The 126,395-nt window shown below is 36.9% G+C and overlaps 2 protein-coding genes across 2 annotated transcripts; one reads left to right on the top strand and one right to left on the bottom strand.

Annotated features, from left to right (window-relative positions):
• Positions 1–25,891: 25,891 nt before the first annotated feature.
• Positions 25,892–29,941, bottom strand: LOC129277266 (uncharacterized). Its single transcript, XM_064110202.1, has 2 exons — positions 29,740–29,941; positions 25,892–28,881 (listed from the first exon to the last, which is right to left on the bottom strand). Exon 2 carries the CDS (start codon positions 28,844–28,846, stop codon positions 27,923–27,925), a length of 924 nt encoding a protein of 307 aa, XP_063966272.1. The 5' UTR covers positions 28,847–28,881; positions 29,740–29,941; the 3' UTR covers positions 25,892–27,922.
• A 16,137-nt stretch (positions 29,942–46,078) lies between these two features.
• LOC129277265 (uncharacterized) lies at positions 46,079–125,096 on the top strand. The gene is made up of 2 exons (XM_064109991.1): positions 46,079–46,857; positions 124,964–125,096. The coding sequence occupies exons 1-2, from the start codon at positions 46,079–46,081 to the stop codon at positions 125,094–125,096; spliced, it is 912 nt and encodes a 303-aa protein (XP_063966061.1).
• The last annotated feature ends 1,299 nt before the right edge of the window (positions 125,097–126,395 follow it).

The raw sequence follows: 126,395 nt of genomic DNA, 5'->3' as shown, positions 1-126,395 counted from the left end.
AACTAAATTGAAACTTCTAACAATGAAATTATATTTGCTTGTAGCTGGATTTGTTCCTTCCTATTCTTGTACCAACATAAAGGATCACATTTCTTTGTCCAAAAGTGTACATTTACCTTTTCGCTGTAATGCATCATGCATCATGTCGGCAGAACCTGCATTTGTCTTGGTTCTTTTATTACTATCATTATATATTTTCTTCTTTTTTTTTTAAAGGGGAATCCAGCCTTGGCCATGAAATTTTGTGATGGGAAGGAGAAAAATAAATTAAACAGAATGGTGAAAGTTTGAAAGAAATCCGACAAGCAATAAGAAAGTTATAGCTGCTTTAAAATTGAGATCACTAATACTATGTAGATTTCAAATTGGCAACTGGGTAAGTAAATTATGACAAGGGGCAAGGACAACTTTCCCATAGGCCATGTACTTTAATATCAGGGATTTGTGGTTTTCTTGTAAGTACCCATTCCCCTGGGGCAGTAATCTAAATATAACCCAGGTAGTATATTGTTATATGTCCTCATGAAAGAAAAATATAATTTGATATAAAACTTTTGGGAAAAATGACATTTTAGCCATAATATGTATTGGTGTACATGGAAGAGTAGTCCTTGTCTTACATCACTATGACATCCCATATGTGGCCAATTTGCAGTCTCCATGGGTATAGTGATTACCAATATTTACAAATTTTAAAAATTCATAACTTTCTTATTGTTTTTCCAATATTGTTCAAACTTTCACCTATCAACTTGTCTGATTTTTCTTTTCCTTATAAAAACAAGTTTTTATTTGGGTTGGATTCCCCTTTAACTAGAGCAGAGTGTGTATCCAGCGAACTGGTTTTTCTGGCGAAATCTGACCAGGAATTCGGAAGTTTATGTGATTGGCATTGATTTATTGCCTTATTTAGTTTTATATTTCAATACCATTTATGAGAATCAGAAATCACGGAATATTTTTCATTAACATGCGACAGAAAGATTCAGTCGCAATAGGACACTGGCGTACAGATGGGGAGCCTGGAAGCTACCCCCCCCCCTAAAAAAAGGAGAAAAGGAGAACAACAATGAAAGGGTGGGATGAAATATTATATTGTTTCCCGAAGTAAAATGTCAAAATGTTTATAAAAAAGGTGAAAATTTTGGCTCGCTCGCTTGCATTTTTTTAACTGTTTTTTTTTTGTTCTTCCTGCCATATCGGCCCCTAAAACTTTCTGACTCGTTACGTTAGTTGTAGGCTCTGATCAACTTTATTCAAGTTTTAAGCCAATGGAAACTATAAATGATTATGTATCGTTGATTGTCTGATGATGGACAGATACAACTATCAACTTAAAAACCACATTTGCGCCATCTACGTCATCTTTTGTGAAAAAATCGGGCATCCCTGATCTGTAATGTATTTACTATCCCTATATACAGATCAGCAAATTAACCTCGCACAAAAGAAAATTTTTCAATATTATAAATTGAATATGATATGATAGCAACTTTTTTTTACCAACACAATAGAATGTATGTAATTTACGCAATATTACTCTCTTTTGTGATAAGGCAGAAGAGTCATAATTTGCAAAAATAATTGAACTTTACATGCTTATTTATCTGAGAATTTTAATACGACTGTGCCACAATTGATGTGTCTGCATTCAATGAAAGAGTTTAAAAATTTACCAACTACATTGTTGACCACGATTTAAGAGAATGTGAAGAAGAGCAGTGAGAAATGATTCCGACATCCCTCCCCTCGTATATATAAAAACTTCGTAATCTCCTCCTCCTCTTTTTTTTTTCTTTCTTCTGCTTTCTTTGTTTATTTTCCTCTTTCTTCTTCTTGTTCTTCTTCTTTTCCAGTTCTCCTTCTCTTCCCTTCCCCTCCTCCTCCTCTTCTTCTTCTTCTTCTTCTTAAGTTCTCCTTATCTTCCTTTCCCCTCCTCCTCTTCTTCTTTTTTTCTTGTTCTTCTTGTTCTTCTTTCTTTCTCTATTTTCCCCTTTCTTCTTCTTGCGTTCCAAAATAAAATATAGACCACCCATTTAAACAACATGCAAAAATTACTAAGTCCGAGGAAATTGTGGAATCAATGGAAAAGATAGAAATCATAAGACGGATTTGAAATTCGCTGAAATTCGTAAATACAACCAAGAGAACTTTTGATGCAGAAAATATAGTCTATAGTCCAATATAAAAATCAAACTGAAAATCCCATTTTAGCATGAAAATTAGGATCTTTTTATTGCTCCACTTAATAAGGTGTCCTTCATCTAAAAAATCACAAAATCAAGCTAATTTGGTCAACATTCCAAAAGTTACCAAGCTTTTAAGTATTTGTATTAGAAAGCACTTTCATCACCAGTAATAAATCCACACTTTGTGAGTTTTCGAATAAAGTTGAATTATACCTCATTGCTTTCGAATCAAAATCAGGCATTGTAACTATAATTTCCTTGTAAACAAAATTTCCACCCAATTCTCACTTTAAAGTTGGTAATTCCACCGCGAGCATTCTTCATGTCAAATTACAAGTATTTGAAAAGGACAAAAAGGCAATTCAGAAGATCTTTGGTAAGGCGAAAACCTGAAAGTTAATCGGTTCTAACACAAAAGAAAAAGAAGTATATACGTGAGTATATCATTCTAACATTCTACACGTTTCTTGTTTTGTATTTCACTACACCCAGACATCAATGCGATTTAGATAGAAAGAAGATTAAGTCGGTCAGCTAGTAGTTGACGAAAGATAATTCTCCAATGATATTTTTAAAAGAAAAATAAGTTGGTATTAACTTTTTCATTTCCAATTAAATCAATAATGGATATGTCATTGGGTGTAGAACTCATCGCACATGATGCTTCTTAAAGTATAACAGTCTGGCTATTTGGTGGTCACAATACTCTATCAATTACGAGCACCGTTTAATTTTCTTTTTATAGTTTCTTGGAGTGTTGTTTTTTGGGGGGTTGACGAGACGGCTTTACATTCGTACGTGCCTAAGTCGCCAAGCAATTAGTTTAAGGGACAAAACGAGTCACGAATGAGCGATTAAAATGAAATATAACGGGGGAGGAAAGAGAAGGGGTCTGAAGAATGGCTTGTTGAAAGAGAGAATAGAAGATGTAAACGATCTTTTAGTCTGAATGACCTTCGGGATACAACACCGTATTAGATTGATCCGATCAATGGTTCAATAATTGTTACTTCAATACGCTCTTTTCTTTAAAAAAAAGTACATCCCGTGCAGTCGTCAGACCTCTACAAATATTCGATTTATTTCCTTTCTCTTCGTTTTCTTTTCTCTTGGATAGTTTTCTTTAGGTGTGCATGATATTCTGTGTAGTCAATCGAGCAGATAACGGACAACCCTCGCCCAAGGACCCCCGAAAAGATACCCCCTGAACATGCTGAAAGGGCTTGTTCGGGAGGGGGTGAGAAAATATCGAGTGGTTGTATTTGACTGCACAAAGATTGAACGATGAGCGTGTCCTGCGGGAATTCGAACCCTATAATTAAACCAAATTGGAAGGCTATTCAGTTTAAACTCCCCGTTAAATGTTGTCGCTAATCCCCCCTCCCGCAAGTTGCGCTTTTGTTCCTATTTTCACACTTCAGTTAGGTATCGGATTGCTTTCTTTCCACTTTGTAAACATGTGAAACGAGGAGGAAAACTCGGGAAGTTATTATTGTTCTTTTCTTTTCTTTAAATTTTAATGATAACGATCATTGCAGAGATCTTGTGGATTTACAATGATGATGATTTAAAGGATTTTTCTCCTTTTTTCGTTAATAATCTTAAACTTTCTGAATGGCTGATAGTAAATGTTTTAATCTCAAAACCACCCACACTACAATTTTTATTGTTTATTATTTTGTTTCCTACATGTTTTCATGATTATACACATTCTTTTATTTTGATATAGATGAAGAGACAACATGCAGAGACAAAGGGTACATCTTCGCGAGATAATGCATTAATATGATTAATGATTGTAAGTTTCGTAAATCCTCCGTTGGGTTGCGTCGAACATTCGGAATATACATTGGAATATACTCTTTGTTAGAACTTAATGTACATGTATTATCTCGCAAAGATGTACTCTTTGTCTCTTCTCTTATATATATATATATATGTATATATATATATATATATATACATTATGAAATGTCACACATATATTCAAAACGAGATTGAATATAGTTGTGCATAATAAGTGTGGAAAATAAATGCAAATAATCGAATAATATTAAATGAATTTGAAGATTGGTGTTAGTTGATACAATTCAATTTGATCTGACTATCATTTATCTTTATATACCATTGTTTGCCAAAAACATGAGACCAAATAGTAATTTGTATGTATTTAAAACAAAAAATAAGAAAAATTTCCCATTTCCTGTGATTTTTGTAGATCCGGGATAACTTTATATAGACTCAAGCCAAAATTGTAAAAGAACATACTGGTTACCGAATAATTAATAAAGTATAAATCATTTTACTCCATAGCATTGAAAACTGTTCAAGAATTTTTTTCTATGGAAACATGATAAAAAGTTAAAATGAGTATGAAATGAATGACTATTGATTTTTTTAAACCTTACTTTTATCAGGAATATTGAATAAGAAATAAGGAACGTATGGCATTCCAAAGAAGTGTACATTAGATTAAATTTATTTTGTTTAGGCTAGAAAAAAAAGATAAAGTAGAGAATACAATCATGCTTATTTCTACCACTTTGTATTCATTGTTTGATTTACTCTTTCATAATCGATCATATACCTTCTTATGCAAAGCTAACACAATACGTCAAGAAAAGTCTCTTTTAGATTATGAAAGATTAATAATAATATATAGGTCGACATTTAAAACTTACAATAATCAAATTTGAATTCATTACCCATCATTTGTAAATGTCACTCTCTATACACATGTTACAGTCGCATGAAACAACAGACTCCGAACCAATCGATAGCATGTCATTCAAAATAATGTTATAACTTTGATCGGTCTGATATCGAATTCGTTGTTGTGACTTGCTACATTAAACACCGCTCCGAATTTTTCTCGGGGTGGAGGGAATTAATGTCCGAAATTTGTCAAGCATAAAAATAATTAACTTCGCTCAAGAGATATGAATGATCGCTGTTGATCGATACTCAGGGTGGTATCGCATTCATATCGTTGTCTTGCAATGACAAATGGATTATTTCCATTCTTCAATCTAAGTCATCCTTATAATCTTCTTCTAGTTTTTCTCTCCCACATTTTGATCCTCACGACAATACCTTAGCAAGTGATAGGTATGAAATATCTCCTTTTCGGCCGCCCCAATCGCTGACTTGTCGGCCAGAAGAAAAAAAGAAGAAGAAGAATCCTGTTTAGTCCCTATATCCTTCTACATTTACCTTCTCTTATAGAAGATGGAAATCCTACATAAACCCTCGTAAAGCCAATCAAGTCTTTGGCTTCCGTATATGCTCCTTGAATGCGATATGAAACACCTTTGTGAATCGTTCGATACTCTTAACAAAACACCGTGCCGTCTGCATGTCTGAGCCTATTCGTGCTCAGTGACAGAAATACCGTAATTTAGCCGCGCTTTTGTCCCATCACAAAAGGAGACAATCGAACGCTTCATGATAACTTTTGTCAGTAAATCGTAGATTTTTTTTTCTCTTTTCTTGTCCCTTACAGAAGCTCGTGCTGGATAGTCTGGGCGTTTGTTCAAAAGAGACCGTTTACTGGATTATCTTCGTTACTTACCGTGCCCGGGAAAGCATGAACAAAATTAATGATGTTGACTCTACATGGCTTCGATCGACTGCACTTTTTTTTAAAGCGAGCGACTCGAGATAACCTCGCAGCGATCTTCTTCACATAATCCAATCTCTTCACAAGCCTTGTGACATTTTTGGTTCTTTGGTCATCCTAATCATGTATTTTTGGTTCGAATCTGGGTCAGGTCTCTTATTTGTGACATTCATTTGGGCAGGGCGGCTCCAAGAAGGAGGGGGTAGCCGCCCTTTAATTTTTTAAGCGAGATACAATTATGAAACATAAGGTGAAACAAACAAAAAATGACAGAGGAATTGCGCTTTGTCCTGTTCCTGATTTTGTCTAAATGAGAACAAAATGACGTTATCTTAATCATAGGTCATCTATCAAAATATCCTGTTTCAAAAAATACTATTTTGGTAACTTTGCCAATGATTTGTAGTAACCTTGATTTTGGTAAGGGGTTTTGGAAAATTTCAGTTTTCTGGAACATTTCAAGTAGGAATCACAGTATTCAAAGTAATGCCTCCAAAGCATTCCACGATTGTGTTTTTCAAAACAATTGGTAAGGATTTGTTAATGTGTAAATTCCAGGCAGGCACTTTATCCTCGTTCCAACAATAAAACAGAAAAACAATAATAATAATATAGGGTATTTATATTGCGCACATATCCACCTTGTTAGGTGCTCAAGGCGCTCCTATATTACCTAATAATAATAGTAATAATAGTAATAACAATAATAATAGTAATAATAATAATAATAATGATAATTTAAATAATAATACTAATAACAATAATAATAGTAATAATAATAATAATAATGATAATTTAAATAATAATACTAATAACCCAATAATAATAGTAATAATAATAATAATAATGATAATTTCAATAATAATAATACTACTACTACTACTACTAATACTACTACTACTACTACTACTACAACTACTACTACTACTACTACTACAACTACTACTACTACTACTACTACTACTACTACTACTACTACTACTACTACTACTACTACTACTACTATTACTACTATTACTACTAATACTACTTCTACTACTCTACTTCTATTACTACTACTACTACTACTACTGCTACTACTACTATACTGCTACTACTACTACTATACTATACTACTACTGCTACTACTACTACTACTACTACTACTAATAATAATAATAATAATAATAATAAGAGAAATATAAATAAACAATAAATGAATGAATCAAAATAAACAACAATATGGTAATCGAAAAAATGAATCGTAAATTTAATGCTGAATATAAAATCACAAAAGCAAGCCAATGTTACCCCAGCATTATTATCGAATGCACCCATAATAATCTTTATAATATTTCCGAGGATTAAGCTGAAAACAACTTGTTGTTCATTGTGATGTATTCTGAGTGATCCACCAGAATATCGGGGGAAGCTATTTAAATGTGAAACATTCGTGTGAAGATATATCTACGGCTTCTAAGAGGTGACGAAATTCGGATGATAAGAGGGGGAACGGAAGTCACAGTTTTTTTAAAATGATAAATGGCGGATTTTGAGGGCGGAGTATTATCTGTGTCTGATAGAACAACAAACGAACAATACAGATGGCATGTGATATATTTGAGCAATGTTCATTTTACACCTTGCATCTATTTTCCTCTTACCCCTCCCTTTTTAAACAAGAGATTCCCCCCCCCCCCCCATTTCCACAGATACTCTGTATTTCTATTTAAGTTATGTATTATAAATTGTCTACAAATAATATTATATCTTATGTAAAATTGCCTTATATGTTAATGATTGTAATTATGAATCATAAATTTAACTTGCATTTATATTTTCAGTTCTGTTGCAAATAAAATCGAATATAAATGTGAGCAAGTATTTTCGTTTACAAAAAAGTAACACAAGTAAAATGATACATTCAAAATGAGCAAAGTGAAAATGGGAGGGTTGCCCGACTCAGCAGCATCAATCATGGCGCTGCTTGTATACCGAGGGGTCCTCGATACCTATATAGTATTTTTATTAACTTTGTAACATTTCGAGAGAAACTTTCTTAAATTTCATTGCTATCTACATGTATATGTTTGTAAATGAGAATAGAAGAAGAAAATAAAAGAATATAATATAGAACAGAAGTATACTCAAAGGGACAGGCTCAGTGGCGTAATGAGCCAAGAATTCTAAGGGGCCAGACATGGCGTTTGGGGGGATCTAAAAAGCTGAGAGGGAGTGAAACGAGCGAGCAAAAATTGACCTTTCTAGTACAAAAATCCAAATAATTTGATAGATATTGACAAGATATTAAGAAAATGATTTCATATTCCGACCGCTTTTCTTTTCTTTTCCTTTTCCATTTTTTCTTGGTCGTAATCTTTTGAGGGCCCCTTGACCCCAAGCCCCCCCCCCATCTGCACGCCGCATATAGTTCTGGGTGAAGGGGGGGGGGGGTAATGTGAGGTCATTATGGTAGAGGCCTGTCATATTAATTGCAGTGGTTTGTATACCCGAGGCCGATCGAACAACATTAAACTATCTCCTATTTACACAGTATTTCCCTTCCAAAATAGAAATCGATTTCAATTTATCTGATCACAAAAAAACCCACCCATCAGCTGCTCAATGATGATGGCATGATGCCGTGAGGTAACTGGCCTCATAAAATTACAAGTTTACTCAAGTATCATGGGATCATGTATCGTTTCATTTACCTTATTGTTGGATGCCCGGCCTATATGCAAGTAAATCCGGGAGGGGGAGTGTTACACCCACAAATGTAATAATCGCCCACAAATGTAATAACGCCCACAAATGTAATAACACTTTACCCACAAATGTAATAATTTCACCCACAAATGTAATAATGCACTTTACCCACAAATGTAATAATTTTTGATCGCCCACAAATGTAATAATGACTTTACCCACAAATGTAATAAATTTGAAGGGATTTTTGGCGAATCTGTTCTAAACTAAAATCCTATAGTAATCACAAAAGTGCAAAGTCTTTTTTCCAGACCCGGTTAATAAAACATTATAGTACAATTCCAAAGTCTTTTTCCAGACCCGGTTGTTTCAAAATTATAATATACGTCCAAAGTCTTTTTTCCAGACCCGGCTAATTCAAAAATTATAATGCAAGTCCAAAGTCTTTTTTCCAGACCCGGTTGTTTCAAAAATTATAATTTATGTCCAAAGTCTTTTTTTTCAGACCCGTTCGTTTCAAACATTATAATAGAAGTCCAAAGTCTTTATTCCAGACCCGGTTGTTTCAAAAATTATAATATACTTCCAAAGTCTTTTTTCCAGACCCGGTTAATTAAAAAATTATAATATACGTCCAAAGTCTTTTTTCCAGACCCGGTTAATTAAAAAATTATAATATACGTCCAAAGCCTTTTTTCCAGACCCGGTTGTTTCAAAAATTATAATGCGAGTCCAAAGTCTTTTTTTTCAGACCCGGTCGTTTCAAACAATATAATATAAGTCCAAAGTCTTTTTTCCAGACCCGGTTGTTTCAAAAATTATAATATACGTCCAAAGTCTTTTTTCAGACCCGGTTAATTCAAAAATTATAATGCAAGTCCAAAGTCTTTTTTCCAGACCCGGTTGTTGAAAAAATTATAATATAAGTCCAAAGTCTTTTTTCCAGACCCAGTTGTTTCAAAAATTGTAAAATACGTCCAAAGTCTTTTTTCCAGACCCGGTAGTTAAAAAAATTATAATATACGTCCAAAGTCTTTTTTCAGACCCGGTTAATTAAAAAATTATAATGCAAGTCCAAAGTCTTTTTCCCAGACCCGGTTGTTAAAAAAATTATAATATACGTCCAAAGTCTTTTTTCCAGACCCGGTTGTTTCAAAAATTATAAAATACGTCCAAAGTCTTTTTTCCAGACCCGGTAGTTTCAAAATTATTATAAGTCCAAACTAAGATACGATAATGATATTCTAGTGGAATAAAATGAGAATCGAGCTTAGTCTTTTCTCCAGACCCAGTTAATTAAAACTGGTAGATAAGTAACAAAGTCCCCAACTCTCTTGTAAATATTAAATAACATGGAAATATAGCGTAGTCTTTTCTCAAGACCAGTTAATTAGAACTGGTGGAAAAGTAACAAAGACCCCAACTCTCTTGTGAATATTAAATAACATGGAAATATAGCGTAGTCTTTCATCCAGACCCAAATCTTTCAAATAACAAATGAATAATAATAATAATAAATTAGTAATAATAAAAAAAGCAAACAAGGACCCACGATCCTATTTATGTTGAAATAACATGGAAATATAGCGTAGTCTTTCCTCCAGACCCAGATCTTTCAAATAAGAAATGATGAACGATAATAATAAATCAGTATTAATAAAGAAAGCAAACAAAGACACACGATCCTCTTTATGATGAAAAACATGGAAATATAGCGTAGTCTTTCCTCCAGACCCAGTTATAAAAGTAATTTAAAACACAACAACAACAAAAAAAAGACCCTGCAATCTTATCAACATTGAATAACATGGAAATATGATGTAGTCTTTCCTCCAGACCCAATTATTTCAAAATAACCAAAATCATTAAAAAAGAATAACAGAATCTAAGGCCCAACTATCCTTCAAACTAAGAACCTTCAATAAATAAAAGTTTAGAGAGTTTTGTTTATTCCAGACCTTGTCATTTTAAAAATAAGATAAATGAAATCCTCATAACTAAGACACATATTCTTGTGCCTGTTCAACATGAATAAGATGATTGGGGGAGTATTTCATCAACATTTATGTCCGACAAGTTGTCAGATCTGACAACTGTTCTTGATGTTGATTGGCTAAGAAGCAGTGCTACCAGTGTCGGATAAAACGTCAGACAACTCCTTTCATGAAACGCTCCCCGGGCTCTAAGTTTTGATGTTGTTTTTTTATAATAAATTTCTTTGCCTGGAAGACAAAATGAATGTTTAATTACATCATTTATTACAGGATGTTAGGCTGGAAGAGGGTTACATTTTTTTGTTCTGTTTTTTTTTTAATAAACTGGTCTGGTCAAATTAAGTATGCGTTATCACAAGGGTTTTATAGTTTGGAAGATGCTGGGGTCTAAGTTTTAAGATTAATGTTTCGCTTAATTTGTATTTTAAAGAGAACTGGGTGAGGGGTAAAGACAACACTCTAAGCCCAAGCATTTTAAGTGGGTTTAATTTTGAAGATTGGTCTTAGCTGTGATTTTTTTTCAATATTTGTTTATCTTTTAAATAACCGGGTCTAGACGAAAGACTAAGCATAATACTAATATTACAAAGTCTTTTGTTTTTAAGATTGTTTAAATCATTTTTAAACTACTGGGTCTGGAATAAAGACAACGCTCTAAACATGTCCTTTTCTACATGCATGGTCTTAATTTGGAGGATTGTTGGTTCTAAGATTCGTTTTGGGGGTTGGGTTTTATTGATTTTTTATTCTTGAAATAATTGCGTCTGGAGGAAAGTCGATCTTCGACAATCGGTCTTCATGTAATTCCACAGTAATTAGATTATTGGGTATTCGTTTTAGAATATTTGTAAAAACTATTTTATTTTTTCAAATAATAACCAAGTCTGGAGAAAGGATGTTTGCTTTACCCATGCATTATTACAATGTTTTGTAGGGGTCGTAGTATTATTAAAAAACTGGGTGTGGGGTAAAGACATACTTTTTTACTGGATGAAACTTTGGAAAATTGGTCTTAGATTTGAAGTTTTTAAATTCATTTTTTAATACCCGGGTCTGGAGGAAAGACTTTGGACTTATATTGTAATTGCTTAATTATCCGGGTCTGGAAAAAAGACTACGCTTGATTCTCTTAGCGCATATATTCAAAATATACGCCGTATAAGTTGAAAAAACAACAAAGACATTAATTCCACTAGTTTTAATCAACTGGGTCTGGAGAAAAGACTAAGCTCGATTCTCATTTTTATTCCACTGGAATATCATTATTGTATCTTAGTATGGACTTATATTATAATTTTTTAAATAAACGGGTCTGGAAAAAGACTTTGGACTTATATTAAAATTTTTGAAACAACCGGGTCTGAAAAAAAGACTTTGGACTTGCAGTATAATTTTTGAATTAACCGGGTCTGAAAAAAGACTGGACTTATATTATAATTTTTGAAACAACTGGGTCTGGAAAAAAGACTTTGGAAGTATATTATAATTTTTAAAACAACCGGGTCTGGAAAAAAAGACTTTGGACTTATATTATAATTTTTGAAACAACCGGGTCTGAAAAAAAGACTTTGGACTTATATGATAATTTTTTAAACAACCGGGTCTGGAAAAAAAGACTGGACTTGCATTATAATTTTTGAATTAACCGGGTCTGAAAAAAGACTTTGGACGTATATTATAATTTTGAAACAACCGGGTCTGGAAAAAGACTTTGGACTTGTACTATAATGTTTAATTAACCGGGTTTGGAAAAAAAGACTTTGCACTTTTGTGCTATATGAACGCATTACTATAGGATTTTAGTTTAGAACGGACTCGCCAAAAATCCCTTCAAATTCATTACATTTGTGGGTAAAGTCATTATTACATTTGTGGGCGATCAAAAATTATTACATTTGTGGGTAAAGTGCATTATTACATTTGTGGGTGAAATTATTACATTTGTGGGTAAAGTGTTATTACATTTGTGGGCGTTATTACATTTGTGGGTAAAGTGTTATTACATTTGTGGGCGTTATTACATTTGTGGGCGTTATTACATTTGTGGGTGCAACAGGGAGAGGTCATAATGATTTTTGCCACTCATTTTGCTGCTAATTGTTTTGTTGTTTGCCAACTATCCGTTGCCCTACTGAGCTCTTTAGTCATGAAATTGAATTCAAATTTGAAATTAATGTATTGATGGGATTACTTTCTGTAAATCAATACTGGGTTGGTGTTTTCTGTGCTGAAAAATTAAGGCTTTACCCGGTGTTGTAATCTAGCAAAACTAAAAAAAGAGAAAATCATGGGCAACATTTTTAAAAACTGAATTTTTCCTGAAAATTTCGAGCGAGCAAAACTAGCAAGCAAAAATTAAAATCGGCATTTTGAAGACTTTGCTACAGATTTGATATTATAAAACTCGAATCAATCAGATTTCAAGGGGAATATAATGACAAAAGTGATGTTGAAAATCATATCAAAATCATGAAATTATTGTTATTGTTAAAATGATATAAAACAATTGTTATTTCCATAGGGGTCGGCGGTCGACTCTCCAGTACGCGAACCAAACCTCCATGAAGTCATTGAACCTCTTTTAGACTATTTCGTTAGGACTACCGATCACCATCATTTCATTGAACGCCCCTCTACGAACACCAATCAGTATTCATCAAGTAATTATCAATTATAATCGATTTTGCATAAAACGGTTGATTATTCTGTAGCTTTTCAAACCGTGCTAACGATGTCTGTGCAAAATACCCAAAGGAGGACCTCTTCTTAATTTGTACGGAACAGCAGGTCATTGAACGTCACTGAATACATTGCAGGCATATCCAGTAGACATGACAAGTTAATCTATCCATGAACAGTTTATGTACTGCAAGAAATGTATAACAAGGGACGGGCTGCTACTCAATTAGCGATTGTAATATTCTTCGATTCAAATATCAATATCAATAAGAACAACATGACCATGATCACTGTTTATAGGGTTTAAGAGAGGACAACACAATATTAGAAAAGATAAGATAAATTAGGCATTTTTTTGTTTTGTAATCAAGTATTTATTAAATTCATTCAGTTCAAATCATGCAAGTAATGATACATTGCAAATGACATAATACATATCAAAACAAAACACTTTTCAAATAATAAAAATGAAATAAAACAAAATAATCATTCATAACACATAAAAATTGTACAAAAATCATAGTATTTGACATAATATAGATTACAGGCGGCCAATTTATTAAAATCGGTTAATTAAAACCAATAAAATTCACAATGTTATGTTTTAGTAGTTATGTAAAAAAAATTGTATCTCATTGTTGAATGATTAATAAAACCGAATGAAAGTTATAATATATATAAAAAGAATGGATCGAGTGTTCCCACTCTCCACACACCCACACACACCCATACACCCCAACGAAACGAACACACTCACCCCCCCGACCAAAGATCCATAACATGTTCATTAATTTATAAAGGTTACAAAATCACATTAGATAGGAACATATGAAAATTAGATAAGATAGGATAATATACGATAGGAAAAGGTAAATCGAGACGAGACGAAAGAAGATAAGATTCATTCGTTCACTTTGAATACTAATTATCTTCCGTTTTCACCAAACTTCATATTCGACATAAATTCATATAAAATCAAAATCAAATCAAGATAGGATTAGATATAAACGAACATAATATTACATGGAGTGGGATAAGATGACGTACAGTAAATAAAATGTAAATAAGATATGATTATATATTTTTTTATCATGGCCCTTGGAAGCGGGAGTTTCCCAAGGGTTGCTGCGTATATTATTCCCCATAGTCAACACCCCCTGGAATTCTGGTAGGTGTGTACAATAAATTGGAGAAATGTGTGAAAAATGACCAACATTTTGTGTTGATCCCCCTTTTTTGCTCGCTTGTATAATTTCTTGGAACCAAAACGACCTTCAACCTGGAGTGAACCTTCCCTTTTTTTTGCTTGTCAAATTTACTTCAACATGCACCCCCACCAAAAAATCGTTCCCAGGGACCGGCTTCTGGGGCAAGATGACACTGCGAAGTTCTTGCCAACATGTTGATTCAAGAACTACATTACGTTGCTATTAAACACACACATCAGTATTCGCCAGTTTATTAAATCAATTCTAAGTTAAATTACCGAGCCCTTATCAATAAGCATTCGTTGATACAAGGTATTCTACTTCTACCTCAATTCATGGAACGCTCCATAAATTTACTCACTATTCACAAAGTAATAATCAGTCTTATTGATTTTACATAAAACGGTGGTTTATTTTGAAGCTTTAAAGACAGATATAAGTGTCTTTAATTCAAAGAACTGTTGTATTAATTGACTTTGCCCTGGCTTGAACCGAGTACCAGGTCACTGAATGTCACTGATCTACACTGGTGCTGGTCACCAGAAAATGTTTCAGAGAAGGGTTTGAAATTTGATTTCAATCCAACCCTTCTGCGATTAAAGCCCAGCGCACACTATGCGATCCGATGCGACGCATGTTTTTTTTATAAATCGCATTTTGCATTAAATGTGATGGTTCCAAGAATTAATTTGACGTTCGTCATTATTTTAGGAATAATAAAATCATAATTTTGCTTTTCGGCAAGAACTTTAGTCGGTGTAAGGAGCAAATCGGCTTCAAGTCGCAGCCGATGATGACGTTATTGCGATTTGAAATTGAATTTGCTTTTATTGCTTACAGCATACAGGGAGGCTCGAACTAGTCTGAATTTCGATTTCATTAAACCTATACCACTATTCTGAACTCTGATCGCTAAGATTTTATTGGTAGGAATAGTCATATCAAATGTTATTACAATTTCTTTGAAATTTGTATCGCATAGTGTGCGCCTGGCACTAGCGTACCTACGGGGGGGGGGGGGGGGGCAGTCTGCCCCCCTGACGAGCCACAACCCATGCAAAGGACGTATCCCTGCCTCCCCTGACGAGCTTGAAAGACCTTTTTGCCCCCCTGAATGATTGCCCCCCTGACGAGCTTGAAGACCTTTTTTTTTTTTTGCTTGTCAAATTTTTTGGCGGACGGTTTTGCCCCCCCCCCCTGTGGAAAATCCTAGGTACGCCACTGGCGCCTGGCCATGGCGGAAATCTCAGGGGGGACAGGGGGACGCGTCCCCCTTACTAAAAATAGTAGGGGGACACAATATCAAATGTCCCCCTACTATTTTTGGTATTTTATGATGGAGAAAAATACATCATTCCCAATCGAAATAATACATGTATTTTGGACTAAATGACGTTTCATTTTGGGTGAAAACCTTTTTTTTTTTTTTGCTTGTCAAATTTTCCAGCCCTTGGCCCCCTACCTTTGGGGATAGATTTCCACCCACATGCGCCTGGCATAACCCTGGCATAATCGTGTTTCTTTGCAATAATAAAGCATCCCGAGTCAAGTTTCACCACGCTATGTATGTTTTTTCCATCAAGTAAAACAAAACGCAGACAAAAAAAATATTTTGAAAAAGCTGAATAAGTGTAAATATTCATGATATAAACAAGACTGAAAACCCCTCTAAATCAACAAAAGAGGTAAATAATAGCTACTTTCTTTGATAATTATAAACAAAACTATTTGTTTCCTCATTTTTCAGTAATTCTTTTAAAACGCCCCCATTTTTTTAAATTCAAACAGGGGGACATTTTATGTAAGAAATCGAAATCATTTAGAATATCATCACAATGTTTTTTAAAAATAACATTGGCAAAAGCTATCAAGCTGATTTTGTCATTTAACATCTCGTACTAACTCATTCTCTGAATTTTATTCACAGAAATACATATATATCTAGATAAGGAAGTCTCCTGAATCACTGTTATGAATGGAACATTTTTCCGCCAGTCCGCGCACGCTACTTAAATTTACGACGAATACTTTAATCGCTCCCGCGGTGCCCGCGCGCGGGAGTTTCGAGCCAGCATTTCAACCTCTTCTGCACTTTCTCGTCAGGTCGATAGAAACTTAAACCTCCAAAAGATTTACAGACAGTTGTTCTTCCCCCTTGACCATTCGTTAATCACACCCGATGCAACCCCCAGGATCGCACTTTGGACGTTGAGGGTGCAGTGGTCAAATGTATTACATTTGTTTTATTTTTTTGCAAATCACGTTTGGGATATGACGCACTCGTCTTCCATAAATCACAGTATTATAAAAAAAAATCAGCGCATCCTTCATCTTTCTCACCAAATGAATACATTGATGAGAAATGGTAAGCTTTTTCGCCTAGGTTGTGGGAGGGCATTCCGCATCGTGATTAAAAGTATGAATTGAAAAACAAATTGAATGATTAAACTTGCTGTACGTCAGTGGCATTGACCCCCAAATCGACAAAACAACAACAACAACACATAAAACAACAGCCTAGCAACAGGTCCCTTATAATACAAAAAACAGACAATTTGACAATGTGCTATTACGTTTGCGCATATAATTTAATTGTTTAATTACTTTGATTACATTCTAACAAAAATATGAACAAAAAATATGGTGTGCCTGCTTGATTAAAAAATGTATTGTTTTATTACATTTCTTTATCAGTTTTCAACATATAAATCACAAATACTGAAATACAAATCAATGAGGAAAAACCCAAACACTGAGCTTACAGTTGTAAACGGTTAATATCGATACAAGGGAAATACAATAAGAAACTCTATCATTTCTCAGAATAAAGAATTCAACATTTGAAGAGTATGCATAATTGAAAAAATAGAATAAAAATATGTTATGATATATTGAAAATGATTTCATGGTTACATCTCGTTATTCTAAACACTGTAAAACGGGGGTATGTAAATTACACCGGTTGGTGACACATTCCCAGAGGTGTTAGAATTACACCCGAGAGATTGAACTTAACACCAACTGTGTGAAATTGACATCCAAAGGTGTTGCAATAATACCCACAGGTGTTATACACTAACCATGCTCACACCAAAAATAACACCAGGGGCCCGTAAATCAAAGCTTAGCAATGATCGTATAACATTTTCTACGATTGATTCAATTGACTACAATTTACAATCAATCGTGAAAATCAAGCATACTATTAATCAATAACCTTAGTGTAACAGAACCCAGCATAAGATTACTGGCGGGGTCCGTATGAAAACCAAATAATTCGGGCTGTGAAAGTTCGTTATCCCGAATGTTCAGTAACTCCGAATAGTTTGAAAGTCCAAAATGAAATAAAGTTTCTGTATAGCCAACGTGTTGTAGTTCGTTAGTTATTTTCGTACAGACAAAACCTTACTTTGTTCGGAATAACATAATCATTTCCGATTGACGAATCTTCGGAATGACGAGCCTTTGTAATAATGGCACAAATCATGATGTATGGATCATATTTTTTGTCATTTTCCGACTAATGAATATTGTGGTACTGGTCTAGGCATTTTACATAACAAAAAATCGAAACAATAAGCGTAAACCAATTTAATTGCATATCCGAAATGGGACATAAAGTCTTTAAACACCCTAGAGAGATGATATCATTAAGACTAATGTAAGTTTTAAAAGTGCCTATTAACCTAGATATTACTTTATTAAATACTTTCGAACATGTTCCAATGAAAGAAAGATAAAAGGTCAACCACCGAAAATGAATTAAACGAAAACTGATTTTGTACCAATGTTTCACTGGTTTAAGGGCGGGACTAGTGGGTGGAATGTGTTGCGTTTTTTTTTAACAACGATTACAGCATTCTACACAGTAAAAACGCTGTTTAAGATTTTATACAACGCTGTTTACTATATGAACCTTACAGTATTTGTTTAACCGTTTAAACAACCATGTTTAATTTTTTGAAAATTAGATATTGAAAATTAAACTTTGTTGCTTAAGATTTAAACAGTTGTTTAAACTGTTTAAACAATTGCTGTAAGGTTCATATAGTAAACAGCGTTGTATAATTTAATTTTAAAAATGTATTTATATTGTACTCCAGAGTTCCGGGGTCAATACAGGGATATGGGAGTATCTCCCCGGTCAGGACAAAGCTTCGAATAAAAAAAAAATGTCTTGAAATCAAAATGTTCTGGAAGGGATTTTTATAATGAATTTTCCGTCAATAATTGCGGTGAGCCACAAACTAAAAATCTACTTTCCCCAAAAATATAAAGATAAGCTGGTCATCAATCTTTTTTTTGCAGACCAGCTATAAAGCTAGGTTGTAACATGTAAATAGAAAAGAGCGAATTTAATAGAATTAAACTGATGAAGGACATGTAAAAAGTCTTTTAGTAGCATTTCAGCGAAAAACAAAGTGATCAAAATAATATAAAAATACAGCTCGCCAACCCAGTAAACATGCAGGGCGATATCCAAAGTAAAAGGTAAATGAACCCGCCTTCGTTTTTATACATTCCCATCGAAGAGGAATACCATCTATTACTTTCACCCCTGTAAAGAACTGAAATCTTCTTGTGATTGTGAAACATGAAATCCTTAATGTACTTCCACTGGAGGTGAGCTATTCATTATGTCACAATTTGTCATTCTTTGGGGAATAAACCGAGCAATTTTCGCTAACATTCCTCTCGAATCAATCCTTCTCAGACCTTCTCTAAGCCTGTAGGAGGAAATCTTCACTTCATGTTGGTCATTTTTAAGGGTCTTACATCCCCTTCTTTCATTGACTTTAGTCCCACAGAGACTCGATAGTGTAAGCATTTAATACTGGCCAGCGTATACCTTGATTGGCATTTTGAAGCACGGCGCGGAATTAAAAGCGACTTATAGCGTAACCTTCGCCTCCACTAAAACGCATCCATAGAAGAATCAAGAATGTTATATGTTTGTTAAAATGCGAGCTATAGGCGACTCGAAGTACTAAAGCATTTTTGAATCCACAATGGGGCGATATAAATCTTACCAATCAATTGAAAGAATTGCTTCCATTCTCCAAGAGGATATTAGTGATATTAATTTTAACCTTAGGGGCCGATGACCTAATGGAGTATATAAAGTTTTGCGTGTGGTAGATGAATGGCCTCTCGTCCGAGGACCGAAAACAAAAATAAGAGTTTCCCTCTCATTATTCTAAGTTGGGAAACACTGTCTGGGTAAATCTAGAATGTCCATAATTGTATATTAGATATGGGATGATAACAAAAGTTAATAATTCTCGAGGGGTTATGTTTAATTGAACGTTTCCAACGCAATTGTTTGTTATGCTGAAATGGTATGCCCCACAAAAACATGTTATGATCGCTTAATTCTTTGAAGATCTCCATATAAGTTGATAGGCATTATCTCTCTTTATTATTCCGTTTCATTATTTCATTTGACCCGAAAATGTTTAGCAGTTGAAAACATTTAAAATTATATGTTAAATATGCGCCCGAAAACAGGCCTTGTCCTCGACTACAGTTACTTTATTTTTGTCTGTATTTTAAGAAGTTATTTTACCAAAATAGAGTCAATAACGCAAAGGAATTTGTTTTTGAAAATAAGAGTTTCTAAAATACCGTCATAAAAACAAAACTAAGAAAAGCATACGATATCGATTCCTCCACTCGTTCATGTAAACACACACCAAAAAAGAAAGAAAACCAGATACAGTGCCTTTTTACACATTTACTCTAGATACTGTAATAAAATATTTTCTTTCTTTAAAAATATAAAAGCATAGTTATCGATACCACAACACATTGTTGTCGCCAAGAGTGATATTCAAGATCGTCCCTACAAATTCATGACGACATCAACACATATTTACGTCATTAGCACCAGAATGACCAGTGACATCATCATCGCCTTAATCATCATCATCATCATCATATCCTCATAATTTTCCTCCTCCTCCTCAACATCATCATCATCACAACCACTACCACCACCACCACCATCATCATCATCATACCATTATTATTATAATCTCCATCAGCATGTCATCAGAACCATCACCACATAATATTCATCACCATGACTACCACCACTAATACCATTTCTTAATCAACATCAACATCATCATCATCAACATCATCATCATCATCATCATCATCATCATCATCACCATCATCACCATCATCACCATCATCACCATCATCATCATCATCATCATCATCATCATCACCACCACCACCACCACCACCACTACCACAAACACCACCTCCACCTTTCCCTAATAATGTCTGTCCTCATCATCTCAATTTTTGTCAAAACATATTAATTACAAAAAATATCCTTCGATTGCCGCGGGGGGGGGGGGGCATTTTGCAATGATTACATAAGTATTCCGAGGTTTCTGTCTCGTTAACAAGAGATCAATGCAGTGACAAGACGCCTCTTTAACATGATCCCCGTCTAAGAGACACAAAACTGACAGCTTCATAAAGGCCCCATTCATATGGATTTAATGGTGACATGTGATTCAAAAGAGATTTTAAAGCTGTGGAAAAAAAGAGAAGATATCAAATAGGAGAATTCGTAAACTCGGTGAAAGGAAAGAAAGAGATTATTCGATCGGCGATTGGCCCCCAATACCCGCTGACATGGGCGACAGTTTGTATCGATCTAAAAATGAATGTTTATTTAAAATTCTTTGGGGTTTATTGTTGGATGTTTCTTTCCGCGACAAAGGGGTTATTCTGGTGTAGATTACAGCCTGAACTCGTTGATAATGCGATCAGGAATGTTCATCATTTAACCCCTGTCCTCGCCCATCATTTCCTTACAACTCGCAATGGACGGTATAATCGTAGCACATTCAATGTGTAATGGCGCCAGCATGGGCGATACATTCGAATGAATGGAAAAAGGAGCTGACGATTATAAGAGTTGCTGGCGTATACATGGGGACATGGGGCGCTTGAGTCCCCGCCAAGAATGAATGAATGAATAAATAGATAAATAAATAAATAAATAGATAAATAAATAGATAAATAAATAAGTAAATGAAGAATTATGAATAAATAAAGAAAGAATATAATTTACAAAAATACGAAAAAATGATAAGAAATGAAACACCCACGACCATGATTTAAATGATGGAAAATGCCGAAGAATTTAAAATATGACAGCATTCCATAAACAATTTTTCAAAATCTATCACAAAATTCTTTTTTTTCATCTCAATAAGGTCAAAAGATTGTAACTTTCAAAGAAAAAAATAATTGTGCACCGTCGATTTATTTTGTGTTTGCTCGCTACGCCTCAAAGGGGAGTGAACTGGATTTATGGTCACAATTCGAGGTGATTATTCTGTAAAATTTTGCTGGGATATGTCTAACAACCATTCCAGGTAATCCATATATATTTATGTTTATTTGACTTGAAATTTACTAAGGAATCAGGAAATAAGGATTTTCTTCCCTATCACGTTTAAATCAAGCAAAATTAATCTAAACGAACCAAATTAATTGCTATAGTATACGCACCGAAACAAGTGTGAAATTTGCGGTTCCGTAAGGGTCAAGTTTGGGTCCGCTCCTTTTTCTGATAATATTCATAACAATGTTTTGCTTTCTTGTTAAAAAAAGTATTGTATATTTGGTCTCCTGGCGAAACCATTTTCCCACCGTATATGCGCATCGTTTAAACCATTTATCCCCCCAAAAAATCAGATATGAAACTAACACTGAAGGTTAAGTGGAGTTTTCTTAACTTAACAATGAATCCAAAAATACATGTCTCATAAACTTAAACCTAAGTATCGCCAAGTTACTTGTAATAAAAAGAACCAACGACGAAAGTCGGGGCCAACCCTCGTCGTTCCAAGCCCGGCAGAATTCTGGTCATGTTGATAAGGAGGTATAAATTTAGTCAAAGTTTTATCCACTAGCAAGTAAAACGTATACAATATCGTAATTATTATTGATTCTTAATACTTTAACAAGATGAAATCCCTTGAGAATAGAAACTTATTGGAATCCCATTGACGTCTCACTATCTCCAGTCTCGGTGGTCTTTTGGCTGTGTCTGCATTCATATAAAACATCACCATTTAATATGTAGCCAGACAGGTCGAGGTGGACAAAACGGCATTTTGATTACTTTCAATTAGCCTAGATAAATAGTGCTTTACCAATCGATATTAAACCGTGTAATGAATTGTAATTGAAACGAATGATTGTGACGTAACACATAATGTGTGATCTTCCAAGGGGTTCTAACTGAGCGATCGTTGAACTGTGTGTGGGTCACGACGACCCTGGACGGCTAGGGGTTTATACGGGGAAGGGTTTCCTTCTTACCGTTTTATTGCCCCCTTGGGACAAAAAAAAGCAATCGATTTTCTTCAGCATTTAGGATTTGAAATGCTGATTAATGATGATAGAGACGCATGTGATCCGCACAGTCATTACAACTAGAGCACATAAAGACAGTATTTCTCTGAGAACATACATAATTTTATAAGCATCACTCTTCATTTATTATCTGAAAACAATAAACACAGGAAAAAAGTACGTGCAATCACCACTGAACCTGAATAAAACATTAATTGATCCTACTGAGTATAAATAATAAATACATTGTGACTTAATCAATTAAGTTATAGACTATATACACAGGTATGTAGTGAGGTAAAATTGCCAGAGCTGGGTATTTTCGAGAGGGTGAGGTGAGCGAGCAAAAAAAAGACAAACCTTGTTAGAACATAGGTTTTAGATTTGGTATGTAGCAAATATAAATCACATTATGCTTAGAGAATTTAAATGTAGAGGAAAACGTTTATACATGAAATAAACTATAATAGGCCTACTTTTCGACCAAGAATCGATGAATAAATACATGAATAAAAATAATTTATGTGTGTGTGTGTGAAAATATTTTGAAATTAAAAACACTCGGACTCCCAACCACGAGCAGTCAGAAAGTGGCTATGCGTCTCGACTGAACTCATGTTACGAATTTTTCTCCAACAGTTTTTTCCTGCATTCTGTATACCTGATAGACCTGCATGGTTGTGCAAGTACATGTATATATAGCGATAAAAATGAGTGGTATTGCTATAGATTTCAAAAGGATAAAGATGTCATTTTCACAATCCCCCCAAAAAAAAAATCAGGGGTATTATAGTTCTATTAAATACTTTTTCCATTATTTTTGTTCTCACTTCTCATTTTAAGCACTTTAAACATAAGGGGGCACCTCCTTTGGTATTGTACCATAATGGTATGCTTAAGTGACCAGCGGAAATTTTGCCAAGGAGAGATAAGTTATACGAAAATGTAAAAAACAAAAAAAACTTAACAATCCCACTCAAAAAAAAATCATTAGAGAATCACAGTGAATTGATAACGCAGTCATTATATAAAATTTGATAGAGTTATATAGATGGTTCCTTTCAGTTGCTGGTGAATTGCTGCACTGAGTAGGATATAGAATTCGATGAAATACCGGAAAGTATTTTAGCTATCTGTAAAGTACAATTAAACAGAACAATGATTAGGAATGTCACTTAAATGAACTTGAAATAGCAAGGGTCCGAGCAGGCCTCCTTGAGGAGGACCACTTACATGTACGAAATCCATTTCTTCACAATCAGCGAATATTCATAATCCTATTAAAGTAGTTATTTTGAATCTATTATTCAAAGTTGTAAGTTTTTATATATATACATGTACATGTATTACATAGCGACACGATTTGTAACGTTTTTCAAAGTAAGGTTGGTATTAATTCTATGACATCATAATTTTTCTCAGGGGTTAATTACTAAATATGTTACATTTGTTTTACTTTATTTTTTTGTAGCTTTACCGAGTTTACTTGAATAAGATATGCCAACCTGTGCCTAAAGTTTTTTTCTGACAAATTTGAAAACCGTAGGATAGCATTTCTAAACCGCCAATATTCATTTAAATTAGTGTAGAATTTTTTGTAATTCATTAAAAATAAACAATTTTTTTTAAACATTTAAGGTTGCTAAGTGTATTTGTACTCAAAATAAGAAAACGGTAATCGATAAATTGTGGCCAATATCATCATTGGAAATAAATGTTTGAATGTCGCTTGATTCTATACAGAATGTAAGTCACTACTTTTATGAGGGTGTTTATAAATATACAATTATCAACAATCCCCATCAGCAGTATATAGTAGCAGCAACAACACCACTACCACCTCCATGACCACAACAGTCGTAATCATCCCACATCCTCTCAACTACACTACATATCAACACCATCACCACCATGATCGTAGTCATCATCATCATCAGATTCATCATTGTCACCATTATGATCATCATCATCATCATCAGATTCACCATTGTCACTATTATGATGATGATCATCATCATCCTCCTCCTCATCATCATCATCGTCACCATCATCATCCTCATCATCATCAGATTCATCATTGTCACTATTATGATGATGATGATCATCATCCTCCTCCTCATCATCATCATCGTCACCATCATCATCCTCATCATCATCAGATTCATCATTGTCACCAACACCACTACCTCTATGACTACAACCATGGACCTATTTCGTAATAGGTCCATGCTACAACAGTCGTAATCACACAATATCCTCACCACTACACTACATATCAACACCATCACCACCATGATAATCACCGTAGTCATCATCATCATCAGATTCATCATTGTCACCATTGTGATGATGATGATCATCATCATCATCACCACCCCCACCATCATCTTCATCACCATCATCATTATCATCTCCATCATCACCATTGCTAATCAGTGGCGAAATGAGCTAACAGTTACAGGGGGCCACATATAGCGTATCGGGCGAATTTTTTTTTTTTTTTAAAGTTGCGAGTGAGTGAAGCGAGCGAGCAAAAATGTCAATTTTTTTTTTAAGTTCAAAAGTCTAATATTGTGATAGATTTTGACATAATATTCAGAAAATAATGTCATATTTGGCCCTTCTCTCTTTCATTTTCTTATTTTTTCATTGGTCGGGAAAAGTGAGGGGGGGGGTAGCTCCCCCAAGCCCCAAATGTGTACGTCACTGTTGCCAATTTTCAATCTCCATAGTCATCACTATTGCATAATCATCATCACCATCATCACCTTCATCGCCATCATCAACACGATCACCACAAACGTTGAGCCCTGTTTTTGTAATATAAAATAGGAAAGGGGGTATTTTCGGGAGAAACATAGAGTATTGAACTTTTGTTCATGGTTCTTTGGAGCTGAATGAAATTTATTGTTCACCAATAATTTTTATATCAATTATATATATATGATCATGATGAGCTCGGCTTTAGTCATGTTAGCACATGAGAGAAGGCCGACTTGAGTTATGTGATTTGGAGAGGTGAGGGCTAGGGAAGGCTAAAGACGGACAGTCAACTCACCAACTCAAGCCAGCGTTCCCACCACTCAAAGTCAGCCAGCCTTCTACTAAAGTCCCTCATCTTGTTTAATTACTACTCAACCATTTATACTCTTTCTGGTACACAGTACTTTTAAGGACTACACTCTGCTTCCTAACTTCCATTTTCCTGCCTCTCCATTTCACTTCTACCTCTTTTTTAATCAGCCCTTTCCAGGTCTTTACTCATCGTGTGCCGTAAACCACTTCCGCTTGTTATGTGAACATCTTGTCACTTGTCGATAAATTTATTTAAATAATTTCATCTTCAAAACTGATTGGTAGACCAACTACTTCGTAAACAATTATTTCAGATTTAGGTTCAATTCATTTCATTTATATTGAGGACAAACACTTCTTTAAAAAAAAAAAATGTAGTAACAACACCGAGGTCTATACTATATATTAAGATAATAACATACGACATTTTTAGCTGGGAACGTTTATAGCGTATTCACAAATTAAACATATAAAGCGAAGAATTCAATCCCAAAGCCAACTTTACATTATGAAATATTCACAAGTTTATTTTCATTAAAACTATTAACCACCGTTTAAATGAAGTATATATCTGTGTTGTACAAAAAAATAGACAATATCACAAAAGACAAGTATATCGCACAGTCTTTAAGAAAAAGGAAAAAGAAAATTCCCAAAAGAAGACAGTTATATTCAAATTTGAAATTGTACAAGGCAAAACAAGGTAAAAAAAAAAGCTACAATCAGAGTGGTGTTAAGAAGGAGCAGCATTAACCAGCTTTTCTTTGAACCTATGCTCGATACCGCCGATAAATCGCTATGCATCTGTTAACCAGCTGGTTAGATAATAGAACACATTAATGATAAATGTTTAAAAAGCAATCATCAGAACGCCGTATCCCGGTAACTGTTCACTGCCTGTTTTAATGATTTAATAATGAATGGTCAAATGTGTAATGCGTTTCAAGAGCGAATGCAAACGTTTGTAATTCCATACCACTGTATTTCAACTGCATACATACAAAACAACAACAACCATCGGAAACACGAATAAGCAAAGTAACTGATATCGGAAATTGTAAATCGTGGATTAAAGGACAGAGCATTAAAATGTACGCAAATGATCAGAACATGGTCAAATATTGAACTTTTCAATATAAGAATCTAATTTTCCTTTGATCGACTCTGGTACACAAAATATGAGGTGTGCATGGTCATGACTGTAACTGCTAAATTTGATAAACATATTCGATGTCCTATTTCTGACTAACCGTTAACGGAATTCATAATTTTTTATACCAATATATATTTTTATACAAATTCGGAGCTGGTACTAGGCTTCCACAGATCACCTCGGCAGAAGAAAGGTGTGCCGCAAGGAACTTCAAAGCCAAGTGGAATACTATGCTTTAAGACCCTTAAATTCTTTTTGCATATATTGCAAGTTACAGCTCCTTCCCAACATGCGACAAGAGGAGAAACTAGGGTGTTTTGGCACCGCGACGCAGAACGCTTTCAAGAACATAGAAAATGTATCTTCAAATGCTCTTCATGACAATGAGCAACCAAGAAGTTTTATTGTGGAGACTTGGTGAATCAAAGCAGCAGTTTTGTTCTGGACTCTGGGCAACTACATATTTGCAATTTTTCGTCACATCAAGAACTTAGGGCGAAACTTCTGTGCCGGTTCACAAATTTTCGTCAAAGCAGACCTCCCAGCTGTTCAATGTGATTTAACGGGCATTTTCAATACATTTACTATGTTCTTGAATTCGTTCTGAGCCGTATGTGCGAAAACTCGCTATTATCTAATGGCTTACAAAGCATTCAGTTTATAGAGCACTACCACAGCTGAATACTTTTCCGGAAATACAAGGAACTCTAGGCCTATTTTTAAGATCCCATAATAACAAGTTAGATATATCAAAGTTGATATTATACAAGAAATTTCTTCTCTTCATTTTCATATGTCTGTATATCTGTATCATCCTCACGTTATCTATCTGTCTTTCTTTGAATATAAACTTCTTAATTGTATATTTTCTAACCATCACCGTGGTCATGGTGATGACATCTTAAACCAACAAAGTCATTCATTTTGATACCTTATTCCACTTTCTTATTAAAATCAAATGACACATTTTGGTCATTCATTGCAGTAAGTATCACACTTCGAGGAAATTGAGGAAAATAAAGCAGAAATGCCGACAAGATCTCATCACGTGATCGAAAATAAGACTTCTCCACCCGTCCACCTTCTTTCTCTTTTAGTAAGGTGGTGTCTTTGATACAGATGAATCGACTATCGGGAAATGCCAGACATCGCAGGCTGGTCAAGAAGGGAACGTCCGGATTGACCACTGTATAGAATGCCGTTGTGGTGTCTTTGAAGTAGTCCATCCTGACGTATTTCTTGTAATGGATGGTGATGTATGAAAACCATACCCCGGTAGTGGCCTCAAACTCCTCAGCTCTATCTTGGTCCGTTATAATGGCATGTTGCCGGACAACAGCGTCTCCTTGGCGGACGAACCGGTAGCGCAGGAAGGAATCCTGGTATACGGGCGACGTCTCGCCCTCGAAGTCGAAAGAAATGGCACGAAATGACGGACACCCGGATCCAACGTCAACCATGTGACTGCTTCCTTCGGCTGTCAGGTGACGCACCATGAGCAGCATGTGGACATCCTTGTACCCTCGGCAATCACTGGGTACGAAGACTACATCGTATGCCAACGCTCGAAGCAACATCCTGCAGAATACATTGAGTGTGTAGCACAGGCCACCTGTTCCTTCGTGCATGTCTTCCTTGATTTCTTCCAGGGTGGGTAGGTGTCTATTCTCTTGCGGGGTGACCAGATTCTTGACAGTGTGGAAGGGTAGGTGACGATGCATTGCGGCTATGATCTCGTTCAAAAGGGTTTCTCTGTCAGCGGAAAGCATCTGCTCCACTGACGCCATTCTGAGATTCTCGTCTAGATATGACAATGCTTCTTTGTCAGTCAATGTTACGTCATCGCTGATTGACATTTTGGATATATATATGTATTTCTCTTGCGGAATTCCTGGAAGAGAACAACGATATTGAAATTCTTACAATAAATGAACATCAATTAGGTCTGTTGTTACTTTGTCATAAACGTTGTTTTGATAAGAAGACTTCATCAGTTTTTAATGGGAAAGAGGACAAATATGTGGATCGGTATTTGTATTATGGGGGAAAGAATTTTAACTTGATTCTTGCACATACTCAATAATTTTGCCGGAATAAAGCATATTTTGATATGTTTCCAACTACATGTTTCATGCTATTTTTTCAGATAATTATCACGTATGAATTATTAACCTTTTCCATTCAACTTTTCTTTAGTGGAGGGGACATTATTGAACTCTAGCCTAGTACTAGTGTGTTAACGATTTACTATACCATTTATTTCCATAAAATCACATGAAAGAACCTACTTTTTCAGTGAGAAACAAAAGAAACTATATCTTTCGAATAAACCTGTCTATATAGATCTAAGAGGGGAATCAGAATTATCATTGCTAACATGTCTACATAATCCAGTAAAATGTGTTATTTAACTTTGACATTTTAAGGAACAAGTTAAACCGACGTAACACGGAGTATAACCAAATCATGCATTCGGTTTAATAGACTAGTCATATAAATACAAAGAGATTTTCAACACTTTCTCAATTTTTTTTTAAAAATAAAGCTAAAACTAGACGGTCATTTTCATATATTTCGACTTCTTGAATAATCACACGTTTATGAATTGAAACAAATATGAAGAGTAATTTAAATATGTGTATATAAAAACAAGATTGCAACGCTTTCCTTGATAAGTGATATTCCAATGGCTATTAATGAACTAAATGATGTAAGAAAAGAAACTGTAAGTTTCTTTGTCAGAACTTACTAGTTTATTTTGATCCTCAACATCTGCATCAGGCTATATCCTAAAGTGATAATCAAGATATATCGATAAAGAAAACAGTTTATTTGCACCGATTCCGTTGATAGAACATTGGAGAGGACATTTATAAACTTTGTCTTGGATAAAATGAGTTTCAATATGTTGGGTCTAATGCGTATCTTCATAAAGTAATAGATATAATAGTCTTGATGATCGGTGCAAAAAATAGCAAGAATTGTTCGGATTATGGTACAAGCATGAAATTTGGCTGACAGGTAGAGTAAAAGGTGCTGAACATTTTAGCTGGGGGTGCCAACCTGATCTCTCCCCGTATAGCAACAGTTGCTAGGTAACTTATTGACCTTGGCAACCAACAACTTCGGGGTGTAATTTCAATTTTAAAACTATATTTTGACTTCTAAGCGCCTATTTCACAATCACATATCAAGCAACATTCCAACCATGTATAGCAACAGTCGCTAAGCAACGTATTTTCCATATAAGCTATAGATAATATTCCTGAATTCAACATCTGGACATAATATTTTAATGAGAATATGGTTAGAACATAGGTCAAATTATGAAACTTGGAATTTAGAAAAAAAATCTCCATATATATATATATATATATATATATATATATATATATATATATATATATATATATATATCAAGTGTGATCAATCTTGGCGATGTACGTGTACGGGTCTCCTTCATAATTATATTCGAGATCAAGTGTATGCTACGGCCCTCTCCATACACTTGATCTCGAATATATATATATATATATATATATATATATATATATATATATATATATATATATATATATATATATATATATTAATGAGGCAAAGTGGTAATGCATTGTACTTAGTTCAACTGTTGGAACTAAGTACAATGCATTACCACTTTGCCTCATTAATATCTTCTATGTCCAACAAGCGGAACGTAATATTGTTATATATATATATATATATATATAAGAGTTCAGATGCAGTCCAAAAAATTATCTGCATAATAATCGTATATAGGTAACAAACCTAATTTCGGTGTAAGTACTTTCATTATTTTTCTTCATACTTTTTACTCATACATGACACAGCTAACGCACAGAAAATAAATTATTACTGGGTCATTAAATGTGCTTACTATTAAACAATTACAAAGGATCTTTCCTGTTATGAAAATGAGACAGGGAATTGTCGTGGATGTAGCATGGGACACTGGGAAAGACACTGAACTTTGAGGGCAAAGGGAAGCTGAAATTTGATTGATATGAACTAATCGCTCCCAAATGACAAAGCTTCATTGTGATGTAATGTCGAGTAATGCCCACACACTTACTTGTCAGTAAGGTTTTTATATTATTGACTGACTTGAATAGCATGTACAGTAGACCTGAAACAGCCCGAAGCATCATTGACTGCATGTGCACTGTATATAGCATGCACAGTAGACCTGAAACAGCCCCAATCATCATTGACTGCATGTTCCCTGTATAGCATTTCAGCATGGACAGCAGACATGAAACAGCCCCAAGCATCGTTGACTAGGCTCGGTGTAAAAATGGCAGAGGTAATAATGGCAGAGGTCATAATGGTATAGGTAAAAATGGTCTTAAACCCCCATGCAAAAAAATATCAAAAAGCCCCCGCATGTAGGCCCTGCATCAGTGGCGTACCTGTGATTTTTCACAGGGGGGGGCAAAACCGTCGGCCAAAAAATTTGACAAGCAAAAAAAAAAAAAAAGGTCTTCAATCACAAATGAAGGATTTCGTAGCATAAAAAAATTTGACAAGAAAAAAAAAAAAAGGTCTTCAATCACAAATGAAGGATTTCGTAGCAGAAAAAAATTTGACAAGCAAAAAAAAAAAAAAAAAAAAGGTCTTCAAGCTCGTCAGGGGGGCAATAAAGGTCTTCAAGCTCGTCATGGGGGGGGGGCAGGGATACGTCCTTTGCATGGGTTGTGGCTCGTCAGGGGGGCAGACTGCCCCCTCTGCCCCCCCCCCGTAGGTACGCTAGTGCCCTGCATAGACTAACTAAGAAAGGTTCTAAGAAAAAACTAAAATAATGGAAAGGGTAACATTTTTAAAATCATAGATAGATCGTCTGCGCCAAATTGATAACTTTTTGGTTGGAATATCTTTTTTTCAGGACTCTCATGGACGGCCTTCTCATGTCAAATCGCTGTACTAATATTCAAATTTGAAGCACATTTTAGATCGCAATTGTACTTAATTAATTCAAGGGGAAGTTCAACCTCACATAAAATTCAAAAATAGCAAAACAATTAAAATGATATTGATGAGGGTTTTAGGAAATCCATCAAAGATTAAAAAAGCTATAACTCTTATAAATCATAATGATGACGTCATTTGCGAGCAGTTCCCCATATTTGGTGTATACAAAATTGATGAAATGTAATTTTCTAGAAAAAATTCCAAATGGTTTTTATTGTATCTTCAGAATATATCAAGAGACAAATCATTTCACTTACGCTCCTGAAATATTTTTTAAAACAATTATAAACCGTTTTGGAGTGCATAAAATGTCATGAGGCAGCTGCCCATATATGACGTCAGACTAAAACTTAAACTTCTAATAACTTTATTGATCTTTGATGGATTTTTCCTCTAACTTTCACCAATATATTTTCTGCTATTTTTATTATTCATTAGGGCGAACTACCTCTTCAAAACAGCCCCCAGAATGGTACCTATATAAGAAACAGCCATAACTTTGAATCCCTAATTCGCGACAAAATTCATGCGGTGACAGTTTCCATTTACACTAGTTTGGGAACCTGACATCCACTTGGACTAGCTGCAATGAGGTATTGCTCTAAAGAGTGAACAATAATTGTATAATTTACATTTAATTATACGTATCACATTAATCAGGGGCGGATCCAGGATTTTCCAAAGGGGGGACACATTTTCCTGAAAAATGACACGCAAAAAAGTTTTCTACCTACAACTTAAGGTAATTCGTCAACAAAAATAATTAACAAGCAAAAAAGTCCTCGCTTTAAAAAGGGGGCACACTTGAGTTAGAATCGCATATTTGCTAAGATTGTAATTGTACCTCTCAAGGGGGGGGGATGCACGGGCCGGCTGTGCCCCCTGGATCCGCCATTGACATCAAGACATCAATATCTATACATCATGATCCATCATGATGAAGAATAAAGAAAATTACTTTTATTACAGAATGTTTAATTATTTTTTGTTATCCAGGTTAAATTATGAAAATAGTTCGACGTAGACCCGAACTTGTTTGTTTCAGATGGTTAACGGCTGCACACATTGGTGTTTACATAAACAAAAAAAAATCGTTGGGTTTGCATGTGAACGCTGTTCTGCTTACGAACTTAAGATCCTTTCATCAGTCACTAATTGGAATCATTTTGGCAAGAAAATGCTTGAGCTTAGTCCTATAAATGACAAAGTATAGACCTAAAATAACAAAAAATAGATAATATCTAATCAGTTCGTATAGCCCATTTCGTCGACAACGTCCGGCCAAAGATGATAACTATTATGACGTAGCCTATCTTTATCATCTTTACCTCTGACATTTTTACCTCTGCCATTATTACCTCTGCCATTATTACCTCTGTCATTTTTACCTCTGCCATTTTTACCTCTGCCATTATTACCTCTGCCATTTTTACCTCTGCCATTTTTACCTCTGCCATTCTTACCTCTGCCATTTTTACCTCTGCCATTATTACCTCTGCCATTTTTACCTCTGCCATTTTTACCCCTGTCATTTTTATCTGGCACCGTTGACTGTACGTGCACTAATTTTGAATATGTAACGAAGCAGTACATTTGGTGATTATACAACACAATCTTTTGAGAGAAATGAATATCTCTGTAGGCCTTATTGACACTAATTACTAACGCCGCATCCTACAAATCATGAAGAGGAAGCAGTAGACTGCAATATATTGTATGTTGTACCAGATCATCAAAAAGTATGGGTGGAAAATAGAAAGCAGTGTAAAGGTGTTGGTTTAGCTTCAAACCTGCTTGAGATTACTTCTTCCATTGCCCATAGTTTCAGCATCTACATATAGTTTACTTAAGATTTAGAAGGAATTGCCACCGCATGTATCTTTTTTATTTGATTATAATGCTGGGTAGTAGAATCATTTGGATAATTTACAGATATTTTACAATAATTTCTAGATGGTATAAAGATAAATAATGTACAACTGTACATTTTCCAATAGCCTTGGACTTCGGGTACGATTGGAGCGAATGAATCGAACGTACATTTAATGTGTCGCACGAGCCTTCTAAAACTCGGGCATATATTTTGTCAAAGAATTAAGTTAAGACTGTCTTGGTTAATCATAAGTAGGGGAAAGCAAAGCCACTGTGAAGCATGCATTATGCTCGACAAAGAATATTAGAGGCAAAAGAGGAAATACATCAAGAAGGTTACAGTCATCATCCTATTCGATGGGAAGATGGATTTTTCATCTATCGAAAGTGTAAGAAACATTTCTCACCATATAAGGACATTATAATGCGAGACAAAATGATAGTGCATCAGCAGAATCATTTCTATCTGATTTGGACATGCCAAGAAGTATTGGAGGCATATGGAAGGAAGAAGCATATCAGAACTTAATGCTACTGTTTTGAGGCCGAGTATGGATCACGTCCAGCCAACCTGATATTACAAGTGCTTCACATATATGTGACAAAGTCAGCTGCGCATAGTCCTGCAAGATCTTTTAAGTCATGATAGATCTTGAAGCTGCAGGATCCCAGTCAAAACACCTGGAATGGGAACTAACAGGTCCAAATGAACTTCTGCAGAAGTCAAGATTGATCATGTAGCTGCAGGATCCAGGCCAACACGCCTGGAAACGGAACCCAATGATCCAAATCAACTAACAGACCTGACCGGTCCAAATCAACTTTTGCGAGATCTTTGACGTGATGATATATCCTGGAGCTGCAGGACTGATCCAGGTCAAAACACCTGGAAACAGAACAGACAGGTCCACATCAACTTCTGCAGGATTGAGTCGTCATTTATCAATCGTATAGCTGCAGGATCCAGGCCAACATGCCTCGAAATGGAACTGACAGGTCTAAATCAACTCCTGCACATAGCATTAGTTCCGGGTACAGCATGGAGAACTAATATGATCTTCATTACAGGCTTACGGAAGGGAGGGATAAAAACAAGGCCTTTCAAGCGACTGACTAATGTTAGCAAGGGATAAAATGGTATCCATGCAAGCACTCATTTGGAAATTACGTTCTAGCGAGATTTTGGTGTTTGAAATTATTTTAAACTTAAATGACTGAATCAATTCTTTGCGGTCATTCGTTCAACTCCCCAAGATCAGAGATGTTTAGGTTGTAAGAACCCATGACTTCCTGGTGAGCTCTTGTAACCCTTTTTCTATAAGAGTGACCTCTCATCAAATGTTTATTTTGCGGAATTCTTTCCAAGAGCATTTGTAGGTATACAAGGTCTTAAAAGAGATTAATAGGGCCCCCTTGGAAAATAGTTCGCCACAAATTTCCAGCAAGTCAACAGTTTCTTAACTTTTAATTCTCGATGATACAAGTGTTGATCAATTCTACCTTTATTGTCAGATAAGTAATCATGAGGTCTATTATCATGCAATGATAAGTATGTAACTATATAGTAATAAAAAACATTAGCAAATAACCGTTTACTATGAAACACACCAAATAATTTAATCAATGATCGATCTTTTACATAATTATGTTTAGGGTAATCCCTAATAATTATGATTTCCAAATGGAGAAAGATTGGTTTTAAGGTGAGTTCTCTAACATGCAACAAGTATTATTATATCAATGATATGAAATCCATAGACATCGTTTTTGGAAATATAAAACACATCAAGCGGTAGTTTTATTTGTGCATGGTTTTCACGTTTTTAAGCATCTGCTAGTATTAGTACCTCTTAAACACATCAATAATGTTACCATACGGCCTTTAACAATCGGTTGCAGAAAACACGTAGCTTAGCAACTGGTACTTATCATGTGCGGGTATACACGGTATACATGTTGTGATTAATGTATTAGTGCTTAGATAGAAAAGATGTGGTGGCTCATAGAAATTATAATCATAAAAACACCCTATAAGTATTGGTTACTGAGGGAAAATGTTACCTAGCAACCGTTGCTATGAATAAATGGATCAAACTCTTGTGATACACAGAAATATGCTTTAGACTAAAATTCATGTGACATATTGCTTGTGAAACTGTTCCTCAAGCCCAATAAAGCTCAGTTACTAAGGTAAATATGTTACCTAGTAACCAATGCTATATCTGGGAAACTCACGTTGGCACTCCCTTCTAAAAAATATTAGAATAACTTACTCTACCTTTGTGCCAATTTTCATGCTTGTACCATTTTCTGAACATTTTTTAACCAATCACCTAGACTATAAAGGACTCTGCCTCTGATCCCGATGGTCCGTCATCCCCGGCACATTCTTTGACCGTGCATGGTCTTTTTATAAACGTCATACAAAATGGTTACACTCTAACCCGTTCGCATCCCATATGGGCAAATCAACGGTTACCGGCGCGCCGCGGCGTAACCAACATTAATACATATACATAGCCATATTGTTTTTATAGTCGTTTTATGTTTTTCCTCGTATATATGTTTTTATACACACACACACACCCTCATGCACACACACTCACGCATCCACCCACACCCACGCGCACACACACACACACACATATAACTCATTAAGTCATTTGCACCAAAAGACAAATAATCAGTAAATTAAACGAGATTTAAATGAAATTTAATATTGAAGTTTAATTATGATTCTACGAAGTAAAGCCTAATCTGAGGAAGCATGTATGAGTTGCACACCTGCTACCGATCAAAACGCCACAAATGCAAAGCAACAAAAGGTTGCCATTCATATGCAAATGAGCACAATCGTATATAAGCCCAGCAAGCACGCTCATTCACCAGTTTTCAAAGTGACAAAAAAGGCTAATCCAAATTGCTTACGGGAGGAAATAAGAGCTATTACATTTGGAAGAAAACAAGTTGGGTGGGACATGATTCCTCAGATTAGGCTTTACTTCGTAGAATCATAATTAACTTCAATATTAAATTTCATTTAAATCTCGTTTAATTTACTAATTATACTTCATAAGCCTAATTGTTCGGAATCATGTATGGGACTTTAAAGCCAAAACTTTGGATGAGCCGATTGGTCCAAAAAAATGCACCCAACTCACATGATCGTCGGGATCATCACACATGACATTACATTTCGCGACATTCACCCTTGTCATGCATAGAGACAGAAATATTCTGAGGCAAATTTGTAAATATTAACTTATTTCTCCGAAGTTTGGGGGAGGCCTTGAATAGTTGCCCGTCATCGAACGGCGGCGTAAGTCACGGTAGGTAGCCTGTCGAGTGGGGCGTGCAAACCTCCTGCGGTTTTGATGGGGGGCCTGTACACCAATGGCCAGCCGATGTGTTTCCTTTAATTCATTGCATCTCTGGGGGAGATTGTCCCCGAACAGCAGGCTAGATGTTGAGGAACCCACCTTATCCTAGCCTCTTGTCGAGGCCCCGTCGGCTGCTTTCCGAGCGAACATGGCGAAGCAAGGGAGAGAACGAAGCAGAGCGCCGCGAGACAGGGCCTCTTGACATCTGGGCCGAATTTCACCGACTTTCTTTTGTTATTTTATTGTTTTTACCAATATTCCGACCAAAAACTGGTCGGTGAAAATCATCCAATGAGAGCGCGGGCTGCTATGACGTCATATTGAATATTCATGAGCTCATCTTGAATGGCGACCCGTGGATTCTTGGCGAAGAGTGACGACGAAATATCAAAGAGCATTGAATATGCCTCTAAAATGCTGAATATTGACCGATTTAAGGATTTGCAAGTCGATAAAATTAAATCTGCACTGAAAGGACGAGATGTTTTTGTAAATCTACCCACAGGATATGGAAAATTTTTATCTTTCATGCGATTCCACTATGTGTCGATTGTCGTTCTCCGCGGTGCAGTGAGGGAATGCTGGAGTAGAGTTGTTTCCCCTTGACTCGAGTCTGACCAGCGGCTGACCAGTATCTCCAGGGAAGTTTCGGGGCGGTGATGGGTCTTTTACGGCCAGTACTCGTAGTAGTAGTAGTACCACTGCTTGTAGCATTTTGTTGGTTATATCCCCTTTAGTGTCCCGCAATTAATATTGAATCCCCTGCAGAACATGCAGAATAGTGGACTACTATAGTATTCCGAACCCCGGACGAAACAGCTTCTGACATTTCATTGGTTTATTAGGTGACCGGTGATATTACAACACGTGTATATTCATTAAGAAGACGTTCCTCATGAATATATAATTCAGCTCAGATGTCAAGAGGCCCTGGCTCGCGCCAGGCCTAATTCGCTTCGCGAATTAGGAAATCCCTCGCTTCGCTCGGGATGCAGCTGCCAGGGCCTCGAAAAGAGGCTAACCTTATCCTTGCATAGCGAGCCGAAAAGCCGTATCAAGCTCCGGCTTGATGAGCTCACGACGCCTCGCGTTCAGGTCGAGGATTGCCGCTCCTAACAGGGCACTGCCGTGCAGTAGCAGCTTGCTAGTTGCCGTAGATCGATGGAGGGGGCCTTACTTGGGTCGAGAAGGCCATCCGCAGCACGGGCAAGAGGAGTTATCGCCTTGAGTAAGAGTGCACTTGGTATTTTGGAGTTTGTGGTCGAAAATTCGAATTACACTCTTTAAAATAGACCAAATCTCAGGGTTGACTCTGGGGGCGGTTAGGGCCTTGCAATTCTCAGGCCAGGGGAAAGCCTCCAACTTCCCCTTATTTAGAGTGTCCTCCTTCAAGCCGGTGGACATCAACTTGTTAACCACCTCGGCCAGCTTCTCTGACACAGATTGAAGCGCCGACCACCTCGTCTGCCTTCTCCACCAGCTCCGAATACTCTCCCAATACACCTGGGCCAGCTCGGTCCCGAGTGGAGGGCTGCTAAGAGACAAGCCACTCGATGTCGTCGTCCACATCATCTCCCTGCTGGTTGGTGGTTGCAGAGGTGGTTGGGAGGAGGGACAGAACAGTCGACTGTAAAGTCGAATCAGCATTGGCCAGCTCCATCTTGCTGGGCGTATTGCCGACGTCTATCTTCGCCTCCCGGGCACCTATAGGTGCAGCGTCCGGGAGCTGCGGCGAGGTCTCCCGGGGGTCAATAGACCCAGCGTCCGGGGGCGGCCTGTTTATGGTACACGGAGCTGGCTTGCCCGTCTTTTTCTTCTTCTTCCCGTCCCTAGCTGCTTGGCCGCCAGCCAGTGGTTGGGAGGCGGATGGTTTCGGATCTAGCGAAGAGCATGGCCCGTAAAGCAAATCGGAGAATTCCCGAGAGAAGTCCGTCATCATGTAGCCTGGCGTAGATCGGCACACAGAAGTACACTGGTGAATGAGCGTGCTTGCTGTGCTTATATACGGTTGTGCTCATTTGCATATGAATGGCAACCTTTTGTCGCTTTGAATTTGTGGAGATTTGATGGGTAGCAGCAGGGCCGTAGCCCCCGGTCCTCCCCCAATATCAAGCTTGTGAGTTTGCAAATTATACCACGATTATTGACGATTTAACAAACACATTAGTTTTGTAAAATTAGAGGTAAGACTAGGTAAATTAATATGGGGTGGGATGAATTTCCAAGGTTTAAGTTGAATAATCAAAGCCAAAGATAGTTGGCAAATTATAAAGTGGGCCTTTTAAAGTGGCAGAACACTATACGCTCTACCGGTCAGCAAAGTGATGTACAAGTACTGCCCCGTTTCAGATCTGAAAAGAACAGAACACAAGACTTGTAAAAACTGGTAACTCTGCAGTTGGCAAATTCATGAAGACAAGTCTACAACTTGTAGACTTGTCTACAAGTTTGCAGTTGGCAAAAAACACAAAAATGTTCTTAGTTATTTTTACTAAATTCTGTCGCCAAAGATTTTTTTTAATTTATGGTGTCAGAATGTGCTTGGGGTGGGGATGGGTGGGAGTGGGAGTGGGGGCAGGTTGGGGTTGCATCATTCCTGGTGCTCGCATTGTCTGACTAGTGAGATATATAGTCCTGTTATATTTTAAGTCCATAAAAATTATGCACCAAATTATCTCCTCGCACTTCAAGTTATTATTGTTTTATGTAGTGACATTTGCTTTTTTCATGACTATATACTTAAGGTGATTGCCCCCTTTTAAGGCCTTCATAAAACATTTCCAGTCTGTGCTTACGTTCGCATTAGTGTGGACCGATATAGATACAGTTAGGCTGGTGTTAAACACCGGCGTTTTTGCAGTGCACGAATTCCTAAAGACAGTCCTTAAAAGGTCCCCTTTTCTGATCTAATTATAACAAATTTTCAGCTCGCGCTTCGCGCTCGCATCACTTAATTAGTGAAATAATAAATTCCTACAAACAAGCCATAGAATGCCCCTCTCCAGGTCTGAATTTCAAAAATTGTCAGCTCGCGCTTCTCGCCCGCAATATTTCATTAGTGAAATACGTATCATGTTCATGATTACAATGACCACAAAAAGCGCTTCATGTGCCAGTGTAATTCTAACAAAATCAGCAAGCGCTTGGCGCTCGCATTAGATGACTATGATGAGATACGTACGCACTTCATAAATTCCAAAAGATAGTCCTTAAAATGTCTCTTTTTAGGGTTAAGTTATACAAAAAATTTCAGCTCGCGCTTCGCGCTCGCATTGTTTGTTTTGTGAGACAGGTACGTATCATGATTACAAAACTTTGCGTATAATGTCCCTTACGACTAAATATCAAACATTTTCAGCACGCGCTTCGCGCTCGCATTATTTGATCACTAAGATACATATCCGTTTAATGGCACAGTCCTTAAAATGTCTCTATTAGGTCAGTATACCTGGCAATTGAGCGCGCTTCGCGCGCCCACTTAATGACTCAAAATTTTTGCTGGTGCCCCCCATGCCGTGACCCACGGTACGCCACTGTTAGCAGTAGCACTCTTAAAATTTTAGTTGAGACATCTTGCACAGAAGGTCCATTAAAAATAACAAATTCAATTCTAATAATTCAAAATCTTTTAGCATGTGATTATTGTAGGGGGGCACATCCCCACCAGACTCCCCCTGTGCTCACGTTGGCGTTGTCACTCCAAATTTAGTTGGCAAATTTAGCTGGTACACCCCCCCCCCCCCAACAAAATGCTTCTGGCTACGGCCCTGGGTAGCAGGTGTGCAACCCATACATGATTCCGAACAATTAGGCTTAAGAAGTAGAATCAAGTAACCTGCCGGTTTCTTGAACTCGGTCTCGCCTAACTGCTGACCCGCTCTCGTGGTCTTGTGGTTAAGGCATTCGCGTTCAGAGCCGGGACCCGGGTTCAATTCCCGGTGGAGGGAATTTTTTCAACCTTTGATTCAGAATGGATGACAGCTCTGAGGGACCTTGAGTGAAGCTAGGCATCTACTATTCTCTCAGTTTCATTTCTTTCACTGTTTATTTTTTACAAGAGAGATGCCACAATTTGTTTGCATTTACAATGTAGGTAGGTAGCTCTAGGGTCGGGTTTGAAGACGCCTCCGACTTTGAAGCCGCCTTCACGCCTGCAAATTGGGTGATACACGTACGCCGAAATTAGACTGACGCCGCCTTGAGGGCATAATCCAATTTTCGGGCTGGTTATAACTTATTTTATCTAATATTGTTAGATACTTGTTGTCCTTTTTAATGAACGAAAAATCATGAATATTAAAGTTTTATTCCTCGTTTCCCTAAGCCATGTTTTACATAATTTATACCAAATATTGTAATGTATATCATTTTGAGCAATTCATACATTCTGAAAAGTTACAAAAATTACGTCTCAAACTTCGACAATCATATTGAAGCATTGTTAAAGTATCTTTAGTACTGACTTGTAATTATTCTTTAAATTGTGAAATTCGTTTCGGGTTATTCTATTATTTTCTTTGTTTTGTAATAATATCTATTAATCATTCAGTTCAAAATCAAAGTAATGGTACATTGCAAAATATTACAATATCAATATTAACAAAACACTCTTCACAGAAGACAAATAATTATCCATAATACAAATAATCGTACAAAATGTCATAGTATGAACACATTCATATACAGTGGATAAATTCAGTAAAAAATTTAAATATTAATCATTTATAACCAATATAGATTCACAAAATCATACAATAGTTATGCAGCAAATTCGTCGCTCAACATTAATGAAACTGAATGAAACTATTATTATACTATCGATATCACCCATAGCACATGCAGTAATAATTACCCTGATGCCTTCTAACATAATAGACCAGTTCGTAGTTACTCATGGACAATTTGGTCAAATGACCTTTCATTTCTTTCATTATCATAGGCAGATTTCAAAGCAAGATATTACGTAAGCTTACCTTACATAGCAGGATGAAGAAATTGAATAGACCAGGTGACTAGAATAGCACACCAATGAACACTTTATGAAGGTATTTGTTGCATTCCTACTTTGAATGCATATCATAGCATGTTGCACAATGTACTTGGCAAACTGAAATACCGTTCGTCATGTTCGTGGATGCATTGTTGTTTTTTGTGGATGTAAATGAAAACCACAATTCAAAAGAATACATGAATAATCAAGACATCAAAGTTGGTGCTTATCTCATTAGATTTTAAACCACCATGTCACTTGAGTACAAATGACCTACCTCTGATCATGCGTAGAAACTTTTGATCATGCGCAGAAAGGAACTACGAACTGGCTTATACATAACAAATTAAACCATACACCATGTACAATAAGCTTGCACTGACAAGAACAGTTAAACTTGGATAAATAAAACAAAATGCATCAGCGAGGTAACAAAGAACTAAAAAAATACACAAATCATGCTAATCAATAATACAGAACAAGGCGGTACGCTAGAATCTAGGTAACATTAACATGATTTGTAATTGACATCAAGTTACAAATACATGTTGTGTGGTTCATTCATTCATGTTATGTAGGTCTATTCATTGTATAGATACTGTATATCGTACGCTTCAATATATATACAGAGCATTGGAACCAGCCCAGGCATGAAATGTTGGACTTTGTTTACAATCTCTGATCCTTTTAGAAAATAAAAAGAAACGGATAACAATAGTCTCAGATGACTAATTCAATAAAGAGTTGAACTTGTTAATTTCCTGGCTATTCAAGTTTAAAGGAGAATGAAACCTTGAGAACAAGATAGCTTGTGTGAAAACAGAAAAATCAAAGAAACAGATAAACGAAAGTTTGAGAAAAATCGGACAAATCATGAGAAGGTTATAGTCATTTGAATATTGCGATCACTAATGCTATGGAGATCCTCATATTGGCAATGCGACAAAGATATGTGATGTCACTTGTGAACAACTCTCCCCATTGCTCTAGTATATATTTCACTTAAATTGCCTCTTTTATCACATCTATCAGTAGATCCTGTGTTCTTTCTATAAAAGGGCATGTAATACACATTTTAAAGAATACGCCATGGATAAAGAGTTTGTATCACCATCAGAAAAAGCAAAAAGTGAGAATTTGGGGGTATTTTATAGTCCATCAAAGGGAAAGTTGTTCACATGTGACATCACACATCCTTGTCGCATTGCCAATGGGAGGATCTCCATAGCATTAGTGATTGCAATATTCAAATGCTCATAATTTTTTCATTGTTTGTCTGATTTTTCTCAAACTTTCGTTGATCTGTTTCTTTGATTTTTCTGTTTTGACACAAGCCTACTTTCCATATACCAGTGTTGCTCATAACCTTCCATCAAGAAACTAGATCAGGGCCCCGTCTTACAAAGAGTAACGACTGATCCGATCAACCTCAACTATGGAAAGCCACCAACGTCAACATCTGAATTGCATGTTTCTTCAATATTTATTCTAGATGTGATGTATAATCACACAGTCATTGTTTTCTTAAAAATTCAGTGTGCTTCTCTTTGTTTGCAAAGGACATCATTCACGTTTCCTATATAAAAAATATGACATAGTTGGATTTCCATATAGTTTAAGGTGATCGGATCAATCGTTACTCTTTGTAAGACGGAGCCCGGTGCCCCGTTGTATAAAAGTTACCATATGGTACCTTTGTCATGCAATGGCAACTTGCATGGAATCCTTGATTTTGATTGGCTGTTGATCAGCGTTACCATGGTAATTACCATGGGATGGCAAAGTTACCATAATAATTCATGCAACGGTGCCCAGCTTGAACAAAGATCCCCGAATAGGCCTCAATATACACTATACACGATAATGCCTACGTGTGCCAAGGGCAAAGTCTTTCTCGCCAGAAACACGTCACAAAAAGGATGTTCTCTTGATTTCCAACACGTTTTTGATATATTTTATTCTTCCACTATCATCAAACAGGTGAAGTTTTACTGATTCTGTTTTACTGAAGTTTTTAGGTAAGCTAGTATGTTTTTATTGGACCTTTTAAAGAATTGATGCCCTTAACTTTTTTTATTTTCAATACATTGTAATCAGCAATCCTTTACGATTAACTATGCCCTACAATGTTATAAATCCTAATTGCTTTATCGCTCGTCACCAGAATGTATCATGCGATTTCAGAGAGACACCTAGATAAATTTAAAGTCAAGTTGGTTACCACCAAATTAAAATGTTCTATTTGATACTTATATGTTGATTATATTTTGCAGGTAAGAAAATTAGTAAAGGTGTTTTCATTTGAAAGAACTATTAAAAAGTAATCAGTTACTTTTTTCTCACTTTTTGTGTAATGCGACTGACCGATTTTTAGGAAGTCATGGCGTTCACAATATTCATCCTCCTGCCTGTCCCAATGTATTCTAACCTTTTAAAGCTTCAGTTGTCAAGTTGAATTCTCAGTTTAAATCTTGACAGGAAGCACTAGCGTACCTACGGGGGGGCAAAGGGGGCAGTCTGCCCCCCCCTGACGAGCCACAACCCATGCAAAACACGTATCCCTGCCCCCCCCCCCCCTGACGAGCTTGAAGGCCTTTATTTTTTTTATTTTTTTTTTCTGGTACGAAATCCTTCATTGGTGATTAAAGACCTTTTTTTTTTTTTTTTTGGCGGACGGTTTTGCCCCCCCTGTGAAAAATCCCAGGTACGCCACTGACAGGAAGTCTCACTCTTGTCACGTGCCTGTAAAACTGGCCGCATCAAGTGTGAAATAGAAATGTCACGGAAAAGCGTAGTGCGACTGATTGTGGATTGGCCAATAGATTAAATGTCGTTTTCCATTTCCCCCCATTCATTTCGCCCAATTAACACTTTTCCAATTAGACCAAATGGTTTGTGGAATAAATCAATGGCTATTGGTCCAACTGGTTATCAGATGAAATGGTGAGTGGAAGAAATAGCAATTAGACCATGTGGATAATGGACGAACTGATGATAGACCAAATTATAGTAGACGAGTTGGTAATTAGACGAATTGGCATTCGACCAATTGGAAATAAACCCCTCTGGTCAAGCCCCTCCCCCATAAACGAAAAAGAAAACAAAAGATATAGAGAACACAATAAGCAGATTTGGAGGATTGTTACATGGGCTCTAGCAGAACATCGTGTCTTTATTAAAGATCAAGCATAACAAAAACCAGGCCCGGCAACCTATCAGGTTGGCCGGCAGGTTAAATTTACATTATTACATAATACATAAATCAGAGTACATTATACATTACGATCATAATACATTATTATTACTGTTTGACACAGTAACATAACGATTATAACATTATATACTGTAAGCCAATTTTTTGCACCTTGTAAGACAATGTACACAAGAATCCTTCCAAATTAAGAGACACACGTATAGCAGAGATTTCATCTTCTAAAAATGAAGGTGACGTATAAAAGAGAACCTTTTATGTTTATAGTGTACAGTAACAGGCGTTGTCAAAAGCCTAAAATATTAACATATTAAAATGCAGAATTCATGTGCAGAAATCATTGCAATATGGTCCACTCTTTTATCATTTTATTTCATATATTTATTTTTTCACTACCATGTTCAGCATTTAATGACACATTTTTCATGATATCAAGTTTCAAGTTTGGTTTATTCCATTTCGACTTTACTACCTCAATTACGCAATATTCATGATGACATCCCTCACATCCCATATCAATTGGCATAATATAATTTAATTTACATTTTTATAAAAACAAGTGTTTTTAACGGTCACATGACAATACGCTTGCGAATTTTTTTCATTTTTTATCACTCCAGAAAAGAAATAGGAACAACCATCCAACATGTCGACTGGCGATGATATCAAAATGACAGAGGAAGAAGCCTTCTCATACCTTCAGGACAATCTCCACATGACGTCAGCGAAGCAGGGGCGTCAGGCTAACCGGGAATCTTTCTTGAACGAGATCGTAGTGGCAATCTACCGCCATCTTCCCTGGCACACCGTCAAGAATCTGAACACCCCACAGGAGAAGAGGCACCTACCAACCTTGGAAGAAATCAAAGAAGACATGTACGAAGGTACCGGAGGCCTCTGCTACACACTCAACGTATTCTGCAGGATGTTGCTTCAAGCGTTGGGTTTTGAAGTGGCTTACGTACCCAGTGACGTCCGAGGGTACAAGGATGTCCACATCCTACTCATGGTGCGTCACCTGACAGCCGAAGGAAGCAGTCACATGGTGGACGTTGGATCATCGAGTCCACTCTTTCGCGCCATTTCTTTCGACTTCGAGGGGGAGACGTCGCCCGTATACCAGGATTCCTTCCTGCGCTACCGGTTCGTCCGCCAAGGAGATTCGGTTGTCCAGGAACATGCTACCTCCAGCGACCCGCATGCGGCTGCAGAGTTTGACGGGACAACCTCTGAATGGTTTACATACCTGACCATCCACTACAAGAGATACGTCGGGATAGACTTCTTCAAAGACACCACAAGGGCATTCTATACAGTGGTCAATCCGGACGTTCCGTTCTTGACCAGCCTGCGATGTCTGGCATTTCCTGACAATCGATTCATCTGCATCAAAGACACCACCCTACTAAAAGAGAATGAAGATGGGCGAGTGGAGAAGTCTTATTTTCGATCACGTGATGAGATTTTGTCGGCCTTTCAGCTTTATTTTCCTCAATTTCCAAGAAGTATGATTCTTACTGCAATGAATGACGAACATGTGTCATTTGATTTTAATAAGCAAAAATGTGATTAAGAGAGTATGCTAAATAGACAACGAAACAATTTCATACATGTCTATGGCTGGTGGTTGTTAATATCTTACATTAATTTAATACGTCTAGAAAGAGTCGGGTGAAATAAGCGAAAAGTGTAATTGCAGCAATCAATCAGGAATATTTAAATTTCAATCACAATCAGTAGTTTGGTTCACTTATTAGAATGTGCTGTTGACATTTTTAAAATATTTTTGCAAAACCTACGTATACTTTCACTAACGTTACATTTGCAAAGTTTAATGTCATTATAACACTATAGGCCTGTTAGATCAAACACCGTACAATTTATTAAATTCCATAGGAGTTAGAGGAAATGATCAAAGTTAACAGGATACATAGTGTATAATCCCGTTTTGTGTTTTATTATATCTGAAAATGAGCCGATCAGTGGGTTAATTCAAATATTTTAATAACATCGTATACATACGTCCCCATTTTGGCGGTAAAGGATAACATGGGTCCACACAAAAGTATGAGCGTGGGTGTGTGTTAGTGCGTGGCGTGGCTCTCAATATCTTTCCTTCTCTAAGTTTGTAAAAGGGAAAGGAAATCACTTGAAAACAAATTATCAAAATAAGGTAGAGTGTGCTTGTATAGCCACAGTTCTACTAAGTCCTTTCTAAGTTTTAATAAAATGACCTGAAAACAAAGAGATTTTGAAACAGATTTGTTATGTTCGCATTGTATATCAGCTTTAGAAAATAGTCCCATTGACTTTTAATCGATAAGTAATCTTTAAGATTTTGTTGCTTGCTTTTCATAGTATTCTTGGATCAGCACCACAATACAGTCTTTGATTTATCAATTACTACAGACCAAGCAGGTCTTTGCGCTCATCAACTTCTGGCTTCCTTGTTATCCCAAAAGTTTAAAAAAACTTGGGGGAAAGATCATTTGCTTTTGCATGCCCCACTTTGTGGAATAGCCTTCCTGAAGACATAAAAAAATGTACCTCTATCGAAACTTTCAAAAATCTTCTAAAAACTTTTTTATTTGACTCTTAGCTTTTTATGCGCCTTGAACACTCATACAGATTGGATCTGGCGCTTTATAAGCCAAATTATTATTATTATTATCATTATTAAAAACCCTGTATAGGGCCCTATATATCTGCTTCTGCATGATCAACCTAAACGAGGATTGAGATATACGTTGTATATATTCTTAATTGATCAATATAAAGAGAAGACAAAAAAGAAAAGACATAAAAAAGAAGAAATAGGATGAAATAAAAGGGGAAAATGACTAGGTCCTGCAACTAGATAAGATTCATGTTTTACATTAAAAAAATAACATTTCAATCTTGGTAATCTTGACCCGCAAAATATCATGGCGTTGCCCAATAAATCATATGTCCGTAGGTAGCCCAACTTATAATTGTCCTGTTTTGTGGTAACTAATGTTTGGCTTTACAACTATCTATCTAACCCTTGGATGCCTTGTCAAGTCAAGTATCATTTTCTAATTTGAAATTCAATCTTTCATCTTTGTTAAGTTCCCTATTTTGAATCAACGTTTGTTTAAGTTGATCATTTGAATGTTAATAATATTCGTCGTTTCAAGCATTTATTTAATTCTTTAAAGAGGGGAGCTTATTCTTTACATGAAAATAACGCTCTTACATGTTAAAGTTTTGAATTGAATATCCTTTCTCTTATCTTCGTACAAATATTGTATACAAAAGCAATGTAATTTATACTTGTACTGAAGTTAGCATTCTCATACTCCGTCAGAGTCAACATGGTCAATAAAAATGCTTCAAAAAATTTCCACAAAGTTTTCAGTCTCTCATTGACTCCGTCCAGTGGTGTATCGAGCCAAAATATTTGAGGGGACCAGATATGGCGTATCGGGTAAAATTTGTTAAAAGGTAGGAGCGAGCGAAACGAGAGAACAAAATTTCGACATTTTGTTTTGACAAAAGTCTAATTTCCTGATAGATTTTGACGTAACATTCAGCATATGTTATTTTACCGTTCTCTCATTCCTTTTCTCTTTTTTTCTTGGTCGTGAACAATTTAGGGGTCCATGGGCCCCTCAAAGCCATATGTTCGCCAGTGACACCGTCCCATTTTCCCTCAGTCTTCTGGATGATGGCTCGTGTATTTAACATGATCAAAATAATGCTACGTCTCACCATGGACCTATTACATTTTGTAATAAGTCCATGGTCTCACCAACGAAAACGACTCCACGCCGATCGATTGCTGGTGTCATTAGAAATAACATAATACCGTAATAGATTAATTATGATCGGTCTGGGGTCCGTTGCAGAAAGAGTTGCGTTTAAACGCAAGTAAAAAAATCAATCGCAAGTCCCAAATGCGCGCTGTTGATTGGTTGAAAATCAAGTTGCGCATGATTTTTAGAGTTGCGATTGATTGCAACTCTTTCTGCAACGGGACCCTGGGGTCGGTTTCGCAGGTGTGACTGACGTAAAAGTTCCAATCAACCTCTCTTTCTTTCTCTCTCTCTCCCTCCTTCGTTGTCATTTCAACTCCAACTCCCCTTCCTCTCCTCCTCCTTCTCCCCTCCTCTCTCACTTGTTTCCAATCCTCCTCCTTCCTGCATCTTCCCCAAATCACCCCTCCCTCTCTTCCTCCCTCCTCCCCGTCGATTTCTTTCCAATCTGCGATAATGGAGGAGCTCTTTTGAAGTTTATCTATCGAGAGTAATGCAATTCAAGCGGCATCTTTATGTAACTCTTTACCCATCGTAATGAAATCATCAAAGCTCCTATTGCGGTGCATTACGCTCAGTCCACCGGCAGGTGTTTTACCCTATCGCATTGATCGATGTCGCGGGGACTCGAGGCGGACCGGCCTTGGAGGGAACCGTTCTCATGATGCTCCTCGTCGTATTCGTATACCGCATTTCTTTGCTGCTTTTTGTGGCGTTTTCTTATATCAATATTCATTTAAGTAATACGAAGATTATTGAATAAAATAATACAGACCTCAAGCAGGAAATTAGAGAAGTTTCATCTAAAACATCACTTTTGGAAAATAAAGGAACTTTCTCTAGATTGTAAACTGTATCATTATGTTTGCATTAGTGTAAAAACTTCCAGGATTAATAATAGTGCAGTTGATATTCCTTGTCACAAAATAACTTGAAAACATAAAGTATAAACAAAATCTCTGTAGAAATAAGGTTTTTAACATTTCCTTTTAATTCATACATACAATCTTTCTTTTTATTTTTTAAAACTAATATAACCACTAATTCGATTAATATGCAATTTGTCGTGAAAGACGAACCAAGACAGGTAAAGTGAAAATATGAAGCCTTTTTTTACCATTATGCCATAATTATGGCCGCATTTTGAAATATCGCATTAATTTCGTTCCCGTGTTAGGGTCCGTTTTTATTGTACTATTTTTCTTATTCATTTTTACAGCTTTGTTTGAAGCAATTCTGGACGTTTTTTTTTGCATACACAGGTATTTTTACACATTTTTGTACCACAAATGACAAAAAAATCATTCCAATTTTTTTTTCTCTCATTTTATTTCACACCAACGCACATGTATTACATTATTCACATAAAAATATGTTCTATTCATTGACGGTTTCGGTTAAAAAATATTTTCTCACTTTCTAAAACGAAGGCCTTACGAAAATATATCGACATTATGTAAAAATAGTAAATTTGAAGAAATATATTCTAATTCTAATAGGCCTAAACTTTAACGATGATAATGGCAATGATGATGAAGAGCAGATTATGCTGTGGATAGTACGTGTAATGATAACAATGCTATAATAAGAATATCATTGATAAAATGAACATAATGGATATTCCTTTAGATACAAGAAAAAATACAAATTAGACCAAATAGACTTATTCTAAGACCATTACTTCTTCTGCTTAGTAGTAGTATTAGTATTGTTCGTGTTATTATTATCATTATTCTTCTTATTATAATCATAATTATCATCTTAATGTCATCCTACCGCTGCCACTAGTCAAGCTAGTCTATAAAACATTGGGATAAATCATATTTTCACCTGAAAAAAAAGTAAATACACTATATAAAACATAGAAGCATATGCCTAAAAGAAAAAAAAAGAATAATCACTGACCACCCTAGTAGTAACGAACTGAAAGTTATGTGTTACTTCACCGCATAGAGTCCTGAAACCTGAACAAAAATTACATTCCAAACTATATTCACATGCATCATCCCAATTACACTGGATATTATGCTCAGTTCGATTTGTCATTTAAAATGAAGATAATTGCAGTTTGGTGTTGAAGGAAACTGAAACTTCATAAAGGTGTGTAACACGGATACACACCTTAAAGAGGAATGTGATAAAAGCAAGTAATTTATACACAAAATTGTTCTATTGCTATTAAGTCAGTGACTTACAGTGACTGAGATGAATTGTAATAAATACGGACAACTTTTTTTCACATCACCATCGCCTCTTTGTAGATTCATAAAATTGATCTCATGATAACTTGGATAATTGGTTAAAAACGTCCTATTTCTCAAGATAAACATCATTATTGAGGATTTGTATAAGGAAACGCTTTACAGTGACAAAGTGATGTAATCACTATCTACTGCACAATGAAGCACCACTTTTCGATTCGCTCATCAAGGTTACCCTGTATTGAAACAGACGCCAGGCGGGCGCCTCGGCGGGTTGATTTCTTACCTTTGCCTTATCGCCAACAAAACATGCGCACCCTGCAAACATTCATAAGTTTAAAAGAAAAGTAATCACCTTATCCATAGACCGAGAAAATTGCTCTTTATTTTTGTTCTTGAATCTAATCCAATCTCATTTTAAGCCCGATGACTCGCTGATATTTGGGGAAATAAATCGAACTGTCTTGGTCGCATTGCCTCGGTTATTTGTAGTGATTGAAGCCGATTGCGAGATTTTTCCACGCCGTTGCTCAATTCCCACCTGTCCGCCATTTTGCCCATCTTGATTAGTTCCTTCCGGGAGGGAAGCGCCATCATTCGGCGTAAGAAATCATAATTGATATTCATAACTGGTAGATAACGGCGCGAGCTGAGTCAGGCGGGCTCTGACGACGGGTTGCGTGTTAGTGCGCGCGCGTCACAGCACGACGGAGGCAGGCGGAGAAATCGATCGCCTGCACGGCCCACCATTGTCCGGCCCAGATATACGTAAGACTCCTATTTCTTACTCTTTCTCTTCCAAACTCTTGGAAGGGTTAAAAATTTGTTTTCCTGTTCTTTCTTCGGGCCTTGTGAGTTGGGTGAAACACGACAAACGCAACGTGAGAGCTGTTATCATGTTCACAGAGACAGCAATAGTATGAAGTATCGATCTCGGAGCCGGAGAAAAAAATGCTCCCAGAGAAAAAGAAAGGAAAAAAGTTCAAGTAGAAATAGAAGGATACTTTGGCATTGCTTTCAATCATAATGCCGGATATTTACACTGCATTTGACAGCTGATGACTATGATATGATACACAATAACTAGAAAGAGAGAACACTTACCAAGGCCGGGTGTTAGTTGTCAAAGAAAACAATACACACCCAGGGGTTAGGGGAAACAGAACCCTCGAAATTGATTAATTTGTGTTCTCCACAATATGATAGGCGTGAAACTGTAGTTTTGAAACATTGGGAGAAAGAATGGCGTTTGGAAAAAAGAATGGAAAGTACAGTTGAAAAATCAACAAAGCTCTAAGAAGGAGGTGGAGAAAACTAGTCGAGCAGATGGTGGTTGGACTATTGTGAGTTACAACAAATTCGATTGCTTTACACGATAATAGAGCAGGTATTTTACACGCAGTACAATGGCGTAGTATAGTTCTTTGACATAAAGGTGCGATTTGGTGTGCTCGGTTTAAACACTCAGCTTTTCTGCATTTCAAATTTTGAGTCAACGCGAATTATACTTCTGGGGCAAGTGAGATCTTATAGAATATACTTTTAAGACAAAATATACACCGTATCGATAATTGATTTGATATCAGTATATTCAAACAAAATTACTAAAAGCAAAAGTTTTATTGCGTTATCGGACCACTTTTGAAATGCCCGATCAAAATACCAACCTATAAGATCATAAATCAATATCATCTATCATTTCTACAATTTAGATACCCATTTATTGATTCGTAATTTATAATCTAAGATCAATATTAAAATTTTAAAAATAGAGTGCATCTTTGATTTGGTTCGAAACTAATTCCATCTCTCTACAAATTTCGCCTTATTGTTTCTTAACATTAACAGAGTTCGGTATTACTAGCTAAAATCAAATAATGCAATGTAAAATGTGTGATACTCTGTAAGTTTCTGAATTCATGAATTATATTAACAAATCAATCTACTCACAATTCCATCAGCATCACAGGTGCGTCACAGAGTAGGGGTGGGTGCTTGAAAGTGTGCGCGCGTGAGGGAATATGTAATGACGTGGTTCTGGGAACCTTTTCTTACATTTTACCTATCGATCGAGGACGTCCCCGGTTGAGACAAACATGTTAATCCTCATTTCAAGCCGTTTCATAGTTACCATGATTACAGCAAAACTCATGATTTGTAAAATGATCCCGCGCGGCCAAATAAACTCAAGTTGATTTTGTAGGGTGTAGGAGTCGTCCCTGATTTGATAGCAGACTATGCTCACGTTATGTCCGAAAAATTAATGTGTCCGGTAAGTGGATTGAATTCAAGCTGTTGAGAGTATGAGACCACACGTCCCCAAGTTGGCAATTAATGTGAGTCCCCGCTTGCCAAATTAAAGACATTTTCTGCGTGCGTGTGTTTTAAATAATATAGAAAGATAACAGACATGACAGAGGGTTAGAGAGAGAGAGAGAAAGAGAGTTAAAGATGGAAACAAGTTGAAAATGGAACCAAAGAGAGGTAGAAAGAAAGTGTGTGGGGTGTGTGTGTATGTGTGTGAGAGAGAGAGATACACAGGGGATATAGAAACAGAGAGGAAGACAAAAGAGATCGGAAAAGGCAAAGATCATTATAGGGAGAGGGATAAGAACACGGATGGGGGGAGAGAGAGTGAGAGTGAGGTCAATGGATTTGAAAACGCAACAACAAGCTACTTTGGCATTCTGCTCCTATTTTCCGGCTACCATAATTACTATATGATCTTCATACATATCCAATTAAACCGTGATGGATCTAAGTGAATCTCGATTTAACACCATTTAATATCAACCATAAATTACACAAATAATTCTTTCCTTTCTTCAGTCGCATCTAAATCTCCCCTCGGGGTGTCATCAAGGGATTATGTCAAATTTTGAGTAAATGGCTCGGTCGTTATTTGACTGTAGATGAATCGTTTACGGGCGGTATTAATAGGGAATTCCATTATCATGAGTATTTCTTACACCATACGGGCGCTCATGAATAGTCATAACGATCTGCCTGCTGTGTGATTTGAAGAGGAATTGGTGTCCGTTGCATCTTTTGTTTCACATTAAGATCAAATAATTGCCTCCTTCTGTCTGTATAAGAAGACAATGGACCGTTTTGATACGATATATATATATTTGTTTGTTTTTTCGTTATTCAATGATTATCCCTATGCAGATATGGAAAATGTTAAGTGATTATAATCAACAGCCGATATTGATGTTGACGATGATGGTGATGAAAAGTATAACAGCAATGAGGATCATCAATGTTGTCATTTAATGTAGTTTGTTGTTATCGCTGATGGTATTGATACCGAGATTGTTGATTACGATGGTGGTTATGACGATGTTAACAATGAAGATGATGTTAAAAATTATAAAGATGGTTATGATGATGTTGATCATGACAATGTTGATGATGTTGTTATGAAAACTTCGATGACGACGATGATGAACATGATTATGATAATGGTAATGAGGGGGGTGATGGACTTTATTATTGCTGGTATTATTATTATTATTATTATTATTATTGTTATTATTACCATAATATAAATGATGGCGTATCCGTGGTAAGTGCTGATGGCGAATATTTACGATGACGGTGATTTCACTGATGGACAAGACACTGATAATATTGTCAAGGTCAATGATGATAAAGACATCGATGACAATGACCTATCAAGCTGCAAAGTCGCTCATGAGGCGATTCTCTTTATGGAAAACCTAGCACCAAGAAATGAGGTCTTACAATATAGGGAAAGTCTGGTCGACATTGTGACTAAGATTGAGGTTAAAAAACTAATTCAAATTCAAGTTCAATTTGATTTATTTTCATTTTAACTATTCAACTGAACCTAATTCAACATCATAATATACACATCGTATTATGACAACCATAGAGAGTAATATTTTGAATATGCTATGCTATGTATACATTCCCACAGAATATGTTTTAAAAAATGATTGAATGTTAACGCCAAAAATTGTATTGAATTTACATCAAGAGTGGTCATGGTGACACGATGAAATTGTAATTTCAATACTATAGTAACATACAAACAACATTTTACAGAATTTGAATGATGTCATTAAAACTAACACTGTTAAGATGGTAACGTCGGTCACAAACTAGGGAAAAACAGATTATCATCGACCATTTTTTCCATTGAAAACATTTTTGTTTACATTGCGACCCCCTCGAATGTACGAGCTTGTTATCCCATTTATTTGTTCTGACAATTTATTTTCTTGTTTATTCATTAATTTACCCTTAATATTTTAACGTCATGCATTTCAACAGATTTGCATACTAGTAATTGATTTCATGAACAATTTCATTAACCCTAACTAGTTAAATGAGTACCACAAAAATGTCAATCTTAATCAAAACAATGCTTTATTCAATACCCAACAAATAGACATGCGAGAGAAAAGGACGCCGAAAACGATTTATGAATTATAGTTTAATTTTCGAAGGGATATTTTTCATGCCTAGTCTCGTCTGTTAAAACGTTCAGAACGCCTCCTATCACGTCACGCCCGTAATTACTTCGACATTTGATCCTACTGATGCTTTATGCTCAATAATTCAAACAAGTCTTAAGAGAAGGAGAGAGAGTGAGGGGGTCGTCCCGCGGGAAACTTCGGTAAAGAGCGGGAAAGGAGTAGGCCTACCATCTACGCAGTTCTCAAACTGGCGTCCCAACCATGCAGTACACATACATCGCATTCGGAACATAAGCAGGCAAGAGAGATGTGAAATGTTTTTATACACCTTAAACAAAATAAGTTGAGCGAAAATCTTCCACGAGACACGTCATCAGAGTGCGGGAACGAAGACACATCCACGCAGTACACACACACATCGGCTTCACAATCTAAGTGAGATGTGGAAATGTTAGACACACTGCATAAAAACTTTGGATTTAAATTAACCAAACATCAAACGTCTCTCTCTTCGTTATTATTCCGACCAAGTCTGTTTATGTTTACTTTTTATATTGAATAATATTAATAATATCAGTAATAACAAAAAAAAATAATAATAATGATATTATAGATAACGACGACGACGATGATGATGATGATAACAATGATGATGATATCCATAATAATGAAAACAACACCAGTTAAATAGTACTTATGTAGCACTTAGTGCTCTGCAATAAATGCAGCATAATTCCCCTGGCTTAAAGAAGAAATGCTTCAAGATAACTGCACTGATAAACGTCGGCTTGAATAGACACACACAGGTAGACGACTTTCACAAAGCGTCTGGTCGTTGACATTTCACTGGCAGATCGGGTGCCACCCAATCAGGTTGAGGGGTTTTAGTAGCTTGTAACAATTGTCAGTGAAAATCACTGACAGATTACCTCATGAAACGCTCCAAGAGTATGTAAAAATGATACACATAACATCACGTAGATTATGGTTATTATGAGCTAAGACATTTTTTAATGAGAGTAAATACGCACAAACATGTACAAACATTAGTTTCAGTTCGATTAATTAAAACGGACGCCTTCCAGATGTGAATGAAATCTAGTGGACTAATCATGCTTAACTACGATAGAATATGCTTTGTTTATTTCATATTTTATCAGTCATCAGCGCGTTAAGATTAAAAAAAAAAACAAGTACCATGCATTTTAATATCATTATTTTGACATATTCTATTACGTCACAATGAAGAGATTGACAATGCCAATGTATCACCGGTAATAAAGCAACTATGCCCATTAATTCTAGCTACCATTTTATCCAGTACGCAGTTAGAAAAAAACAGAAGATTTTACAGAAGAAAAAAAACCAGATTTTACGGAAAGAAATAATCAAATCATTCTGTAAATTGTTATAACAGGAAAGATTTTCTTATATTTTTTCTACAATTTTACAGAATATGTCTGTTTAAAACAGGGGGAAACAGTCTTATTGAAATAAATTTGTAAAGTTACATACACCAAATACCAATTTTCCGTGATTTTACACAAATGCGTGTAAGATTACACAGTGCAGTAACATTACAGCTGTTCTCGAGACTCTGCTGCAGGAATTTTTGTTTTTTTTAAGTAGACATTTTCTAACAGTGTATGCTTTTACTGAGTACAGGGAACATCATCTCACAATATATATTATGTAGATGAAAAAGAATGTAATTTGAAGGACAGTCACGCGATTTTCTAGGCCTTTTTTCATAAAACTGTAAACAAGTTTCCACGGTGTCTAACATAGTCTCAGGAGAATATATATAGATAACTACATATTCTTCGATATTGTTTCTTTGTTATTTTTTCAAGAAGAATGGGGATGTATCTTATCTGCGGGTTGTGCAGTTCAAGAGGTCGAATTCTGAGAAATGGAATGTAATGAAATATTTGATAAATTATAATTTCGGAAGCTCTCCCAGCATGTGGTTGCAATTCGACACTGTAATTCACATGCGTTCCACAGAGAGAGAGAGAGAGAGAGAGAGATAGGGGGAGACATGTAGGGGGGGGGGTAGAACAAAGATGAAAGATTGTGAAGCACCGGTAGTATGTCAGTTAGATTATGAAGAGGAATAAGGAACAATTTAAAGAGGACAGCAGAAAAATAATCGCCTGCACGGATGAGCGCGCAACGGATTAGAGCACAAAATAGTGGCTAGTGACTTGAAACGGTTGCCAAGAAGAGAAAGTAAAAAAGGAAAGAAGGGAAAAAGGAAGAAGGGTAAGTGATGTGAAATCTGATCGGATTTTCTCCATTAAAATATCTCGCGGTGTGGGATATAATATGCAATTTTTACGAGCTTCTGAGCTCTAATTAAGACCCGACCGTGTCGTTCATCAATGTCATAGCGCTTCGAAAGGCGAATAATATTCGTGCTTTTCTATTTCAGCGGCTTTCGTCTCGGCTCGTTTCCTCCGTATCTGTGCGCAAGAGTCCATGAAACTACGGGGCCGCTATCCGGCTATTATGTCTGTCGTCCCGTATCAAACCCCGCGAGCGAGCTGCTTCTATAAATTTTAAAAGATTCTGGGTGGAAACGGACGAGAAAGCGTAAAAAAGAGGGAAGATTAAGAGAAGGAGGAAGAAAAGCGCTCAAGGAGAGCTGGAGTCGGGGAGACATACACATAATCACATGAAGAATAGTGTATCTGGAAAAGCGATTAACTTTGATCTAATTTGGCTGCTATTTATACGCTAATTATGAGGTTAAATATGACTACAGGTTTCACAGAGTATGACGAAAACGATCTCTCAAAGAAAATCAATGTTGCTCTTATTATTTTGGAAGGGGTTGAACATTCGGTCATATAACGGCATGGCTTCAACTAGAGATTGGAAAGATTGAAATGGTGAACTCGGATTCCTCGCAATAGAGATGAAAAATGCATACTAATTAATAAACCAAAATACGAAGAAAGAAATGATGTAGAGATAAAGAGTTGCTTAGTTTCACACCTAATAATTACTATTCCATAGAATAGAATCATAGAAATAATGAAGCTATAATATGATGCAGTTGCAGCTTTAAAAAGATATATTTAATAATATTTAACAAAAGTAAATTACACGCATTCTTAAATAAGGTGCTACATTACATGATTTAACGTATAATTGATTTCTGAAATGTAGTGAACAATATGGTTTACTATACATTAACTGATCCGGTATATAGCTAAAAACTGGCTCAAATTCTAAAAGAAATGTCGCAAATTTATACAACAAAGCTCAATTTCTAAATTGCTTTGCAAGAGTTTAAAATGATTGTTCAAATGTTTATAAGAATTTTGTTTAAACTCTCTTTAAACTCTCAAAGAAAAACCGTGGGTTTATTATAGTAAACAATATTTTATACAAATTATATTTGGTTTTATGGGCCTTATTCATTATAGGCCTTTATAAAATGCACAAATTCCATCCGTAGGCCAATGAAATCATCACGGTACCTATTCAATCATGCTATGTGTTGATAAACTCATGAAAAAGTTATAAATTAATTCATACCATGATGGTTACTGATACATCCACGCTCAAAGTGTTATCGTTAAAACACAAACCCAATAATTACTATAATAACACAGTCGCACCTTTAAGAAGTGTCATGAAATCTGCACCAAATATTTGTCTCATCTATTTCCCGCGTTGTTGTTGTTTTTTGTAACCGCGTGCCCAAGTCACACCCCTGAGGGATTACATGGCGGATATCCAACAGTTTTCCACATAATCGATGATATTAATCAAGTAGCTATCATCACTTTGATATTAGAAGCTCTTAGGATAATAAATATGACTTTCGCATTTTGTTACCCACCATCGACTATCGTCGCATTCACACGAATATTTCATGAGCTTCGCCCGAGGTTGTGCGGTGTCTCTCCATTGCTTTTTCTTGAAGTTTGATATCTCTCTACCCTCCCTCTCTTTCTCTGATCCTCTCTCTTACACACACACAAACACACCTCCATTTACATATTATTAACTCTTTATGCCTGTAGTTTTGTTTGTCTTTCTCTCTCACTCCATTCTACATTTCTTTATTCTCTCCCTCCCAATTTTTGTTTTATTTTTTAATTTCCTTTCCCCCTTTCCCCTCATTATATCACATTTTAATTCATTTCATTCATTAGTTTCCACTTCAAAATCAAAACTAAAATATTTCATACATAACTAATAATTATGTCAGTTAAAATCTATTTAGATATCTTCGATGATGGGAGGGTCATACAAAGTAGATAAATGGATTGTTGGAAATGATCCTCGCATTGATGCCTGTTTTGTGACTTGTCTTTTTGGTTGTCACTTCTGCACCAACCCACAATCTTTCGAATAATTAAAAGTCGGTTTTGTTGTCCATTATCAATATCAATTTTCTAAAGTTATTTAATTAGTATTAATCTTATCGAGCTCGATTTGCATCTTGGAAATCTTGTTTATTTTTTGTAGTCACTCAGTTCGTCAACACCGTATATGTCGTTGAATGCATTGTTATTTCGTTTAGGCCCCGTCTTGCACATGATTGCTATGAGGGGTGTCGATCTATACATGTTTTGGATGGATGGGGGGGGGGGCAAAGTGAAAAAAAATGTATACACAATATAGAATTCTGAGCGCGAAGCGCGCCAGAACAATTTTGTGAAATTATTAATTTATCTAAGCCAAGTTTAATGATTTTATAATGCTGTCAAATGCATTTTAAAACGTATATTGCATTGCATAATGAATTATTCATATTGTCAAAATTAGTAGAGGGAGGGAGATCGATGATCCCGGCCCTCCCCGTTTGCATTAGATAAAAATCAAATTCAAATTTCGATTGATATCCATTTCTTGAAGTTAAGATATATCAATTTTAGATCGATCACAATTTGAGTCCGATATAAATCCATCGCAACTCATTGTACAATGTTGTAAGATGGGTCCTGATCGCATAAATGGGGCTAATATTCACTGAGTTCTTCTCTGTACCCGCTATGGTAGATGTTATACAGACACACCAAAGAAGTGACTCCAAACGGACCGATGATACAGTATGCCATTAGAAATCACGTAATAGCTTTGATCGGTCTGGAGTCGGATTCGTCGGTGCGACTTTACCATGAAACTGGTTTAAGTATCGCCTGTCTTTCCCATCATATATTTTTCTAAGTGTTGCCATTTACTTTTAATCGATAAGAGTCTATAATTGCTTTCGGCGATTAAGAGCCGACAATCGGCTGACCTAAATAAACGCATGAATTTTCGATAAACGGCACACAAGCACACACCTCTTTTCCTCGAAAGCTTGACCCGAATAAGTTGATGACTCCTTGATCACTCTATCCCACTGACCGACCTAAAAAGTCTATTCCCTGAAAATCTTCTTCCTACTTTTTCGTCTTCAATATTTCAGGGTCTCGTGACCCCAATTCGATTACAATCACCCTCTTACCGCGGTTTGTCTTTCATAAGTAGGTTTTGTTTTTGTCTTTATGTTTCCCCGTGATCGATGAGGGCCATCGTCCCACTTTGGTCGTTGCCTTGACACCTTCGAAATTTGGAGGTTTTACCTTTCTGTGGTGCGCCCCGGTGTGAGGTAGTGTGACTCCCATCACGACAGTGATTATGCGTTTGGCGCGCGCGGGAATAGAAGAAGAAGGAGGAGGTATCCATATGGCGAAAATGATGCTGATTGATTGTGCTAATCTTTCGATTCTATCTTATTTAACGCCTCACATGCTGTATGAGAGGATCGGGTTAGGTGGTGGAGAGAAGGGGGATTCTGGAAGGCAATAAGGGTTTTCACCCCAAGTCCTCAATACTTCAAGATGTTTGAGACTTGATGCCAAAGTGTGAGATAAATTATTACTTCATGTTTACGTTATCTGTCTTACGATAATACGACTCACATTATTAAACTGAGATGTTTATATCCTCGAGCAATGGGGGATAATAGATCTAAACCGATGTCATGATAGCTGCGACTGTGTTAATTTTTCAAACGGAGTAAAAACTTTAAGGTAATCATAATCATCACGAGTGGTAGTGTATTGGAAAAAATACCATCCGATATTGAGTGTATCAGTGAATTATTAAAGTGTGCATTGTCTGGTTTCTCGAGCTTGAACAGGTCACATTTAGGACCACTTATTTTAAAGGAAAAGGGACAGCTCCTGTTGGACACAACGCAGTGTCCCATAGTGTGTTCACAGTGTGGGACGCAATGTGAATCACCTACAATTTGTTGAATTTGAGCATTTTTCAGCGTGAATCGCATTTACACATCGTACACTGTGTTACACACTGTGAGTTCATTGTCTAATACAGTACTATTCCGACACTGTCAGTTAATTGTGTGATATTATGACCACACTGTAAACATACTGTGAGTACACTATGTGACATTTCGTGACACAGTGTGAGTACGCTGTATGGCACTGTGTGATACATTGTAAGTACACTGTGTGACACTATGACCTCACTGTGAGTATACTTTGTAACACTATGACCACTCTGTGAGCACACTGTTAGTATAGTGTGTGACATTGTGTGACACAATGTGAGTACACTGTGTGACACGAATAACACAGTGTGAGCACACTGTGAGTACACTGTTTGACACCTTGTACACAATGTGAGTACACTTTGAGTACATTATGACACTGTGTGGCACAATATGAGAACACTGTGTGACACTGTGAACACACTGTGATTACACTGTGCCACAATGTGAGTACACTGTGTGACATGTGAGTACTCTTTGTGACACTGAACGTACTCACTGTGAGTACACTGTGTATAACTGTGTGACACTGTGAACACATTGTGAGTACTCGGTGTGACACTGTTAACACACTGTGATTACATTATATGACACACACTGTGAGTACTCTGTGTAACAGCAGGGATGCATGTGTAACTTTTCGACAATCACTAATTGATTACCCTTTATATCTGTATCACTGTTCATCAAATATCAATGTCGCCCATTGCATCACCGCTGGTCATGACGATTGACACCTAGTTTCAACTTGATCATAATAAGATTTTTTTTCCTTTCAAATTTGAAGATGTTCAATGGTTGGCAAAAAAGCGCATTATGTGACCAAACATGAACGTAATTGCGCTCGTTTACTCAGGAGGGATTTAAGGGCGTACAAGTGGGGGTTTTCATCAAAAATGTGTTACAGCGAATAATAGGAGAGCCACCCCCCCCCCCCCCCTCTTTCCCCAGGAAGTGACCCAAATCTCAAGATATGGCAGAGACAACTCCTTCACCTTCATTATACTTGATAATCATTTCAGCACTACCACCGATATTTCACTCATTATTAGATATTACCCCCTGTCATATTATATGGGAATCCATATACATGGCGACAAAACGCCCCTTCTCAATTCTTGCGAACTTACACCCTATACTAATATATATATATATATATATATATATATAAGAGGCAAAGTGGTAATGCATTGTACTTAGTTCCAACAGAGTTTATTTTGAAGTCCAAATTTTCGACGTAAAACACACGTCTTCTTCGAAAATTTGGATTTCAAAATAAACTCTGTTGGAACTAAGTACAATGCATTACCACTTTGCCTCTTTTATCTCATCTATGTCCAACACGCGAAATGTAATATCATTATATATATATATATATATATATATATATATATATATTCCTGTATCTGTATGTATAATCCGACCATTATATAAGATAATATTTTACTGCATAGATTAATACGCACCCATGTAAGATGTATTTCCCATACGATATAAATATTCGATATTATCGAAAGGACGATGCCATATGTCTGTTTTAAAAAAATGTTAAGAACGAGATAGAAAATGAAAGTGACGAAAATGTGAAGAAGAGGAGCGAACATAAAGATAATACCTACATGTATATACATAAAGATGTCGATAATACAATTACATATATATTGAAATTGCTATGGATTCACCTATATCGACAAAGATATCGATATTTTGAAGATAAAGAAAGGGATCGTAAACATGTACCAATATTCATAAATATATCGATATAACATATTTTGATGATAAGATAAAATTTAATGATAAATAAATCGTAATTATAATCCAATATCCATAAAGATGTCGATATTGAAAGATAAAATAAAGGGATTGTAAAGACATTCCAATATCCAAAAAGATATCGATATTTTGAAGATAAAATAAAGGGATCGTAAAGACATTCCAATATCCATAAAAGATATCGATATTCTGAAGATGACAAAGAAAACGATGGAAGTAACGTTGCAAAGTTTTAGATGATGCAAGCAAACTATCGATACTCCCTTTCTTGGCGCCCCTATCAAACCGACCGTTCAACCGCATGGGGAAGAGATATTAAACGTTTTCGATTCGATGATCAGAGGAATGGAAAATCATTCTTGAAGCTCGGCGGTGAGTTCCCGAACACGACAGCCCCCAAACTAATGTTTTATTTACACCGTCCCATCATGAAGTCCTTACCTACCCGCGTCTGCAGAGGATCGGGTATAAACGCGATTTAACCCGCCGTGTCGCGTCGATTCCCGTCCGCTAAATGTAAAGAGTGCCCCCAACTGATAATGTGTTTGTTTAGGATCTTATCGTATCTTGACCAATATTGATTATGTTTTCTTCCCTTTTTGTCAGACCTTCACACTTGTTTTCCCTTGAACAACTTTTTGATTGGCTAATTTCACGCCGCTTTCGCCTAATTTGCTTTCATGTTTAGAATCTTTTAAAGGTTCTCAGTGGTGTAAGTGAAATTAAGGGCCACAGCATTGAGTAAAAGGAATAAGCAATGCTGAAAAGTAGCAAGCGAAGAAAATTGTCACCTCTGTATTTCAAATTGGAAATCTAATTCTGTGACATATTTTAACACCATAATACAGAAAATAAGCTCATATTGTATCATTTTCCTTTCATTCCTTTTTTTTTTTTCTTCTTCTTCTTCCTCTTCTTCTTCTTCTTCATCTTCTTTTTCTTCGAGGCACAAACAATTTAATTATGGCAAGGGGTTATTTTCGATTTTTTTTTCACATTGAAAATCTAAGTTGAAAATCTAATTCTGTGACATATTTCAACACCATATACAGAAAATCAACTCATATTTCATTGTTTTTCTTTTTTTTCTTCCTTTTCTTCTCTTTTTTATCTTCTACTTCTTCTTCTTCTTCTTTTTCTCCTTCTTCCTTTTCTTCTTCTCGTTTTTTTTCTGTTTGAATCATGGCAAAGGATTATTTTCGGGCAGTGATGCAGGGGGCACAGAAAACATGTGTCCCTCCCGCTTTTGCCAAAATTTTTATGTATCTACTTTAAAAAAAAAAAATCATTTTTGTGCCCCTCAACTGATCAATTTTTAAATTTTGAATCCATCTCTGATTATTTTACACTTTCAAAGACATATGTACCGCAGCCAAAGCTCCCAAATTCTTGCTGTTAATATGGTTAACAAAAAAATGTTTATTTTCATATTTTACATTTATATTTATTATAAACATTTAGATCCGATAGTGTTGTAAACCATTGTGAATCAGATAAATACGAAAATCCAACCCACCAGAGCGAAAACATACATATGTTACTTTTTATTGGGTTATTTCTTTGTAGTGTAATGATTGTCAATTTGAATTGTTTATAATACACAAAGTCATAGGTGGCGGAAGCGGGGGGGGGACGTGTCCCCCCTCAATTTTAGGTGGGGGACGATCTCCCCCTAAAAAAAAATGTATAATTTTTTTTTTTTTTGCTTGTCAATTTTTTTTCCTGCGTCCCCCCTAAAATTTTTGGTTGATAACCTTTTTTTTTTTTTTTGCTTGTCAAAAAAATTGTGTGGTCCCCCCTAGCATTTTTGGCTTCCGCCGCCAATGCACATAGTTGCCCATTAAAATAATCATAGCATAAGTATTTTATCTTAGCTCAACACAATTAACTTGTTTAAATTTATCTGACTTTAAGATCTGTAAATGATGAGGAAATAGCTTATAAGGCATATTTTCGAAATATTTTGTATTCATACCGATGAGATACAATTGTTGTATTTCACGATATATGCAATTGATTGACAGATAATAATAAAGAAAAAAGGTAATCTAACACAAAAATCAGTGTGTAAAGTTTTTAGTTTTGCGGGACTTTATCTATATCTAAGAGAAATATAGGCTGTAAAAAATGAGGTGTTGAATTCGACACCAGTTGGTGTCATAAGAGAACCACAAACTTATGTGTTGAAATTACACTATAGAGATTGAACATAACACCAAAGAGTGTTAAAGCACCAACCAAAGGTGATAGTAACTCCCATATGTATTGATTTGACACCAAAAATTAAAACCTGGGTAAAATGACTGATGTGGTTGTCTATACAACAATCAACACCATCATTTTTGTTGTGTATGTACAAAGTTTTGAATTTTATGTGACTTTATGAATATTAAATAGAAAGTATGATAATCGTGTGATTAATACATTAATGGAAAAAGTTAGCCCATCCATCATTTTTAGTATATAAGTCGCCGACGCGTCTCTGATCCAGGGCGGTAAAGGTCAAGAAATTCGGGATGAAAAAAGGTTTGAAGAGGGGAAGGGGATGGGGGGGGGGGGTAATAGATAGAATGCTGAAAGGTCATCTCCGAAGGACCATTGAAATACTAGAGTATAGAAAGATTACGGTAGCACTAGTCTAAGTTCAGCAAAAAGATATTCGAGATGAAAGAATGTTTAAGGGGAGGGACGGGTAATAGGTAGATTGCTGAAAGATCATCTTTGAAAGACAAGTGAAATGCTATTGGAGTCCAGAAGATTGTTTCTACTGCAGGATTGGTCTAAGTGCAGCAAGACAAGAAATATCAGACAGTCTTTCAGATATTTTATTTTACATTTTTCGAAGCCTTTTAACAGAGACCAAAAATTTCAGTTATCTTGGAGACTGCAGAACATGGCTAAAGTCACAATTTGGTGGTCACGTTTTCACCTTTTATCCCAGCAGGGCTCCGGTCCCACCACCCCTATAAGATTAAAACAAATCAAAGCCCCATCCGTCCCCTAATAAGACGAATAGACTCTCATCGAACAACAAAAATAAATATGTAAAATTGCTGTGTTTATGTGGTTAATGATTTTCAGCTCCTCGCATTTTAAGTCGAGTGCTTCAGCAAACGCAATGCGACACCTCCGATATGCCTATCTTTAGAAGATGTGAATGTACCGAGTGAATGAACGGTCTAATTTATAAAGATGCTTTCAAGTGCCGCCTACTTTACGAGATTCAAGTATATGAAATCATTCATGTTGACAAGGCGTCTTATAAGAAGATATAATGTATGTCGACAAGGAAAGATACGTTATATTACCAAGTGTACTCATAGCAAGTTATCAAGTCTAAATGGCGACTGAAAGTATCTTTCAAAGTTGACTTCACCCAAATTAAATGGCGATGTTTCATTTATTTTCACTGCGTACTTGTACGTGGAAACGTTGACGTCCCAGATGTTCATATATAATGCAATTAGAAGTCGACTTGACAGGATAACGTATCGACATGTCGACATATTAAGGCAATTAAGTCGACCTAGCAAAATGAAATATCTGGAGTCTAATAAAGTAAATGGCCCTTTAAAGGTACCTAATGTTTTCAATGACGCTCTGACAATAGCTCCAGATCAATTTCCATCTGTGCATGCTTGTATATTTCTGTTTTTTCGAAAGCACAACAGATAAAAAATGTAGGCCTACCTGTTTGATATTTTGGAAAAGAATTTGCATTTTGTATTGACGGAATGTATGCATTTTACCTAAAGGTGTTTTCTTACTTGAAAACGCCAGTTTCAATGGCGTACAAGCCCAAATGAACCTTCAAAATTAAAATGGAAGCATACGTGAGATACTCGTAAAAGCTCGTGCAAGAATGTTTAAGAACGTTTGGTATTTTTAGTATTTGTTATAGAAAACATGAGACCCACATGATCATAACTTATTTCAGAAGTTCTTAAATAATTCTCACAAGCATGACAAGTCTAAAATATTAACTATCCATCATCATGCTTATTATCTTTATATACAATAACTATTAGGGGGATAAACACTGACATTAGCTGGTGTCCCGAGAGGATCACAAACTGAGGCGTTCCTTTTCAACGGGCTGTGTGGTCAAGTGGTTAGAGCATTTTGGACTCATAATCGTAAAGTGTGCGTTCGAATCCCCACTCCGCCATTGTGTTTGGTTTGATCAAAAAGACCCGAGAGTAATTTCTTTCGTCTCTAAGGTCACCCACTATGTCTGATTGAATTAGACGTAAAATATTTATATGTACTTGGTTGTATACCAGCAAAAAGCTGTCCTGCCGAGTTAATACGGGAGTTATAAAAATTGTATCAAAGACAGAAACCTTTTTGTTTGATCGTAACAACAAAGGCGTTGCAGCAAAAGGCCTACCAACGGGTATTAAACACCTCAAATTTGACACTTGTGTAAAATGACTTATGAGGTCTCTGCACAGCGGTTAACACCGCATTTATTGTTGTGTAGCAAACATCCGTCTGCACTCAGAATTTATATTATGCCTTTGTCGAGATCTTTGGCGAGGGGGGGGGGGGGGGGGCTGAGAGTTTGTTTTCGTAAATACCCTTTATTTATTTTGAGGAATCATTCTCTTATACAATACGTGTAATCGGTTTACACGACGGTGTATTAGGTATCTCTCGGCTACGACTTTCTAGACATAGAAAATTAGGGCTAACGGTCGTTGGCAAATGCTCTGAAGACAATTCAATCCTTCAAAGTCAAGCGTATGCATCGATATCTATTTTGCGAGGTTTTGATGATCTTTCCGTTTGTCACATCATAGACAACCTCTCACATAGTTTCGGCTTGGAAATAATTGCAACTTTGAAAGTTGGATGCAGACGAATTCCTAGACGACATCGAAAACGAGCCCGCTAGAGACCTGGCATCTCGCAGCGCATCGCTCGGCCCATCATACCGCACGCATGGAGGTGATAATATTCACACCTCACGCTGTAAACGACACATTATCGAGCCTGCTAGAATAGCACCTCTACCAAATACACGTCCTATCGAGTAACAGGCAAATCACCGGCCCATACCTCGGGGAGGACTGGGGTGCGAGATGCCCGTTGTAGACGGGCGACGGAGCCCTGTAAAAGCGTCGCCACTGGGACGCTCTCGTATGCCTCCGCAGCCACTTCGCGAGCGAATCTTCTTTGAACCGTCTCCCGGCTGGGGCTTCCCCGGGGAACGGCGGGGAGGAGGAGGGGAAGCTGGCTTACATACTCATTTATACACTAATGCGACGATAAGAAAACCGAGAAGTGAGAAGTCAAAATCAATGGATTGAGATTCTGCGAAATGTGACTGCTCGTCTATTAGGTCAGACCTTGATGCTGTTAAAAAAAAGAAAAGAAGAGAGGAAACAGCTTTGAAATTCTAGCTAGGGTAAGCGGAGCGAAAACACAGGCTTCTATCACGCCAAGTTGTCGCTTTTCTTTCGTTCCCTTGCCGACAAATTTGGCGCGATTTCTTGGCCTCTGTTGAGCGTGTTATTCCGGCTATTTTCAGACGGTGCTTGTCTTGAGGAATAGCGCGGTGAAGATCTCACGCTGAAGGTGTCTGAGCATTCACAATCTTCGTGGCTTGAATAATGCTGGGACGATGTCAATACCTGTCCAATTAAAAGATCACATTATCTACGCTCCGGCGTCTACGACATCATGGATAACTTACCTCATTTCGTATACACTCCATTTCACATTCAACATTGTCACGGTGACGAAGTTCTCCATTATGCTCCAGTAACACTAAAGGAATCGGACCATAGGCCGATCGCAGATCTTACGTGTTTTAAAATGATACAATCGGTCGCTTTGGTGTCGGTTTCGTTGGTGCGAGGGAGCATTAAAATGGCTCCTCCTATATATACACTCTACATGTATTGGGTAAAAGTGCTCCATGGGGGTATTATGTGTCAAACAACATTCAGCATTTCTTTTAGGCATTTTTATCTATCCACTGTGTGATGAAAAATTTGCCCATTCAAAATTCATTGCTGCTATTTTTTTTTTACCTTACTGGATAATAATATGCTTCCCACATTGGGTAAAATACTGCCCCAAAATGGTTTGACACATATTTAACCTCGTGCTGGTAAAAATTTTACCCAATATTTATATAGCTTGCATTTGGGATGCTACATGTTTCCGGTCATTTACACAAGCTACTGTATGTTCTTGGTTGTTTGATCTTTGTAATCCATCAGAATCGTTCATGAAACAACTACATCAGGGCACCGTCTTACAAAGAGTTACGATTGATCCAATCAATCGGAACTCTATGGAAATCAATTAGTGTCATAATTTTTATCTACAGGAAATTTGCAAAATGTCTTTTGTAAACAAAGGAGAACACACCAAATTGTCAAGAAATCAATGAACTTATGGACGTACATTCATATCTTGAATTTCTTTTAAACAAACATGCATTTCATATGTTGACTTTGCTGGCTTTCCATATTTGAGATTGATTGGATCAATCGCAACTCTTTGTAAGACGGGGCGGGGCCCTGCTATCATATCAGCAATACAATATCAATACTGATTACCATCCTAATATAGCCCTATTATTGGCGTACATTTTTTCACATCGTAACAGTCTCATTCGTGGACACATTGTGTGAAACTGTTTTTTCCCCCTCTCCAGCAAAGAAGACCTCACAGATGGTCTGTCTTCACCTTAAATTTTTATACATTTTCCTTATTTTTGCCAACAAAAGATTTAATGTTGCAATTCTAAAGATTATAATGCCTACGATTGGGATTCGTTGGTGTATTACATGCTCAGGTTCTAGCCGAACGGTATTGGAGAGGTTGAACACAAAATAATTTTGTAAGAATGGGAGAATTAGTCGAAATGCTATAGGTCTTATTTCTGTATCCATTATTTTGATTTCCTATGCCTTGTAGAATAGCTGACGTCATCCTGAACAATATGGTTGATGCTGAAGTCGCTGATATTAGGATGTCAAAATGTTATAGAGAACAATATGCTTCGGTCCCCAATCTGCACTACACTCTCTCCACCCAGGGTTTAATGGCTACCTAATATCCAACAGACGTCAAGGTAGTTAGGATGTGGACGATACTATGTATTAATCCACCAGCTAGGGAAAATATATCTGTATCAAATTTCCACCCTTCAGTCAGGTGTAACAGTTTTGTTAATCTTTGCAATTATTGATTTCATACAGCAGGCTAGAGAAGGAATGCTCCCCAGGGAGTAGAGGTTGTGCACTGTAAGCATGTACTGTCCACTGGCTGGACATTGATTTACATTCGGTCACTCTTCACTCGGGTGTTAAAATGGCGTGGACCCTTACCAGATAACAATGGTAATGCAACTCGTCTTTTTAGATAAAGTGTGACATTTGCTCCTGCGACAATTGCTGCGGGATTTATTTCGTCTTATGAATATGTAGGGTTAGGGTTGCAATAGGGTTTTATGTTTGGTTTAGGGTATATAGGGTATCGTGCTAATCCCAGGGTTGAAGTTGGTCATTCGATTATTGTGTGGAATTTAGAGCGGAGCAATTGTCGCCGGAGCGAATGTCATGGAACCATTGATAATTCCTCTTTTTTAGATAGTTAAGATGATACACTGAGAGCCTGTCTATAGACTTTGTGCATGTGACGTCATAATCTCAAAGCGCCTTACCTCAGAAGCTCGGTAACCAGAGTTATCAGAGATGCCATGCCAGAGATATCATGACTGATAGGTCGTAGGTTCGTTCCTCAGCCAAGGCATACCTGAGACCTATGAAGGTAATTACGGCATTCAGCTTATTAGACTAGAGAAGGGTAAGGTAAAGAGGTGACACGACGTTTGCTTCTGCGACAATTGCTCCAGTCCTAATATCTCAGAGGGCATGGGTTAGAGTTAAGACTGTAATAGAGAATTTGGTTCAGAGTAATGCAAATATAGGGATAAGGGTTAATTAAGTTTTGGAGATTAGGTTATTGTGTTTCGCTTAAATTGACCTGCAGAATTTCCATCGGAGCAATTGTCGCCAGAGAAAATGTCATGGAACCCCTAATGGTAACTGAGGTTGAAGATATAGAAAGATGTAGTTAGAATCATGAAGATGATATTGCGTAAATAAAAAAATAAAAAACCCGTTTTGTTTTCAGTATATTTTGCATGCAATTGCATTGGACGAAAACCACCGTACGACCGATTGATAGAGCCTTAAACATGTTAAAGGATCGCTATTTATCATTGTCTCATTTGAGAGGTATAGAGATGGGCATACACGAGTATATTATTGTAATGATTTTGTATCATATTCATTCAACCATATTTCTTGAAAACAAAAATTTATGATTATGTTTATGTTTAGAGGCTTTCCTCATAATTCTGATAGCATTGTTTCAGCATTTCAGACACGTCGTCCTTGTCACTGGCGCCATTAGAGCAGCTCTAAATGACATTACTGTTCTAGTCGTTTTAAGGTGCGGTTTATGGTATTCATTGGTCATGTTGGTGGGTATATAGCCTGTGGGTCTTTTAACATCCCACCGAAACAATAAAATACATAGAAATCGCAAATACATCCCTTGATTGACTATCGGTACTCGCTCAGCCGATTCCCCGGTGACCGATCGTGTAATCGATTCTCATCATTTATTGAGCATCCTTAACGAGTGGTCCGTTTTATAATTCAGGAAAATACATCAGACTAAGAGATGGGGGAGAATAAACACCCATTATTCCTCAAATGGATGATGTGACTGGCAAAGGTCTTTAATTTCACGACTTGAGGGGGCTTGCGGGAGATAATGGTAATTTGTAATATTGATGGGGAGAAAGCGGAGAAGACATTTTGATAAAGAATAAACACTTGAGGCTATGATCTGAGAAAGGTAACTGATCTCGCTTGAACCTGATTGTTTTAGAGCCACGTCTGATCGAGATGAGGTAGTGCGAAACTGGAGACTTGAGATTTAATCGAATTTTGATTGGTCTTTAAAACATGTAAAATACTTCAGTATAATGACATTGGGTTACTGTCAGTTTACGAAAGAACACTTTACACGTAGAGTGTGAAGATGCTAATTGTCCACTAATTAACTCAAACGAATCGCCAGATTACCCCCTCCCCTCTCTTCCTTACACCTCCTTAATTCTTGCACAATGCTCATTTCTCCTTTCACTTATAGGGCGGGAAGGGGCTAAGTTTTGAATACAGTGCACCTTCTTGAAAATTTGCAAGCCAGCGAATCGACCGAGTCCCCTCCTCCTCCAATCACCTTGAAAAAAGATATAGATATACTATTTGCCATCTCATACAAATTCCCAGCATAATCATATTGTCAGATATTCAAGAAAATTAAAAATACGTTTGGATAGAAGGCCCTATATCTTAATAAATCGTAGTTTATTAAAAAAAAGAATGGAGAGCAGCCCACGCCCCATCCTTCTATAACTACTCCTTCGAGTACCAATGCTGTCAGTTAACAATCAAGAATAAGACATCAGTTTAGGAGACATGGTTTTTATTTTTGGACCCAACTGTTTTAATTTTTTGAATGTTACAAAGTTTGCAAACCTCGACACGTTCGTCACGACACGATTAAAATTACGGAATTCACCATTATAGATTCCAGTCAGAACGCAAATGCAAAGAAGATAATTGTTTTTGTGTGGGTGAGTGTGTGTGTGTGTGTATTCTATTTGGACCATCGTTTTGGGATGCACATAAACGTTCGAAAAAAAATACTGATAAAAATTTCATTTAAAATAATTGATTCTCTCACATTCCATGCCCTTTATGACGAATGCATTAAAACGCTTCGAACGGAGACTCAACACCTCGTTAGGTTTATGAGAATCCCGGATAGAATTTATTGATAGGCGATGGACCATTGAGCTGGGGGATATGAATCGCTCTCTCCATCAGTCACACATTTGAATAAAAACACCACCAAATACGAGGATTCCAAAGCAAAACCACTTTCATCTTAAATCGTCCGTGAGAGATGTATCATCGGGATGGTGCCACAGTATCAGCGGTGAAACAGACTCCTAGCCGACTGATGATATTTCATTGGTAATAGCGTAAACGGGTTTGTCGGTATTGATCTGTTGCGTGGGTGCGACTGGAGAATTTAGTATTTAACACCAACGGGGGGATGAAGCCCACCGCAAGGGAAAGAGGGGAACAGTGAAGGGATATATAGGGGGGTGATGGTCGATGAAGGGGATAGGGAGAGTGGGAGAGAGAGGGGAAGAAGGGGAGTGGGGTGGAGAGATGGGGAGTGGGATGGAGAGATGGGGAGTGGGATGGAGAGATGGGGAGTAGGATGGAGAGATGGGAAAGAGGGAGGAAGAAAGTGAGGGAACATGCAGATAAAGAGGGAGAGCGTGGGAAGGAGGGAGGGTAGGAAGAGAGAGAGGGAAGGAGAGGGATTATAGCGAGATGGAAATAAGAGTAAGAGAGAGAGAGAAGGTGAGGGGGAGAGAGCGCGCACGCGAGGGGACGGAAGGGGGGGGGGGAGATGGAGAATAAGCAAATTCCATATTTCAATGTTTCCGAAAAATGGGCAAAGAAAGCAGACGAAAACTGCAGTCATGGAGAGAGAGAGGGGGGGGTTGGCTTCAAACTGTTCTCTGGGGGTTTCCAAAGATTAAAATAAGGAGAAAATGGGAAATATCATGCGTAGTGAAGGGTTATTTGATGGTAAATTGAGTTGAAGACCAACTAAATATGAAGGCTGGCTTAGTCATGCGCCCAAACACATATCATGAACCAGTCAGCCGTGATATAGCTATTAATGTTGGATATGAGAGGCCATTGATACTTGGGAATTCCACGAAAGATGAGCAAAGTTTTGCTCCCATATAGCATTATGGTCAATTTGTTTCTAGAAGATAGTACTGATCCCGTGTCATCTCTTCATTCCCCTAATTTTTCTGAATAGAATTTGCAATATTTTTTTTTTTATTAACTAATCCATAAATTCATTAATTGCGACAAAAATTGCATTTAGAGTATAAGGTTTTATCAGTGATATTAACTGAGTACGTAATATCGCTGATGGGGATGTTATGATGGGCACCTTTGACATAACGCTTTACAATAATTTATGGCCAACAAAAGTTGGGCATCCTCGTCAGAAGAGGAAAGAAACTTTATTCAGATTTACCCTTAAATACATTCAGTTTTGCATTATGTTCCCCTTAATATTATTTCTTTTTTCTTCTTCTTTTATTTGACCGTTCACATGCCATTTACAAAAGCTCCAAGACAGAAATGGCACTGGCAAATTACATCAGAAATGACGCTCTATGTGTTCGTTTGTAATGATACATTTTCTATTGTACGAAGCAACGGAAGGGGCAATTCACTCCTGGAATTTACCTTTTGGTGCAACTGCATATAAATATGTTCCATAGAACTTTACCAAATTATTCTTCCCGGAGACTCACCGACTGTCTTTGACGAATGTAAAGATCATGATTATAATCGAATATTGCTGATTTTCCTTTTGTATAGGAAATGAAAATCAGCAAATTAACATTTATTGACTTAAGATTTGGAAGGTTCGATCACTTTGCTCTATCGCAATTTTAAATAGCTATAATGCACCTCACCCCAAAACTCAACCATCCAAAATGTCGTCCCCTTCATACTGATACGCCATCGACCAGAGTGGCTTATGATGTGCTTGACTGAGCCCAACTTTACGGAGCATCCTCCAGAGGTGCGCGAGACACGCGAACTAAATTAGAAATTGACGATGCGCTAAGTAGCGAAATAACAGCGATCAGGATACTGGCCAAGCGATATTATATTTACAACAGGAGTGAGGTTGGGAGGGGCCGGCGCGCGGGATGTCATACTTGGACTTTATTTATTTTACTTCTTGGGATTATAAATATACACACATCTTCATGTAATTAGCAAGAGAGATCGGTAATAATGTGTTCACATCTAACTCTGACGAAATGTGGCGTATTATTTGTGTGCTGCTGAACAGAAGCGTAATGAGCACCCCCCAAAAAAAAATAAATAGGGGGCCAGATGGTGTATGGGGCAGTATTTCTTGAAGGCTGCGAGCGAGAGAATCAAGCAAGCCAAAGATATGACCCCTTTGATACAAAAGTATAATTTTGTAATAGATTGTAACATGATATTCAAGAATATAATATTATGTTTCCCCCTCTCCCCCCCCCCCTTCTCGGTCGTCACAACGGGGGAGGGGGGGGGGATCTATGCCCCCAATGCCCCCATTATGTACACCGGTACTGTTTGTAATTCTGCTTACGGCTTACAACATACATTTTAATACCTAACTTATTAAAAATCTCCACAATATTAATTGACAGAAAACTTATACACTGTAAAAATACTGAGTAAAAAATTACCCAATATTGGGTAGAAAGGGAATATGCATGTGTGCTGAGTATTTTTTTTTACCTCATATTGGGGTATTTCAAAGCAACATTGCGTAAAATTAACAAAATATTTTACCCAACCAGCATGCATGTTCCCATTTTACCCAATATTGGGTAAATCTTTTTTTGAGAGTGTATTAGAGTGTAGAGACAGTGCACAACGGTAATCTGTTTTAAACTGTTAAATATCTTCCTGCTGAAAAAAATGAAGTGTCACACTGTGTTCATAGTGTGTTCACATCTGACCCACACTGTCAAAATGCTCCAATATAAGTGTTGAGATAATTCCACACCGTGGACCTCTGTACAGTGTGTTCCAACAGTGGACTATGTGATATTGGTGATAAACACTGTCATAATGCTCAAATTTAACAGTGTGGACATAATTGCACTGTTAACCTCTGACCAGTGTGATTGTTCTAATTGTATTCACATAGTGGACAATGAGATGGGGGATTCAGACCGTCAGAGTGCTCAAATTTAACAGTGTGGATACAATTCAACACAGTGGGCATCTGTACAGTGTGATTGTGCAAAGTGTGTTCCCATAGAAGACTATATGAGAGTCGTGATTCACACTATCAAAATGCTTAAATTTAACAGTGTGGAAATAATTACACACTGTTTATACCTCTGCACAGTGTGATCATCCAGAGTGGGTTTAGGGTTTAGGGTTGAGTCATAGTGGACTCAAATGTGATTCATTATATACGATGCTCAAATTTAACAGTTTGAAGTGAGTACACATTGTGTTCCACACTTTGAACCCACAGTTAGACACACTCTGGGATACACTGTGACACCCACTATTGGACACACTTTGAACAAACTGTTTGACCAACTGTGAAGACACGATGCTATAGGGGCATTATTTTAGTCGTTATTTGTGTGTGTTTTTATGACTGTCTCTATCGAGCCATTTTTTTTTACTTAAGCAAATTAATCACAAACGATGCTATTTAAGGAACTCTTCATTATCATTTTGTTTATGCTTAGTTCCTATACTATTAAAGTAACACTATATTCTGTTAATTCATTTTTGTTATGCATGGTGAAAAAATAAAAACAAATGATGGGACACACTGTGGACAGACTGTGAACACACTATGGGAAATGCTGTAGAACACATATAAAGTGCGTATCAAAAAAAAGTTAACACTTTGAAAAAGCCCTGGGAATTAAAAAATATACAACATGTGGGTAATTTTTTCACATATATTCTTGGGTTTGGGCCTCATCTATCCAATGAAAGTAAAAGTTTTGACAGAATGTTACACTTGAGTGAGCACTGTCCATTTTTGTAAAGCTCGCAGGAATCTGTTTGCGCAGATATGCTCGTTTTCACACTGTGTCAAGGGGGGTTAGCGAAATCAAACTTACCCTGCGAAACATTTCTCATACATTTCCCTCGCACTTTTAGTCAATTGAAATGAAACGGATACATTCAAGCATTTTGTAACAATTATGCCACCCAAATTGAAATTTCAACACTTAGTAAGCACAACCTTTATCCTTTTTGTGCCAGCTGGATCTGAGGACATAACTAAATCTGAACAAAAGTTTATATCAGACATCTCCAGCATTTTTTTTTACTAAGTTTTTATCATTTAAAGTGGGTTTACATTTCATTTTTCATTTAATACTTGTTTCTCCACACTTTTCCCAAGCTTGACAATGATTAACAAAATGAAAATCAAGCCTAAGCCATTTTATGTAAATCACAGCTCAGTGTAAAGCAAATATCGTCACGATGGCCTCGGTGTGTGAGGGAGTGGGGTGGGGCGCAATGCACTCTTCGAAGTGTTTTGGGCAAGGAAACAAGTTTAAAAAGGTAAAAGATGTCTTCAAATCAAATTTACTAGTTAAATTCCATGTGTTCTTCATGATTAAGGTCTACTTTTATTTCAAAGTACTGCGCAAATCATTTTTCACTAACTTTTCAAAAGTAAGTGGTGCTCACTCAAGCGGAAATATTTTCGACAGTTATATCGTCATTTGCTTTAAATGGATCTGTACCAATGCTAAAATGTGGAAAAATCTTCAGGATATTACAAATGTATAATTCTACAGGATTTTTTATAAGTGTAAACTTTTTTTATACGCACTGTATAGTTAACACAGTGTTTCACACACTGGGTGAAACACTGTGAACACACAAGTGAACCCACTTAGGTACATACTGTAAACATACTATTGGAGACACTATGTACACACTGTGGGACACACTGACACAGAGTATGGGACATGCACTGTGAACACACTATGGACACAATGTTTAACACACGGTGATCACACTATGGAAAACACTGTGGTCACATCATGAGACACACTGAAAACATACTAAATGGGAAACACTGTAGGACACGCTGTGATTACACTATGGGACACACCATGGGACACACTATCAAACGCTATGGGATACACTGTGATACACACTATGGGACACACTGTGAACACACTATGGGACACACTTTGACACACTGTGATCACATCATTGGACACACTGTAAACATACTAAATGGGAAACACTGTGAGACACGCTGTGATCACACTATGGGACACACCATGGGACACCGTGTGAACACACTGTGATACACACTGTGAGCACACTATGGAACAATATGTGATACACTGTGATACACCCTTTGATCAAATTATGGGACACACAGTAAACATTTTATATGGGAAAAACTGTAGGACACACTATGATCACACTATGGGACACCGTTTGAACACACTGTGGGACACACTGTGATCATACTATGGAATACACTATGGAACACATCATGGGACACACTCTAAACACACTAGGAATCACTGGAGGACACACTATGATCAAACTATGGGACACACTGTGAACACACTATTGGACACACTTTGACACACTGTGATCACACAATGCTTGGGACACACCAAGGGACACCGTGTGAACACACTGTGGGACACACTATCAGATACACTATTGGAGTATTGGACACACTGTGCACACTTATTTAAAGTTGCATATTTTCTTTTCAAATGCATCTATGGCGTTAGTCATCGTATTCACCTTTGCATATCCCCTTCGTATATCGTATGTTATCGTCTCATTTTAATCCAAATTACGCCCTCTCCGTTTCTCCCAAGCCTCCATTTCTCATCTCTGTTTATTATTTATCTCTTTCCCGCCCGCCTGACAATCTTGATGTCTTCCATAAAAATATTAATATTTGAGTTAATTGATACCCCTCCCGTCATTATAAGATATAGAACACGAGTTGCGATCTAATAATTTCATTCACGGTGGCAAACACATGAGGAGACACACCCTCTTCCCAAGGGTGTCACCATCCTATTTAAAAGGGTCAAATTTATATGGACGTCAAGATTTAGGTCACCAATTTGTTTCTCCTATCTCTAAGGCTCGATGCGTGAAACCTAGATAGATTAAAAACGAGGAGGGCGCACAAAATATAAATGGAGGACGGATGATGGTGAACGGAATTAGAGATGGACGAGAGGCAGGGCAATAGTATAAATGAAAGAGTGGGATATAATGAAATATAAACTGACAAGGATGGGAAAGGAATATTTGGCCTTGATGTGTCTCAGAGCTGCGGAGGAACGGTTCATCACCCGACCTTTCGCCCCCTATCTATGCTCTTGTCTTCCCCTACGAATTAATAGGGGGTGGGATGCCTGCGTGTGTCATGCTATTCGCATTTCAACAAGATGTGTGTGGGTGAGAGTGTGTGTGTGTGTGGGTGATTGTGCGTGAGGGGTAGGTGGGGAAAGTATATCGCGCGACCAAGTCTCCGTGAAATACCAAGAGACGTATTAAAAGTAGGCCATTCACAGCGTTTCATTGCCACGATGTTGAGCAGACGATATAAGATTGCGCGGGATGAATACGAAACAAGCAAAATTCGAACAGGTCGCGAAGGAAAAGTAAAGAGCGGGACCTATTTATCTATTTTCCGGTATTCTTCCAGTAACTCATCATCAAGAAAAACGAGTAGACTGATGACACGGATGACTTCAAGCGAGAAAGAACACTTGAGGCATATTTAATACTTTCATCTCTATCCACCCCCCCCTTTCCTTTCCCATCTCTCTCTCTTTTAATTCTTAGTAACCCATTGCTTACTGGAAGCATGAACTGGGTTGTAGGCCTACACCATAAAAACTGATATTTCATGATGAAGTATGGTCATTCTGATTAGTGAAGTTAAATATCTCCTTTTCGGACTTATCTTGTTTAAGTATGGAAGCATTTTGGTGCAATGGTTCTGATTTTCGTCTTGAATTCAGAAGGTCGTGTGTTCGAATCCAACCAAGGCAGAGCGTCCTTTGGCAAAGCGCCATTCCATAATTTACTCTCAACCCAGATGTTAAATAGGTACTCGGGGCCGTTTCATTAACTGTTGATAAAAAGACAAGAGCGACTTTATTAAAGTACGACTGGTGATCCTTTCTTGTGGTAAATGATATTTACCATTTAATGGAGCGTTGTGGCCCAGTGGATTAGTCTCCGGCCTTTGAAACAGAGGGTCGTGGGTTCGAATCCCAGCCATGGCGTAATTTCCTTCAGCAAGAAATTTATCCACATTTTGCTGCACTCAACCCAGGTGAGGTGAATGGGTACCTGGCAGGAATTTATTCCTTTAAATGCGTGTGCGCTGTAATCTTAGTAATTACGGCTGCCAAGCTACAGCTGGGGTAATAATATACAAGTCCTTTGGAGGCGCATAGAGACATTATTCATAATTGTGATATGCGCTATACAAGAACTGTGTATTATTATTATTATTATTAATGTCCATTGGTGATTATTTGGTGCGTAAGAAAGGTTCACCAGTCGTTCTTGAAGTCGTTCTTATCTTACGAACAGCTTTATGAAACACCCACCCGCTAGGATGCGAAAACCTATGCAGTATACGCTCAGCGATTGAGCTTGGAAACTATTGTTGGAATGCTCCATAGGGAGTGGAGAAAGTTCATTGTTTGGGGACAAGCCAGGAACAGATGACCGGGGTAAAGGTCAAATAGGAGTAATGGCGGGATGTCAGCAATAATATTGTCCCAAATAAATTGAACGCATTTACAGTTTTGAAAGTTTTACACACTTTCATTAAACTTCGATATAATAATATATGCGAATGCCTTCAATCAATATCCAATTTACAACCCAAAATTTATATGTTGTACCATTATCTGCTTTACGAACAGTGGTGGCACCATGATTTTTTTTTTTAAGATAGGGTTGAGAAAGTTTGCGGCGGACATAAAAGAAAAAAAATAACAGGTTAGATTGTTCAAGTTTTGTAAAGTGAACGGTGGTATAGAACCCTGACAGCTATGCTTGTGACAGCATACCTACTAGTAACAAACTAACATTTATTTTTGTTTCTCAATTTTTTTCTTTGCCTTCGGGGGGGGGGGGGAGGGGCATTCCCGACCGACCGATGGTATCTCATTCATAATAACGTTTGATTTTTATCCGTCTGGCGGCAGATTCGACGTTGTGACTTTCGCATTAAGCTGCTGAGAGATGTTGATGTGTTTCTTTCACCTATTTTTTTACCTCTTTCGAGTGGAAAATGGACCTGGTGGGGAGAACTAGTACGTAGTCTGGTCACGAGCTCGAGTGCCCTCTTGAGTTTGTAAACGATCTCAACCCCAGCGAGACCAGCCGGGTCTTCTGGGAGCAAGCCTTCGTATGATTTTAAGCACTGTTCCGCCTGAGCGCCGGTTAATTACCTATACTTGGAAGTTAATCACACCATAGCGAAGCGGCCCATCTAGGCCGGTAGAGCAGGCGAGAACGGCACGCAGCACTCCGCTCGGGTCACCGTACCGCCGCGTGTGAGTAGGAGGGTGTTTGTCGAAGGGTCAGGTAGTAAATGGCAAAATGGAGGCTTGCATTATAGATAGGAAGAGATTTACATGATGGATAGTCGATGGGTTTATCAGATATAGAGGATTTCAAAAGAAAGACAAATGAAATTATAAACAGGGCGGGCTATAATGGTCAACCTTAAACCATGCATGGACCTACATGCATAAACAAAGAGAATATATAGGCCTACAGCCAAAGGGATAAGTGAGGCAAATAGCCAGTGATTAATGGAATATCATAGCGAAGAGTGTACCGAAGATAGCAAAACCGGATTTATAACATGCTTGAATGAAAGAGGATTTCAAATGGATACAGAAATGATCAGGGCAAAAACAACTCTTAAATACAACTATATACTATCTAAAAAGACAATACAATAGTATATTGATTCTTACTGTAAGCTAAAATAAGACCAATTCTTGATGGTATGAATTTTGTAAAAGGGGACCATTAAATGTATCTTCCGTTTTACCATTTTTAAAATATATATATATATATTTATATATATATATATATATATATAGTCATATATATATATATATATATATATAGTCATATATATATATATATATATATATATAGTCATAATCATCATTTGCCTCGTATAATTTAACTTTTAATTGAACGATAATTAGAGGTATAATGGTGTGTGTACCTAATCCAAGACCATAATCTCAAATATGCGCATATCTCTTCTACCACTGATTAAACATTACCTATTTAGCAATGTTTTCATAATATATTTCCCTGTCGTATGATGAGGAAAGTTATTTTTTCAGTATGAATTGGTATATTTAATTATCATTCTTCCAGAAAGCGGCATGGGTGGATTGAAGGGATGTGGGCAGTGCTTAATTTTCTTATGTGTTTGTGGTAATCATGATTTTTCTTTTAGAATCGTGGTCATTCAACCAGTGAAATGTGATAAAATGTACATGCGGTCATTGGATCCATAAATCGCGTCAAGATATACAAGGCTAGGCCTTTGAATTACGAGTCATTTTGATTATTAGCACACAGCAAAAACTGTGGTGTTAACCGGTGTACATAGAGGACCACACCAGTTATTTTACTCCGGTGTTAAATTGATGGTGTTAGTTTAACACCTATATGTGTTATTACAACACCTTTGGTTGTTACATTTACACTCTTTGGTGTTATTTTTAATCTCTAGGGTGTAATTTTAACACCTCGGGATGTGGTCCTCTATTAACACCAACTGGTGTCAGTTTTAACACCGCAGTTTTTACAGTGTAGCATGGCAGGTAAGATATTTTCTCTCTCTCAGATAGTCAGCAACTTCGTTTTGATAATTCTTTGTAGTGCCAACTTGAATATTTGATAATTTGCTCCTCTAAATATAGTAAGAGCTTAGTTTTAAAGACATTGCTGATTAAGAAGATGTTTCGCATGCCAGGTGAAAATACGGACTTTGTATTACAAACATTTATTATATACTTGGAGCGGGTTCTTTTACAGGAAAGCAAGACACCTGCAAAAATCAATGTGTTTATTTTTTTACGAATTGATGATATTGTAAGATAACACATTAAGATAATTTAGATAGATGCAATAACCACCGAGACCTTTCTAACAATGGTAGTCTTTTTTTTGTAGATATAAAATTTAGAGGGAGAGAGAGAGGGGGGAATACAAGAGATAGAGGGGGGGCGAAAAGAAAAGGAGACGGGGAATTTTGCTGGGAAATATGAACGTGATGACTTTGACATTTTTATCTCTTATCAAATTTTAATTCTTTATTACTTTCTTATATCTTTCCATCTAACCAATTACAAATTATTTATGCCATATAAAGTGGATACAGTCAGTTAACAACAACCACTGCAATTTTGCTCTATTCTTGCAAGTGAAAATAAGGATTCAATCGGAATGACCAAAGACAATTGACTTGGTGACTTTTAGACAAGAGAGGGCAGACTCAGTTCCCCGTTCGATAAAAAATGAATGTAAAATCTGCCTCGTGCTTCTTAAGCCCCTTTCACAATTGACGTACGACCTGTTTACGACCACCTGCAACAGTTTTTTCTTGTTGTTGCACGATCGATCCCTTGGTGTCTTGCGAGCACTCGCAGTCGTTGTAGACGATCGCACAAACTCGAGGTGGTCGGAGGTGATCGTGACTGGTCGCATCTGAACTTTGAACATGTTCAAAATCCAAACGCGATCAAATACGATTGATTCACTCGCAACAGGTCGTACCATCGGTCGGGCGATCATCGTGTGAGTGTTGTTCAACGTTGTACGACTTGGTGCGAGAGGTGGCACAACTAAGTATAGTCGCATTTAGTCGACTGGAGGTCGTACAACACTTGCACATGTGCTGGAGACCTACAGAGACCAGTCTTGCGACTGGGTGCGATAATATGAGACTGTTGCAAGACCGATCGAAATTACGGCTTACTACATTCCACTACCGTTGCATTCGCATGTATGCGACCGTTCAGCCCCTTTCACAATTGACGTCCGACCAGTTTACGACCGCCTGCAACAGTTTTTTCTTGTTGTTGCACGATCGATCTCTTGGTGTCTTGCGAGCACTCGCAGTCGTTGTAGACGGTCGCACGAACTCGAGGTGGTCGTGGCTGGTCACATCTGAACTTTGAACATGTTCAAAATCCGAACGCGATCAAATACGATCGATTCACTCGCATCAGGCCGTACCCGGGGTCGTACCATCGGTCGGGCGATCATCGTGCAAGTGTTGTTCAACGTTGTACGACTTGGTGCGAGAGGTGGCACAACTAAGTAGTCGCATTTACTTGACTGGAGGTCGTGCAACACTTGCACATGTGCAAGCGACCTACATGTACAGAGACCTGTCTTGCGACTGGTTGCGATAATAATATGGGCCATAAGACTGTTGCAAGACCGATCGCAACGGCTTACAACATTGCACTACCATTTCATTCGTATGTATGCGACCGTTCCACTCGCAATCCCTCGTGCAACACTCGCATGTGATCGCACGAGCACAATAAGACCATATGCGACTTACTCGTGCAATGGGGTTTACTGGTTGTTTTTGTTGTACGACAGCTGTTGCAACTGTGAAAGCCTCTGTGCGATCTTATGAGATGACTAGCGATTGATGCCTGTTGCAGCCTGTCGCACGACCAAAAGGTCGCAAATGGTCGTACGTCAATTGTGAAAGGGGCTTTAAGGGGCTTTCACAATCGCTCTTGCGATTGTTTGCGATCATTTGGTCACAATATATGTTGCACACAATCGCAACGGTTGTAAGCAGTCGCACCAACAATTGTGAAAGGGGCTTTAAGGAGAGCCGACAACTTACTTGTGTGTTATAAAATGTAAATGATTTAAGTGTAGAAGGAAGAGAGGGATAGGTGGGGGAGGGAAGGGAATAATGTATAGAAAAGGTCCTTTCAATACATCGCTAATTCCATTGATTAAAAGATATTGCTTTTTGGGGCCTTCTAACAAAACAGAGATAGAAACAATCAAGTTGCAATCAATTGCATTTTTCATTTATGTTTAATGTGACATGTCACTGATCAAGAAATTGATTTTTATTAGAAATTACGGACCGTTCATTTAGCGCCTTTTGGGAGAAAACTAATTTCTTTGATTTTGTTCAAAGAGACAGGTGTTTCATTAATCGCTATCTTATGTCTACGCGTTAGATTCGCTCTGTGTCGCCAGGTATGGCCATGTGAATTTACATAATTTCAAATACTGATTATGCTTTAATAATCAAGAACTTCATTCTTTTTAAATTGTTTGATACCACTGGTCTTTATTGGCTTTGTCACGACATTGACTTTATAAAAAGCCTATAGCCTACTCCAGTTTATACGTCTATTCCGTCGTATAGCTGTTGAAATACTAATGAAAGGCACAGAGCCTCGGGTTTCGATGATTTATATTCCATTTGATTTACAGACTTGCTGTAAAGAGTATCTTACTACAACCTTTGCCTCCTGCTTATGTACTTTCTCTTTCCCACTCACAAGCAAAAGCGGGTTTCCCGATCTCAGCGCAGACATTGAGGATACCGTATAATGATTACTGAGGGACTGAAGTTACCGGCTATCATTAATCACCGCGCTAAGACACGACATACTTTAGCAGACACCTCGGCACAGTGCGATGAACTGATAAGTCGCTCACTTCAGGAGCGATGTCTTTATTTTGCATCATACCGCGTTGAGGAGGTCTTTTAAGCGAGTATACATGTAATATCATCTCGTTCATAATCATAATTACTATAGGTAGGGGCAATTCATTTTTCGTTTGTAATTGCGCGCGGAAGGTCTTTTTAGAGCGGACTCGCTATCTAGGCTTTTTAATTGAGATGTATTACAGATATTCAACTCTGCTTTAAAACGCATTAGGCCTCCGTCTCAAGAGCTATCAAAGTTAGCTAATACAAAATCATAAGACGATGAAAATTGAATATTTTTCGACCATCTTCTACTCTAGTTTTTCCATGGTTTTGTATTTCACTGTTTTATTCATTATGAGCTCATTTCTTATCATGTAATTTGTAAAATACGGTAGCTAAAATATATATGCTTATTTAATCTGTAGGCCTCTTCTGTTTAGGGACGGCCTTAAGAGCTTTGTATATGATTATGCAGACGTTTATACATTACTAGTGTTGTGTTTATCCATGTATTTCCTATTTATCCACAACATATCTTTGGCTGTAGAGCGATGCGATTTGTATTTATACTGTTGAATATGGTAACAGAAAATTACCCTATCACTAAACGTACTGTCACACTGACAAAAAAACCGAGCGATGATTATGATGAAATGCTTTTCGGAAAAAAAGCTTTGATCAGTCTCGTTTCGATGGTGTGACTTGCATGACCTATACGGACCCAAAGTTATATACATGTATATGAATTCAATTAGGTAGGCGCTAACAATACTACTTTCTTTTGTTTATGTAATCATTGACAACGCGTCCTTTATAAAGTCATACCAACATGATAGCATTATCATAATTATGGTTCCCCTCCAAAAAGTGGCAGTTTCCGAAGTGCAACATTCAGTGATGAGAACGTGGAGAAAGTTCGTGAAAATGAGAGAGAGGGAGAGAGAATATCAGAGAGGAGGAAGAGAGACGGTGTACGCAATGCGTGTGTGGGAGAGTGTGTGTGTAGGTAATGTAACATGTGGGCGTGCGTGTGTGAATGCATGTATTTGATATGACCACGAAAGTCAGGAACGAAGGAAAATACATTAGAAGTGTAATGGTTGGGCAGATAGAGAAAAATAGTCTTAAAATACGAGATAAAGAAAGAATGCAGGGCAAACAGTTACTGTAACACACAAACGCACCCCCTCCCAATACACATATATTGTTTTAACACGCAAGCACAAATATTTTGAATAGAGGAGAGAGACAGAAAGTGAGAGAGAAGGGGGTGATAGAGACACAAAAAGACCTTGAGAGGATAGTAGAGAGAGGGATGGAGAGAGAGAGGGAGAGAGAGTGAGAGCATTAGATAAAGATGAGTCAGAAAATGACCCGGCATGTGTTATAAATCAACTCCTTACTATACAACACCCATCGTTTACCCTCTCTGCGAAATCCTTCCATGAATCGCTCTAATCTACGCTATTACAACGATTTTACCATTCTCACTCCGCTAATAAGCTAATGAAAATTGTAATCAAGTTAGGATTTAATGAGAGAAATCTAATCTCTGTATTTAGCAGTTTTTAAATCGAAGCTGCAGAAACGATTCGCCACATATCAGGAAATTTTAGGAAGGAGTTTTAGATGGGAAATACAGTGTTACACTCTTAAGGCAAATAGGGCCTCCAATATTAACAGTATAACGAATATATCATAATTATGAAGCGATGCGTGGACTGCACCATTACGACAATATGGCGTGAAGGGACAAACTAACTAGTGATTAAGTGCATAGATAATAATTGTCAAATGAACATTAATAAAAAAATAAATTGACACATGAGCAAGAAGAATTTAAAAAAAATCAAGAAATTATGATATCACACTGAAACATAACAAGGGTATACAAGGCCGTAAACAGATTTCTTTTTTTTTCTGCTGGGGTAAGGGCAAGAGGCAAAACATTTTTTAACAAAAAACTCAAAAGCAATAGAGCAATGCGACCGAGCTTGTCATGGGGGCGCTTTTGCATTTTCCAAATTGAAATTGAAGGATTTCATACATGCTCTTGATGAATTTTGTGTTAAATTATATTTAAAAAAAATAAAAGTTTTCTTTTCTTGTTGGGGGTGCGACTGCTTCCTCGCTGCATACGCCCATGAAAGTATAAAATATCTGCTTTTATATTAAAAAAAAAACACAATTGTATAGATAAAAAATACGTTACTGCTATGGAAAACTCTATTTCAACAATATTGTTGCATGTATGCTGCTGGTTTAGCGTGGAGCATGGAAACGTTACGGTTTCATGAATGTTTAGTAAGTGATTTTTATTTTTCTCTTAGTCAATTAGAGATAAGGATATACAGTAGCTAGAAAACAATAGTGAGTAAAAAATCACTTACTATCATTTTGTTTCACGAAATGCTCCCCAAGTTAGGAATTTCAGAATTGGCAAATATAGGGTGTTAATACTGACCACAGTCCGCATATAGACGAAGGTATTGAAATTTAACCATGAACTTACTTTCAGTTTACATAACACCAAGGAGTGTTAAAATAAACATCCAAAATGTGTCAAAAAACAGATTGGTGTTAAAGATAACACCTCTAATTAAACACTTGTTTAATATTCATGTGTTCTTCCTTATACACCGGGCGTTGTAACGCCGCTTTTTTTTGCAAGGATATAGACCTGTATAACATAAAGGCAGAACGCAGTTATTATCCTGATCATCATCATGATGATCACAATCGCGGATGGCTTATTCAGGGAGGGGTCAGATTTGGCAATATTCTCCGAGATTTGGTCGTCATAATTTGCTGCCGTATACATCCCCGCGCGTTTAACCCCGCTTTTCTCATTTAGCCACGGAAGGGAGGGAACTGATAATTGCAATTTTTGTCAGCGATCATCTTAAACACATGTCCTACATCCTTACATCTGGGGCGCGCACAATTTACGAGATGAGTTTTTCATTGGCTTTTATTGGATTATAACGAAGGAGGGCGCGCGAGTATAAATCGTTCCGCGCTCGTCCCACGGTGTATATATGACCCACAAAACGAGTGGAAAAGAAATCTATTCTCCGGTGCTAAACATGTCATTTACCGTTCATATCGGGCGGGCTTATCCGCGTGTATCTCGATATTAAATTGTTGTTATTTGACTCGGCACCCGCCAAACGGAGTATAACGGAGTTTAATACCGACTTCAATCATATTGCAGCGTCTTGTCACGCAATCACTTTGAAGGGATATGTAGGGAGATAACGCGGGGATATTGAGGACGAGAGTGAAAGATGAGAGAGTGTGAGAAAGAAAAGGAGAGACAAGGTGATAAGTAGAGCAAGACTATAAGAGGAAAATGAGATAGTGGGAGAAGAGAGGACTGCTGGGAATGGAAGGTATGCCCATCCCTTTAAAAGAAGAGGAGAGGATATCAACGAAATTTGATTATTCTTTAATTCGTTCATCATATTTTAAATCTTATTTTGTTCCATATTTTTTTACCTGGTCTTATAATTGGAATTCCAGGCTTAAAACGTTCTCAGCTAATAGACCATATATTTAGAGAGAATAACTAGAGAAACGATTCCTAGACATTGATCTGATAATGAAAAAAAAAATAACTAAAAAAATTAAAACATATGGATTGTTTCAACTTGCATTGTATAATTATGATGTGCCTTATAAAAGCGGATAGCCTATCATCTTTGTGTATCATGGACGAATCACCAAGAAAAAATACTCTGTTAAAGTGTATTGCATTTATTGTTTAGTCTGTGCATTAAATACTAATATAAGTATCAATAGCCTGTTCTTCGTAAGCCCTTTAACTATTAAGGATTGAAAAGGATATTTTGATTAGCTGAGTTCACGGTCAGTTTATGGCATAAATCTGAGGCAAGGCTTTTCTCTGATATAATTAGGCAAAATGACTACTATTGATTTTGCTCAATTTTTATAGAAAACGAAGTTACGATAGTTTACCATCTACCTTAGATATCGAAATGACATCCAACTAATCCAGAAAAAATAATAGAACATCGGGATGGTTATGCCTTAATCACACTATAAAATACTGAAAACAATATTTTGTTTCAAAACGTGAATAGGAAGACTGAGTACGCCCTAAATAAACACAGTTTACAACTATAATGATCTTTGCGATGTTACTATCTTCTGAAGACAGTATAGACATACCAACTGGAAAAAAATGTTACGTATCCATCTGAACTTGTTAAGAGGTCGTCTCTTTTTCAATTGCCTGTTAACACGGTATATTTAACATTGATTCCCATTTAATGCAAAATGAATAGGATAATAATAATTATGGATCTGAAATTATATTTCCCAAGAGCTGCATTGCCCTTTTAAGATAATATTTAAAGGTAGAAATGTTCCGACGGGAATCGATCTCTGCCAACCTTGAAAGTATTTATAAAACGAAGGACAGCTTAGGAGAACTTTCATTTATAAAGTAACGCAAATATGTTATTCTCTCAATTTAATTCGTATGAATATATGTTTCTATATATAGGTCTACTTCCACAAGAGTTACCAAAGCTGTACAGCAGGCGCGTAGCCAGGGGGGGGCGGTGGGGGCGGTCGCCCCCCCCCCCAAACGTTCCCAAAAAGAAAAAAAAAAGGAGAAGGAGAAGAGAAAAGGAAAAGGGAAGGGAGGAAAGGGAAGAAAGATAGCTTTGTGTTTTTTTCTTTTTATTCTTGTTTTTTTCTCAAAAGAGAAACTCCTTCACTCTTGCTCTAAATTTATATATGAATTTTGCTTCCGCGCTGCGCGCAGTTAAATGACAATACTGAAGTTCTCCATTGTTTCCCAACACTATTTTTCCACCTCAGCTATATGTGTTTCTTGCCAGTTAAAGTTCAAATGTATACATTAGGGCATGGAATTAGAGTAAGGTTAGGCCGAAGTATATGAAGTTATCTTTTTTTTTTATTGATCGCGCAACTTTTGGTCGGGTCGGCTCCGGGTGTGTAAAATCTTTATATCAATTTCTGCCGTCACTTCCATAAAGTCAACTTCTCCCGCTTTTCAGCTCATTACTAAACAACCATAATTTTGGGGCAAACAGGTTCCTAATTTTAAAAGAGGAAGGTATAGAATTCATGTCGTATTAAATAAAAAGTACAATATTTTTAATCAAATTCTATTAAACTTTATGTCATTTCCCTGCGCGTTAATCTCCTGTCCTGTTTTGCGCCCTCAGTTTGAAATTTTGAATGACACTTTTTAAAAGTTTCTTTATAATTCAAAATGAAGCGCTTCAGGATAAGTCAAAGAAATTGGGCATCCTTTTTTATATAATTTCAATAAATCGCAGAAGTTTCAACTTTTTGCGCACTATTTTCCTTGTAATGAAGTTCAATAATCTTAGAAAATCAATTGAATTAGAACCAATATGGGGTATTAGAGATATCTGCATTTGATGAAACGTCCGCTCTTTGAAATTCCAGAGTTTCATTGCTCTGCGCGGGGAGGAATATCTTCCTCCCGGCATATACACTTCTTCTCCTCTGTTTTGCGAGTTAAATATGTGCACTGTCGCTAAATTGTTTGTAATCAAATCTGATCTTTCCAAGGGAAGTATTCAATATATCACTGAGAATACCCTTTTCTCTGGACCTTTTCATGGCAAAAAAAAATGGATAAAACGCTTCAGCTTCCGTGCTTCGCCAGGGTTATTATTATATTAATTTGAAAGTCAAAAAGGGGCCTAAGCTTTCGATCCTAGCAGAATCTTCGTCGGAGGCAAAAATTAATTTGCTCCATTGTATTCCCTTTTTGTGCACTCACAATCACAATATAGTCAACTGAATTGGAGCTGATATAGGTACTATGAGACAAGAGAGACGGCTCCTTTTCATTTTAATTCATGAAACACCAAAAGCTTCGCGCTTCGTAAAGGAGGGGGAAACTCCCCCTCCTTGCACCCACCCCCTAGGGAGAGCGCTTCGCGCGCTCTGTAAGTGTTGGCACCGTTGGCACGCTTCGCGTGCATTTACCGCCCCCTCCAAAATGAAATCCTGGCTACGCGGTTGCTGTACAGTGTACATGTATTTCTCTGAGGAATCTGTGAAGAATTAACATATACACCAGCATAGCAAAAATAAACATCCCCCACACACATTCATAGCCACATAATTATGCACTCTGAAGCATTTGACGAAGCAGTTTGTACGAAATACAATGATATGAGTCCTTTTCTCTTTCTTCTTTTTCTTCTTCTTCTCCCTCTCCTCCTTCTTCTTCTGTCCTTTCTCCTTTTCCCTTCTTCTTTTTCTTTCTTCTTCTTTTTTGGGGGGAGGGAGATAATTGTCTTCTCATTCCGGTTCTCATATATATAATTTTGTTTCTCTGCTATGACGAAATTTCAGTTGCAAAGTTCAGGTATTGACTAGTCAATGAATACAATGTTTCGTCACCCTGTTATGGTTATGTGAAATTCACGTGTAATGTCTTCCTTATTTTTATTTGAAGAAACATGAAAAAGGAGCATTGGGTGAATTAAACTGATTTCATTTTTCCTTTTATTATTCTATTATACTATCATTAAACAGTTATCATATTTGACGTGTTTTAGCTTTATAAATTCCCAAGGAACTTTGTCAAAATTGAAGGTTGTACTGAAGATCATACCCCTCCCAACCTGTAAACAACCCCCCCCCCCCATCTCTTCCCCACGGTCATGATGGTAGTGGAGAGGGAAATGTCTAGATCGCGTGCCGATATGAGCCGCTGGTTACATCATTGGCCCTCTTAAAATCCAGCGAACGCCGAAGTCTCGCTTACCCAAGCATGACGGGCTAGAAACCTCTACCTCTCCCCCAACTCCGGTGTGATTAAAAGCCAACGCGAATGGCAGCGACAGCGGGGAAAATTGGTAGGACCCGCGCGAAGATGTTACAGTATTTTCGCGGTTGAGGGGAGGCAAGGGTGTACGCCAGACGTGGGGGTGGCGGCCGAGAGATGGGGGTGCAGAATGACCAGAGAGATGACGTGAGGAGAATATGGTTCGGAGAGAAGAAGAGTATTGGAGATAGAAATGAGAAAAGGGAATGGAGAGAGAAATTTGAGGGTGTAAAGCATGGGAAAAATGCATATTTCATTGTAACTTGCAGATAGATATGAGAATAAGAATTTGAGATTTTCATAAAGATATATTTAAGATAGGCAATATCAGAGGGGGAGTACTGACACAGAGAGACAAAGAGACATAATTTATATAGAATGAGTGTATGAGGGTTTGGGAGAGAGAGAGAGAGAGATAGATAAAAAGAGAGAGAGAGCCGGGATGAGACACTTGCAATTGTTATTTTGATGGACTGGAGTTCATTCAGTGAGTAGGCCCCCTTTCATCATGTCTTTCCGCGACATTTTCCTCCCAAGCATTATTAAAACTGTTCACGCTATTGAAAAAAATGTAACACAAAATTTTACTCTTGTCACGCCCAAGTTCAAACCTATCTAAAAAAAAGCGACGCCTCTATACTAAAAAAAAAAAAAGAATTAAGAAACAGTGAAGGGATTTTTAGCCCCAACCTCCCCATTTTCCTGCAACGTTTACAGTGTGCGTGGGAGAGGTTTGAACAAGGACCAATCCGGCCAGAACAGGGTGGTGGTCTGGGCTATGAGTTTCTGGACTAGGCCAACCGTGTTATGGTTTTGTCTGTTCTGTACTTTCCCCTGATGCTCATCCGGCCAAAGTGACCTTTTAAAATAACATAATGGAAAGTCAAAACGGAGACTTGAGGAAGATAGAGATAGATGTATATTCAAAGAAGGAGATGTAGTGGCGTTGTTACTAAAAGACACACGTGAGACTGGCTTATGGGGCGGTGGATCGTGAAGCCCAAAGTAAGAAAATGAAAGAAAGCAGTTTTTATATTAAAATGTATAAGAAAAATAAGATTACTTTTATTTTAAAAAGGTCAAATTTGTCTCAACTGAATTGTCGTATTTTCTCGCATGTCATCAAAGCAGGTTGCCGATCGACAGTGGCACAGTGGGTTTAAAAATTTTTGACGAACACAACAACTTTAAAAAGCCGCGAGCGACAAAGCGATTAATAAAAAATCTTGAAGAACTCAAAATAAAAAAAAATGCTATTGAATTTTATATAATTTAAAGAAAGTAATATGGTATTTCACAATATTTTCCTTTCCCTTTTTTATTTTTATCCTTTCTTCGTCGTGGGGGTATTTTAAGGGTCACATGCCACCAAGCACCCCTTCCCCATCTTTGCGCCAGTGCCCATTGACACGAGAACCCCTATCGTTGACATGGATCTGGCTACGCTGCTAGTGGAAGTCGATCATCAGACTCAAGGATCCCAAAGAGCTATGTAATCGCCCAGAGTACGAGAGACTGGTGAAATAATTAGCGGCCATCACCATCATCATCACCACCAGACAATCTTAGAAAAAAAGAGAGAATTCATGAGAGTCTCAAATACTACAGTCATACCAACGAAACCATTTCACATACCGACTCAGCTAACACGTTGTTTCCAATGGTGTATCATCGATCGATTTGGCCGAGGTATCGTGTGTGTGACTGAGGCAGCAAGGCTATATACTGCCGAAGCATGCCCCATAGATATGATCTAGTGACTGAATGAATACTCATGACTAATGTGTGACCTTTCCACTCACCCAATCTCAGAGATGCATTGTGGAATACTTTGTCTCTTATTTCATTATTACTATTTTTAAAACTTCTTTATATCAGACATACTCCGACACATTCATCAGTGCTTTTTTATATATCCATCGCATTGTTCGCTACTCATTCATACCTTCCATGCCTTCCCGTCTTGTGATGTTAAAAAAATAATTTTGACACCCCCTCCCTCGTTCATATCCTTTCTCTGTTTAATTATTTCCCCCTCACTATTCTTTTTTCTCTCTCGAGCTCTTTCTTTCCCACTTGAATGAAAAAAAATAGATGCTAAAACACGAATCTTGATTATTTGTTTCGTTTCATCTACATCATTAACATCTCTTCTCGTTGCCATTTCATCCTCTAAGAACATTGTTTAAATTAATGAGTTATCGTTATCATTTATTTTTCTTTACAAAAATTATGTATGTCATTTTGATTCAAATCTCGCTTTATTGTGTCCATCCGTCTGTCCGTCTGTCTGCGTATTCATAAGTGTGAGCTGTCACAAACAATGATTCCTGCTCTTCTCTCATCTCACGACCTTCATGATGGACTTAAGATGATCAGATTGTAGACAAGATGACAGTTCTTATATTCCACCGGTGATTAGACGAGAAATCAACCGTTTAGCATCCACACGCACTCCACAAATTATCACCAGAATCTCCTTTCCGCCAAGATGATTTTACTTCACGGGCTGAATGTAACAAAGAGTTAACCTTCATTGCAAGAAGAAAAAAAAAGAAACAATTAAATGGACAAAGAGTGCATGAAAAGTATTGATTAAGAGGTATAAAGTATAGTTAAAACAACATATTTTATTTGTAAGAAAAATTTGACAACATGTTATTTGATTTGTCAGTTTTTTAATCATATTACATGAATTATGGGTACATTTATAATCATGGAAATAAAATCGTTGATGATAAGCTAAGCATCTCATGAGAGAGAGAGAAACAAATAACGAGAAATTGTCTTTGTAATTATAGATGGATTGCTTTAATGTCCCAGGTGAATTTATTAATTATTGTACGTTCACCTTAAACTATTCTGATATGCCCGACACTGGTCGAAAAAAAGTCGGGAGACTTTACTTTAAATTGACGATTTGGGTGAAGAGAAAGGAATAAAGAGATGAAGATAGATGAAGTGAAGTAAGAAGAAAATGGGAAAGAAGAGAGAGGGAAAATATGGCGAGAGTAGGAGAACAGAAGGACAGACAGAGACAAAAGTTCGGTAGTCCAATGGAAGTTGTATCTATTACGGGGAAAAACCCCAAGGCTACGCGAAACTTCGTACCTCAAAATACTCTTTCAACCTTCTAAGAAATATGATACATTCTTAATAAAAGCGATAACGAGAGAACCACTTTGTTAATATCTGAAGAGCTTCACCATTTTCACAGAGAACCCCCGTCAAGAAAAAAAAATCTACCAATCTTCCTAATCAAACTATTTGTTAATAGATATTGACATTTAATGCATATGGTAACGAAGTCAACCAGACAACTCACACTTCATCGCTGCAGCGAGATATTGGCGGAGAAAATGTCACTCAAATCATGTTGAATCGATAATAATGGCACTTAATTAGAAAAACGAATGCTATTATGACTATTTCATGTTCTGGTATCCCGTAACGCTACCAGTTACCAATCTGTTTTCCAATCAATCCCCAATCTATCTTTTTTGCGATCAGCGTGTACTTTCCAAAGTAGACTGATTAAAATCTTTCTTAAATACTTGCCGATGGATGGGTCCAAAGCGGAAAGACAGGCCTTGCATGCACTCTGAAAGACGGAACATTACTCTTTAGTTCCCGCGCAGGCGAGATGCCATATTGGGTACATAAAGTTTCTGGATGTCTGCTTTTTCGCGATCATGCAACCAAATTGCATCGAATCCTAGAAAATGGTCTTGGCTTATCGTTCAGTCATATGCGATTTACAACATTCAGTTCATTTGAAATCATTTGAAATGTCTACTTGTAATAACTTTTCAGTTTGTTTGTCGTTTAATCGAAAAGTTTCATGCACCTTCCATGAACAATAAGAAATTTCTTCACCAGCGTCATTGAGAAAAACTTAAATTCTACTGTATACAGTTTTTTAAATATGATCGTCAAAGGTGCATTGGAGTTTATAGGGAAATATTATTAATTGGATAGCCAACTTCAACATAATAAAAGACGGAGGATAGTCTGCATTTGTATCCCCAAAGTGTTAAATTTGACTCGAAGACAACCTTTACCGCTGTGCAATTTGACATATCTATTAACCGAATGAAACAATAAAACTGAAATTGAATGGAACGCAAGTAGATAGATGATACCAGAACAATAATTTCACAGACAAAAATAATATTATCATTTATCTCTCTTTAGACAACGCTCTATTTACACACAGACATTTGGGTTGACCACAAAAGAGGCCAAGAACAATCGTTACGATCTCATCGCAGTGAACCACAACTACGAAATTTAGGAGTGGAGGGGGGTAAAGAGATCATCTGTTGTACCCCTCTACCACTTACCAGACAAGACCAGCTTTTTGAAGGGGGTGCGAAGAGTTTGTGTACACCACTACACTAATACGTTCAGACATGCATACGCTCGCGCCCAACGTACCCCATCACAATGTATACACAAAACACACACCGGGCGTAATTTGACACCAGGCACCAGCAAATGGAGTTGCCGTTTCAGCGCGCTCACAGCAGATGTGCGCGGATGCACGCCACCTTCTTATTTTCTATTTACACTTCAAGTAAGAGTGAATAAGTCATGAACGAAATGGAAAGATAGAAGGCGACGTAGTAGTCGTCATTAATGGTATTCATATTTCGTTGAAATGCATAATAAAATGCACAATTTGTATACAAGAGACTGATAAAGTACCTGTAAAAAGGTCGTGTTTGTGTATTCTTCTCTTAGATCGCGGTCCTAGATTGCAGTTGGCAGCTGGAAGTTAAAGTCCTTCATTGAATGCTGAATCACGAATGTATTTGTTTTCTAAAATAATAAGGTGCCAGTGAATATTCTTTTAAAAGCAAACCAACTTGGGAGAATTTGATTGACAATTGAAGTTAAAACCAGATATATAAAGTATGATTAAATATAACTATATTACTGTATAAAGATTTTATTATAGATGCTCTTTTAAGTACAGTCTGCTGACAGTAAAATCTCTCTTTAGTAGGAGGCGATCCCTTTATCAAAATTAATGATACTTTCTAAAAAGAAAATATATAAAACAGCAAATAGAGTATGAACTTACGATGAACGCAATGTTACCTTTATAGAATTTATTCATGATTTAATGATTCGTGTTTTATAGGTTTATACATTACGATCTCGGGGAAAAAACGACCATCATTTCGTTTTCAAGTTTAATTAAACGTGATAATGGATTAATTCCCCCCGATTCGAAGACAAACACAGAAAACGTGCCTCAGCCACATTGCATGAAAAATAAGACTAGCAGTACAATGTGTATTAACACAGGAATCAATACAGTTAATATTGAGCTCTTCGTGTGTACATGAATGAATGATCATGTTTGCAATGTTGTATGGTTTTTCTCCGATGTTAATTTGCTTGTAATTATGATATATTGTCTGTTTCGAACATGCCAATAAAACGGCATTGTATATATAGACATGCATTATGTATGGGAAGGGGTTTGCAGTTGTATTGTGTGGCCCCTGTTAGCACTTTAACGTCCATATGTCTTGTTTTAACTGAAAATAAAGTTCTGGAAGAAATTAAGTCAATGTAAGTAAACAATAACAAATCTCATCGAATGGGGGGGGGGGGGGGGGAGGGGACTTCCATCTTTTGTTTGAGTTTAACACGCTGGGGGGGGGGGGGGGTAAAACAATTGATCGTTCCCCTTGAAACGTACGTTCATCGCTTGAATTTCATTTCATTTCATGTATTCAATGCTTTCATTTAAAAAAACATATAGCAATGTAGATATATACACACATATAAAGGAGTGTAGATAAAGAAAACATATAAAACAAGTAATACAAATGTACAAATTAAAGTATTAGGAGAGGAAAAAAGGCAGAGCCTTATATTAAAAGCCAATCTCCATTTACACCAGTTCACTGACCAAATAAGATGCTAATCAAGTTTTTCCTCATAATTTTTTTTACAAAGCCTAAATATTTGATAAAATACTGATGGCAAACATTAAGATTCTAGAAAAATGTAAAATCTTTACTCTTATTTGTTTAAAATTCACTTTTTTAATAAGGATTGGTTAATAAATGAATACAGGCCTATCTGTAAATATGGCTTGTCCGATTGCCAAAAATGTTTTAAGAGACAAACCAAATTTTTTGGTATGTTTTATGGTTTTGGTTATAACAGTGACATTGGTAAATCTTAAACAAAATCTGTGATAAGTTATTGGCCCATTGAGGTGGGTACGCACTTTTTTTTTTTCTAATTCATTGGGTTAAAACCTTTTTTTTTTGCTTGTCCTTTTTTTGGGATACGAAAAGACCTAATTGAATTGATTTTTTTTTGCTTGTCAAATTTTCATTCAACTCGAACCCCCCCCCCCCCCCCCCCCGTTCAAAATCCTGCGTACGCTACTGGGGCTATTTATATCTTCCAATACAATCTTTACTTTGGCAACTTTTAAAATGTACTTTTGTTGTATATTTAACTCGCCCTTTTCATTGGAAGTACTAAAATGAAATAAATACAATGAAAATAATATTACAACATGGAATAATACGGCATGAAATGAAGTGATGTAGAATAAACAGAAAAAATTAAATTAAATTACATAGAATTAAACAAAATGAACAGATTAAAATGAAACGAAACAAAACAAAATAGAAATTGAACTAAGATTAAATTGAAATAGAATGGAAGGAATAAAGGAAATTTTAAAAGCATCTCCAACCAGCTAAAAGGTCATTGTCGTTCTAACGACATTAATACTGACCGGATTGTGATAACGATAATCTAATTAAAGGATAACCGAAGTAGAGCTTCTAATGAGATAAGATAATTGATTGATGTCAGAAGCTTTAACAAACCAAAAATGCTATCGAATAAAAAGTTGTTCCAAATTACTGAATTGCAAGATGGTTAGCGATAGATGGGTATAATAACACCGAACGGCCAAAATAAACAACCCTTCAAAATTTCGACATAGTAAGCTGAGCCAGCGCCCCTTCATCTGTTTAACTTCATTATGGTATATGATTGAAAATGGTTTTTATACCTTTTCGCGTTATTTTCATTTCTCCATCCCGCGTGTGTTTGCGGTTGTTTTAGTAAAAAATGAACTTATCGGTGGAAAAACACAACCTGGCTTATAACCGTCCGACAAAAGGGCTTATACACCCGTCCACCCATTCACACACAGTCCTTGCTATGTCAACAATTCGCAACTGCATAAATAACGACATTAATACCCTCTATCATTCCCTTTCAAATCGATTAATTAATTAATCACGCGCAAAGTTGGGACATATTGTGCTGTTATGAGAAGCAGACGACATCGAAGGGTGGAACGGTTCTCTCGAATGAAGAAAGAAGGTGGCAATGGAATTGTGACGTCACAAAAGCGAGCACCCTTTTCTCATATCCAAAACACGCCACCGTAACAAGCCAGCTTTTTCCCTTTCAGCCGCCATTTTGTTTTGACTTTGTAATGTAATTTACTTTTATTATTTTCCCCTCCCTCTTTTGTTTTCTTGCCAAGCCCAACTTTGCGCAACGACGAGCTCCGCACACGCGCCGAATACAAGTCTATTACGCACACCGGTAGATAGATAGCTATCGTCCTATTGTGACGTTTTCTAAAGGGGTGTGAGCCGCGTGCCTCTGTTCTGCCTAATGATATATTACAATGAAACGATTGTGCGGCAAACTTCAGGCCCCTTCTTTGGCAGCTGAATGGTAATTTGCATTAAATTATGATGGAATAGGGCCCAAATGAGCACCCCATCATTTAGAGGGGAATGAATAGGATGATGGGAGTCAAAGTAAACAGAAATTATGGCGGACAAAACATCCTCACTGATGAACGCTGGTATCACCATTGTAGTACGATCATTGTATCATCAGGTCTCGTGTATGTATTTTTCAAAAAAAAGGGGAAGAGGAAAAAGAGAGACAGAGGAAGAGGGAGAGAGTGAGAGAAATACAGGGGGCAGAGAGAACGCGAGTGAGCGCGCGAAGATGTAGCTTTGCCATTCATATATACGACGATATCATAAGATAATGCAAAATAAAAAAATTAAACCCCCAAAACATGATAAAGTTCGAACGCATGAACAGATAAAGAAAGGAGTGAAATATCTTCAAAATATGATATTAATAATAACAATAATTATTGTAATAACAATATAATAATAATAATAATAGTAATGATAATACTAATAATAATTATAGTTAAATTTATATAGCCCTTATCACACATAAATTATTGAAATTATTATTACCCCGGTCATCGGGTAGTTGCATATCGCACACAATGTATTCACTTCTTCCACTCCTAGGGGGGGCATTCAAACAAGAGTTCTAAGACTCGATTGCTAGACATACTACATATAGGTTTTCGCACCCTACCGGCTACCCATTTATAACGTGGGTAGACATGGTAGAGAGTGGAAAGTGTGGATAGGCAATTTAAAATTAAAATGCATATGGAAGAGCTTTAAAGTATTTACAAGAAAAGAGTCGTTATCAAAAGTCAACATGTGTGAATAGGCCTTCAGTTTATACACCTTCTACCTAGTATACGTTTGCCCACGAGTTTTAATGTAAGATATGCAAAAATACATTCGGTTTATCAATTCAACCTTACAAAATACAATTCACATACGGGCATGACTGACAGAAAGATATATATAAATACGAAGAAATACAACACAAATTCAAAATACTATAAATTCAATTACAAATACAAATATAAATACAGGTACGAATAAAATACAAATGCACACATAAATAAAAATACGAATACAAAGTCGAATACAAATACAAATGCAAATTAATTGACTTGCAGATACAAATAAAAGACAAATACAAAATAATACAAATATAAATATACAAATGCAACTAAATTGATTTACAAATTATAAATTCTGATACCGAACGAAATACAAACATAAAGATATACAAATACACACATAGACAGAAGTCAAGAGAGATGTATTGTCCCATTTGACATGTTTGAAAAGTGAGTGATCTACTTAAACGGAAAGATAATTATCGTGAATGCTTGACAAGTGGAAATCTGTAAGAATTTCTCTTCAAATCCAAGAGTCCCTTGTTGTTGTCTTGTGGCGATCTGACCCTTTATCGAACTCAAATCAAACTGTGTCGACAAAAAAAATTGAGAGGAAAATGAAATGGAAGGGTTGAGAGAAAATGGAGGGGGAAATAGAAGAGAAAGGGAAAATAGATAGATAGGGACTTGGTGTCGGAAGGCATAGCGACATGAAAGAGAGAGAGTTAGAGAGGAAGGAGAAAATAAGAATGAAATCGAGGGGAGAAAGAAAGAGAAAGGGAGAGAGATTGAGAAAAAGAGAGAGAGAGGGGGGCAAAGAGAGAGAGACAGTGAGAAAGAGAGTGGGAGAAAAATGAGGGATAGATAGATAGATATATAGATAGATAGATAGTGAGTGGGTGTGTGAGTGTCCGCAGGAATAAAGATATAAGGGGTGAGAGTTGGACAGTGGAGAGAAGGGGAGTAAAAATGCTTGAGAGTGTGTGGGTACGAAAGAGAGTGAATGAGCGTGTGGGTGTGTGCGATTTTTGGGTATGAGTGCGAGGGAGAAAGAAAGAGAACGGAAAGTTATAGAGAGGGAAAGTGAGAAAGGGGCAAGTAAAAATGCTAAGTTTGTGTGTGTCAGTACGGTGAGTGGGGGAGAGTATGTATGGGTAAGAGGAAAGAGAAAACGGAGGGGTGAGAAAGGAAAATGGTGAAAAGGGGAGTGAAAATTCTAGAGAGTGTGTAAGTACGGATACGGTGGGTGAGTGTGCGAGTGAGTAGGGGGGGGGGGCTAGAGAGAATTAAAAGATAGGGTTTATTTCCAAATCGTCATTATGTCTAATTGCCAACTCATCTCCTATCATATGGTCTACCATCAGTTCGTCCACTCACCACATGGTCTACTTTCATTTAGTCTAATGCCATTCCGTCACATAATCAGTTAGTCCAATAGCCATTTAGTCTATAATATACCATTTGGTCTTATTAAATTTAAGTGTTAATTGTGCAAAATGTATGAAAAGAAATGGGTATTAGACCAACTAGTTATTAGACGAACTGGTGATTAGACGAAGAGGTAATTGGACCAAATGGTTATTGGACCAAATAGTTGTTAGACGAAATGTTGATGGACGGAATGGCATTAGACTAAATGAAGGTAGACCATGTGGTGAGTGGACGAGTTGGCAGTGGACGAATTGGCAATTTACCAAAGAAAGAAGGGGTGAGAGAGCGAAAGTAGGGGAGGTGGAGTGGAAATGCCAGAGTGAAATGTGAGTGTACGAAAGAGAGTGCGGGCGCGCGCATGTGTGTGTTTGTGTGGATGAGTGTGAGAGAGAAAGAAGGAGAGGGAGAAAGCATATGAGAGAGGGAATGTAAGAAAAGGGAGAGTATAATTACTAGAGTGTGTCAGTACTGTGCAGTGGTTTGGATAAAACCGAAATGAGATTTGCCTTATAAAAGAGAGAAAAAAAACAGAAATAAGCAAATAAATAAATTAAGTAAACAAATAAATTCAAATTCAAATTCATTTATTTCACTTCCATCAAACAAAAACAAATTGTATACCATATATAAAACATAAATATTTGTATCCGTTGCAAACAAAATTAATTATACATATGTAGTGGAAAAAAAAAAAAAAAAAAAAAAAAAAAAAAAAAAAAACACTTAGACGATTTGGGCAACACATTGTAGGTTTTAAATATATATACTATTTTTCAATATAAATTAAATTAAGATGGAAATGGAGGGACCCACTAAAAAGCAATGCTTGTACAATGTGGGCCCCTCAAGAAATAGATAACACAACAAATAACAAAATGACAAAGTATAAATACAAATAATCAAATGAGAAAAGAATGAATAAATGAGAGGGAAATACTCACAAAATAAATACAAAGTAATAAAAAATATACAGTTTGGTGAAGGACAAAACAACCCGTCCTAAAAATATCTACCCTTCCCACCCCCCCCCCCCAGAAAAACTTGAGAAGAAAAAGAAAAAAAAAAAAAAAGGGAAAAAGGGGGAGAATGCCCTGAGAAGATGGATGGGTGCTGCTGTACGTAGATAGAACACATGCCGTCGTGGACTCAAGCAAACAAATAAGCCACCGAAGGATAAAGAAAGAAAAGGCTGACAAAAAATCCCAATCAAAGTTAATCAGAAAAGTATTCAATTTGACTCCTCGTCAACATAATTCCCATGTTGTATTCGACAACCTAGAAAAAAAGGTGCAATTACACATTATTTCATTATTTTTACAGAATCATAAATATGTGCTTGAAAATAATTCCTTTACAATAACCAAGATACATTTTGTGAAGAGAAATTAAATACAACGTGGAACAAAAAAGGATTCCTAAATGGTTTAACATGAAACAAGAATAAAGAGAGTTACAAACAGTCCCATGATGCTTCCTTTACTTTTGATGGATCAACAATCTTTAACCCCAAAATTTAAAGTTTTGCTCTCGTAGAAGAATATTTATATATCTTGAATATTGAATACACTTTTTAGTCTTAAAAAAAAATCATAATTGCAAAGATTTAGAAATTAAACCTCCATTTGTATGTACGCTCCATAAAGAAAAATAAATTTTAATCTCTGTAACAAAAATTGTGATTCTGAACCCCTGCGTTTTAATGTGTGTGTGTTTCTCGGTCGGACTGGAGCTCTTCATGCAGAGAGTAGTTAGCTTATTACTGTTATCATGCTCATCAAGTGAAACTCAATTTCTTTGACTAATATTCTATTTACGCCATGACATTTTCTTGATTAGAAATCAAGTGCTCAAGAGAATTTTCTCACTTATCCATCCTAATTCGCCCTCCCAGCTCCCCTCTCTCGATCAACGCATCATCGTTCTTTTTATCCAGGGCAGAAAAAAAAAGATCAAAATAAAAGGCTCGGGAGGCAAGTGGAGGCATTTCCCGAGTTTATCTCCATAAATCAAATTCAATATCAAAGACTCGAAAACACCTTTAAAGGCGTGATCCCCCTCCTTGGGTAATGCGCAGACAGTGTGGCAGAGATAAGCGGCGATGTCGCTCGGAAAATGGCGCGCAGAATCATCAGAGAGAAATAAAAACCACGCCTTAGCAGCCCTTGGTGAATTTACGACTTAAGATCCATAATCGAACACTTAATGCATATAGCCCCCTGAAAGATAACTATCACACCACTCAATCTCTCTAATACCCTTCTTTTTCTTTCTCCTGGACAAATTGTAAGTTTCCCTCGCACTCGATCCCCCCTTATCTTCTTGTTGTCTGCTAGCTTGACACTGTAATTAGGCACATTAACTCCTTCAAATCATGCCATGACTCTATGGTACGTAAGAGATTGTTGCGATTACATCCGCCGCGCTTTTGCCACAAGGGGGATTCAATAGACGACATTAAAAATTCTATCAATCGAGAGAGAGAGAGTTGCGCGCCCCCAAGCACTGTAGGCTGGCGATGCGTGTGTTTGGGCGCACTAAGGCGTGATGGCTAACTGCTTCTTAAAAACCTATTTTCGCGTCGCAGAAGGATTTTCTGTCGAAGGATTGCACGATTTGTGTCCATTAAGAAAACTTCTTTTTCCACAATAATCATCGCTTGTCCCTAAGTGGGAATTGCTCTTTACCCAGTTCATTCAAAAAGATTAAATATCTATCTATCTCTCTCTGTCCCTCCCCAACTTTCCCTTCTCGCCCGCCTGCTCCCCCTCTCTCTTTCTTTTACGTCGACACTGTCATGCTGTGCATTTTGACAATCTTCTCTGCTCATTCTGATTTTCTCATTATAGACGAACAACTCTGTCTCGTCGGCATCATATTGGATGCCAAAAGAAGACACCTCCTTAAAAGGCAAGATTCTATTTCTAATTCTAATTCGTTTAATTGCAGTAATACCTTGGTCACATTTGCTCTACGGCGGCCGAACGGCGAGTCGAAAACAGCCGTTTTAATCATTTTTATTCAAACCACCTATATATAGCTGGTACAAAAATGTCAAAACGGCTGTTTTCGACTCGCCGTACGGCCACCGTAGAACAAATGTGACCAAGGTATAAAGAACGTTAAACAAAAATTTTGATTCCGATTGTTTTTGGTTTTTTTTTTTACAAAAAATAATCTGCCTTCCTTAAATTGGAGAGAGAGAGGGAGAGGGGGGTATAGACAGGGGGGAAGAGGGTGGAGAGAGAGGGAGGGAGGGGAGGTAGACAGAGAAGATCTTTAGAGGGTGAAAATCTCCTGCATCACTTTTAAGTAAACATTGACATTAAGCATGTTAAGTGTGCATGCAGGCTGAACGCGAATTTCTTCCATATCAATTCATCATTAACAAGTAAGTCAATACACGACTTGTTCGGTCGCTTTTACCCTTCGAAAAGAGTGGGATAATCCGTTAAGCATGGAATAGTATGAATTATTCCTTCTTCTTCAATTTCCCTCATCAAAACTTCTTTTCGGCAAAGTTGCCAACAATAGCATTTAATTTGAAGCTCCGGCCTACTTGTATACTTGTATATATAAACCATAGAAGTTCAATCGTTTAATAATTAGTTTTTAAGACAGATCACAGCTAATGATGTACGATCTGTAACTCTATTTGTTATTTGCTAAACGTCTTTGGTTACGTCAAATTTAATGGATTTGAATACATTTTAATGAAGTTTTAAATGCTGTGAACGAAGACAGATGTCATGGATTTGGCAAACTCATTACCTCATTATTATTCTATTAAGGGCATGATTAATGTATTTTTGCTGCGTATCATAATAAATGCTTGGCTTATGATATTCAAATAATTTCGCTTAAATTAAAAGAAATAGTAAAAAAAGAATTCAGAAACGAAAAAAAAAAAGAATAATTTTTATTTTAAAAAATAATACACTTGAAATCACGCTCTCCACTCCCGCGGATTATTTCAGGCAGCATGACTTGGAGCATATTTCGTTCTCATACCATATGCTGCATGTGTGGGGAACGAGGATTCGAACCTCGAACATTGTGTTTTAACGTCTGGATACTTGCCCAAACAACCAATGTATTATACACAGCAAAGGAAATTCAGGAACTCATAAATAGATCAAAAGCTCTATTCTTGGGGAGAAAGGGTGTGACTTTATCGCAGTTTGATTTTCATCTAAATCTGAAAAAAATGATTATTGTCTCCAAATTGCTGATGCGAGTGTCGCATTGAGTCGGCCTGTGTTAAAATAGATTCTTTATCTTCTTTTTTAAAGAATAACATTATTATTATCTCGATCAGTAGACCATTTCATAATCATAATGACACGATACATTTTACAGGTAATAACAATCCTCTGCTAAAAAACAATATCCTTGAAAAGTGACACACGAAAATTCTTCGATGATAAAGTGATCCGATAAAAATGGGCACGTAAAAAATCAGCTTTCGACCAAAAAGAAAACCTTCACTTGCCGCTATCTTTCCACGGTATAGGAGGATTTGCATTCAAGTAGTAATTTCTGAGAGTTACTTTCTTGGATTTATTGATAATTATGGATTTCCGGGTTGTCATCTCCAATTTTGTCAGCTAAAGGTAATTTTTGATAAGCTAGATATAATGATAAAATCGGCTTGACAGTGTTTTATGACGTGTAATTCGTCTGGCGTTCTCTATTACTTTTAGGTTGGCATCCATATTTTTTAAAAGCCACCATATAATCATCAGCTTTGAAGCTAATCCATTTTAAATAGCAGGTTTGTATCCTACAGTGTTAGAAAACCCATTTGTCTAAACTCCTTTTGACAATATCGCAATATCGGTCTGCTTTTTCACTTTTATGGACCTGCTTTATTTATCTATTTCATCTCATATTTGTCGGCTCTCCGTTAGTATTCATCATTGATATGCATAACATGGTCATTGCCTAACTATCTTAAACAAATTGTGTTATTAAACAATTTCCTTCTTTCGCGCTGATCTTTTCTCATTTATTGCTTTACTCTGTGTTTTTTTTTATGTATTCATATCGACAACAACACTCACAAGCGGTCTTTCGTTGTTTTCTTTGAATTATAATGCCCTCATTGCGTCATTAATTAAATATATATTGAGATATTAATTAAGCAGCTTAGTCGTTTGTCAAAGGTACGAATGCGAAGGCCAAAAACCATTATCAATATCATTATTGTTATCAAATTGACGAATGTGCGATATTTCATCATTAGCGAGCAAAGGGTCACGCATTTCGCACCCCTTCAAACTCTCTGACATAATCACCGTGTAAATTTTGTTGAAACAGATGCAAACGTTTCCATGATACTCCAGTATTCAATATGAAAATTGAGTATGTATCTATTTCATTGCTCTTTTCATTATCCTTAATTTAGATATTTGTTTACCCCTTTCTCTCCTTCATTACGGTCTGCACCACAAATGTCACACTTACAAGGCGTGTTGGGGACGACGCCAAGAACCGTCTAAATATCGACAACTTGCCATCGATACCCAACAACAATCGCCCTCTTGTTTAATTAGTCCCGGAATCCTTTCATATCCTTTCACTCGGCAGACAGTCTTTTTTTTCACAGCTCCAGCTCGTAATTTACCGATCGATCCCATGCCATTTCACGCTTATTGTCGCGGGGACCTTCCCCTGCCCAAAATAATCAAACATAATCGTTAACATTTTACCCCTGACGTTTTTACGATCTGTCAACCCCATTCAATGGGAACATCCTCAGTCCAAAAGGTCAGGAACCGGCCTACAAAAGACCCACACCGCAGTTTACGGGCTTAAACCCACTTTCTCAAAAGAAGAAATCGGGTCTCCATAACAGTTTTGGTTTTTCATATAGATAATAATGTTGGCGTCGGATCGGGCGAAGAAAAGCCCTATGAAAAGAAATAAAAAGATCAATCAAAATGTCATTTGGGAACAAAACATCGAGTCGATATCATGGTCCCATGAATTACACGGATGAAGATGGGGCACAAATGGGTCTGGATTTATCGGCAGTCACCCATCTCATATGTAATTATAAGAATAAATTGTAGTTTACACAAGTAAATACGGCATTGTTAACTCCGGCAGCGGTGTTAAGTTGTTCATATTGACGTGGTGATGGGTGTTGAATCAGAACATGCGAGCGATGTTCGTTTCTTCATTTTTAATTAAAACGATCCGCCGAAGGAATGAAAGTAGTAAATGCATTCAGAGAGTTCATGGAAAGGACACTTTTCTACTACCTTGACAGGATACCAGAGATAAGTGCTGCCACCCTCCCAGCCCCCCCCAAAAAAAAAAGTTATGCTGATTTCGCAACATGAAGTATAGTTTATTTTTTTGTTTTACACATACACGCACTTACTTGGAAATTCTATATCAGTGTCACTGACGTTTTCTTCTTATTTCTGCAATCATAAGAATAAACTTTCATAACAATAGTATCAAGGGATGTTGACAAAACTGTTCGAATACTTCAAACAACACAACTATGTAGAAAGCCAAATCAAAGTTTTTATACATTTTTAATTTCATATCTCAGGTTGGAATGTGCAAGAGGTGATCATTTTTGCACTATATGTTCTAAACACCCATTGATATGCAAAGTACGTTATTTGCCAGGAATTAAATGAGATGATAAAATAAGCATTTTTTGGCCTATTTTGTCAACCCCAGAGCTGACACTTTGGTGTTCTGATAAAATAATAGTAAATTGATAAATGTCATAACATATTGAGCGCACACACATTGCCCAGAGACGCTGCTCATGGCGCTAGCCCAGCAACAGTAAAAAAAAAAAGTTTTACAAACAGTACGTACGTAATCATTATTCATAAGTTTTGTATTTTTTTAAATTAATTTTTCAAAGTGTTTCATATTCAAAGTGGTGTACTGAAATCAACCTTGATTGAATATGTGATGTAACTATCATAATTATGGAATGCCAAATGTAACCAGACTCTCTATATTGGAGTAGGCCAAAATAATTTATCATAATTGTTGGGACTATGAAAATCTGTTTTGGAATAAAAAAAAAAATACGATGCAATCTAAACCAGAATCATCATAAGACAAATATTGTAGCGAACACAAGGCTCGTGGCGTTTGCATTAGATTGACATATCTGCAAACAGCATACGTTTTTTATATACTTATTTAAGGAGACCGGTTTAAGACTTGCATATCTGCACATATAATTACTTCCAATATTATCTTAAATCTATCTGTAGATAATTATGCCTAATTGCAAAGTTAGCTATTTTGGTATAACCATTTCCATTGATTGTGATGATATAACTCTATACAAAAATATAATCATTGCTATAATAATAATAATACGTCTCGGAAAAGATTATTTCTAGATAAATGGCGCTCTACAAATGCCTATTATCATTATCATCATTATTATTATTATCATTATGGCGAAATAACATGAATAAGGTACATTGTTATTTTTGCGATTACTTCTGCCCTCGAATGGAAATAAACATTATTTTCTGAGACACTAAAGAGTAAAGTAAGACAATACGTATTTTTTCTTATCTAGAGGTAATCGAACTGACAAAATGGACTATTGCAAATTGACACAATGACCTTTGTTATGTCATAGTCATTATACTTAATAGACGAATGCAGTCATTTCTATTCTCATTGATAAGATCTTTAACGCGAGTTCTCCGCTGACGCTATATCACAATATCAATCGTTCTTGAGGCAATGATAATAAGTTGAATTTAAAGCCTACATCTTGAGCTTCTGAGTCTGCGCAATGCTTATAACTGGACGAAAAAATACAAGGCACGTTGGATACTTGTAAATAATGTGCTGATAGAAGCATTGACCTATACTCCATGATGGAAGCAGTAACAGACATGAGTGTTAAATGCGTATAATTTTTGGAGAAAATGAAAAATACTTGAAAGGTCAATTGAAAGGAAGGTTGGTGTACTATATATATCGTCCTTTCAAAACGATGCATGCTGTGTTGAAATAAATACACTTATACTTAAGCTAAAGTGGTGGAGACTGGTGAGACGAGCGGATGGGAAATAAGAAGGAAATAAAATAAAAATACAATAAAATATGAATTAAAACGAAAGATAAGCACAGTCATGATTTGGGGAGGAGTATGTGAGGAGGAAGAAAAAGCAGATGAAGAAACCTAATAATGATGATGATGATAATAATAATAACAACAACAACAACAACAAAAATAATATAATAATAATAACAATAATAATAATAATAATAATAATAATAATAATAATAATAGTAATAATAATAATAATGATAATACCAACAAAATAATGATGAAGAAGAAGAAAAAATAAATAAAAAGTCGGTATAACATAATATTTAGGGTATTTTCAGAGTGAAATATTTACGTTTTAAGGACACACTATTACCGAGACGTATCCAAGGCGCCATAACACCTTTACAATGTTATACTTCAATAATGGGTTCTTTAATATAAAAACATGAAAGTAAAAATAAAATAAAGATAAATCCTCCTTTTCCTCTTCCTCTTGATATTGAACTCACGTTGAAAATGCCATGTTTGCAGCAGCAATAATGATATGCTAATCTTCAATATACTCTGTTAGATTTATCATATCCATTGGGCTCAAAGGGATGCTTATAAGAGCTGTATTGCGTTGGAAACAATTCATGACAATAATCAACGACGCTTAGTTTTATCTTCAAGACCTCAACTCTCACTAAGAGCCATGCGACGGTAGATTCAGTGTATATTCATCATGGAGGGGGGGGGGGGCTGAGAAGTTCTAAACGCTGTTCCATCTAATTCTCCTATTATATCATTATTATTATTATACTAGCTATACATGACCGTCGTTTCATTTCATTCATCCCTAATTTTCTTCCTCTTCTTCTTCATTTCTCATCTTTTCTTTTCATTTCGTTTTTTTATCATTCCAAAAACTAAAATGGCGGCGACCGCTACCCTTTTAGTAACATACCTCTGTGCACATGATTTATGCAAAGTCCACCACGCTTTGAAAGTCTGATTTCAGATAAGCCGCTCAAATCAAAAAGTCCATTTTACGGGAAACTGAGCGTTAGATAACCGTCTGCAGTGCAGCACACTTCTACCCACGCCTTTAACGCGAAGGGGTTTGGAGATAAGCATCGATGATGTGTATCGCCCGATTTTAGGTGCGAAGTGGAATTGGAATCGCATTATCATTTGACGAAAAATGAGGGGTTTTTTACGATGTATAGTATCAAACGTTGATTCCATCAGTTTTATGTATTTATGGATATTTAGGAAGATGCTTTCGATAATGTGTTCAACCCGAGTATTCGTAATTATTTACCACCCCAACAAAAAAATAAAATAGGCACAGTAATTACGTTGCTTGATATATGGTCATTATGTTTTGCATATAGCTGCCGAGTTAGATATATTATTAATGGAAATCCTTCAAGGTTTAGACCTTTACTGTTTAATATCGTGTTTTTAATATTATTATACCGTTTAAACATGTTGTAAAATTATGTGAATTATTTAGTATCTTAATGCTTTTAGTTAGAACAAAACAGATCTTTTATTAACATTTTTTTAGTTAATAATTTTGTCATTTTCAAATATTGGAAAGGACCCTTGTTAAGAGGAAACAGATATTTAATCAATAAAAAAAAACCAAAGAAACAAATATATTATTGATCATTTACAGCATATTATTCAGACCAGCACTCTGATTTTAAATACTATTCCTGATATAATAAGACCGCACAGACTTTATTGCTTGAGTCAGCAATAATTATTTAGTAAAAGTCTATGTTATTTCTAATTCACTAAAATAAATTTGCATTACACTGCTAGAAAATTTATCCTTAAAATAAAAGAAGTTCCTGCAGCAGAGTCTCGAGAACACCTGTAATCTTACCAAATTGCGTAATCTTACAAGAAATTGGTATTTGGTGCATGGAATCTTACAAATTTCCTTAAATAAAACAACCTTTTTCCCCTTTTTAAACAGACCTGTTCTGTTAAATTGCAGAAAAATTCCTGTTTTATGAATTTACAGAATGATTCTGTTATTGCTTTCTGCAAAATCTTCTGTTTCTTCTGTAAAATCAGTTTTTTTTTAAACAGTGTACATATAATATTAATATCACCATCATCAGGTTATACATATAAGATAATAACTTGGTTGAAGGGAGTGTTCCTGAATTGCAAGAAATTTGCATAAGACATGTAAGAGGAAAATGAAAAAATGGTGTTAAAGATAAAAAAGAAGATAGGATCAGGTTTCGCACAGTTGGCTTGTCATAGACATGTCATAATTACAGTCACCATAGTCCCTAAAGTCGTGTTTTGTCGCAAAGTAAAGTGATTATTTTTCTATTATAATTGAGGTTGATTTAGCGATTAATTGCACTAAATTTAGTCCAAGGCGGAGATAAAATACAGAGATTAACATTTCGCTCAGTTTTCCCCTCTCTGTTCAGATGCTGAAAATGCTAAAATCAGAGTGAGCTGAGCGATGGTTATCACGAATATGCTTTGTGTGTGTATGTTTTTTTTTTTCTCGAGACTCTTCAAAATGTAAATAATTATACAACGCAGCGATGATTCTAAATGATCAATCGCAAAATGAAAATGTAAAGTAATGAATTGATGCATATATTAAAATTGTGATTCTTGGTGATATTTTCATCTTTAAAATCCATTACTTCATAAGCCGGGCCCATGCATGATAACTATATATACTCGAATCTGTTTGGAGCAATAACATTATTTTTTTCACTCTCATATATATTCTGATGAGGTATTCGATCATCAGCGAATGAAGGATTTCGACAAGAAGGGGGGGGGGGGTGAATTTCGTTCATTCTTAATATCATTTAGAGACATTTATTATTATTGTTATTATTATTGACAAGTCCCCCTTAAAAACTGGCTTGCCAAAATTTTTCTGAAAACCGAGGGAGGGATGGGGCACTCTTTTTTCCATGGACATTAAATTGACGTATCAGCCCCCTTTCCCCTTCCCATCAGACACTGCTAGAATGAATAATTACACCGGTATATAGCGTTTTTTATACATCAAAAGACAAATCACTTAAGCGAAATTTCATTTATAGAATTCGTGTATCACGACAGTTAATGTATAAATTGTAAGAGTGATTAATAAGAATATCGTCCTTGAATTAAAACAAGTTATTTTGACGTTGGCAGGCAGCTGAATAACTATAAAGCAGAGCCATTTATCTCAATTTATCTTATTCAGGGGCCGCGAGAGCGGGGGAGGGCTTCAGCCCCCCCCCCCTCTTTTTTCCAAAACCATGTACAAAAACGTAAAAATGACCATATGATTGTGATTTTTGTGCATGGCCAGCCCCCCCCCCCTCCCACTTTGAAAACCGTTCCGCGGCCCCTGTTATTATTATACACAGTATTGACAGCAATGTATACATTTGTAAAATATGATCTGTTTAATTAGTAAAAGAAAAATCATTGCGATATGCTGTATATGCCTTAATTTCGTTCAACATCATTACACAAAATAAGATGAAGTTTGATTGGTTTCAGACAGGGAAGAACTTTACTGACCAAGCATCTTACAGTAAAGCTCACAATAGGCCTATGCTGTTGACACTTTTTGCCCTTAACTTCATTTTCCTGCATGCATGTAAATCAAAACAGAATCGATTGACCAGGATAAATGAAATAATCACAAATCCTTCACACCACTGATTATTTGTTTCTTTTTTTTCTCTCTCTCCCAGTCCATTCTATTTTGTATTTCTTCAGATTTTGTGCACCCATTATAGGAGGAGTAACGCATCTGCGTGGCGTGGCGTGCTAATTGTTTCCAAATTTGAAAACCACGAGCGACTAATGGCTCCCCGTCTGTTGAGCATTTTCTAATGATCGTCTTACACTTACAGCAAGACAGATTTGATCAGATGGAATCTCTTATTTAAAAGAAAAGGAGAGCGGGAATGAAATGAAGAGGGGGAGACCGGGAAATCTGCACCCGGGGGCAGTTTATCGGCTGTCATTGCATTTCCAGTAACATTCAAGTTGTTATTTTTCCACCCGCCTCACGTCTCTTATGGCCGTTTAATGGGGTTTTAATAGCAGACCCGCGGTGCGAAGCCAGCGGGGAGGCGAAGGATATAGCCTCGGTCCCCGGGCGCGGTGGGGTCGAGTCGCGCACTCGCGCTGAAGCCGTGTGGTGGTGGAAATACACACGGGGGTGCCAGCAAAGCTTTCCGCCATGCCCAGTCGGGCGTGGCTGGCACAACTGTTACCGTTTTTTCTCGTTATCATCACCCTTTCAAGCCCATGTCAGTGCATTTTAACGCATGCTGCAGCAATTATACCACCCTTAAAATGTCAAAAGAGAAGAGGCCCTTTGATATTTAAGTTACCCTTTAGCAATCTCTCTTCCCCCCTCTCTCTCCCTTTTACTCTCGCTCCCTGCCGTATCAGCCCCAATATCGGATGTAAAAACAGTGCTAAATGCACGCGTTTGAAAATTGCAAACTAATAGCTTCTACTAATGGCTAAAATGGGTTGTACGTTGGGGCAACACGTGTGTGATAATTACCGTTATGTCACGGAAATGGTTTTCTAACGACCAAGTAACGACAACATACATTCATGTAAGATAAAACCCATTGATAACATCAAACGTGTCCCGATAGGCCTATATATACCAACCATTTTATAGGATACTCGGCTTCTAATTTGTCTTATTTAATCGTTTTCCCTCTGTCTCTCTCTCTTTATGAGGGCATGCGGTGTAGTTTGGCTATATGTATCAAGTTTTATTTTAGAAGATATACCGTAGCTGTTTCTAAGAAAACGTTCATTCGCATTATTTTACACATGGGAAATTAATGTTTTACGACCCCTCAAAAACCAAAATTGATACGCACTGATCTGGCTTTATATATCACTTCTAAAGATATCAAGCACATTATGCATTTTTTTCAACAACAAAAAAACTCTTGTTACATAACATGAAGTACTGCCTTTGGGAAATGCAGACCCCCGATCAGGCCTATAATAGCCTTGAATCTATATTAAAAAATATGATGATAACTACAATAATAATAATGATAACAATAATAATAATAATAATAATGACAATGATAATAATAATAATAGCAATAAATATAGTAATAATGATAGTAATAATAATAAAAATGATATTTAATAGTCAAAATAATAATAAAATAAAGATAAAAATAATAATAATGACGGTAATAAAAGTGAGACAAGGATAAACAGTAATAAGGATGATAAATTGATAATAATGTTTTTTTTATTAAGTAGTTTTTATTGACAATTTCAATTCATATACAAAATAAAATACATATAACAAATAGAAGTTTGATGCCTTAACAAATTGATAAATACACTGACATCTCATAAATTTAACACCGTTTTTTTTCTCTTAAGTGTTACAATAAAACACCATGTCAGACATCTTCCAATACATAATTATAAATACCATTGATGATTATAATATGCATTAAGAATAAACTTCTACAATAAATTCAACATATTGAATTTATTTTTTCAGTGTTAATGATATTAATCAATCATTCTGAAATTAAAAGACACATGACATAACCCTTCTCACCCCCCCTCCTCTCTCTCTCTCTCTCTCTTACACTCTCTACTGTTAAAGAATATGCCTAAGTAGACTGAATATATAGTTCGTATTTCTTTCGACATGATTATGTAAGGTAAATTAGAGTGAGTTATTAAGAGAGAAATAATAATTTCAAAACTTTTCTTTTATCATGAAAAAGGTTGAAATAACAACTCGGCTATAAAACACTGGCTACCTTCGGCATGTTCGATCAGAGAGTGGTCGATAAGAATTTCGACTCATTCCATCCAAGAAGTTCGTTCGATTTTTGCCCGCGAAGCACATAATTCCATTTTTATCACGAAATTAAGCACGTGTATGACATGAAGTATTCATTAATCGTTTCTACTTCGTTCATTGGAGCAGACATGACCGAGGATGAAATAAGGAAACAATAATTCGTGCTTGATGCCAATCAATAGTAAAGCGATCAATTTCAACTCGGTGTCATCTGCTAAATATACAAAATATCGCATCAAATATTCAACGTTTTTTTTACCATGAATTGCGCGAAGTGTTTCTACTTGACCTGAGAGGTTATGTCAACAAATATCCGCCTATTCAATAGAACTCAGTTATTACTTTGATGAAAATTTATATCACCACAGAAATTTTGAATTACTATGAACTTGAAAGGTTGTGACATGACTTATAAGTGCCCGAAGAGGTGTCGCTTCACCCCCTTCCCCTTTGAGTGACCCCACCCCCTCCACAATGTTTATGCCTCCAGGCTTGATTCAAAAAGTTTCTTCGTCGGGTAATAATGACCGTTATCAACCCGACCTATCAGTGCCCACTTAAAGCGTTAAACAACCTCACTCGTTTGAATTGCTCACTCGCGCTATTGAAAAATGTGCCTATCGATAAAACGAGGCAAAGAATACCCTCTACTCGGAAAATCGAGCTCTTGTAATTGAGCTCTTGTATCACCATCATGCTCTGTTGGATGACTTTAAAGACACAATAGAAAATAACCTTCAACTATCTCATAATGCGAACATCAGTGTTTCATTCCTTTGTCTCCTTTTCAAAATGATCGATTTTTGTTTTCTCTTCACAGCGACCTTCTCCCTCTCCATATCCCTAAAAGATGACGGTTAATTGTCCCCGATGCAAACCCAAACACGCATTTCAAGATAATGCCATTGACATTCTAATCAATTAATCAATTATCTGAAGAACCTCGTGTGACATCGACCCAAAAAGGGGGGAGGGCCAGAAATTATGAGACAAATACTGCTGCATTGACGCAAATAATTGACAAAAAGCGAAACAGAATCATGGTCTATTAATTAATTTTTCCTTTCCTTCATTTGCCTGACTTAACGAATTTTTGCGCGCGAATGGTGTTATGAAAAAAATCGAAGACGCGGGCGAGGCTGTGCATGGTTTTGTTGATGACGCAGCCTTGGAAGTACGGGTCTTACGACAGCTTTACACTTGAATTAATTATGAATTCAAAATACCGACATTGTTTGTCAGGAAAAGACTGCTGATTATCTCTTCAAAATTACTTCTGCTAAATTGGATTTGCTGGTTGGGAGTCCATGGTCATTTATCAAAAATCGTTAACAATATTGTACGCGTACATGGGGTGTTGAATCAATTCGCCTTTCGTGTTTATTCTCATATCAATGAAAGCTCATAACTTCGCAACAGCATCTTGTAATGTCAAGAGACTAATAAAATATATTTGTTTAATAATGACAAGTGGCCATTATAGCGTATCTAGGGGGAGGGGTGGAACTTATATCGGGGGGGGGGCGTAGAAGAAACATTAAGCAACATTATGGGATTATCCAAGATAGTCATGTCACACATTCCGAAGAAGAGCAAACATGACAAAAGAGCGAAAAAACGACATAAAACTTGTACATAGTTGATAAGTCATTGTGACAAAGTCTAGATTTACATGTTTGTCTGACCCCCTACAAGCAGACGATGAAAGAGAAAGAGATAGATAGGTTGGGAAGGCCTATCTAGAAACAAAAGAGGGATAGATAAAAACACACAGAGAGAGACTGACCAAGCGAGTGATAAAAAGAAAGGGAGAGTGGCAGAGAGGGAGTGTCAAGATAGTCACGAAAATAGAAACGAAATAATAATCAACGAAAAAGATATAGGAAAATGGATGTGTGGGTGGGGGGGGGGCTACCTCTACATCAGCAGGGGTGATGATCAAGAGCGCATCCCCAGAAGTAGGGATGAACCGCGATGACCACGGCGATGACCCGCGGAGTGGGGCAGGGGCGAAATTTGTGACGTTGATATCCAAAGTTTTCACGCAATCAAGGCGGGAAAACACGTCTTATGAAGCAATGATTACGTCTGCGGTGACTTCAAGCCTTCATTGCTAGAGGTAAGACATACGACCACCTGCTAGGCAATGACATAGTTCCAAAACAATGATCTTATTTCTATTTTAAGATATAAGTATGTCTTCACCATCTAGCATGAAGCACATTAATCAGGTTGATGTCCGCATTTAAAGTCTCATACAGCACCGTTTAAGGCAGATGTATTTTTTTTTATCTTGTAATTGTAATCTAAAACACACGTGGAACCTTATAAGTTGAACAAAAAAATACCAAGGAAATTTTCTTGGATCAACTTTGCTGGCATGATGCCGAATTCATAAGATGAGCATTCTTGATAAAATTATGACTTGTTTTAATGTGTAGTGAGAAGAGAAATAAAACAAGTCTTAATTACCTTTATTGTATACAAGTATAGAGAACTTAAATTTTATTTTTATATGTGAGTAGTGTATAAGAAAATAATAAACAAATTTAAACTGAGTCGACATAAACAATAACATACATTTCGTGGAGACTGAATATGATATTTGTCATAATTATATGCAATAAACCATGATTAAAAATCAAAGAGAAAATAAACATAATGAAAATGGTATGTCATGATTAAGTGCATTATAACAGACCCCTGAGAAATCGAAGCTAAGATATGCAGATGGTGTCATTTTCTGTCAGGCCTTTTTTTGGTCTTGTGTCGATGAGTCATCGGTCTCGGGACGGGATGGGCCCAATTGTCTGTAATCATGCCCCAGACCAACAAAAATTATTACGTTATTACCAATGAAGTTTACCATCGGTCGGTTTGGAGTCGCTTTCACTGGTGTTACTGTGCCATAAGTCTGCAGGTGTCAGTGTATCGTCATCCGCTGTCAGTCTGGTGTCGCGCTGGCGTCAGAGCTGTCACCTTGACTAAACTGACTTCGCCAGTTTTTCAGTCTGGTGGCGATATGGTGTTATAGTTTTCACTTTGGCATTGTAGATTATCAGGCTTTGGTGTCGATTATGTGTCATGGGGTTTATGGTGTTGTATTTTATCAGTCTGGTATCAATCTGGTGTCATGGTGTCGTCTGGTGTCTTATTGGACATGTTGGAGCCAGATTTTTCACTTTGGCGTCGTCGATTATCTGACTTGAGTCGATCTCATGTCGAGAGTCGTCATCATATCGTGTTCGATTGCCAGCCTGTGGTGTCGATCCGGTGTCATATTGTTCAAGAAGGTGGCCTCGTTTATCAGTCTGGTATCGCCCGGTGTCACAGATGTCACCTCAACCATGATGGTGTCATCGGAGCCGTCACCTGGCGTTATCTATTTCCAGTCTGATGTCAATCTGGTGTCACAGTCATGCCAGTGTTCATGGTGTCGTTTGATATCTGTCAGGGATAATCTGGACGGTGTCAGACTCGTCACCCTGACGGCGTCTGTTATCATACAGTACGTGTTGTGGCGCCGGGCCGGCTTAAGAGTTTTCCTTTACCTCTATTGTCCGTATAGTCTAGCCCTTACGTCAGAATCGCGTCGTTCGAGAGCTATGTCTCTTGTATCTGAAATAATTCTAAAATCCACGATTAAATTGATCAAGGTGTATTATGATGAGCGCAATATCTACTTTCTTAAAAGTTCTGGATGGTTTCGCTGCTTGTTGGGACACGTTTAAAGGCTGTCCCTTCCAGCTTCCAGACGGATGGGACCCGCTGAGGTGAAGCCTATGCCCCGGTCAAACCCAGCGCTCCCAGCGGTTTCGTCTCCAGACGTTTCGCTCGGGGGGCCATCCTCGGTGACCGTAAAAGAGCAATGCGCAGTGGGTAACGCGATGTAAACAATAATACAGTTGCGACGAAATCTAATGGAAATAGAACTTAACATTCCTTTTAATTAATGCTACAGTCAGACCGATGAAACCTACTATCGAACCGACCGATGATATGCTATTTAAAATAACGTAATAATCGGATTGAAGTCGGTTTCGGTTTCGTTGATATGACAGTAGCATGATAGCGCGCTCATGAGATGAGGGTCGGGTGAGGGAATGTTTTTGTATCTTTTATCTATTACGTTATTTCGAATGACATATCATCCATGTCCTCGGTTGATTTGGAGTCTGTTTCGTACGTGTTACTGTAGTGGTCCATGACATTTGCTCCGGCGACAATTGCTCCGCTGCAAAATCCACACATGAATGGATTGACCAACTTCAACCCTGGATTCAACACTATACCCTATCCTAAACCTAACGTAGAATCCCATTGCAACACTAACCCTATATCTCAGACGAAATAAAGCCGGGAGCAATTGCCGCCGGGGCAAATGTCGTGTCACCACTGTAGCATCAGGGGATCGGGAGTGGGTTGTGTTGTTACTGTGTGTGATTTTATTTCTCCTACAGCTACCCAGCCATAAAAAAATCATCCTAAAACCTTTGAAACGTTCATATTATGAAGCACAAAATGACATGCCAGTGTGAACAGAATCGTTCGGCATTATTTATTTTTGCGTAAAAATGGTTGAAATTATGTTGAAAGATTCAATGCCTCTTTGTGCATTTACATGTCTATAATTTTGATGATTTTAATCCCCCCATCAAGTCAAGATGACCTCCGATGTCAAATATGAATCTAAAAAAATGAAATAATTCTAAATTAATAAAATATCTAAATCCAGATATTGAATGTTCACTACCCACAAATGCATGTTTACTTCAAATCTCTGGAGCTTAGAGTGTGAGGGTTGGGCGCCAAATAGATCTTGACAATATTTAGACTAATTAGACTACAATTTTGATTGAACTGTAACTTTGATTGCAATATTTCTGCAATATTTCTGTAAGTTTAATTGTAATTGCAATTGTAATTTTGATTTTCGATAGCAATACTAAATGTAATTGGAATTGTAATTCAAAAGACAAATTATTCACTTTTATCTTCATGAGATGTAGAAGAACCGAATTAATATTCACAACCCGCTGGCTAATTTACATATGACTTATTTTCTATCATTGTTAATTCGAGATATAAGGCTAATCAATATAAAATAGATATAAAAATGCACATAAGTTTACAATGATAAACGATGGATGATCACACATATCAGCATAAGATGTAGAAGTAGCATGAACATAATCTTCTTCACTTCTTGGTTTAAGGAGCCTCGACTGTAAGAACATTGTACGTAAGGTCCATATATTAATATCACCAATATATGAGCAAAATTTATAAAGAATTATGATGAAAAGCTAAATGCATGAGGTAATTGCGGTTTATCTAACTGAGATGTAAAAGAAAAGAATTATAAAATTATTACTATACCACATGTGTATCATTTTCATATTTCCGAATAATTGATTTATCATAAATTAACCTAATTAGATGAGTAGAATTGAAATTATGAAAAAAAAAACTCAGTTATGGTGAAATAAATGAACAAAAAACAATATTCATAGCATTCGTCTTAGTGAGATGTAGAAAGACTGACCTTAGTACCAAATGGCGGCTTATACTTTTTGGAAAAGGAAATACCATTTTATTTTCATTCAAATTACTACTCAAACTATCAGTGGAACATAGAATTACCAAATGCTAAAATGCCCCCTTAAAAAAAATCCCTTCACATTAACATCTTGGAAGCATCTAAAGAAGATGTAGAAATAGTAAGTCCATAATTATATCAACACCTGTGACCTACATCTGAAGGTCTTTTTTAATAATTTCTCAAAGTAAAGACCCCCCCAAAAAAACAACATCAATCAAAAACATGAAAAAGACATGTGAATTAAGAATCGTGGAATGCAAAAATGCATTGTGTCATCTAAATAAGATGTAGAATAAGTCGGTCATATTATGGCTTATTTATATGGGAGGGATCTTTCTAATTTTCTTAGATTCATTAAATATGTTGATAGAACAACCCAGAACATATGGTCTAATACATGTAATGGGAAAATGACTATTTTGGGGATCATCTAAGGAAGATGTTGACTAATTATGATTTTTTTTTTCATTTTGATAATTATCACAATCATAAAAATGTATAGTAATACTACTACTACTACTACTACTACTACTACTACTACTACTACTACTACTACTACTACTATTACTACTACTACTACTACTACTATTACTACTACTACTACTACTACTACTACTACTACTTCTACTACTATACTACTAATAATAATAATGCTTATAACAATACAAGTAACAAGAATAGTAATAATAGAAATAATTACAACAGCAACAACAATAATAATTAGAATGATATTTAGAACAATGATAATGATATGTAAATATATATATATCTCAACACTTCTTATCCCATTTATATATAGGGGAGGAAACTCTACCATCGCAGCACACCAACAAAAGCGACTCCAGACCGATTAAATTGTTATTTCAAATTTCGGTCTGTTCCCCGACCTATTAAATACTCAACGGTTTAATATGAAGGACAAATATCCAAACGGAAATTTCTATTCCTCTGCGACCTTTTGAAATGGGAATGACGCCATTTTGTATGAAATGCTGTTGCTCTTTTCTCGAGTTCTTATCGAACCAGAACGACATAGCGAAGTCAGTGGGAGATTGTAACCCAATCTTGCAATTTTTGACAAATCCTTTCCAGGCTGAAGAAGCATGCATCCATGCCCGCTCTCATCAAGCGTAAACGTGATAGATAACAGGGCGTGACGGTCGAACAATAATAATCACACGTTTCTCATATCATTTTCCATAATTATTGTTTGTGGAAGAAAGGCTCAAGTCGCAATTAGTAGTTTTGCCTAGGTTTGAGAAAAAAGTATATTTGTCATTTAGCATTGACTAGCAGAAAAGGTTGAGGAATAATTTACAATAGTTTTCTCCACAACCAATATGACCAAAGCCTGAGAAAAAAAAAAACAATTTGTTAGCATATTCATGACATAAGGCTAACCGTACATGGTTATCACTTAATGACTGCAATGGGTCCATAAACTCGTCGCTTTGCTCCATAACTTAACCTAATTTTAATGACCCTACGATTAATCGGACATTAATGATCATGTCAAAACAATTAGCGCTCTTGTGTCAACCGTTGATGTCGTTCTTGCTTCGAAATCTATTAAACAGTGTCAAAATGGTTTAGTAATCTTTTGTCAAGACAGTGCCCTCTAAGAGATCAATACCAGGGGCGACGCCAGGGTGTTTTGGTGGGGGGGGGGGCAAGGCGACACAAAGATGAAGTATTTTTTTTCTCAATTTGTCAACTGAATTACCCTGACCAGGGGTCCGTTGCAGAAAGAGTTGCGTTTAAACGCAAGTCAAAAAATCAATCGCAAGTCCCAAATGCGCGCTGTTGATTGGTTGAAAATCAAGTTGCGCATGATATTTAGAGTTGCGATTGATTGCAATGGGCCCCTGATCTATTATTTAATTTTCCTTCCATTTTCTTTTTTTCTCTTTCCTCCCTTTTCTCCACTCTTTGAGAAATCACAGGGGCAACGCCCCTGTCCCTTTGTTGCACCGAGTTCTCATGATGTTGCATACAACACGATGGCGTAAACTCCATTCATGAAGCCGTAACGACCCGATTGAGATGTAGGTGCTTTACACCCTTATGTCGCTCATCGGCTGGAATCAGTGGCGTAACAGGGGGTCGGGTCATCCGTGGGGCACTGGGAGTTGTAGGGGGGGGGGTGTGTGCTACGAGAACGAGATAATATGAAACTGAATATTTTATTTCACATCCATCAAATATTGTATCTCTTCTTTGTTGTCATTTTCAGTGGGAGTGTGGAGGATGTCCCCCGTTGCTACGCCAATGGTCACTGTAGTAGAAGGATGTGGGCACCCTATGGGGTAGGTCTTGCTCCAGCACCCTTGTCCAAGATTTTCTGGTGTCCATTTCAGGACAACTGATACTGCTCCAGGACACAGAAATGGGGGAAAACTTGCTCCACCCCCCCCCCCCCCCACATCGGGTGGTAGTGAATATGTACGCATTGTATGTTCTTGGGTCTGAACAGGTAAGTCTCAATCAGATATGATATTTCATGTCTTGTAGTCACATGTAACACGTTTTACCACCATAGAGGTGTTTGTTGACTTAGACATATAGATCTTGTAACACGCAACAACACACAATTTTGAAGGACATGGAGAAGAAAACGAGAAGTCATAAACGAAAAGGGGAGGACATGGAGGGCGAGGGGAAGGAGGATGACGAAAAAGAAGAAGAAGAAGAAGGAAAAAAGAAGAAAGAGAAGAAGAAGAAGAAAATGAAGAAGAAGAAGAAGGAGGAGGAGGGGGAAAAGAAGGAGAAGAAGAAGAACAACAAGGATACGACAAAAAATAAACAAACATGTATATATTCTAATTCCAGAAACAATGACTTAGCCATTGGATTTAAATTGAAAAAAAAAACCTGTCCATTTCCTAAACTGGAATGGCAAAAAAAACAAACAATGCCCCTCAATCGGGCTATTGCCCCTGTAATCCACATACACTTGATACGCCATCGGAGAGCATACGTGAATGACATGCACGACGTCATCATTAATTAGACCTTCTCACATATCATATAGCTCCACTCATGTTCGTCCTGTCTGTCACGGGTCAACTGGTCAAGAGTGCTGGACACACGAGCACCGGACCTTGATACAGTTCAAATGGTCATTTCCTCATAGGGGATTAATTCAACCATTTCAAGGGTGGGTGTCGAGCAAGAAATCTTTCGAGAATCATTGCTGTTAATATCCAACAGTATAGGTGCGAGGTAAATTATTTTACTGGACATTTTATGTATAAAATGTAGAAGATGTGTCCTTACTGCTCCAGTCCAGCCACACCAGTGAATCCCAATGACATACACCAATGACATACCATCGGCCATGTGCCGGTTGGTTTCGTTGTTGTGACTGCAGGGTTCCTAGCATTTCAAGAAAACAAAATTCCCAGATTTTTCCCTGATGAAGTCTAAAAATTCCATGTTAATTATTTCAAACCATTCCCAGTTTCGCAAGTTTTCTAAGTTGTTGCAGTGAATTACATGTATTTTCAGTATAAAACCAATAATGTAAAACAATGGATGTTGTTTGGATATATGCAACACAATATAACAGAGTCTGATTGACTACAGTGCTTTCGACTTTTGGGCAGATCAAAATTCCCTGAATTTTTCCTCATTTTTTCCCACATTTGAGGCATTTCCCCCTGATT

The sequence above is a fragment of the Lytechinus pictus genome, chromosome 15 (assembly GCF_037042905.1).
Source record: "Lytechinus pictus isolate F3 Inbred chromosome 15, Lp3.0, whole genome shotgun sequence".
Taxonomy (NCBI): Eukaryota; Metazoa; Echinodermata; class Echinoidea; order Temnopleuroida; family Toxopneustidae; genus Lytechinus; species Lytechinus pictus.
This window is presented reverse-complemented; position numbering and strand designations above follow the sequence as displayed.

Excerpts from the sequence above, each read along its gene's own strand:
- LOC129277266 (XM_064110202.1), bottom strand. The coding sequence starts at position 28,846 with ATGTCAATCAGCGATGACGTAACATTGACTGACAAAGAAGCATTGTCA.
- LOC129277265 (XM_064109991.1), top strand. The coding sequence starts at position 46,079 with ATGTCGACTGGCGATGATATCAAAATGACAGAGGAAGAAGCCTTCTCA. Across the intron at positions 46,858-124,963 it reads CTAAAAGAGAATGAAGATGG|TGGGAGTGTGGAGGATGTCC; the intron begins GCGAGTGGAGAA and ends TGTCATTTTCAG.